We start from the raw sequence: 113,765 nt of genomic DNA, 5'->3' as shown, positions 1-113,765 counted from the left end.
AATACATTGTCTATTCTGTGCATCACCAGACAGCTGTATGAAATTCTCAACAGAAAAGTGGGATCACCAGATTATTTTATTCATATTTGAGGAATACCTCTAATGAGCTTGCTAGTCATACAAGAACATGCAAGGTTTTATGATAAAACAAATCTCTTTGACTATGATGCTAGATGAAACCTTTCAAGCTTCAAAAGGAGACAGTTTACATTTCTCAGATCAGATCAGCCATTCCAGTGATTTCATGCTGCAAGCAGTATTCTGTCTCAAATGCCCTCCATTCCCTGTTAGTGATGATGTAACTTTCAATAACATCATTCTAGTGTCAAAGATCCTCTCTGGAGTCTCGATAAAATTCAAAAGATTTCCTATGCAAGGAGAGGAAAGCATCAAGCATGGCGATGAATGCAATTTGGGAAGTGGAGTAATGTGATGCAAACAACAGTCTGCTATAATTATCCAAATAATACACAGACACGAATTTTTTGCATAAGATGAGTACATTTTTTAAAAACCAAACCACTTTTACCTAGTATTTCTGAGTCTAAAAAACGAAAAGGAAAAAAACCCCGAGGCTTTTTCTCTGCTCCAATTAAGCTGGAGGCTGCAACGTACTTGAAGATGTTCGCAAGCTTCCTGAAACTTTGCATTGCCTTGGTGGCACACCTCCATCTGGAAGGACCAGCCACAGTCTGTCAAAGTAGGCGGTGACAGACTGAAACGCTTGCACTGTTTGCAGGCAGCTCCTGCTCATGAGGGAAGTGTCGCTGCTGCTCAGACCCTGCCTTCGCCTTCCCTGCGCTGTCCCCTCTCTAGAGGACAACTCTTCACCAATTCAGAACTGCTTCTCCCTGCAGCAGCCAGAGCTGGTGCCCTACAGACCAGAAATGGCCACTGACCATCTCCCTTTCCCCCGAGGACAGACCGGCGCCCAGAGCCGCGGCTGCTGTTGTGCAGCAGCATGTCGGGATCAGCCCCGTGCGGCGGGCGCGATTCTGCCAACCCCCGGTGTGCTCGGCCGCTCCCTCGGCGGGGCTGCTGCCCCCGAGCCCCGTCGCGGGCTGGCACGGCCGCGCTCCCGGCACAGCGCCCTCGATTCCGGCCGGGGATTAGGGCTTTGCTCCGGTGACCGACCCGCCGCCGCCGCCCTGAGCGGCTCAGCGCCCCTTCCTTCCGCTCCCGGGCAGGACCGGTACCCGCTCGCCGCCGGGGCCGCCATTGCCCCGCGCCGGGCCCGGCGTGCGCATCGCCCTGGCAACGGGGGCGGGCGCGGCCGCGGGCGGCGTGACGTCCGGGGGAAGCTGAGCGCTAACAGCGGCGACGGGGCCCGGCGCGCCTGCGCGGCTGCGGGGCTGCCTCTATTTATGTGGGGGGGCGCCAAGATGGCGGGGGCGGCGAGGAGAACGTAGGGGGCAGCTCCGACCGGCGGCGGAGCGGGAGGAGGGGACAGGGAGGAGCCGCGGCCGGGGGGAGGGAGCGCAGAGAGCGGTGTCACCGAACGCGTGAGGCGGGGGCCGGCGGACGGGGGCGGGGGGCGGCGGAGGATGGCGGAGCCGCGCCGGGTGCCGTTCATCAGCCTGTCACCCGTGCGGCGGCGCGAGGGCGAGAGCCCGGCGCTGGAGCGGGAGCCGCCGGGCCGCAACCCGGAGCCGCCGCCGCCGGGCCGCGAGGCGCCGCCGCCGGAGCCGCCGCCGAGCGAGCCGCCCCGCGACAGCGCCGCCCGCCCGGAGCCGCCCCGCGACCCCGGCCGGCCCGAGCCGCCGCCGCAGCGGGAGCCCCCCCGGCCCGAGCCGCCGCCGCTGCCGCCGCCGCCGCCGCGCCAGAGCCAGAGCGGGCGGCAGGAGCCGCCGCCGCCGCGGGAGGCGCTCCCGCTCCGCCAGACGGTCCGCCTGGAGGTGGTGCTGAAGGACCCCACCGAGGAGGGCTGCGTGGAGTTCAGCTACCCCGAGCTGCTGCTGTGCGGGGACTCGAGGGTACGGGACTTCCTCTTCTCCCTCTCCCCTCCCGCTGGCGCGGTCCCGCCGCGCATCCTCCTCCGTCGCCCCGCTGCGGGCGGCCCCGGCCTCCCCGATAGCCTTATCGGCCACCCGGTGCTGCTCGGGGGTGGTCCGGGCCCGGCGGGAGGGGCGGCGTCCTGGAGGCAAGTCTGGCGGCCTCGCCGTCGCTGCGGGCTCCTCCTGGTGCCGAGGCTGCGCCTGTGTTCGTGGGCCAAGGGAGGCTTCGCACTTGTCCCTGAGCTGGCCGAGTTCTGCTGGCCTTTGCTGCGGGCTTAGGCCGGGAAACGCCACTGTCTTGTGCCCCGCTTACCCCGGCTGCCCTCGCCACTGCTCCCTTTCCCTGCCGGGGGCGCCGTGCTGTTGCATCCTCCCTTCCTGGTGGGAGCTTTTTTCCGGCAGCTGAAGGAAACTCTGACCCTGCCGATCTGTGATCAGGTTTGTCTCCAGGCTGTGTGCAGGTGAATGAAGAGTTATGATTCCGGCTCTGCTTCGAGCCTTGAGAAGCTGTGAAGTGAGCAGTAGCAGACTTGGAGAGGAGTTTCTGTGGTCTTGGAGGGAACAAGGGTAAATGAGAGTTAATGTTGTAACCTTACCTGTAACTGTAAAGAACTTAACTCAAGAAGAAAACGTACTCTCCTTTTCCCTCTTCCGCCCAAATAGAAAATATTTGGTGCTAGAACTACTTTGTTTATTAAGGAGCAAAGCTCGTGAGGCAGCTTTAAAAAGCAAGCAGCACTAACCAATCAACAGGACCATGTTCCGTGTAGGAAGGAGAGACACGTGTCCTTAAGCTGGTTACACTTGAGCCACTCGTTCTTAGTTGAGGATACCAGTGAGGCTGCACTTGATTTAAATAGTTGTGACTCCTCTTAATTCCAGTACAGACTTTTGGAGAAAGTTTACCTCATAGTGGAAAAGGCAAGGGGCAAGTAAGAAACTACTACTGAGAAGATTGTGTAAGATCTGCTGATAAAAGCAAGCCTCATGTACCAGTACTGATACTGCTGTGGCGTTTTTACATCCAGCACAAACTCGAGAATGGTCAAAACTTTTTTATGAACCAAAAATGTAGGTGATGTTGCTGCTGTAACTATACTTAGCATCCTGCTCACTTTTTCCTGTAGTAGGAGGAATCTGGCTACACCCTGGATTGTGCTCAAATGTAGAAGACAGAAAAATCGGTGACTGATCTTAATCCCTCTGTGATCTTGTGATGCAAGTTAAAAGGTTCCCTCTGTTCATCATGTCCTACAGCTGTTGTGTGCAAACAGTGCCAGTTATAACTCCTCTGAATTAGCGTAGCATAATCAGGCTGCTCTGTGAAGTGCAATCTTTTTGAGCAGTTCTTGTATGAAGGTGAAAATTGTGTTAGTTTTAGAAGTGGCTCAGTACGTGGAGGCTGAGCTTTCCCTTTGGCAGTTCCCAGTTCCATAACTGCCGCCTTTTCTGTAGGTTGCCAGTATCTTAATCACAACATCAGGGGAAAATGGCTTTTTGTCATGTAGTTCTGATGCAAATTCTGTGTCTTCTGGGAATGAGGGGAGGGCATCGATTTGGGAGATTTTGCTGCAATTGGGATCAGAGACTGCTATGAAGGTAGAGAGGGTGATAGAAATGCTTTATAAGAAACTGTGTTTCTCAGCTCTGTGGAGTCCACATTGAAATGAATAGATCATAATGGCCTGTCAGTTGCTGGACTGTGTGGAACAATCAACTGATTATGTAACACAGTCATAAATTATCATCCCTTTAAAGTGATTCTGGACTTTCACTGGTGTTTAAAAACGATGCAGACTTGGCCTGTCAGTTTCACTTCTTGCTTGCTGTGTGAAGAAGCTGGAAGAGCTACTCTGGTATGGTGGGAAAGACTTAAAATCTTGAGATTTGCTTTTTCCAAGTAGATAGTAACTAACTGGCAGTTAATGTTGTGGAGTTTTAGATTTCCAAATTTGTTGTTTTAGTAATGTTTCAGTTCAAAATGTACAGGTCATAAACTTTATTTTTGCTATGCAGACTTTTTGCAAGATGAAGAGAGATTTGGTTTTCTGAAAGCCATTGCTGACTTCTCCCTTATAAGAAGTTGCTCAACTTTCTTATAACATTACCCATTGAAGTTTAACATTGCCAAGTCAGGAGCTTGTCTTTCTACCTTGTAGCATTGCTGGGAACTGGAGCAACCAAGAAGATTCTCCAGAGGCAGGCTGTTCTGAGAAGGCAAGGACTAGTGCACAGGAATAACTTCAAACATTCCTTTAATATCTCTTAATGGAGTAATAGAGAATCCCCAAACTGAATTGACAGGGCAACTTCTATTTTTTTGTTTTTCTTCCAAATCTGAGTTTCTATCCTGAATCAAAAGCTGGTGAAGATATTTATTTTACAAACTTGTGCTGTCCTTGTCCTTCTGTTTTGCCTTGATACAAGAGAACATCCTTTGATAAGGTTGTTTGTAGAGTTCATCTGTTGGTAGGAATTATCTATGTAAAATTTTTGGATGTGAGTAGTAAGTTTGTGGTTGAAGAGTTCATTTGCCTCTTAAATGCTGGCAGAAGTCAAAGTGTGCCCTCGATTCTGTTGGTGTAACTGAGGCTTAGTGCATAAACACTAAGTCAGAGTGGGTGAGCCAAAGCCCAAGCTGCCTTCTGTCAAGCAGACTGTAAAGATGCTAATGTAGTAATGCCTCAATCTGAGAGTTACCCATCCCTCAGAAATGGTCAATACTAAAATTGGCTTGAAGGTGAGTTTGCAGTAGTGCTTATCAAATTGATGGTCAGCTACAACTTTGAGAAGTTGGTGGAGGGGGGAGGCAGGTTAATACTTAAGTACTAAATTTTACTTGGTCTTTGACCTCAGCCTTATTTCACAATTAAAGAAAAGCCACATATATCTAGCAGAAGATAAGGAATAGGTTTTTCCAACCAGAGGGATGTTTCATGAATTGAGCGGTATTTGATATTTAATTATGCCTGCAGAAAATATGTCTATGACTTTAACTTATGTTTCAGGGCTAACTATAACCTCTGCTAACTTCTTCTTTAAGTACTCAGTCTAGAAAATGTGTGATAATCATGGTGTTTGCAGTTTTGCTTGTCTTCCTCATTATATTGGTCTGATACTGTGGAACTGGCTTGGTCACCATTTAGTCAATGTACTGGCTTTTCAATCCTGTGAAGGAAGGATCTTGATTTTCTGAACTTAGTGTTATTTTTTTGTTCTTAGCCTATTGTAAATCTTCAGTTACTCATTGACGATTGGTCTATGTGCAGTAAAGTTAGTTGCTATCCATGAAGTTCCATAAAATGGAACTCCATTCCGCCATGTTTTATCATCCAAATACCTTCCCCCCCTTCCAGAAACTTACTGTATTTTATGTGAACTCTAATTTGAAGGAGGCAGCCCTGGTTTTCTGCCATAACTTATTCCAAAAAAAGTGCTATGTGCATTGACCTGTTCAACATTTTGTATTAGTGAAAACCTGTTTCAAAAAAAAAAAGGGATGGGGTACTTCCTGCTTGTTTGTATAGCTGGAATATTAAATCTCTGTTGCCCTTGTGGCTAACATAGCAGCAATCTTCTGTAACTCATGCTGTGGATACTGAAATTAACTCTTGCACTCTTGAAGTTACCTTAGTTATGATTGTAACTTACTGAGCTTTTTAGTCTTCTGGCTGCTTCCCTGCTGGTCAGTGTACCAGGTACATGCAGTCTGTTGTATCCAGAAGGACCACAACACCTGTAAGAGGCACCAGTGGAAACAGAAGTGGAAAGGAGTTATATTTAGAGACAGTTCTTTCTCTTTGAACCTCAGATGGCTGTAATTCTCTCTTATGCTTACACATTCAGTTGAGGTTGTAGTGGAATGCTTGGGAAAATACAAATCTGAGTATTTCTTCTGGCTTTTCTATTGGTGTTCTCATCAGAAGCAAAGTAACCAAATGGTAATTGAGTGGGCCAAATTAGTTTTAGTAAGTATTTGGACACAGTATAAATTCTGACTACTTAGTCATCAGAGCATTGTTTATTGACATTAAATAAATATTTTATCAGATGCACTCTGTGGTTCTTGTGGAATGAATGTGTAACTTCTGCATTTTTCAGAAGAAATCAGTTCACTTGGAGGATCCATTTAATGATGAACAACGTGAGCGACATGAAGTAGAAATGCTTGCCAAGAAGTTCGAGGCAAAATACGTGAGTTTCTGTGCTTTGTTAAAATACGCAAATATTTAATAGTGGTAACTGATGATGCTGTAGAGATGTTAACACCACAGTTGGGGTTTTTTCCTGAATAAGGTTGCTGATACAGTGTCAAGTGACTTCTTTACATTTCAGAGATGACTGTCTCACTATATTTCATTTAAGCACCTTGAAGCTGCAACAAGATTATCAGACAAGTCTGCTAAATAGATTTGTCTATAGATGTTATAGCTTGTGAAGCTATTCTTGGAAAAGCCTCCTATATAAATACAAGTAATAGATGCAGGTCGATATTCATGCTAAATACTGTGCTGGAGGAAAGAATTTTTATGTAATGCTGTTTGTTGTGCACTATTGAACAGCTCTTCTGTTTGGGCTAAATACTGATGAATCCTGATGAATTTCTGATTAGTTTGGAGTGTTTCCATAGGAAGTTACTTGTTGAATAGTAAAACATTGCTTGATGAATTTCTTTTAGCTGCTCGCTGCCTGAAGATGCACTGCTGGCTCCTGAAAGGGTACTGTGAATGATTGAATAACACTAGCCAGTAACACAAAAAGGCTTACACTAGTAAATGAAGGTAGAAATCGGAAAATGTTGACAAAAACCACACCCAAACTGGTCTTTAAGAATTCATATGGGTAGGGTTCCGTGATTAATTCTGAGCTGGCAATCAAAGCTCATCATCATGCTGAGGCATGTTGTTATTCTGGATTACTAGTAGAGTACCTCAATAAAAAAGAAGGGAAACGAGCAGTCACTTGTGTGTTTTCCTATTAATACACATATTAAGACTTATCTTTCCTGATATTTTTAAATTTTTTTTTCCTAAGTGCCCCATCTATATGTTCTGTAGAAGTAATTACTATTTCAAGGGATGTTTGCTGTGATACGTAAGAAAATAAACACTTCAAATAAAAATTTTCATCTGTTGAAGGCCTTGACGGAACCCAGTATACTGAGTAAATTGAGAAGGCAGTTCCACGATAGTGCTTGCTTTTGATTTGAATGATAAATAATATTTTGAAAGTGAGAGAAAAATATTTCAAGTGTACTTTTTTAGAAGGCTCATTTCCATAATACAAGTTAAGGATTTTATGATGTCCTGAAACAAGTAGTGTAACTACAGTAGATGAAAGTCAATGTAAAGCAATATATACAGGAGGGAGTGGTAGTGGAAGCAATCTAATTTTATATATACATTTATGCATACATCAAAGCTAAACATGTACATTTATGGACAAAACATGTTATTAGGCATACAAAAATTGGAGTTCAGTGCTCAGTAGTCAAAAAAAGGGGTGAATAGATGCTTTTAACCATTAGAAAGCACGAGGTAACAAGAAAGTACAATTTTCAACAGTTTAAATTTGTGGTGCACTTGTACCTTGATTACTACTTGCATTTCTGGTTTCTTCCCTTTCATTCTGTGCCTAACCTCATGCCCCTCAACCCCACGAAAGGGAATGTCTTCTGTATTACAAACAACTTAGTAGGTTAGAGCCACTGAGCATGAAGGGTGGTGAGGGATTAAGATTTCGTGTGTTAGGTATTCTCTGTCCTTTCTCTCTTCCAATATGAGAGTCATCACTCTCCACCTGCCATCCATGCTCAGAGGAATTGCATCTCTCTAACACTGACCCAGTACAGCTGCTTGTTCTGGCAACATCCAGCCATCCTTTGATTCTTGTGGGGAGTTGTTTGCTCCTTGGCCTAAACTGGAGCAGGGATCCCAAGGTATCCCCTTCCCTCAAGTGAGTGAGTGTCTGCATGCTGCAGTTGCCAGCTGGAGTTAAGCCATGCCATGATGCTCCTTAACAGAGCTTTAGTGTAAAAGTAATCACTGGCTGTATGAGAGAAATAAAGGTGGGGTTTGTTTTTTTTTTCAGATTTGCAGGAAGTACTATATCCTCCTTAAATTACTTGGGTCTTATTTATCTATATCCGTTTAAAATGGCATCAGACAATGTTTTTAATCATAGTGTGAGTGGCAGCACTCCTGGTAAACTTTATATATGAAGAACAGTCTACCTTGAAGACTTTTTACTTGTTTTCAGATAAATTTCTGTACTTATAATCAAATCATTACATTTGACAAATTTTCAAGATACTAAGAAAAAGCCTATGAATAAATGCATTTTTGTAAAACAAAGCGCATAACATACCATTTGTTTGCTTGATTATTCAAAACTGTTTTGAAATTGCTGCACATTTTAAATACCAGCATGAAAATGTGCTCCTAAGAGTTCCTGTTTTCACTGTTTTGACTGCTGTTATTCCCTAGACAAAATCAAATACTGCTGTGAACATGATACTGAACCTCAAACAGTATTTTACCTGATGTAAGAATTTTTCTTGGATCAAAACAAAGGTCCATCTAATAGATGGGAGCACAGTCCTCTGACACTGATGGAATCTCCTACTTGAAAGTACCACAGAGCAAGTGTGCATTGATGTTACCTCACTTTACCTGTCCAGCAGTCTGTTTTAATTTCTCCCAAAGCCAAAGGCTGTGTGTTTAACCTTTTTATAACTTTCTGCTGTGGATTTTCCAGATCATTACTGGATTTTTGTGTTCCATGGCACTGAGTACCACGATGACAGTCATATTAAAACATACTTTGTGTTAAAACATGATGAGTTCACACGGTCCTCCATAGTTTCTGTATTGTAAGAAACAGTGAAATATTTCCAGTTCTCCTGCACACTGCCTGTGATTTTGGTGGTATCATCTGAATTCAGCCCTTTTGTTCTCCAGCTGTAGTGTCTTAACATTCTGTTACTGTATGGAAGTGGTGGGTTTTACCTTTAAATATCCTTGTTGGATTACTGTTCCCTTTTTTGTTCTAATTTCTTTTTTTAAATTAAAGGATATTAATGGTATGATGCCCTGATTTATCAGTGATATGATGGTGACTTGTGTTTTTTTCCTCTGTTCTTTTTTCCCATAAGTCCCAATTCTTACTTTTTTGGCCCCTCTTGGTTGTTGAGCATGCCACGGAACTGTGCATAACAACCCCAGTGCTTCCTGAGCAACATAGCAAATTTGGAGTGTGCTCTATTTTTTTCTTGCTTGGGTTTTACTTCCTTTGTGTGGATTACCTTGCTTTATTGATACTGAATTCAACTGACTACTTCTCATACTAAATTTAGAGCAACTGGGAGATCTTTCAGGGATTCTTGAGTTGTCTTTTTCATTATTATCCTCGGTAATTTGTCATCTTACACTGCCACCCTCTGCCGAATATTAACCCTCTCTGTTGCTTCTAAAGATGAAGGAGAATACACATTCCTTAGTGATTTCACTGATCACTTTCTTTGCCAGAATAAAATACTTATTTCTGCCCTTTCCTTCCTAGTCTTAAATGAGACATCAATTTGAGTGGACCTTTTTCTCCTGATATATACTTGTTTTTAAAGATCTTTGGACCTTTTTTTAAAGCAGTTAAAGTACTACTTCTTTCTACCAAAATTCATTCCTGCTCTGTAATGTATATTATTATGCCTGCTGGTTCTGTTGTTTATAATTTTTATTAACTTACTCAGTGTAGAGACCATGTTTCCTGGTTCATAGATCCTGCTGTGGCCCTTCTAAGATTCTGCAAATATTGGCATTTTATTTGCCACCAACCTTCTAGTCCTGTTGAGCAAAGGTTCTTTAAACCCAAGGTTACACACCACAGTTAATTTGTTGAAGTCCTATTTGGCTTTTTTGAATACTTGAATGAGTAGTATTTGCAGCTTCAGCAACTAGACATCTTAATTTTCTCTGGTGTCATGACTAGACTACTTGTGTTCTGGGCTTGAAAGGCTGGAGGAAAGTTTCAGTAGCAAAACTTCCCTCAACTGTTGCATAGTGAGCACTGACAAAGATAATCCCTTTAGTTCTGCTGTAGTCTTGTGTCCTTAACATCTTGGTCATACAAACTGTCAACACAGTTCCTTAAACATACCTGGGTAGAACCAGGCCCGAAGAAAACTCTCTAATTTTACATACAGTGGTTCAGGTATTTTCAGATGTCTGAATATGGGTTACTATTTTAATCCTGCTTTTATTGATTCAGCTATTATGAGAATTTTTTTGCTATTAACTTTTTTCCATATTGATTTTATGATTATCAGGCAGTCAAAATGTATTAGAAGTTTTACTGGGGTTTTTTAATCCCCTTGTACTGAAATCATAGACTCATAGGTTATGTGTTTATTTCCTTCTCTCGTCCAAACTCCTCTTTTTAAAAAAGTACTGCATGTTTTGAGAATGTGCAGTCATTCAGATACTATACCAGATGAGTGACTGCAGGAAATGATAGGACTGATAAAACGCTTAGCTTGGAATACAACTTGTAAACCTGAATTAGAAACTGAACTCGCTTTTGATTTTTTTCTCCAAGGGCTGTTGCATTTATTTAAGTAGACATGAGAGATTGCTGTTTGCTTGCAAGAGCATATGCTTCACTTCATTACAAACCTGAATTCTTGCAAAACATTGTTAAAATGGAGGTGTTCAGATGCTTACATTTCTCATGGAAGAGCAGTGGTGAAGCCTCCTTTGAACAGTGTCTGCACACTCACAGTAACAAGTGGGCTATGATATTTGGATATGGCAGTGGGAAAGGCTCCTCTAAGCATGCTCAGAGCAGGCAGACAGTTTTCAGGAGGAAGTCTTTTTGAACTCATGGCAGAACACCTCTTACCATTTTAGTGCATCTGGTGCCTTTTGGAGAATTTTATCTTTTAAGACTTTATATTGATGATTTTGACAATACATGTGAGGTAGAAAACTAGACCTTTGATCCTAAGCAGACTTTTGTATAACTCTCAAGTTTAGATTTCTTGAATGTTTGAGGTGACTGTGAGTTTTTACTTGACATGATTCAATAATGGAAATGCCACATGAAAAAAATATAGAGATTAAAATTTATTTTGCTGCTTCCTGGAGGTGAGCCCATCCATAGTCTGTGATGCATCTTCTGGCTTTAATACTCAAGTAACATTTCATGTTTTAAAACTCAGTGTTTTATGTTCAGTCCTGTCAGCTGAGGTGACTGCTCTTGCATGTCAAAGGATTTTATCTTAATATGTTTTTTTCACAGTTATGTCAAATGAATGCTGTAACTTAAACTCAGGCACCATATCTATAAGTACTAGATCGGTATGTTTTTCTTTTGATTTAGGCTTGACTTTACTGTAGAAAATCACTCCCCCTTGTGTAGGGAAACACTTTACTGAGTGCTGGGCTGACAGTATTTTCCCTTATAATGACTCTGTAACATACTGAAACACTCAACACTTTCTAAATTATCACAGCCCTTCTATCACCAACAGTCCTATCACTGTGCTTTAAAACCATAGGGCAGTGAAACTCACTAAATGAGAAATCAGGAAGATTTCAGTCATGCAGAAACAGGGAGCTTGTGAATACTTTTCAGGGATGATTCTGGTCAGGCATATCTGCTGGAACTCATCCCTGTGGGAGTGGTTCAGTTAGTCATCCAGACCATCTTCAAGGAAGCATCTAAGAAAGCAAAACTGCTAATTCTTTGAGTGACTGTTCCTCCAATGTTTTCTGGCCTCAGCTTTTCTTAAGTTGTACAATGCCTTCTTTGTTTCAGGGTGGAAAGCCCCACAAGCATCGGAAAGATCGCCTGCAGGATCTGATCGATATAGGTTATGGTTACGATGAAACAGACCCTTTCATTGATAACTCTGAAGCGGTAAGTGAGCTTCGTCAAAGCTGCAGCAAATCATAAGGCAATGCTTCATTTTTTGATACAGAAGAAAGGTAAGGGAAAACACTTTGTGCCCCTGTATAACTGGTGTGATTACAAAAGGCATATACTACTTCGGGAGTCCAGTGCATTATTGTATTTGTAGTCTTATTCAGATATCATTGTGCACTGCAAGAATTAAGAAAGCTGTTCCTAGATCAAATATTTTTCCAGTTTTAGAAGTGAAATTATTTTTATTTGTGCTTTTCATTTACTGTTGACTGATCCTATACTGGATGTCTTTTGTTTCTTGTGTTAGCTGTCTGGATTATTAGTGGATTACTGGTGTTAGGTTTCCTGCATCAGATCAGGAAGCTATTCTGCTCTTAAAACCCAGTAAGAATAGGATGGTTATTCTAAACATTCACTGAGTATGTCTGAAAAATTGGAGATTAAACAGGTTGGTTAAACAGGTTGGTTACAGCTTATTTTGTCTGAATATTTTTCGGAAATGAAAACGCATCTCGAGGTAAAAGAAAAAGGTTATTAGTTGGGTGTAGGCAGTATCTGCAGTATCAGGTGGTTTGTAAGGGCATTCGAAGATACGTGAAATTATGAAAATGAGGAGAAACTTGGGGAAAAAGGATGATTAAAAAGCTCAGAAATCTCCTATAATTCTCCTTTATTAAATGTCAGAAAGAAGTAGGTGTATGGTTTAGTCAAGTAAAAAAAACGCAAACCAACAAATAAGAGCTGTCACTTGCTAGCCTACAGTTTCCTCCAGTTCTGAGTGACACTGGACCAAGCAGCAATGATCTGCCACTCTGAGGAGGAGGGAGCTGGAAGTCTGAGTGGGAGAGGAGAGATAATGGAAGAGTTGTGAGATAAGAGTAAGAAAAGCACGAGTGCATTGCTTAGCATACATTATGTCAAGCTTACATTTAAGTTCTAAAAATTTAAAGAACTGTGAACTCTGATCTGTGAGGTTTCTGGCATACAGATATTGCAATGAATGATCTTACAAACTGTGTGAGGTGCACAAAAAGCAGAGTGATACCTTTTTGAGCAAAAGAAGTTCAGCAGTTAACCACAAGTTTGCTGTAGGTGCTTATTGTAACTTGTATTAATTTGTCCTTTTTCTTGGTCTAGATAAAAATTTTAGTTGAACCTGCCAATATGAAACTGTCCTATCATTATCCTGCAACTTTTGCTGTAACAATATTGTGACCTCAGCTTTCGTTTGTCATTCCCAAAGATCAGGTTCTGGTCTCTGGCTTGGTAGGAGCAGATGTGCCTCATTTCCACTGAGAAACCACTTGAGCCTATAGCTTTATATGGTTTCTCACTATTGCTTAAGTTAATGTGCTGGTTTAAAGGTAAACAGGAGAAATGAACCCCACTCAAGAGAGATTAAAAGTGAGAGGTACAATTTACTAACAAGATCACAGTAAATACAGTGATACAAAGGAAAACTGGTTTTAACTCACAAAGAACAGATGTATAACCCAGCACCCTGGAGCACAAACAAAATGGTGTTCCTTAGCCCCTGTGCTGAGCACCACATGGTTGCCCTGACAGCAAAGGAAAAGGAAAGGAAAACCTGTTGGTGAGGATGGTGGTCCCAGTCTGGTTGAGAGTGGCAGTCACGGTCCTGTTGAGGTTCTGGTCCTCCTCTGGATCCAACAAGTGGTACCAGAAGTCCCAACTCTCAAGATTATATATGCTCAGTTTCAGGTGAGCATGCCCAGAACCTCCCCCTCCCTTCCCCAGAGAGTTTCACAATGGATGATTTAACTCTGTGAGACACGGGACATATTTGGAATCTGTGATGGCCCATTAGCAGACATGACCCCCTAGGCTGGGTGTGAAGGTGTTAATGCCTCTCTGGAGGGGGATGGGAGTTATCACTGAGCCATTGGTGTGAAGACACTATCTCACAAGGTTCTTTAACACCCAGCTTGTAGCTTGAAGTGTTAGGTGTGCCCTGGGCAGCTGCTGCAGTCAGTGCATTATTAACAGTTCATGAGAAATGAGGTAGAGGGTGTAGACAGTTTTGGTTACACCCACACAGTGATAAGCTGGTCCTGACTGCTGTAATAGGGCAGTTAACTGTCCTCACTTTTGAAATTTTACGATACCGGACCTAAGTTCTATCTTGAGCTTCCTGGACTTACTGTGACCTATTGCAGATCTGATAAGAGATTCAGAAGACTTACAGTACTCATAGTACAGCTCTCTGTCAAAATTGTAGTCTAGCAGGGTTAAACCCTGATCAGTGTATTAGTACTTGCCATACTGTACCTCCTTCCAGCACTAGTGCTGTTACCAGCACCAGATATGTTAGATTTGCAGGAGCATTTACTTCTGCTGTCTCTTGACAGAGTCCTTGCAAAAACGTACAAAAGGCAGTTGTTAGAGGACCAGATGGTTCCATCATGTGCTAGCTGTGGAAGCTGTTGGGGAGAATGGTATATTTGCTAAAGATTGCTCTCCTCAACTATCATTATGCCTTGTGTCTGCCTTACAAATACAGACTAGTGAGAGGCCATCTCTGTTTTGCTTGTATCCCCATTTTTATATAGAAAAGGAGAAAAAAGTGTGCCATCTGCAGTCCAGGTGACTCTTGCAGAGCTTTAGGGTGCTGTAATGTAGGAGTTTAGGTTCAACAAAACCTCTCGTTCCATCTTAGGTGCAAATGGGAAGTGTTCAGAAAGAAAATCTACACACCTGGCTTGCTCATTTTCTGTGTTGAATCGCCATGTACCCTGAGAAATGTCAGAGCCAAACCCAGCCTGGACTTCATTTTGAAATGTACACTTTCTTACACATAGAAAGCTATAGTACCATGGGCACAAACACTTGGAAAATGAATGCAAGTGCCTCTTTAATTGCTCCCGGGTTATCCCAGAAAAAAAATTGAAAGCTTCCGTAAAATTTTTGTCCTTTTCCTTGTCGTATGTGTGGAAGAAATACCCTCACATTTCAGTCTTTGACATTGAAACATATTTATTCCATAGCTTTAGAGATATTTTCCTTCTAAAACCAGATTTTGAGGTAATGCCATGAAATATTATTCAAGACATCAGACCAGTAAGACTCTGTGCCTGGTGTTAGCAGGATTTAAGGAATTCTGCTTCCTTTTGATCCATTTCCGATTAAGCAGTTTTGTACATGTAACCTAGATGCATGTATGATAAATAGCACATGTAACAAAGCATTTGGGTCCTTCAGGGGTCCAGGAAGGCCACTGTTCTCTTGGTTTTCTCAAGGTTAGGGGTCAGGCACAAGTGCATGGAATCTGCTAATGGCAGGATTCATAGGTAGTGGATTATATTGGGGCTGGGTTACAGAGAGGTTGGTTTTCAAGAGGAAGGGTCTTGAACAGTGATGGCAGAAGGGAGCTTTTCCTGAGCCAAGAGATTCCACTCAGACATCTCAAAGGGCACTGGTACCTCCCCTGGTGAAGTGGAGTAAGTTTGGGACAACTTTGGAGGCTAGATTGCTATTGTTTACTTTCTATAAAAATGAAAGCCATGCATGAAATTGTTACAGATTTGCTGTTACTGTTTACTTGGGAAAGAATCAGTACTTTCCTGCAGCGTAGTAAAGACTTGTAGTAGCATGGCTGCACTGACCCATCAAAATGCTTGTGAAAATTGACAAGTAAGGGCTCCTGAAGAGCAATTCAGTGGACTCCAACATGGAGCCAACTAAAGGGAAACACTGCAGAAATAAAGATACTTACAGAATGCTCTTTGCTTTGATTTATTTAGTATATATGCTGTTCAGTATGTACCTCGCTGTCCTCCTTGGGAAACTTTTAGCTGGTTCTCTTGGGAAGAAGTTGCTTTTTCTCTGAATTCATTTAGAGGCAAGCAGGAAATCTATGCATAAGTCTATAGAGTAGATATTTTTGGGTTGAGCATTTTGACTGTAGTCAGTGGGTTATGGTAATTTCAGGAAAAAAGAGTAAATCTAGACTGTCTTACTATTGTTTCTAACCGCTATGTAGCGGGTAGTCTGATGGCAAGTCCTAGACTTGGCTTATAAAACGTTCATAACCTGCAAAAAAAGCTGTTCCTCCTCAGTGTTTCTACTGCTTTGATGTTCAAAATAGGTTTAACTATGGCATAAGCTGCCCAGAACTACATTCCTTGTGTAATGGAATTCCTGTAGATTTTTATGTCCTCTCTTCTTCCCACATACATATACACACACACACAAACACACACACACATGTCCAGCCAAACCAGGCTGATTATTTGCTCTTATGGTGACTTCTGATTATTTGGGTGGTTGAATACCCTGACAGTATAAGCTTTACATAGATGGAGAATTCTGAGGCATCTCAGTGCTCTCTGAACTTTCTGCTGTGTAATACAGAACAGGGATCTGAAGTAACGCATGGTGTTAGTGAGAAGGTGCAATTTTCTTTTACTGAAAGGTAACAAGGCTTGTGTATCCAAACCAAAGACTTTCTCTGTTCCTAGTAGATGAATGCAGAGGAAGAACCATCCACCTGGAACTCTGTAAGCAGTGCAATCTGTCTTTTGAAGCAGTGATACCAGGTAGCCCCACTGGCAGGAACAGAAGCAAAACATGAATGCCAAGAGCACTGGGAAGTGAATATTTCAGTAATTTGTATATCCATGCCCCTCTATATTTGACACAGTCTGCTATTTCATGGTTCCATAGTAGCCTTCTAAACACAGGTATAGATAGTCCTGTGGTGCTGGGTAGAGAAAACCAGCCTACCATTGATTTCTCATACATGGAAAGTTCTCCAAAACAGGTACTTCAGCTTAAAGGAAGAACTTATTTTTCATTTACACCTTGACTCAAGAGCTCAGACCTTCTTAAATGACAACTTTTCAAAAACTGTTTGTTGATTTTAGCAATTCTGGACACATTAGTAAAAGTGTTGTTCTCTTTCTGGGTTCCCTGGAATACTTTCCAAAATTTAAAGGCTTAGGGTCTGCAAAAATTCTGTATCTGTTGTTTCAGGACAACTTAATAGTGTTCTCCCATTTTTACTACTCCAAGGAGCTTGTTTTATGCATAGCTATGGAAAGTAGTATAGTTGCTTTAGAAAGATCATTATCTCTTAAAAAAAACTGAAAAAAGCTATCAACCTGGAAATGTTGGAAGTGTATACAGAGAAATGCTTCATAGGATCCATTATTAAACATCCTTTCACATGGATAGAAGTTGAACAGTGGCCTTTTTCATCTGGAAAAGGCTGCCTCTGTGAACCTCAGTGACAAACCTCATCCACACTGGATATGTGAAGGTGCATTAAAGAGATTCACTTGCCAGCTGTTTCGTTGGCTAAGGATTTGTGTGTTTGTATTTGTATTTACACTGTCTTCCTTGTTCATTGGCACTTTGCCAGTCTTGGAAGTTGTGTGGTTGGGAACTCGTGCTCTCTTAGCTGAGTCTACTATGTCACCTTAATAAAGTATCTTGCAAGATTCCCAGGTGTCCCCGGGGTAGATCTGCTGGTTGGCACCTGACATGTAATGTGCATTCAAGTGAATACAAGAGCAAATTTCAATTTGGATAGTCTTTGCTTTTTATCCTCCTCATCCCAAAATACATTAAGGTGTAAAGTGGAGTGTCAAACAAATAAAGCAGATGCAACAACCAGTATGGCTAGAGGAACAAAGGTAATTGAATTTGCAGAGCACATCTGATGTTTGTTAAAGCAATAGTAATGTTTTCTTGCTCCTTCTGCAAAAAGTCTTACCCTATTTTAGGGAGGAATAAGTAATTTCTTAAATTATTTTTTTAATCCCATATTCTGGCCTAGATTTCAACCAGGTAGTTTAGCACTGCTCATGTATTCAATGACCTCTGGAACAACTGTGAAACTGAAAACTCAGGATCTGCACAGGCACTTGAAAAAATCTGAGACTTACATCTTGACCTTTTAGTACCACTGTTTAAATTTGTGTACATCAAGAACGTAGGAGTAAGAAACAACTAAGAAATAATAATGAGTATAGCAACTTCCTATTTTTTTGCTAAATTTAATTTTTTGAAGAGCACAAAAACACTTGTCAAAGTAATCTGTGCTACTGTAGGGGTAGATAATGGCCTAGGATCAGCTATTCTCCATGAATGTTTAAGCAGCACAAGGAGTCCAAAATACACAAACAGTATAATTATTAATATAATATAAAGGGAGGTTTATACCATGCCAAAATAACAGATTTTTGATTAGAGCATTTCTCTTAAGTGTCATGTATGGAATGTCTGCTTTTCATGTTAAATCAAGTGAAAAGGAAAGTAACTTTTTTCTACAGAATCTTCTAGTAGCTCTGTAACATGGAACCTGGAGAGATTAAGTAATACATTACATAATTATTTGACACTGAACTAGATTTTCCTTGTGGGTCAGGTCAGAGCTCAAGCTCTGAAAGAATTGAGTTGTACAGATAAAGGTTGTCACATGAGGGGTCATATGTTTTATAAGTATGGCTGAAATGTTTTCAAGGTGATAAGAATGTCATCTTGTTGCACCGAAGGTCACTGAAGATAATATAATAGCCTAACTCTGGTGACTGGTGGAAAGGTGGGAAAGGTGTGATGAGAATTAAACAGGACCATAGAGGTGTACTGGTACTTGTGTCAGGGCGCTCTGATGGGCTGACAGATTGCAATATCCTGACTACTAAACTAGGATTCTCCTACGAGACTGTTGTATTATGCTCTAGACTACTCTGAGGCAAGTATTGTATCTTTAGTATTCTGTTAGGCTTTTTTTCTGTTGAGCTCTGCCAGCTGTCCTCTGCCTGAAGGTTAAAAGAAAAACAAACAAAAATCTCCCAACTTGCTTGTGCATTTTGGAAGAGGAACCTTTTTTACCCTGGGGAAGCTCTTTGTGCTTGCTTTTTGATGTCACCTTGGATTAGCAAAGCAATGTATTGTTCCCCCTTAACCTTTTTCAGAATTTCATTGTGTTACATTATGCTGTATTTTTGGAATGATGGTTCTGTGGTTTTGATTGAAAACTTAGCCTTGAAGGAGAGCAAAGCCAAAGAGTGCATTTCAGTTCTTTGCATCTTTAAGAATCGTAGAGATCAATCCACTATGTGTCCTTAAAGTATCTTGAAATGTGTGGTGAACTGTGTGAATATTCAGTCCATTTGATTGAAGCAACTATATTTGACATAATTTCAGTAGTTTGGCTTTTATTTAGTGGTTTAATGATGATCAAAACTAAACAGCTCCCTCCACCCCAGGCTGGTTAGAGCTACCTCAAAAATAAACTGAACAAGGAACAGAAATTATCCCTGCTTGTCTTTTAGCTAAACATGACCTGTTTCACAACAAATAGTAATAAGCTGCATTTGGTAAAACATTCAGACATGTTTGCACCAAATCTCATTTCCAGGAATTAGTCCAGAAGTGTTAAAAACCTTTTTCACATGTATGCTTTTGTAGGTTGTTGACTGAAAGGGAAATGAATGAGGAGAATAACAGTCAAAATACCTGGACACAAGAGTAGACAGTATTAATTTAAAATACTGCTGTGGGTGTTGATTTCAGAACTAAATTTGTATCATCCATAAAATTTAACTGTTCTTGGTATAATAATGCACTTGAAACCCATTAACTTCTTTTTTAAAAACCTAAATTATCTCTCATACCAAAGCATTTAATTAGATAAATGGCACTAGAAGTGTAGTAAAGTAGCTCAAGGACAACAGTTTAAAATAACTTACATATGGACCTGCTTTTACGTGGTCAGACAGTGTATCAGTCTTATTTTGTTATCTGCCAAATGATTCCATAATATTGCGTAGGACCAGTCTGTGTTCACAGGTGTCAATCATGTATCAATTCCTGTCTGTTTGTAGGTCTCAGATCTTTTGATTCTTAATCTTGAAGTGTACAAGGAGGAGCAGAACACCATAAAGGGCTTTAAACTTATTTTCCTTAATAAGATAATTCTGCAATTTCATACATGGAAAAAGGTAGTGCAAAACAAAACTAATTAATGAGAAGATTTAGAATTTGCAAGAGCCATATTCCCTTTAACTCAGAGTCCTGAAGGCTCTGTAAAAGGAAGCTTAATCTATCTTTTGCTATATACAAACATACTCATTTTCTGGTCAGTTAGAGCAGTAGAAAATAGTAGGCTTAGCTCAAAGGAGACAGTCCTAGCTACATTGTGGCCTGCAGGCCCCCCTGTTTATAAAATTAAACACTGAATTATCAGTTAGACCCTGTTCAGTAGGCTGAGTGTGAAAACAGGTTTTGGCAAAGAAAAGTAGTCTCACTTAAGGATTAAGAGGAACTGAATGTCAAAAAGGTCTTTGACAGTCTGGCTGAATTCATAGTCCTCAGCAGAAGCTGTTGAGACCTCAGCTGCTTAGTTACACATACACATCTTGCTGATCTTACTGTCCTTTTGACTGTTACGGAATACATTCAATCTGTATATTGATTGAATTCTGCCTTTCTTGTGTTCTTGTTCCTATGAATCTGTGCCATACAGCATGTTGACCATTCCAATAATTTGCTGTAATTCATGGCTTCCTCATTTGTGGGGCTGTTTTCCATCCTCACTTTTGTGTTACTCAGGCCTCCTTTACTGCTCTGCATCTAAGTTTGTAGTGTGTTTCCTTTTGCTTGTTGTTCACTTCATATGATAATGGTCCTTGCTTTGACTGTGCTCTTTCTACTTCAAACTTGGCAACTACTGTATTCTTCTGTTTTGATCCTGTACTGCCACGGCCTTGCCAATTCAGTTCACACCCTGTCAGCTCAAAAGGAAAGTGCCTGCTCTCTCTGTTAAGGACTGTGGATAATAATCTAATTTATCTCTGTTCATTTTCCTTGTACCTAATGATGCTGGTTCTGAAAGCTGTGGCAAATAACATCAAATTTCTCTGAAATTCTTACCCAACCTTCACTCTCCAGTTTACTTTGCATGGTTCTTATGGTCTCCTAAGACCTATGGCAAGTCCACAACTAAGCCACTTTGCTTGCATTTTGTCCAGTTAGTAGTTTGTCCTGCTTTCTTGCACTAGTCTTTCATATCATCTTAGGGTATTTCATAAATCCTGTCACCACTTTTCCTTTCCCATTTTGCTTTTCTGTACTGCTTGCTAAGCCCTCCATTCTGGGAAGATAAAAGGTGAGTCTATTTGCTCAGATTAAATCCCTGAGTAGGTCTGCAGGCTCTTTCACCAGCTTCCTTGTTGAAGTGTGTATTTACTGTTCTGCTCTTCTGGATAACTCTCCTTCCTGTCTAAATGCTTTTGATAGCCCAAACTTTTCAGTTCTTAAGCCATTTTATCTTCAGTATATTTTGCATGTCATGGAGAGGGAAATGAGAAGGTAGCTGGCAGTTCACTTTGCACTGTGTGTGTGTGCTCATCTTGTGTGGGTGATCTCAAGTCTTCAGTTCATGTTGTGGCAGCTGAACTTGTCTACTAATTTATTCAGCCTGTTGCACTTTATCTTGATACTTGCAGTAGAGGGCCTGCTGCTTCAAACTGCAAAATAAGTCACACTGTTTCCTTTGCAAGTATCTCAATTTTTGATCATTTGGCTGTGCTGCAAAACATTTATTGCTTACAGCGCTTACTCAGAATTGACTTTTTCCTCTGCCAGAGTGCAGACCTTCCAGGTGTGTCAAAATCCTACCCTTTGTTTTACAAGGGCAGAAATTGATTGTTAGTCATCGCACTGCTCCTGTGCCTTTCTGATACTCTTGTAACACTTTCTAGGTGTACATGTATGTATGAGGAGTTCTGGTTTTGTTTCCACTGAGTGTAGCTTCTGGAATTACATTTGTTGCTTATTAATCAGGCCATGGTACAATATTGAGTATTTAAAAACTAAGACTGTGATACTTCAGGACATTGTGCAGTCCTACTGTGCAGTGCATTGTCAAGGCAATCCTTCTGCAGTTCTCTTGCAAACACTTCCATGGCCTGTCTTGTTGACACTTATGCACAGAGTTAGAAGGAATCTGTTTATCCTCCCAGCCTTTCTGAGAATTTGCTGTGAACAAGATACTTCCTAGAGATACCAGTTTTAACATGAAACTTGGAGAATGTCGTTCAGAGGAGACTGATGATCATAAAATAATAAATTAATATTGTTATCCACCATACTTACTACTGACTGCTTCTTCTATGTCTTCGGCTTTCAATATTTTTGAGATACAGCTTTGTAATTCTAATTTGGAAACTTTTCATAAATACTTTTCAAAATAAAGTATTTTTAAGAGTTTGAAATATTTTGTGGTTTTAAAACTATCTAAACAGGGTGAGAATATGTTTGACTTTAAATGAAACAAGTCCTGGTGTTTGTATAAGAGGCAATGTTGTATTAAACACCTAAAATTGGGAATAAAGTAACATACCATGGCTGAGTTTGTCTTGCCTGGGATAGCATTTTTAACAACAAAAAATTTCAGAGAACTTTCTAAGAGAAGTAGGTTTTTGAGCAGGACACTATGGTTAGAGGTGGTACTAAATGTGGCATGTGCTGGAACTTCTGAATATGAAGTGCACTGCAGACATTGGTATTAATGAAAACTGTGGCAGTCTTAGTGAAACAAAGTGTATCATCTGTGAGGGGTTTTTTTATGCTTAATTTACATCATCATCTCTGCTATTTTCAGTCCCAGTTCCTGGATAAAATACCCAGTTCTGTAGAATTCTCACATAGATCAGGCTTCTTTCACTGCAGTACAGTGATTGCACAGACTGTCATCTTTTTAGGAAATCTGGAATAATACGTTCTAGAAGTAACTGTAGCTGTCACTTACAGGTAACTTAAAGGGCCTGTGGTAAAAGTATATGTCTAATAGAAGGTAATTTGAATTGCACATTGTGTCACAAAATTTAAGAGTATTTAGTAGAAGTGTTAGGCTTAAGCTTTAAATTTTAAATTGATAGAGGCAGATTTTGTGGGTTTTGTTGGGGTCTGTTTTATTTTATTTGTTTTTATATGTTTATTAGTTTTCAACCACTGATGTTGCTGGTTTGCCTGTGTGTTAGGTTGAGGTGGCAAAATGCCAAGTGCCCAAACACAGAATGGCAGTTCCCTCCCCCTGCCAAGAAAAGGCAGAGGGAAAAACCCCTGAAAGTTAAACTTAAAAGAGAAAGACTCATAGATTTACACAGAAGAAAGAAAATTAAAAGGTACCACTACAATATAACACATATATACAAAGGTAAAGAACCACCAAAAACCTTAACTCCTGATCAACACAAATCAGAAACCACTCTGGACTCACAAAGCACGCTAAAAAGACACCTCCCAGAAGAGCTCAACTGTCCCAGAAACAAACCCAAACAGAGAAAACTAATAATACACATTTTACTTCCCTAAGATAACACAGTAGTGAGCCAGCGCTGGGCCTGGTTCTTCTGTCCCTCCCAGGATGGCCCAGTGCATCCCACCAGGAGCACAGCCAGGGAGGAACTGAGAGAACTCCTCCTACTCTGCTATATTTGTACTTGAGGTGACATCAGGATACGGTGTGGGATTCCCTTGGCCTGACCCAGCTCCAGTCAGCTCATAATCTGAGGCTACTCTGAAACTAAAGCCAAAATTTAGGCCTGGCTAAACCCATAACATCCTGTAAGGCTGTCAGAGATGGAAACAATTAGTTCATTATGTGCCTGCCTACTTTCTGGACAGAACCAACCAGTGAACAGTCAAGAGAAGTTGCTTATAGGCTGGTGGTGCATCATTGTTCATATGGTTTATGCATCTTGAGATTTAACGTTTAGCATAATGTAACATGCTGTAAGAGACAGGATATTGGGTGAAAAAAGCTTAAAAGGTTTTGGTCTTTTTGTCCTCACACAGCAGGGGGAATGTATCTGTACCCATCCTCATTTCCTTCAGAAAACAGTAGTTTTAATGCTGTAATCCTTTCTTTCCTTAAAAAAAAAAGGGGATTGTTTTGAAATCTGAAAGATTACTCTGCTATTAATGTTCTGTGCCTTGGCCAGTAAGTTTTAAATAGCATTGCTATCCTGTATCTATTCTAGCAAGCTGTGCTGTGGATTTGTATATAATTTTTCATGAGTAGGGACTGGTAAATGAACTGCGTGTTCATTTTATTAAGAAATGCTGACAAGTTCATCTTTTTTCCTGCCCAGTATGATGAATTGGTTCCTGCATCCCTGACAACCAAATATGGAGGGTTTTATATCAACACTGGTACACTGCAGTTCCGCCAGGCATCTGAATCAGAGGATGAAGACTTTGCAGAAGACAAAAAACATAGGCCACCTAAAGTGAGTGATCTTAATTAGACTTTTATACAGAACTAATACCTAGGTGGACATTGGAAATACTTGATAGAATGGTTCAGATGAAGAGACCAAAAGCAGAATGGTGCAGGGTACTGTCTTACTGCATTTTCTGTTCTGTGGCTCATGTGCTGGCATTCAGTAAATAGCTCAGGATGTCCAGCCTAGTAAGACTAACCATCTGTTCAGGCAAGCTAACAAGTTGTGCCTTCCCAATAGATGATTCTGTAATTTGATAAGAATTTCATTCTCTGAGATGAGAACTTAAATTCTTTAATACTGGTTTTATGATTTTTCACAAAGCTTGCATGATTTGAAATTGTTCCTAATATTCAGAATAACACTTAAACCAAAATATCTGTTAAAATAAACTCAGTGCCTAAGAAGAGCTATATTAAAAATTTTGTATACAATTTTTCCCCAAGAGAATACTGTTCTGTAAACTTTGACAAGTTACAATCGATGCAAACATGATTACATACAGCATTCAGAAGTTCCATGCTGTTCCAAGAACTTACTACTTTGATGTCCTTTTTTGCTCTCTAATTCTTTAAATTTAACATAATTTTGAGGTTCTTACATTGGGCCTGACTGGGATGCCACTGACTTTCTTTGTGGTAGTCCATATGGTGCTATGGTTTGGATTTGTGACTAAAATAGTGTTGATAACTACACTGAACTTTTCCTGTTGCTGGGTAATGTTTGCACAGTGTGAAGTTTCTTTTTTTCCCCTACACTGCACCATTAGGTAATCTGATGATCAGCAAGAACTTGGGAGGGGAGACAGCTGGTCTGTATTGGCCAACAAAGATGTTCCATACTGTGCAACTTCATAGTCAGCAGTGAAACTGTGGTAGAAGAAGGTGGAGGGAGTTGGTCTTCCAAGGTTGCCATTGCTTGTATTGGTTTGGCATCAGTCTGCATGTACCTTAGAGTATTTTTCTTATTGAAAACTCTAAATTCAATAACTGTTGAAAATTATTATGATTGAAACTCCTCATTAACTGCAGTTGTTGCTGGGAGTCCAGTTGTACCATTTGCCTTTACGCACGTTGAGGTGTTTTTCCTGGCTCTGAACTGGAAAGTGTAAAGAAAACTACATGTTTCTTGCTGTAAAAGTCCTTTAGAATGGAAAAATCATTGTCCTTTATTTTATCTCTTTTTCTAGATAGCAAAGTTAAAAGAAAGTGAAGATCATGGAATGAAGAAGCGCAAGCGGAAAGATGAAGGTACAGAAAAGGAGAAGAAGCCTCGGAAAATGAAAGTTCCTAAGCAGTTGGGGTAGGTTTCTTTCTTTAGGAACCCCTGAAGTATATGTGAGGTTTGGTTTCAAGATTGTGTGCCATAGTGAAATTATCACAGCTCTTCTGAATATTTTACTTTTAAACTGTAATTAATAACTAGTAGATTTTGTTTCAGAACATGTGTCGGGTTTTTGTATGAATCAGTCCTATAGGCTAAATTTTTTTGTCCCCCGAAATTCTGAACAAGGAATAATTAAAGAAAGACAAATCACAGAAAAGAAATTTTGTGTCTTATGAATTGCATTATCCTTCATTGTCCTACCCAACATCTTGGATAGCACTAAGAATTAGATCTTCTAATGAAAAATAATTTTCTTCTTATCCCCTTGCTTCTAATCTGGAAAACTATAAATGCAGCTTAATTATTCTACATGTTACTTACTGACTTTGTGTGTGCTCTCCTGAGTTCTGAGGTCAGTGTAGAAGGATTAAGGTGGTGGGTTTTTGAATTGGCTTCTGGAAAACTGTCATTGAGTGGAAGTTGTCCTATTGTGAATGTTCATGTTGGTATTGAAAGTTTATTGATGTTATTTTTCATCAAGGTGATGAATTGGTGGAAAATTCTCAGTTTAAGTAGCATATAGATGTTGAGCCTGCCTGTAAAAATTCTTAGCAGTGAAGAGAATTCTTCTAATGTACACAGTATGCCTAAACTTTAAGCAACCTGCCACCATTCAGAAGTCCAGAGAGGCAAGTTAAGTGTTTTAGTAGTGTGAGTCTGCCATGAGGTTAACTCTTGTGCCAGCTGCTCTGTGATGAAATTGAGAAGTCAAAATGAAATAACCTTTGAAATAACCTGATGTGTACAAAACTTAGCATAACAAATCAGATGGAGAGCGTGAAATCACGTGACAACCAAAAGTTTATGGTAATTGATAGAATAGTCTGAGGACAGAAGCACAAAGTACTTGCTTCTTCCTCCTGATAATTTTTTAACTGTACTGAAGTTTGAGGGTTTTTGTTAAAGGTTACTAAAGCTTCAAAAGTTACATGCACGCTAATGAAAGATTTCTTTCCTTGGCAGAGTAATGGCCTTAAATTCACACAAGTCTGAGAAGAAGAAAAAGAAATTGTATAAAGACTCGCTCTCTCTGGCTGCCATGATCCGTAAATTTCAAAAGGAGAAGGAAGCCATGAGGAAGAAGGAATCTAGTCCAAAACCTCCAGTGACTGTTGTAAACTCTACCCCTACTAAAATTCCTTCCTCCTCTCTCAGTGCAGGAAACGATATCTCTGACTTGAATCTTAAGATCAGTGATCCTGTCCTTTCCATTTTTGGTAGCACAAATGAACCTGAGCTCCTGCAAGAAACTGAAAGTGCCCTGGAGATGTTGGGAGACATTGACTTTGACAAGTTGCTTGATGGCACTTCTGATGGCAGCCCAGTATCTGAGCTGTCAGGAGAAAATGGAAATGTCTCTCAAGCAACCTACAGCTCTCAGGTCATGACACCCAAGCAGGTGCCTGCCCTCCCAGAAGGTCTGCCTGTGCTCCTTGAAAAGCGCATTGGAGACCTTCGAACAGTAAGTATGAATTCACTGGTAATGAATTGCACTCAAGAAATCTGAGAGAACAGGGAAGAACAATTAAGACCTTGGGTGTCATCCTTGAATTGCTGGCTGAAACTTTAAAAATGAAGAATTCATCTCAATGACTGTATTTATACTCAGTTGAAGCTGGGCATGGAGATGATGCAGGACAGTTGTTCAAGCAGTGTTTGTTTCACAGTGGAAACAAGGTTTTCTGAACCTTCTGTGGACAATAACTTGTAATGTTCATTTGGGTTTTTCTCCATCGTGAAAGTGTCAGTGTTGCTTTAAATTGAATTATTAGTTGGTGAAATGGGTGGGCGTTTCATATTTTGGAGGAGGAAACCTGAAATATGCCTGCAGCCTACAAATCCATGTATTGAATTTTTGGCTTTAACTTGCCAGTTGGGGAAAAAAAAGAAAAAAAAGGGGGAAAAAATCACAACAAAAGAAGAAGCCCAACAACCACAAAACTGAACTTTTTTTTCTGGAAGGTCTTTTCAAAAATGATGATGAGGAAAGGTATTAAGTCAACAAGTTACAAACATCCCAATATCTTACTGAAAGAGATCAGGGCTGTTAAGGTATCATATACTCCTTGTTTCAGTTATGAATGTTATCTGAAGTTGAGAATAAATTTGTTGTTTCATTATCCAGGTTACGATATTAAAGCTTTTCCTTCCTTAGAATATAAGTGCAGCCTTTCCTTACTCAGACTAAGTTTTGGAAAAGTAGTTCAAGTTACAACCTGTTTTGGACAAAAAGTAAATAATTTAAAGAATGGCAGAGCTTGCTTTGCTGCAGGAAAGAGTAATGATAAAACATGATGTTTATCTTACCTGTATGTAAATGTCTTTTAGTTTTCTTATTAATTTTTCAGCATACCAAGCTGAATACAGCCAAGGGATTAATATTCACTAAAGTGAAAGAGATTCTGTCTGCCTTTGAATATTCAGGTTAATTTTGCTATGAATCAACAGTAAGCTTCTGTCAAAACTGCAGTACTGGATTAGGCCAAAAGTCAGAAAATGTTAGTGACTTGCCCCAAGTTGATTCATGTTGCTTCACTGTATGACAATCCCCAAGCAACTGGAAAGAACCTTTAATTCCATGGCTCTTGGAAAACATAACTCTTCATGGAATGGTTTGGGTTGGAAGGGCCCTTAAATATCTAGTCCAACCCTCATACCATGGGCAGGGACACCTTCCACTTAGACCAGGTGGGAACTCTTCTCTCTGGCTCTTGACAGTGTCTTCTGGAAGTCTCTTGCCTGAGCAGAGTAAGTCTGCCCTTAACTGGGTTAAAACTAGAGCATGTGTTGACCTTAAGATTGCAACTTCCATACTTCCTGCAGATTGAAATCTTCCCTGAAGCACTAAAAATAAATGAGTCTTGTCAAATATTTACCAGGTTCACAGCTCTAGTGCTCCCCACCACAAAGAAAGATAAGAAGTTTATAAAGCTGTAGGTAAAAGCCAGTGTTGCATGAATGGTGCATAATACATCAAGATTAAAAAAATAATAAAATTAGAAAGCCACTAACTACATACAATAAAAACTTTCTCACTTACTTTTGTAGATTAATGTGTTCAGTTCCCTAAGTGGGCAATCCTGAACTACCATGGCAGAAGGCAATATTGTACAAAAGCAGGAAAGTAAATAAAAGGGTTTTTTTATAGTTTGAAGGTAACTGTCAAGATAATATCTGTGGGAAAAAAAACCAGCCACAGTTCAGTAACAGTGATGAAGTTTTTGAATCTGCCAGTGTTGCTTTCTTTAAAAGCCAACAGTACTGCCCAGTATTACAGCTTAATGCTGGACTTGCCTTTAAGGTATACCTGAGACTGAAATGTCAAACCATGTATTTCCTTCCACTTTTTATAAACCGGAAGATGATGCTAATCCTCGTGTTAACTGTGCTTAAAGATACTGGATTTAAGTCTTTCAAACTTGTCTTTTTGGTATCCTATCATTTGTAAACATCTATAACCTTTCTAATTTTTTTAGCAGGACAAATACACTTCAGCATCTTTTAACAGGTAGTACCATCCCCTCAGCAGCTGAATTTATGGTAGAAAACAATGAGCAGAATGCAGTCCTTGCAGGACTTAAACTCCAGTATCAGTGTTCATGACTGAAGCGGTAAAGCATTCAGACAATGGACTACCTTATGGTTTTGATAGAGCATCACGTTCTTTTCCTGGGCAGTGTAGAGTTCACAATTCTAGAAAGTGTTTTTCTCGCAAACTTAAATGGATTCAGTTACAAAGAGCAAAAACAGTAAGTATTTAATAGTAATAAATCAATTTTATTAAGTTGATTACTTGCATTTATTTGTAGTTTTTAGCTATGTTGTTCCAAGTCACTAAATAATTTTTTAAAGGACAGAATTAGACATTCTTAATTATTTGAATATTCAGCCTTGTGGCATGTTGGCTGCCTCTAATATTTGTCAGTCACTATAATGATACCACAATTGTGTACTTTTTGCATGCATACAATTTTCCAGCTTCTCTAACTCTAGCCAACATATAAGATGATAATACCCCTGTTAAAGTGGAGCTCTTTTTTCTCTTGACTTCTAAAAACCTGCAGAGTATATGAACACTAGAGAGAAGTTCTTACTGATTTTTGTAGAATGGTACAGAGAATTGGCTTTCTCCTATAAGCCATCATTGTGAAAATAAGGATCTAGGTGATAAGAATGAAGACAGACGGATTCTGCATGGGAGTTCCTGTTATATCAGTAAAAACGTCTAATGAAAGGAAACATGTATATAAATAAGGCTCTTTTTTTTCCCCCTACACCACAAACAGACCCAGGAAGAGACCAGACAAAAATATTAGAGATATAGTCTAAAGATGGCAAGAACACTGAACAGCACCAGAAAAGAGGGATGAGGTATTCCTCTAGCATACTTAATCCCATTGAAGAAATTGCAATAAAGGTTTGACATGGATGTGAGAAAGCTGTGAAGTTGTAACTGAGTGAGGCACATAACAGGTAAAAAAAGATGGAGTAGAAATGTTAGTGCTCTTGCCTGCTTGACTTGTCAAGCAATGCTCCTCTTTATAAAGCTCAACAGTGGTAGTAGAATGTTGTTGTTGGTGAGATAAGAAAACATCTCTACCTTCTCCTTTCTTCATGGTTGTTGAAAAGATGAATATATTAAGTGATCTAGGCAGGTTCTAAATAGAATAGTTGTTTTCCCTAGAGCAAGATGTTTGAGTATAAAAATAAAAATCATAATTTTTTTCTAACCAGATGAGTATAGCTTGGTTCTGTTTATTCTTTTTCCAGTAATGTTATCTTGAAAATAAGAATGTCACACAGCAGTAAAAGTAAAGACACAAAGATTATTGGGATAGAATGCTCTATGAACTTGGACACTCTTTTTTGTTGTATTTTCAGGCTGCCAAGATGTTTGATGAAGAAGGCAGAAAGAAGTTTTTCACACAAGACATGAATAATATTCTTCTGGAGTAAGTGCTTATCTGTACAACCTTCCCTTTTTGGAAAGGGGGTAAAAGGAAAAGTACAGAAGAGGAAGTATTATTGAGGTTGTTCCAACAAAGCCCTTAAAAGTCAATGAAGGTAGATCAGTCTAAGCTAGTTATTAGCTAAAAAGATTTATATATGAATACAATTCCTGTCATGACTGTCTGTCTTTATCCAGTGTAAAATGTTTTGTAGTGCCCTGGTCTTTGACTTCATGTGTAAAATTCAACAGAACTGCTGTTACTTGTTCCTGTCCCCCACTTTTGTAACTTAAAACACCTTCAGCTTTCATGTGGAAAAATGTCAGCTTTTTTTCTCTGTGGTCTTCACCTAAGTGTTTAATATAAAAAGTTCTTTGTTCATATTCTGAGTAACAAAAAGTAATCTAGAAGACTGTAGCAGTCAAAATGTATCAATTTTGATTTGTAATGGTAGGTCTAAACAAAATTTGACTTGAGTGTTCAACACTGCCGGACACATACCGATATGAATGGTTTCTTGCCATCAATTAAGACTTTCTTTTTTTCTGAAAATTTCCCAAACTACTTTATTGTGCATAGCTACAATTTGCTATGCTTGCAAAGCTTTGTTTTTGTTCGGCTGTCATCTTCATCTTGGAGTTCCTCACTGACTGGCTGTCTCCTGTTTGTTTGTCAGTATTGAGCTGCAGCTACAGGAGGTAAATCCTGCCATCCGCAATGGGGTGTACTCTCACCTGGAGGCTTTTGTGCCGTGCAATAAGGATACACTGATAAAGCGCCTGAAGAAGTTACACCTCAATGTCCAGGTAACGATGGGGAGATTCGCTCCACATGAGTCAGGTACATGACAGCGATGAGAACTGAACACAGGAGAGCAGAACAACAGTCACACAGCCTCAGATAGCACAAAACATTTTGGATCCATTGCTAGATCAGTTTAAAAGCTTTTTTCCATGTACCTGCTATTGTCACTACATTAGGAACAAATTTAGGTGTTTTAAAGTCTTTATTTGAGAATGAAGTGCTTTCATCTTGAAAGCTTAGTACATGTTGTGAAGGAGTGTTTCTTTTGTCATCTCTGATTATTGCTGTTGTCACAAGCTATATATCAAAGTAGCAGAACTAGAAAGCCACAATAATCATGGTTATGACAGGCTAAAAAATTTTACTTTTGCCTTCACTTCAGTGTCAAGAAAAAAGGAAGGTTAGATGGATGGTAGGTGACCCAGCCCCTATTGAATTTCTCGTGCAAATTTCTCGTGCAGGTTTGCAGTTCTTAATATTTGAAGATGATTCTAAATACACGGTCCTTACCTTTGAGGTACACAAATTGCATATAACAACAACATAATACTCAGATAATATAATACATATTTATATTTCATTCACTACTCAGAATGTTTTGAAACCACAGAGGTTTTGGAGACTGGATTGACTGGATATTTATTTGCAAGTGTTGAGATCCTGATCAGTCAGTCCGTCTCACTTTTTCCCCATGAGTTTTTATCCCTTCCCTATTTTTATTTAAAAGCATTATTTAATGAGACCATGCCATAATGTTTTGGGCTATTCATGATACATTTCCTTGTGACTATCTTTTGTTGTTTCTGGTCTCAAGACTTGTATGAGAAGTACATGTATTTATACAATGCTCTTGCATTATATAAATTCACAGGATTCAAGTGCCATGTAGAATATGACATTTGCAGCCAATCCATGGTACTGGAAATGTTACTTTAGGAGTGATCAGGTAATAATTTTCGTGAAATGATCTGAAACACTATTTTGCATCTAATAGGACTTGTTTGGGGTTTCTCTGTTCACAGGATGACCGCTTGAGAGAACCATTGCAGAAGCTGAAACTGGCTGTCAGTAATGTCATGCCTGAACAGTTATGCAAGTATCAAGAGGACTGTCAGGCCCGCAATCAAGCCAAGAATGCCAAGTAGGTATTTCTGGAGACTGTGCGTGCCTGTTCTGGAGTGCAGCTGGAAGTTTGTATGCATGTTGTTAATTCCTTGAGCTCAGAAAAGCACTCGGCTCCAGTTTACAAGTGTCTCTGTTTTGAATTGTACAAAGTACTTAGTTTTGTGTAAGTGATGTTATTACCTGACTCTAGAGAGAAATTCCATTAACTGAAGGAGGTCTTGAGAGAAAGAAATCTGAAGGGTTACTGAATGATTCCTAAAATGCTGCATTAATGGAGGGGGATGGTGTATTCAGGTTCTTGATACATTTTGTCCTTGCTCACTGTAATTGTTTCCATCATAGTTAATTACGTTTAGACTTGCAGAAGTTTGATAAGCATCCTGCCATTTTGCAGCAGAGACGCTACATGAAGCTTATAGTGGCACCATGATAGCATCTGTACAGTGTGTCCTGTTCATTTGTCTCTGAGGATCATAAAGCAGTGGGGAGAGGAAGATGAACTGTTTACCTTTGAGGAAGTATAACAAGAATCTGAAGACAGGTCCTTTATGGATTTTTTCCCTAACACCTAAAATGACACTATTTTTCAATGAAATACTTTATCTGTGTAGTATATCTGTAAAGAAAACAATTGTTCCAACTGTAGGTTGCAAGCAGAGGATGAAAGAGAGAAAAATGGATCAGAGGAAGATGATGATGAAAAACCTGGAAAGAGGGTTGTGGGACCCAGAAAGAAGTTTCACTGGGATGACACAGTGAGGTGAGACAAAACTATACTTTGCACCAACAATTTTCACTGAGTTGATAGAGACATCTCCAAGAGGATGTTATTACACCGTACTGTTGAATAAATAATTGTTCCTAGAATTACACTCAGGAAAGTTCTGGAGAGTATTGGTGCTAAATAGGCAAACTAGAATTTGGTAATGGTGAAAGGCCTTTACTGGAAAGGCAAGAGCGTTTTATGTCCAACCCTTTCAGATTCCACTGCTTGTTCTTCTGGTTTATCCAAATACATGAGAATTTTCTGGCTCTGGGACTTCAAGCTTCTTTAAGCAAAGAACAGATGTGTAAGCAGAGTTATAACTGCTTCCCACCTTTCTAGGAATAGGTTAGAAAACACCAGTGAGCACTAAAAATTTCTGCCACAATAGGACAGGCCATCAAGATTGATGATGGTGGTTTGGCAAGCCTCCCAATCCTTGGGCTCACCAGCATCCAGACTGCATGAACCGCTTCTATTCCCTCTGAACACAATTCTGTGTTACCTCTCAAAAGTAGCACAGATTCTGTTTCCTAGAGTAGATTTTACTGAAAACTCAGATTACTATTATTTAAATAATATAGGCTTTTAGGCAAGCAGATCTTTCTAAATTAATAATATCTCATGCAAGATCTAAGCCAATTTTAGTGCAAGTCTATATATATTACTAAAAGGGTCTGGTGGACATCTCGCAGTGAGTCTCTTTAGTATGTTAAGACAACAGATAAGAAAGCTTTGTGACATATGCACACCCAATATACCTTGGACTGACCTGGAGGGATCCATATTTGAGGAAGAGATTTAAATATGTTGCTTTTTCATTCAAGAGACTTTGAAAGGCCAATGTTACTTAACTGTGCATTTTTATATTTTCTAGGACAGTAAAAGACAATCTGTCAGAAAAAAATCTTCTGATGAAATACTTAGTGTAGAATGGATTTCACTTCCTTTCAGACAAATGAGAAAGAGGTCACTGTGAGTGAAGGGACAGGACATGTTTCAGCTACAAGAAAAGCACAAAAAATGTAAAACAAATTACAAAATGATAGTAGGGTGAAAATAAGAGCCATACAGTCTGTTGGAAATGGAGGAGAAGTGGCAGTGGTAGATCACACCAATTTGTAGTAGCAAATTTTTGCAATGCAAACTTCCAAAAAACATGATTGGGACTGAGCAACTATCCTACAACTATCAACGGACAGCAGCTTCCATGTCTCAGCCTTTTTCTGCTGAGCTTTTGAAACATGCTTGTTTCTTTCTGCAGGTCTCTGTTGTGTAATCTTGTCAAGATCAAGCTGGGATGCTATGAACTAGAGCCAAATAGAAGTCAGTCTGCTGAAGATTACCTCAAAACCTTTATGGAAACGGAAGTGAAACCACTTTGGCCTAAAGGCTGGATGCAGGCAAGGTAAGATACTTGCCCTGTAAATCCATTCCTTTTGGTGTTAACCATTTATTTATTTATTGATGTACATTTGACTCAACCATGTACTATTAACATTGATTAGAACATCAGAGTATGTTAGAATCATAGAATCATAGAATCGATTGGGTTGGAAAAGACCTCCAAGATCATCGAGTCCAACCCTTGGTCCAACTCTAGCTCATTTACTAGATCATGGCACCCAGCACCACGTCCAATCTGCATTTAAAGATCTCTAGGGATGGTGAATCCACCACCTCTCCGGGCAGCCCATTCCAATGCCTGATTACTCTCTCTGTAAAAAATTTTTTTCTGATATCCAACTTAAATTTCCCCTGGCAGAGCTTAAGCCCATGCCCCCTTGTTCTATTGCTGAGTGCCTGGGAGAAGAGACCAGCCCCCACCTGGCTATAACTTCCCTTCAGGTAGTTATAGACAGTGATAAGGTCACCTCTGAGCCTCCTCTTCTCCAGGCTAAACAACCCCAGCTCCCTCAGCCTCTCCCCATAGGACTTGTGCTCCAGTCCCTTCACCAGCCTTGTTGCTCTTCTCTGGACCCGCTCCAGCATCTCAATATCCTTTCTGAACTGAGGGGCCCAGAACTGAACACAGTACTCAAGGTGTGGCCTCACCAATGCAGAGTACAGGGGAAGGATCACTTCCCTGGTCCTGCTGGCCACGCTATTTTTGATACAGGACAGGATCCCATTGGCCTTCTTGGCCACCTGGGCACACTGTTGACTCATGTTGAGCTTCCTGTCAATTAGTACTCCAAGGTCCTTTTCTGCCTGGCTGCTCTCCAGCCACTCTGTGCCCAGCCTGTAGCTTTTCAAAATTAATTTTTCTGTCTTTTTTGCAAGCCTGAGAGTGAAAAACCCCACTCTCCTTCCTGGAGAACTGTTTGATTTTGTCATCTGCTGGAGACTGAATTTACTGATGCTCAGAACAGTGTGTGTGTGTGGTGTTTCATTTGAGGGGAGAGTATGAGGCAGGAGGGTAACTGCTTGGGAAGTTCTGTAAATGACAGTAATACAGAAAACAGCTTTGCCTGCATGTTGTCAACACTGCATTATCAGACTGCTTATGCAGACTTTAAAATTATAAGCTGGAATTTCTACACCAGTGTTCACAAAACTCTTAAGGTTTGTGCTCTCTGTTTCCTGTATGGAGTTGGGATGCTCAGTTATACTGCAGTTAAAAAAACACCAGTTCCTATAGTTGCTCCCTACTGACATAAGAAAACAACCACACAAAACCAGGGCAGAATTAAATGGGAGCAGTATTGTGAAGTACAAATTTGAGCGAGTTTTCAAATGCTTTGGAGTGAAAGAGAAGGAAATAATGGTTTGGCCTGAGTTCTTTCCTTCTGTAGCATCCACTGAAAAGGACAATGTCCCATCAAATCTTGACCTGATTGTAAAAGCTAAATGATACAATAATGTTCATGCATTTGCTCAAGAATACCATGATTATAGATTAGCCAAATCTGTATCAAGCTGCAAAAATAACTGTACTAAAATATTTCTTAGAGTAGTCAGTATAGAAAATGAGCTGCTGGTGAAGTAGCAATGAAGTTTTACACTTTCTGGCACACAGCTGACTTATTCCCATGGAGGGATTTAGTTCTGTATACTGAGTATGCTGATGAGTGAGATGTATCTGTTATGAAGATTTTATTGAAGCAGATGAGACAAGGGAACCCCAGTTCAGTTTAAGAAGAGGTTACTGTTGATAGTGGTTAAATAGTCAAGAGATAGTGTGAGATGATTAAAGAATATATAGAAGTGAAGCATGTTCAAACTTTGCATTTAAAAGCCATATAACTTATTTGGTTCTCTCTCCTTTTTATTTGATTAAGTGTGCTGAAAATTTCCATGAGCTTTTAAACTATATATACAACTGGTTGCAACCAAAAAAACCTCCAAAATCAAAAAAAAAAAACCAAAATGCCCCCAAACAAGCAACAAGTCAAACAAACCCCAAGAGCTAGATAACTTTTTCTAGACCAGCAAGACTTCAATGGGCAGTTTAAGTACCGTAATGACTTAGAAATTATCCTGTATCTACTGGGAGGCACTTCCCTGCGCTCTGTTTGGTAAGTGATGTATTGTAATTTGTAAGCAAACAGTTATGGAAAGAGGAAAAGAAAGTATTGCCTGCAGTCTGGCAGTGGTAACTCCTAATACAGCACAAAATTGATAGTTTGAATGCTCATTTGGAATGTTAGGAGCTATGTAAAGTGGAAGAAAATTAGTAGGCATTTAATGCTAAAACCAGTCTACTGACTATGTGTTTCATAAGGAATTCTTACTAATGAGAGTAGGTTTATGGTACCAGAACTTTGTGGGTTCAGCCCAGAGGAAAAGTGTCTTGCTCTTTCCAAATTAACTGTATTTAATGTTTCTCATAGGTTTGTAAAGAAGCATGAGATAAGGTATTGATCATAACTTGAAATTACAGAATCACAGAATTGTTAGGCTTGGAAGGGACCTCTGGAAGTCATCTAGTCCACCTCCACCTGCCAAGGCAGGGTCACCTAGAGCAGGTTACACGGGAATGTGTCCAGGTGGGTTTTGAATGTCTCCAGAGGGGGAGACTCCACAGCCTCCCTGGCAGCCTGTTCCACTGCTCTGCCACCCTCAACGTAAAGAAGTCCTTCCTCATGTTGAAATGAAACTCATGAATTTGTACCTCATTCATTTGTCCATATGTGTCACATGAACTTCCTTTGTGTGTAACTTTCATACTGTGCCCCAGAAGGTTGTTCTATTAATATCCATGGATTCAGAGAAGTACTTTTTTGTCTTAAGGGGATCCCAAAGCCTTTTCACATAACATAACCCACTTTTTTGTAACTGGGTTGCATATTAATTTCATGTGTCTGAAAAAAATCTGGAACCCAAATATGTGTATGTTCGAAAAAAGAAGAAACAGGAAGTCTTTCCTTAAATTCCAAGACTGTCATCATCTTTGCAGGTGGTCATGCAAGGCTTGCAGGTCAAACATCACATATAACTAGAAGTCATCATCCGAGGGAACATGATACTGATCTCTCTCACCAGCTTTGACATCTAAGTATATGTGTGCAGTGGAGGGATTATTTTTCAAGCATGGTCTTGCTTTGGAACAAATATTGTGCTGTCCTTTCCTTGTACCCTATCTATATTTCTTGTTCTTGTAGTACTACATTTTTGTTTTTAACCTTTAAGGATGATACTGGGGCCTGTGATTAATTTTGGGTTTTCATTTCCAAATGAAAAACATAAAGGAATGGACAAAGCACCAAGAAGGAGGTGGGGAAATATTTTGGAGAAGCTGTGTAGGTCAGAAAGTGGCGCATTGAACATGTAATGAGGAATGTTATTTTTGCTCTATGACATTCTTCATAGGCACTCAGTAGTCTCTTGACAGTGGGATTGAGAGGTTAGTATGGTGAAAAAAATGTGAAAATGGAGCTGGAAGTGGAATCTGAGAAGTAAGGCACTGAACAGTAGTGAGAGAATGTCAGTGTTTTCTTACCAGGTGACATAAGATTTGTGGATACTTGGATTTTTCATAATTACTGCAGATGTACAGATTGTGTTATCAGCGGTGAAAAGTTCTTGTTTAGACAGCTGTTCATGATGTGATCAGTGTTAATGTGATGGCAATGGCAGTGGTGTAGGAAAATCTTGTCTGTTCTGGTTTGCCTACCTGGAAACAAGGAAGGGGATCAGCTTTTCATTAGTTGTGTATTTACAGCTGCATTTTGATAACAAGCTGTAGGATAGGTACAGGTCAGGAATCATTTTCACTTCCCACTTGTCAACTCCAGAGCTGATAATATTGAAATAACAGTATGTGAACTGTTGAGATTTGTCATACTGGTTCTTTCTTATTCCTTGGGTCTGTAGTAAAGTTGTGTGCATAAGTCCAGTGTGTAACTCAAGTCACAGAAATGGTACACAATAGCCTTTACAAAGTACTGAAGAGAATAAGAAAAAAGCTTGGCTACTGTGGTCTGACTTTTTTCCTCTGCATTAAAAATACCCAACAGATTAATAACTACAAACTCAAACCTATGGTCAATGTATTGGACATGTAGTGTGAGGAGTTTACAACAATCCTTAATTTGATATTTGAAATATTTCTTTAACCTTTGAGGAGAGATAATTCAAAATGTATTTCTTCTGTCTGGCTGAAGGAAGTTGACTTCTGTTTCACCATTTACTAAGGTCTTCTGAATGTAAATGTAAATTACTGTAATTTCTTACAGCATTCTTCTGTTTATGGATGCCTGGACCTATATCATGGCAGCAATACAGACAAACTACTTACTAGCTACTCTGGGAACAGATAATCAGAGAGTAGTTCTGAAAATCAAAGGATACTTGTGTATTTGGTGGTCAAATTCCACTTGTCATGGCAGAATCACCTCATGTTCTTTTCCTCACCCCTCTTTCAGGATGCTTTTTAAAGAAAGCCGAAGTGTTCACAATCACCTCACTTCTGCTCCGTGAGTATAACAGTGACAACTTACTAAGGTCTTAAGGTCATGCACAGCATCTTTTCTCATCTTCACACTACCTCTTTCTGGATGGAGGGGAGGAAAGGGAGGCATTTGGGGATTTGTTTGAAGATACTTAGAATGATGGCTTGGTTTTCTTTTTAATGCTTTAATTTAGACATATAACTGTAATGTTCTTGTGTTATATTTTGACTGACTTATGAAGTGGGCAAGATAACTCAAGGGGATATTAATTCTTGAATGAATGCTTTTTACTCAAAAGTATTTCAAAGCACCACACACTACCTAAATGTTGACATGCAGCATATTAAAAGACTGCAGTGCTTCCTGCTTTTCTCTTTTCCTCATAAATGTCTCTGTAGTCACAGAAAGCTGTGTCTAAATGGGATTTTATCTTTTTGAGTTTTCAGACAGCACCATGTGCCTCTTGGGAGCTGTCCACATTCAGCCAGAATTCAGATAAATTATTGTGACTCTGAGTAACATCCAAATTGCAACCTTTCTGATAAATACAATTAACATAGGACATTTTCCTACATCATAGCAAAATTGAGTCATATTCCACTTACAGTAAGGGGGTTTTTTAACCAGGCATATTTCTAGTTGCTTAGGAAGGAGAAAAAATGACCTCTAAGAGGTAAATCTGTTGATCCTCTTGAAGAAACATAAATGAGAAAAGGTGTGAAATGCTGAGCTTCGAAGTTGAACCTGATAACTAATCATCCTTAATGCTGTCCTTGCTTGTATGACTGCAGTTGGTGCTATGGTGTTCATGGACACTGCAGAAGAAAACCTGGAAGCTCGTTAAATGACTTATTGCAACAAACTAGTGAGATACAACTGTTTTAACAGTTGATAAGCAACAAACCATTTTTTGTAGCAAGGAGAAGCAACTGCTTTTATCTGTTTGAAATAAATGAGAATAGGAAGTGTCTTTCTCAGGAACAAAAAACCTAAAGTTATATTACTATTCTAGATGATTTCAGTGTAGACAGAGCTCTACTAAATAGACAGACTCATTAAGAAGCTGAAATGAATTAATGTTTTGAAGCTTCTCTAAATCAGAGAAATAAAAAATAGCTGTCCTGATATATGTTGGCTTATATCAGCAGTTAAGTTGATTTTTCAAGTAGTGATACATGACCACAAATGGTTTGAAAGTGTGATTTCTTCTTTTCAATTTAATTTTTTTTCCTTTCCGCCTTATATTTTAAGCCATTTTTTATTTCAAGGATGTTATATTACTAAAGCTGGCATCCAGTAGTCACCCTTCTATTTTACAGGGATATGATTAATTAACACTTAAAATGAAAATTATTTACCTTTTTCGGTCTTCTGATGTACATCTATGGTCCTCTGTTTTAGGGCAAAGAAGAAGGTGATTCTGGCCCCTAAACCCAAGGGGAAGGTAAATGTCAATTTATATATCTGAGTATTCATTCAGAAGTCCAGTATGACCATTTAATAGAATCTGTTTGTGCCTTTGATGCAGAAAATTCTTGCAGAAGGTTTCCATTGGGGAATGCTAGGCGAGCTTATTGACTTGGTGGTGCATTACTATATTAGTTTTTTGAAAAATGACTATGAAGAGGTACTTAATTTCAGTAAAGTTTCACATCTTTTAATGTGTGCTCTGTGTGTGTTTTCAGTTTGTAATACATTTGGCAACACTGGAAAAATTGTGGTTGGGAGGATACCATAATAAGTTGATAGAGGTTCTCATTAGACACAACTAGGTATCATCTTACTTCAGTAGCATTTTTATTTGGTGATCAGATTAGCTACCCTGTTCTTCACAGCATTGCTTGTTCTTCACTGTGTGGGGCACTTGTAGTTCTGTAGAGCAACAGCACTAGGTTTTTAAATACAAATATTAAATTAACACACAAGACTCCAGCAACTAGACATCATAGGTATCTTAATATGAATTTCAATAGTAGATCTTCAGTTTATCTGAATTTACAGAAGAATAGTATTACACTAAAGACAGCTTTAAATCTATTCCAGACAGACTATTAAAACTGACTTTTTCTATCTCTTCATTCTCAGGACTCCAGTCCAAAAAAAGAACAGAAGACCTCTATGTCTTCAGTCAATTCAAGTTGTGCTGCTGTTCTGAGTTCCAGCACACCTGTCTGTACCCCAGCCAGCTCCAGCTGCACACCAGCTCCAGAGACGATCTGCTTGGATGACTCACTGGATGAAGACCTCTCTTTTCACCCACCTTCACTGGACTCTATTTCCGATGCTCTGGCAGTTATCAATAATGGTGCCAAGGGATCTCCTCTTGGGTCTACCATAGACACACCAACATCCAGACCTCGCCCTGGGCTGAGGGAAGAGAAACTAGCAAGCATTATGAGTAAGTTGCCTCTGGCAACTTCAAAGAAAGTAGAGCCCACTCAAACATCCCATTCATCGAGTCTTATTGCTGGTCACACAGGGCCAGTACCAAAGAAACCCCAAGACTTAGTTCACACTGGTATCTCTTCAGGCCTTATTGCTGGATCTTCAATTCAAAATCCCAAGGTTTCCTTAGAGCCTTTGCCGGCCAAACTACTTCAGCAAGGACTGCAGAGGTCAAGTCAGATCCAGTCTGCTTCCTCCTCTTCTCAGACTCATGTTTCTTCCTCTAAGACCCAAGCAGCTATTTCCACCTCTCAAAGAACCAAGGATGCTAATGTCTTGGTATCATCTTCTGAGGCTCAAGGTGGTACTTCCTCAACATCACAAGTGACAAAGGTGCACCAGCATTCAGCTGTACAGCAAAAATATGTATCTCCTTTACAAGCAACCATTAGTAAGTCACAGACCAATCCTGTGGTGAAATTGAGTAGTAATCCCAAACTGTCTTGCTCATCACCAGTCATCAAGGCTCAAGATAAGTCTGTAGTGTATCGCCTGCCTTTGTCTAATCCCTCGTCTGGAAGTGGCTCTCAAGTGTCTCACCCACTGGTTTCTCGGACAACATCCAGCACCTCTACCTCTAGTAACTATTTAGCCAAGGCTATGGTGTCACAAGTTTCTTCCCAGGGTTTCAAGCCTCCCTTCTCCATGGCTGCCTCTCCCAAACCTGCTGCCTCTCCCAAGCCCACTTCATCTAAGCCCTCTGTGACACCCAAACCCAATGCATCACCTAAATTTTCATCCAAGACCACCTCATCCCCCAGGCCTGCTACGACTCCCAGTTCTTCCAGTTCAAGTGCACTAGTTTCCCAGAGTAGTCACTCCAGCAACAACCCCCTTCATAAACAGACCAGTGGTGTAAATATCAGCAGGCAGTCTCCCACAGTGAATTTGCTGTCATCTAATCGCACCTCAGGCCTTCAGCCTGCAAAGAACCCTCAGGCTTCTTCAAAATTGCCCAACTCTTCTCCTTCTGGAACTGTTGGTAAAAATAATTTGGGTGGAGTTGGAATGAATGTACCTGCCAGCAGAGGCAGTAACCTTAACTCAAGTGGAGCTAGTAGGACTAGTCTGTCTGGGGGAGCAGGAAGTGGAACACAGGGTGCTACTAAACAATTGTCAACTCCACACAGACCATCTTCTGCCTCAGGGTCTCCAGTTGTAGCAGCCAGCGTGCAGGTATGCATCTAACCAGTTCACATTTGAACCTTACAGTAATACTTATTTTGTAAACATTCTTAAAATACCTTGGTTTGGAAATGTGTCATAAATTTAATCTGCATACTTTCAGAAGCATACATGCCAATACTGATGAAATGGTTTCACACTGGAGAACAGGTGTTTCCAGCTGATGTGAAATGCAAGGATCAGTGTGGAACAAATCCTCACAGTAAAATGTTGGTTGGTCTATACTGTGGAACAGAATTAAGTTGGTTGGGGGATTTTTTAAGAGCACTAGAAAAGGTAAGCTTTGTGTGGCCGTATTTTAAGGGAATGTGGTATTTTCTTGCATTACTGGATTTGTGTATTTCTATATATTTACATATTTGTAGTGAGGGTGGTTATGTAAAAAGGCATCTTGGTACATTTGTTGTCAGACTTCATGATTAACTTCACAGCCAGAGTTCAGTTGCTTGTGGCTGAGTGTAATTCAACACTTGCATTTAATATTTGCAAGGGCTTTTCTTTTGTATTTATGATTATGTGTTTTATTTTGTAGGATCTTGTCAAATTGAACGAGACACCTCATTTATATATATAAATGTCCTAGAAATTGAGAGAGAGCTTATACTGTCACTAGAGATAAAACAAATCAAGCAAAACAAATATATTGAAAATACTGTCCTAATCCCCGTGCAAATCTGTTATTTACCCAGAAGACAACCTGCATTCCCAAGTTGTGTGTTCTTCTCACTGGGATTGCTTTAATTACTGAGATGATTCGATGTCTTCCTCTCTTCATCGTTCTCTGTCCTGAAGTCTTCACTACTTAAAAAAAGCATTGTTGCTGTAAATGATATTTTCAGTGTACAGCAAATGAAAAGCTGTGTGTTTTTCTAGAACAGTGCACATAGCTCTTGCATGGGAGTGATGTATACTCAACTTTTAGTAGTGTTTCATAATCTTTTAGCTTGCCATCAGATTTTTATTAATGCAGCTGAGTAACAGAAGGGATATGATTTTTACAAGACAGTTCTATGGTCTTTTGTTCTACTGTACCAAAACAGTCAACAATAAATGTCTGGCAGGCTCTAAAACAGCCTTCTCTTACTTTGGGTGCTTTGAATGGAAAAAAAAAATCCACAACTCCTATGCTGTGTAAGGGCCACTGAGGTACCACACCAGGGCCTGGAGAAGAGCTGAGCTGGGTACAGTGCAGTTTGAGTACTCTAGAAGGGGCCTGGAGGAAACAAAAAGGGCTGCAATGGATGGAGTGAGAAGAGAGTTCTTTCTTCCTGATTCAGTCAACAGAATGCAGTGATTACAAACAATTGCTGTGTTGTAGAAGAAAATGTTGAATGGGTGTGGTAGTGCCTAAAGATGATGGACAAGGGAAGTAAGCAATGTTGTGTTGGATAATGAGATGAATTTTGGCAAACATTCCTGTAGTTAAAGGCAAGTAATTTCTTTTTTAGAAACTCTGATCGCCTGAGTAATGAAATACATTTTGACCATAGTGATATTGAAGAGCACTGGAGGGGTGTGTGTGGTGACATGAGTCTATGCTATAATACTGCAAAGTAAGATGTGTTGGTGTATAGAAAGGGGCAAATCAGCCAGAGGCCCTGAGTGTGTAAGGTACCGCTAAAATAATTACTGTGACCTTGCATAGGGGTTTTTTTTGATGTTTCAGAAATTACTTTAAGCTATAAATGGCTCAGAAGAATGGTGAAAGGAAGATAAACCATGGAACAAGGCTCTTGGTGCTGTGCACACAGAAGCTTAGTCAGGGAAGTACATTCAAGAACAGATTAGAATCAAATTACATCCCAGTCCAAGTACACTAAAGAGCAAAAGGTTTGTGATCATTGAGGGGTTTACTTATCCATAAAGGTCCAGTGGCTGGCTGCTGAATTTAAATCAGTTCTGGACCAGTTGTTAGTTACAACATACGAAGGAGTCAGTTACCCCTCTTAAAACTTCACATAAGACAGAAAGTGAATCTCCTTTCCTTCAAGGCCTCGGGGATTTAATTCTTATCTGACGTGCTGTTAGTCAGGAGATGAGAATGGTACCTGACTTGCCCATTAGAGTATTCTGGTCTGCTTCCGTTGAAGATCCAACTAGATGATTTCATGGGGTAATAAAGATGTTCCTAACTAGGAAGTTTCCAATAAGTGTTTGCCTCCTTTCTGCTTTTGATTGACACAATTATTTAACAGAATGTAAGTTTACACTTGCTGGAGCTTCACATAAAGTTACATTTTAAGTAAACAAAGCCAGAGAGTATGCATGTGATTTCCTTAAAAAGCTCTACCTACCATTGGTACTTGTGAGCAGAATCTGGCTTAGACTTAAAGGATATTAATGACTCAGACCTACATGATCGGATGAACCCTTTTATGAACTACTGTATGTGAGTTAAATACAAACATCTGAACTGCAGCTCTTTTAGGGCACACTGTAGCTTTTTTCACCGCTGTACTTCTCTCTCTCCTCTGTTTTGAGAGAGTAAGCAAGGTCTTTGCAGAGCTCCTTACAAAGTTGCTTTTTTGTTTGCAGACATTTTACAAGTCCTCAATTGTAAAACATAACCATGTCTGTTATTTTGTTGCACTTTACTAGATTGTATAAAGGATGAACAGTTGCCATTTGGGAGCTGTTGTAGCTAGAATGATCTGGCTGATCTTGCATTTTTATTTTTAAACTACAGTAAATTTAGCTTCATTTTGACATATCTAGAGTGAAGAGATTCTTTGCCTTTTCCTCTGACATGTGCATACACACATGTACACACATATGTATATCTGCATTTTGGTAACCTGACTTCTTGAAGTGTGATGTGAGGGTTCTTACGTATAAATCTTAATTTTCAGAAATCGTTGCTTCTCAACAACCTCTTAAGAAATAATTTTCTTAAGGAATAATTTTCTTAAGACCCAGATTTGAAGTGGGGATAGTAATACTGCACTTCTGAAGAACTTCAGATCAACATCTGATAATTTCATGTTATTAATCTAATAGAAGGCATTGCATTAGACTGTGACTGTAGACCCAGTGCATGATTAGAAAGGAGATCAAGGGAATTACCTGTAAGGTTGATGACCAAACATGAGAGAGAATCCATACTCTCGTGCCTGAATTAGATATAATTGTGCTTGCTTAGCAGATGAACACTGGAAAAACCTCCCAGGTGGATAAGTGGATATTTATTAATAGTTTAATAGACTTCTCAACAGAGCAGCACTTAATAGGGAATAGTCAATTTTTTTGTATCCTTAAAGAATCAACTCAAAGCTTTACAAACCTTGAAGTACTGCTTTTTTTGTGCAGTCAACAGCAGGAGCATCGTTACTGGCTAACGCCTCACCTCTGACTCTCATGGCATCACCCCTGTCTGTGACCAGTCAGAACGTGACGTCTGCACCATTGACTCCTTTTGGGATGCTGGGTGGCCTTGTTCCTGTGACTGTGCCCTTCCAGTTTCCCTTGGAGTTGCTTGGCTTTGGGACAGACACAGCTGGAGCGACAACCACCTCGGGATCTACCTCAGCGGCTTTCCACCACAGCCTAACTCAGAGTGAGTGGGATTAGTTATCGCAGTCCTATAAGGAGAGATACATCCTTAAAATGGAAATTGAGAAGGGAAGCAATAAAGTTCTCAGAAACTCCCATTTGCTTCTTGAGAATCCCTACAAGATGTGATTTCTTCTCTGGTAAAAGCTTACTTTACATAATTACTAAATGTTATAAATCACCTTTGATAAGCCTAACTTCACTGTATTCACAGTATATTTTTAGTTTTGAACATGCTTTTCTGAGTTCACTTTTAATACCTTACCTTTAGAAAGGAGAATAGCTTAAAAGTCTCAAAGTCTCTTAAATGTCACAATACAAATAAGAGACTTAATATGCTGATTCCTCAAAATATTCTTAGCTCAGTAATTACAGATATCAAACAGCTCTTTTATGAGGAAACCAAGATGGCATTTACTTTTTCTGATTTCTTGAAAACAAATTATTTAGGGGTTTAACCCATATAAATTGTTGGTCCTTCTGCCAAAAGGAATTATATGCAAAGTTACATCCCAGTAGTGAGGCAGGGTCCTTGCTCTGACTTTTGATTAGCCATATCTGGATAGTTCTGTTTCTGTTGACTTATTCCAGCCCTCAGAAAGCTGTCAGGTATTTCATTTTTATTGTGGGGATACATCTTCCGAAATTTGTGGAAATTAGACTGCTACTATGGCTACACTAGAAAATCCAAACCTTGTTACTTCACAAAGACCGCCTTTCTCCTCCAGTTTTATTTTTTATCTTTGCTTCCCTTTTCTCCCCCCAGACTTACTGAAGGGTTTACAGCCAGGTGCTCAGCATGCAGCGACTCTATCTCACTCACCTCTGCCTGCTCACTTGCAGCAAGCTTACACAGGTAAAGACATTGTATTTTTTTTATTACTTATTTTTAAATTAGCTTAAAAGTCGTATTTCAACCCTACACTGAAATAAGATATACAGCAGTAATTAGTTCAAAGAAGACACAACACAGGGATAAACTTTGGGAGCAGGGCAGTGCTCTATTGCAGCAGTATTTTGGGATTCTGCACAATTGGTTTTCCCCCTATTTCTCTTTAGTGTCAGGAACAAAAAAAGGTCAAAAATTTCAGTACTTTATGGTATCAATTCTAGAGACTTAAGTCTGCTAGTTTTGCTAGTGGAAAAAAAAAATATTACTTAGTGGACACTAACATGGTTGTTTAGAGGCTGCATAAAGTCAACTTTCATTTCTCCTTTGAAGGAGAAACTGACCTCCCAGATAAAAGTTTTTTCATGTTTCTTGCAAGGGTATGTATTCACATGTGTGAATGGTGTGATGATTTCCTAATGGAGGATCTGCTTCCCTAGAAATTTTATCCTTGAGTTGCATATTTTGATAGAGAAGAGAAACTTGAAGTAGACTATCTTATTGTTTTGTTTGTAAGTCTTAGAGCTGAAAAAGTGAAGCTTTGGAAGGTGTAGTTTAGAGTGTAGTTCTTTCTTTGTCACCTGTGTCTTTGGGGGCCAGGAGAAGGAACGGGAAGGGTGGCAGTGGCTTGGTGGGTGTTCTTCTTGCTGTTCTGGGGGTTCTCGGGACCAGAAAACTGGACAGTGTTTGGGTGTGAAGCTTGACATTTCAGATTTCAACAAGGTTGTTTCTAATAAATGAACTACAGAGAAATTACAAAATCTTCCACTCTGTAAAGACAATGTACTTTTGGTGATTCTAAAGCTGAACCTGCCAAATTCCTGACTCTCATGCTGTAAGTTACAAAAACAAAAGTTCACTCATGCTTCTATCTTCCCTTTATTTTCCTGTCTCTCAACTACAGATGGAGGCCAAAGTAAAGGGGACACTAAGTTACAGCGGAAAAACCAGTGACTTCTGGACAAGCAAGGGAGCTGAAGCAGTTCTGGTTGGCTGACAGAATCTGCCCAGTTGGGAAAGTGCTTATTGTCACAGGGCTGCTGTTTCTGTCGATGTTTACATATTCTGATCCTAAGCACTGTGGTGAGAGGAAGAAGAAAAATAAAATAATACTTGATCAAAGAGAGAAGGAAAAGGAGGACTGGTCCTCCTGGTCATGCAGACTGGTCATAGTTTGATATTGCCTAAAGAAACAACTTTCTTTATCTGCTCTGATTGGCTCTTAAAAGAAATTGATCGTCAAACCCACAGCAGCACCAACATTTTTTGTCTGGGTGAAGTCCAATGAAAAGTGGAAATCATGAGAGGAGCTAGAATAGGTTTCTCCATTCATTGTGTAAGGTGGAATCATTCACTTCATTAGTGCCCAAAGTGCCCAGTGTAGGGTTATGTGTAGGTCCTGAGTGTGCTATACGGTTGTGGACCAAAGGTTATGTAGAATAGAGGTGGTGCTGGGATACTTTGCATTATAATTAAACCTTTACACAAATGCAGTTTCTGATAATGGGCATTTTTCCAGCTTTACAAGGCTGTTTGGCTTTAGGGAGCCTACAGATGTATGCAGTCTCATTAGAGAATTGTCTTCAAAAACAGATCTCCTGGTACATCAAGATGTGAGACACAGACTATTTGTTTGATTCTTTTTTGGTACAAAAATTCTTATTTAAGGGAGGAAGGGGATGGAAAATTTTTCACTTACAGGAAAAGAAAACCCACATTTTATTGGTCAGACTATCATTTCTTTCCCACATGCTTTTTAAAAGTATGCTCATGTTTCAGTCCTTCCATTTGTTAAACTTTCTTTTACTGTGCTTTGTGCTTATTTGGTACTGAAATTAAGTTATGTTCTGTTCATGTCTTTCATAAACCACAACCAGTTCTCTTCTCATTCTCAATCTTCATCTTTCATCTAACCCCTCCCAAAAGCCATGCATTATACTGATTTGCTAGTTAAAGAAAGCTGATTGTGACCTATTCCAGAGTCAAGTTAGAGCTGCTTCAGGCATTAGCCAAAGAGGAGTCGTTCAAAAGCGACCAGAGGTGCCTTCTCTTCTGGGGGCTGAATGGGTTGTCTCCAGCATTTCCAGCCCCTGCTGGCCTGGGGAGTGTCTGACCTGAACTCTTTCTTACATAGTCGCACAAGACTGCAAAGCTGGCTTTTTTTTTGTTTTTCCTTTGATAGCAATACATCAACTGGTTCACATGTAAGATTAGGAAGTATCCAGCACATGTTGCACTTTCAACACTAGGACAGAACTTTCCTGTTGAGTCCCTTGCGCTGTCAGAGAAAAGGTGAGAATGGCAAAAACTGAAGTATGTCATAGGGGAAAGGAGCAAAGAAAGTAGTATGATGCCTTTCTCCTTCAGCCCTGGAACATTCCTTTGACCAGAGATGCTTAAATTCCTAGTAAATAGTTTTTCCAGTAGTTTGACTTGAGATTGAACCAGAGACCCCTCGTTATTTCACACCTTTTAGAGAGACTTTGACCCATGAATAACGAATCTGCAATGTTTTTTGCTAGATTATTTTGAGCTTGCAAGTTTCTTTTACATGTGATTTGTTTTTCTTAGATCAGACAAGTTTCTTTTCTATGTAGAGCTCATTTTAATTTTATATAAATATATATACATAAATTTAAAATAATATATATTGTGTATTTAGTATAAAAATGTTGGGTTGAGCTCAGCAATAAATGTTTTTGCACAACACTTCTGTGAAAGACAGATTGAATCAAGGTGCATTAGTTCATTAATTTCACTCCATAGCATCTGCCAATTAAATGCTTTTTTGGTAGCACTAATGTTTTGTATGTGGCATGTTGATTAGATAAGCTTCCATCTCCATCACGGTTATTAAGAGTTGAAACATACAGTTATGTAGACCCTGGCATTCTTCATGATGCACAAATTCTGTCAAAATACCATAAACTATTTAGAATGCAAGCTTTATCTGATTTTTTTCTCCCCCCTCTTTTCTCAAGAAGGGTTGAAGGAAGACAACTTTTGATTCTTGAGGCCCAGCAGTTCTGGCAGCATGTTCATTCTCCAAACTGTGTCAAACCTGACAATTTTAACAATGCATGTAGCTAAGGGAGTTGTGGCAGTGAGCTGTTGGGCAGCAATATATTTGAGAGACCCTGTCCTAAGAGTTCTACCTCTTCTATATTTTCCTCATCAAGGCATCTCATTCAAATTGCCATCTTTTGTCTTCATACTTAATGAAATTCTAGACTGGAGACTTGGAGCTCTGTATAACTACAGCACAAATTCCCTTTCAACATTCCTCTCTTCCAGGAAGTATGCCTCATCTTGAGTTGAAGAGTATCCTCTCCAAATCTCGAGGGTAGGAGCAGTCCTGCCTCTGTGTCCTACTGAGCTTCTCAGACTTGGAAAACAAGTAAACTAAGACTTCTTGTGGAAACAGAGAGCAGGATGCTGAGAATAAAGATGACCATACATTGTTTGTGACGTTAGTTCAAAAAACCTCCCAGTGGGTAACTGCAGTCATGAGGCTCCTGAGTTTCTTTGCAATGAGTAACATAGGGAATGTAGACTCTTACATTGCTGTTCCCTGTTCTCCCTGGTTAGACCTAGCAATGCCAAGTCAAAGGAAATAATGGGGTGATTCCCAGAGACCTTTGCAGGTACCATAGGATGGGGAAGGGAAAGAGAAAGATTGCTGCAGCATCCAAATGCAAAATTAGGTTAATGGTTTACTATTTTCTGCACAGCAACTCTTCTGAAGACATTTCCCCCCAGGTTTTTACTACTTTTTAAGGGCCTTGGTTAATAAATAAACTGTAGTTGTACATATTAAAAAAACCCTCAGTATTCACAAGCAATAAGAAAGCCAAGTATAGCTGTCTTTTCCAGGCAGCAGGGCTGAACTTGGTTTGGGGACTGTATGTGAGCGAACATACAAAGCTCTCTGAAAGCCCCAAACAAGTGCAAGCAATAACTTCAAACACCGGTTTTAGATGCTTAAAACCGTCTGGGTAGTGTTTTCTGCTACATGATCCAAAGTCCCTAAAGTCATTGTAGCTATTTTAAATCCTCAGAGACACTTGAAAAGAAAGAAGGCAGGCTAAATGAAAGATCAGGCTGCAGAGTTTCCTGATACTTGGGAGTAGAACTGCAGTGTTCTCCCACTCGGAGATGCAAATGGCCTAAGTCACTTTGTCCAGCCTTCTCTGTTGATTTGAGAGACATGACTAAATACTGATCAACTAAGTCACAAGTGTGGATGCTGTGGGTTTCACATCTGTTTTCTGCTAATCAGAAGTAACTTTTAATTACTTGGGTTCTGCTTTTTGTTTGAATCCGATCAAAGTTGTCTGATGCACAGATTTAGGGGTGGGACAGGTGTTAAGAGCCTGTTCCTTCCTGCAGTCCCATCACCTGACCCTTCCTCCACACTCCTTCTCCACTTGGTGCAAGACCCTTGAGGACATGAAAACAGAGAAATCTTGCAACTCTCCCAAACTGCCATCAGTTGTGCGAACCAGTAACCCTCTGGGAGTCATCTTGGACTCCAACTACTTTATTGCATTTGCTGCTACATTTGTAAAATGAACTTTTGGCTGTATTTATTAGCAAATTTTAATCTAGTTTACAGGTGGTGTTTTTTCATTTGTTTGTTTTTCTCTTGATTAGTTTTTGCCCACAGATGGATTAGAAACATTGGGGTGTTTGGGTTGATGGGTTTTGTATTTTTTTTTGGTTTTGAGTGAATCGGTGAAAGCACAGTGGTCCCTCATCTGCTTTTTGTTGGTTTTTTTTTTAAGATGGCATTGCAGGGAAAACCTACAGCCAAGCCAAACCGTGGAAGGGTTCCCCTCACATCAACTTTTCATCTTTTGGTGAACTGGGGAGAAATAATTCAAGGGACGCTTGCTTTTTGTTTGGGGTTGGTTTGGTTTTGTTGGAGGGGGGGTGGTTTATTCATAAAATGAACCCAGAAGGTAAAAGCAGTAGGTAAATGACTGATTAATTAACACTTTATGCAATTTTAATTTTATAGTAATTAAAAAAAAGGTTGTTAGATTTTGGTCCAAGCTCGGATGAAATGGCTGTTGCCCTCCATGACTTACTTGATTCAGGCCTTTGTCCTTTATTTAAGTGCCTTTTTTTTAATTTTATTTCCCTTCCCTCTTTAAACTTTTTCTCAGAGATCCTGAAGTGCTGGAAGGCATTTTGGAGGAAAATCTTAAGCTTGCCAAGATGGCTTTATGCTGTTACACTGTTTTTTTCCTTTTTGTAAAGAAAAAAAACACCAACCAAGTGTGTAATGTGTGTAACTTCATCACTGCTGTACCATGGCTTGGTTCTGTGTGCTTGTGCATTCTTTCTCTCTCACACATGCACACACACAGAGCAATATTCCTGAAACCTGTTCATCCTACATTCTCCTGGGTCTGTCAGACACTACTTAAAATGGAACGTTTGTGCGAAGATGGCAGTACAATAAAAGAGCGTGTGCATGAGTGTGCGTAAATGTGCATAAGAGAAAGGAAGGGGCTAGCAGGAATGAAACTTCTTGCATTTTTCTCTGAAAGTTTTCAATTTGTTTCTTAATTAAGTCATGAGGAAAAACATTATGGGCCCTGTCTGGCAACCTTATTAACTACTGGACCATTTCACACAATTACTGAGGCAAAGATGTGTAGCTGACAGCCCCAAGGACATGTAGGGGAAAATAAAGTTAAAATAGCAGCTTGAAACACATTTGAGTTGAGATGAACTGCAAGGAATCTTGTGTACAGCTTAGTCACCTGCTTGGCACCGGTTAGTCAAAGGATTCTCACACTTAACCAAAGTTAGCCCTTTCCACCATATAAGAAGGAATTTAGTAAAACCTGCAAGAGTGCAGCTGCTAATTGAATTTAAAGGTGGCTATGCTTCACATGCTGCTAAGTTCCTCACCATGAAGTACTTTTCTAGTTGTACTTTTTCTTAATTTATTGAAATTTCCGTAATGGTTTGTTCTGTTACAACAAACAGTAAATTCATGTGTTAGCTGCAGGTGAACCCTCATAATAGTGTCTGTGCTTGTTTCCCTGTTCTCTGACAAAATTAGCTATCTGCAGTGGATGACCTAGTGATTTTAACAGCTTTGTGCCGAGGATCTATCTAACTTAGGATTATTATAAACATGAATACCTGAAATTAGCAATTCACGTGTTGACCAAGTGCTAAACTTAAGGCAACATGTGTATTTATCACTAGATTGTTCAAGTTCTGTGATGTGCTTCCCCTGGGTAAGATCTAATTTTGAGCTGCAATATGAAAAGGAAGCATTTATTTTACAGAAGGGGAATGGAATGAAGAGTCCATGGGTGGAGAACCAGTCTGGAAAACAAAGTATGATACCAAATACAATGTGTTCCTGTGGCAGAGAATAGCCTAACTCAGTTCTTGGTTTGTATTCACATGTTAATAAACCCATTATGTAAAGTAGACCATAGCTGGATTTCTCCTACCAATCTAATGGTGCCAGTCAATGACAAGACTATTGCTGGTAGCTCAGCCAGTTGAAGTGATGGTCAAGGGTGCTGCTTAATCTGTTTTTGGTGCATCAGTGAAGTTACTTCAGTGGAGTTTGCCACATGCTCTTTATCCTAGGCTGATCTGTGGGAATCTACGACTGGAGATGATGGCTGAGTGTTGCAGTCTTTTTTAACAAATGCGGCTGTTGTGAAAATCTGTGTCTACTGCTGAAAAAAATCACTGCCAAAATAAGCAGCCAGAAGTATGCTTACTGGGCCACTGGAAAGATGACCACTGTGTAGGGGAATGTTTTGTTTGTGGAAACTTCTGCTGTGGCTCCATCATCCTTTTCTATGACCTGGTGATCCATTGCTGCTGTAATAGCTTTTTGGGTCTGTAGAAAGCCCTGTTGCTGCTGAGTTATGCGGAGAGATCAACATAGCTTGGAACTGGCCCAAAACTGGGGAAGTACAAAGATTGTTCACAGTTGGTTTTGCACACTCATAAATGAAACTGTGCTAACCTTGTAGTCAGTGATATGTCTGTATTTTGTAGCCATTTTTGACAGCTGTAATTCTACAGAACAACTCTGGGGAAGAAAAAACAACCACCACCACCATGTATTGTATCTAGAAGTATATTTCAGTCTCTTCCCTTGCTGTCATCTCCTGCTTAAATAACATCCATTAACTAATACATTTTTCTTCATGACTAAAAATTCTGAGCAAGCTGTGTTCACTGTATTTGACTCCTATCATGTGCAATGCTAAAAGGGTTTTTCATATTTGTTTTTAGTTTTTCTTCCTTGCAATGTGTGCAGAAGCGTTTTATTGAAAGACAGTCATGTTTGCTACTGTCTAGTACCAAGAGACAAAGAGCAGGAGAGAACCAACCAAAAACCACAGGAGGTGCCACCATTGTAGGCCAAACTTTGTCGCTGCTGAGGCAGCCAGAGCTACTTTGAGACTTAGCAGATTTCGCCAGAGGACTGGGGGAAGAAACTTTCTTGTGTTCTCAGCTTTTTCCAGATAAAGCCTTAGTTTCATTAGTAGTCACTAATATCAACTATGCAGATAAGTATACGTGTTTCAGTGTTACATGCAGTCCTTTCCCCAGCTATCCCCTGAACACATACTGAAATTTTACCCAAAGAAAATGGAATATTTTTGAATGTCTGTACTGCAGAACGTTTTTTCTAATGTTAAAAAAATGTATTTTAAAAAAGAAACCCTTTCCCTGATGCAACATGTAGTGTCAAGTGTCATGAAGTTGCTTTGAGAGGGAAGCTAAAATCACCTCTTGTGACAGGTTTTAGTCTGAGAGTTTTTTAGAATATTCAGCTCTCACAATTGGTTTAAGAAGCCGCTACAATGTTTGTTGATGTACAGATTGGATTTGAGGAGAAACTAATGAGGCATCCTGGGTTTCTTTCCAGCATCAGAAGTGAATTAAAGCAATTTCTCACTGAAATGAAGTTGCTTCTAAACAAGGGGAGTTACCAGCTAAGTAAAAGCTAAATCACAATCCCCAGGTATTTCTCACTGGTCTTTTAGTCTTGTTGTATGTAACTACAATTAACAATTTAGCTCAGAGATGAGACCTGTAGTGTGTGTTTTATTGCCAGTGATTCCATCATGTAGCAGTTAGTACCATGTTCTTGCATAGTTCTCAAGATCTGTATTGGAAATAGATGGAGAAATTTTATTTTTGGACTACTGTTAAAAAAAAAAAAACAACACAATTAACTACTACTTTTTACCCCCCAAAGTCTACTGAGCAGTGCTATATTTTAGCAGTTAAACTAGTACCCTTGTTATGTGATTTGTCTCTTCTTTTACTAAGGGTTAGAAGCATTTAATGAGTAATCCTTAAAATGTTGGCATTCTCTAGCTTAAGATCAGGTTTTTGTAATAAAAGGGCATCTCTGATGATAACTTCTGATGATACAAAATCTCTGTGTTCAGAATATTTAATCAAGAAAAAACCAGGTGTGGGTGCAAGTCCCTTTGGTTCTGCCTGACAAAAGAGGCTCAGTGAAGAATGCCCTGCACAGCTAATGGCAGTGGGAGTCATCCCCTCAACAGCAGTTTGGCCTCCATATCCTTTGTTTGGTGTCACTTCTAATATAGAAATATTTTAGCAAGTTTGGCTGTAGCCTGCTTAACTCTACCTGACTTGCTGTGATCCCCAGATAATGAAGGGCTGAGAAACCGTTTTGCTGCCTTTCACTGATGAGTTCAGAACAAAAGGCTGGCCGATGGGGTTTTGGTTTTTTATAAACGAGTGTTAAATCACAGCTAGAATTGTTTGCGTTCCTCGACTTTAAACAAAGGAATACACAGTTACTAAGAGATGGCAAACCTGTTTGAGTTGGTGATTCCTGTGATGCTTTACTCAGTCCTTCGTGAATTTGTACAAGATCACTCCTCCTTTTAACATTCACACATTTCAGATCACAGGGCTTAGTGATGGAGAGAGGATCCCAACAGCCTTGTGCTTACTCGATGAACTTTCCAGGGAAACTGCCCCATGAAATGCTCCCCTCTTAACAAGCCTGAACAACCAAATGCAGCTACCTTTGAGTGGTTGGCACCACTTTCATTTGGAATTTTTAGGGAGGTGTGTTCCATAACTTCAAGGGATACTGTGGTTTTAAATGTGTGCTTTCTTTCCTCTCTCCTTATAAAACTGGACCTGAACACAAGTGTTGAGTTGTTGGGGGTTTTTTGTAATAATCTCAGGACCTGAAAGATTGTAGCATTTAGTGTGTCTTAAAAATGATGTACTGTACCAGCCATGGATTTTGTAAATACACCTGTCTCCCTTTTTTGTATTTTAATTTTTTAAAAGTGTGTAAGGCTCTTTGTCAGAGGAACTGGTGCCTGCTTTATCTCCATCCTGAACTGAGGTAGGAAAAGGAAGAAGCTGCTGCCACAAAAGCCTTTTTCAGTTCCAAATGCGTTTATTGTTCTGGTCAGTTTAATGGCTGTTAGTCTTTTGTTAGTTGGGAATGCCGGTTTGTTCCCTGCACGTTCCCAGTTGGGCGTAGGAGAGCCCTATCAGGGAGCCTAATTTTAACTCTTCTGTGTGACTACTTGATGTTTTCACTCCTTCCAGGTACTCAGGTTTGCTATCCCTGAGCAGTCCAATGCTTTCAGAGGTCAGGACTATTGGCCTTCTGCAAGAAAAACTGGAGAGCATTTCATTTTATCAGTGCTTTGACCCAAACACGGTAATGGGGTTTTGCATCCTGCACCTTGCAGGTACTGCTGCCTTCATCTGTTCCGGAAGGGACTTACCCTTTTCTGCTTTCCTGAAAGGAGTGCAAAGCTTTTTTTTTGGCAGCAGACTTTGCTCTGGGATCCACCCTTGCCGGCAGACCCCTGTTCTGCAGTGGGAGCCTTACTCAATTCGGCGTAGCTGTTCCCTGTCCCTGACCGCGACAGGCTTTTTCATGAGTGTACTTTTCTTTTTTTTTATGTGTCACGTGTCTGTGCTGTATTAAATAAAGAGGAATGTACATATTAGCACTGTCTCTGTGATTTTTCACAAAATTAAAGCTGTAAAAAGGTTTCATTTGAAGGGGTGGTCCCTTGGAGCTTTTCGTCGAGCCTTTCGCTGTTTCGGGGATGAGGCGGGTGCGAGGGGCAGCGCTCTGGCCCTGCCCGAGGGTGGGTGCAGGACACCGGTCGGCGGTGCGGCCCCGCAGCCTGGGCCTGGCTCCCGGGGGGAGCTGGTTGGGTAGTTCGATGAAAGGCGAAGGGGTGGAACGAGAGAAGTAGGCGCGCGGGAACAACTCTCCCGCGGCAGCCCCAGTGGCCTAATGGATAAGGCATTGGCCTCCTAAGCCAGGGATTGTGGGTTCGAGTCCCATCTGGGGTGGTATTATTTTTTTCGCTGCGCTGCCCGTGCGCCGCCACTGCCGCGAGGCTGCGGCTCCCGGGGCTGTGCTGGGCGGCCCCCGCGGCTCTAACGGGGGGACAGACCCTTTTAGACCGCAGACCCCGGCATTCGCAGGGGCGCGGCCGCGGCCCGGCTCGGCTTCCCTCAGTGCAATGGCCGCGCGGGTGCCTCACAGCGGCCCCGCTCCGGTAGCACGAGCGGCGGCCCCGCTGCTGCCCCGGCCCGCGGCCCCGCCGGCCCGACCCCCTCGCTGTTGCCATGGCGGCGGGGAGGGGGGAGGAGGCGATCGCTCGCTCGGCGCTCGGCAGCGCGCACTGCCCGGGCGCGGGGGCGAGGCCGCAGAGCGAGGCGGCGGCGCTGGATTGGCGGCGGCGCAAGATGGCGGCGCTGGGCGCCCCCCTGCACACCCTGCGCGAGCTTCTGCGCGAGCTCCGCCTCGCCGCCGGCCGCCACTATCGCGACAGCCCCGCCTATCGCCACGTGCTCGCGGCCTTCCGCGCGCACCGGGTATGCCCGGGTCCCCTACCCACCGCCCCCTGCCCTGCCCTGCCCGAGCAGCCCCGGCGCTCGGCCGGGCCTCGGGGCCGCCCTGACCGCCGCTCTCCGCAGGTGACCAGCGAGAAGCTGTGCCGCGCCCAGCAGGAGCTGCACTTCCAGGCCGCCACCTACCTGTGCCTGCTCCGCAGCGTCCGCCAGCACGAGGCCCTGCACCGCGAGTACCACGGCAAGGGCGAGCGCTCGCCCGAGGAGGTCGCCGGGCTGGTGGGCTTCAGGCTGCCCCAGCAGCCGGGAGGGAAGGGCTGAGATGGGGCCGCTGTGGACACTGCACATCCCTCAATAAATATCCTGCAGCTACTGCAATGGGCTGGGTGCTCCAGCAGATGTTTTTGTCTCACATTTAGGTTATGGTGTGAAAGAGCCTTAACTGAGAGCCCCCCTTCTCCTTTTATGAAGCGTCCCAGTCGTCTGCCTCGTCCATCTGAACATGTGGTATAATGGGCAGCCTCCACAGGGTGACACAAAAGTTGGCTGTAGTGGGGAAACATGAAAGCCTTCACTACTGATCTGCTTGTCCAAGGGTTTCGAGAGTTTGTGGTTCCCCCCTCAAAAACAGTAGGTAAGGGAATTTGCCTAGTGTTTACTGCAGCGTTTTTCAGCCACATTCTGCATGTGTGGAATTTCCTACTCTCCCAAGAACAAAGGTGCTTTCTGTGGAACATCCTGGATTCTGGCGAGCACTGCAGTAGCACAGACCTCTTTCTTGGTTCGAGGCAGTGAGTGAGCGCTGGCGATTCGCAGAGGGCATTTCTGCTTCATGAACTGCATGTTTCTCAGTGGGCCCAAGGAGTTTCCCGTGTGGCTGTCAGTCCCCTGTGCTGCTCTCACACACTGCAGGGCCCAGGAAAGCGGAGGGGAACCCACCACTGCCAGGCGCGCCAGGGACACAAATGCTCATCTTGCAGTCTGAACAGCGAGTTTCTGTTTAAAAAATGGGGCCTGGATTGTTGCTGTTGTTTTCTCAGAAGAGTGTTGAATTGTGTGTAAGATACTTAAGAAATCTGTAATAACCATGACCTACCATGGCAAAAAATGTGAGGTTTTGTTTGCATGGGGAGGAGCTTCAAGCAAGGCTAACAAAACAGTGTGTGTTTTTTTTACTGCCAGGGAAAACAAAGTATCAGGCAGAAGAGCATTGCAAACAGGATGGTGGGATGGTTTAATCCCTGCAGTACAGTGCATAGGCACAGTAGGTCCTTAAAACTGGGGAGATTTGGGCCCCTTAGGTAAGGTAAGGAGGTGGGAACTACAGGTTTTAGGGTTCTGCAGACCAAATTCCAGTCTGCAAGTCTTACAGTGTCTTGCTGACTAAACAGTGGTGGGTTTTTTGAAAAACACTGATATCACAGATGGGAAAGTACCAACCTATTCTCAGCTTAGTAGATCTAAGTTGTGGGATGTCACCCCACCCTGAGAATGGCTGTGACATACTGGTTGTTTCCACTTATTTAATGCAGCTGCTGTATTCTGCAATTTATTTTCCCAATGGACTAAAAGGTTTAATTCATCCAAAATCTGTAGTATGTTGCTCCAGAAAGGGGAAAAAAAAGCTCACTGAAACCACTAAGAAATGTGGAAATTTGGCCAGAGATGCTCCTTAAAGAGTACCCAGAGCGACAGAATGTGTAGTGTGGGTACAAATAGTAGCTTAAATTTCTCCATTTCCCCTAAGCATAGATATTAAATAAGAACGTTTTAGCCAATAGTCTCTTCCATTTACCTCCCCTTCAATCCAAAGTAACAACCAACAAAACTAAACATGCTTTAAAGGAAAAGCAAAGCCAGGACATGCTCTAAATAGCTGAGGGGCACTGGGTAGAGAAAGTTTTCCTGCCCGTGGATACAAAAGCACCCCATCTCTGCAAGTCCTTGTGAAATACAGGCTATCATGCTAAGGGGAGGGTTGTGTGGGTTTTTTTCACTCGTACTGAGCCCACCTCGAAAGCTCAACACGCCCCCACACCGATCTTTGAGATGGGCTCTGGGCACCAGGTGGCAACACTCTGGATAACAAAGGGAGAGTCACAAAGCACAGCCGTTGGAAAGATAAAAACCCTTTGCTGCTTCTTAACTCGGGCTCGATGCTCGCAGGTTGGATCAGCTGCCGCATGTGGCGAAGCCTCCGTTTTCAGGGAGGTTCTCCACGAAGCGGAGTACCCAAGTAACGTTCATCACCGCACCAGCCCGGCAGGAATGCGCTCCCCGAGGGAATGGGGAATACGCTCCCCAAGGGAATGGGGAATGCGCTCCCCAAGGGAATGGGGAACGCGCTCCCCAAGGGCAATGCACTCCCCAAAGGAGAATGCGCTCCCCAAGGGCAATGCACTCCCCAAAGGAGAATGCGCTCCCCAAGGGAATGGGGAATGCGCTCCCCAAGGGGAACGCGCTCCCCAAGGAGAATGCGCTCCCCAAAGCAATGCGCACCCCAAGGAAGGCAATGCGCTCCCCAGAGGCAATGAGCTCCCCAAGGGAATGGGGAATGCGCTCCCCAAGGGAGGCAATGCGCTCTCCAAGGCAATGAGCTCCAAAGGGACCGCACTCCCGGCGTCCGACCCCCCCCCCCGCCCCGCCCGGCGCCGCTGGCCCGGAGACCGTGACGTCACGGCAGCCACGCGCGCCGCGCTGGCGAATCAGCGCGCCCCAGGGCGCCGTCCGGCGGCCCAATCAGGGGCCGCGCCGCGCGGTGCGTCACCGGGCGAGCGCTGCGGTCCGTGGCCAATGGGCGCGCGCCGAGGCCCGTCCGCGCTGACGTCGCGGAGCGGACGGAGGGGCGCAGGGCGCGTGCGCGTGGGTTTCCGTTCCCGCCGGCGCGCGCGCGTGGCGGGCGCGGGAGTGAGCGGGCGCGCGCGGGGCGCGAGGCGGCGGCACCGGGCCCGGCGCGAGGCGGCATTCCCGCGGCACCTCCCACCGGGAGCTGCCCTCCCTCCTTCCCTCCCTCCGCGGCGGCCGCGGGGGAGCGGCCCCGCCCGTGACGCGAGGGGCAGGGCCCAGCGCCCGCTGCGCCTCGGGCCTTGCAGGCCGCTGTCGGTGTGACTCGGCCGCGCCGCGCCGGCCCCCGCCACGCTCAGGATGTCGGCGCAGGCCCAGATGCGCGCCATGCTGGACCAGCTCATGGGCACGTCCCGGGACGGTAAGTGCCCCCCGGCCGCGGCGGGGCGGGCAGGAGGGGGCGGAGCCGCCGCAGCCCCGGAGGTCACGGCGGCAGCGGGCGGGCCGCGCGGCGCTCGCCGGGACTGGCAGGCCCCGAGCCCGGTCGCCGCTGCCCCCGCGGGGCGGGGCCGTCGGGCAGTGGCGGGGCGGGGGCAGCGGGGCACCGCCTCCCCCCACGGAGCTGCGGCCCGGCCGCTGCCGGCAGAACGCGCTGCCGCTCCTGCTGCGGGCGGGGACGCGGTGCCCGAGGCCTGCAGCGCCCTCCCCGCCAAGGGACACCGGCTGCGACATCCTGGTCTTGGGAGGGGGGACACAGCGAACCAAAAAATTCCCCCATGCCCCTTCCGTAGAGGGAGGTGGGAGTTTGCCGTATTATAGTTTTGTCTAAATTACGACCCAAGGCCTGGTGTCAGTCAGCAGGCGGGTATGGCTATTGCTTTCTGGATGGCAAAGTGGGGGTGACCTGAGCGCACAAACTTTCAAAAACAAACCCCAAACAGCTAACTAAAAGCTTAACATCTGGAGGCTGTAATCCCCGGAGAGAGATGCTAGATGTACGGTCAGAGCGCTCCGCGGTCGCACAGCGAGCTGGAGATCATTGCCGTGTAAAACTGCTCACAGTTTTTGTCAGGGTGCACGGCGATCAACTTGTAAGTTTGACCCGGCACTTGCCCCTAAATCCAGATAGTTGAGCGTCTGCTGGGAAATAGCAGTTCCTGTTACACTGTGCAGTTCTTAACATATAAACAAGAGAATACTAGACCCGCGGGTAGGCAGCAACTAGAGATGATTTAAATGTTCTGCTTATCGTGCTCGCTTTTGCAGACGTGTTACATGTTTTGTGAAGTTTCATGCGGAATTAATGGTTACCTGTTTTCCCATGCACCGATTAGGATGTAAGAAGTGGATGTGCCTTGCCCTTGTATGTGCCGGTCGTCTGTTGGTACTGGGCTAGTGTGAGCTGGCAGCTTTTTTTAGGATAATCTAGAGTTTTAAATAAATGTAACTAGTTTTCACGTACCCCATATGTCGTGAATGCTTTCTGCTGAGTTCTGAATTACTGTTCTGCAAAGATTTTCTTGCAGAGTAAGGTTGGTTAGTGAGTAGTCATCGTGCAGAGTCTTAATTTAGGGTGGTTTTGTCTTGCTCCAGAACATCTTCCAATACTTCCTCTTGTGGCTGCGCACGTCTAAGTGCTTGGCAAAGTAACATCGTGCTTACGAAACTCAAGTCTTCCCAGTGCTGGCACCCAGATCGCTGAGAGCTACCTTAGACTACACAGAAAGTTTATAAGGGGGTTAGGGGAGCTGTTTCATTTTCTGAAAGCATTTTCTGTTGGGTGGTGGAGAAGATTTTCTGTTGGGTGTGATTTTCCTGTGAGAGCTCAGAAATGCAGAGTGACTAAAATCTAAAGCAGGAGAAGCCATTTCAGACTAGTTTTTCTTTAGCTTTGTGAGAAAACAGTTTATTGATGATTGTGTTCCGCCCTGTCACCCGCCCTGTAATTCCTAAACCGCATGTGCTGAACTGTTGGGAAACTAACTGGCTGGAGAGGAAGCATTTAAACAAAATTGGGAGGATGGGGAAGGGTAAGGAGACAAGACCATCTGCAAAACTGGCTTCCATTATTGGATTGAGGATCTCAGTGTAACGCCATTTTAGTTTAAAGAAAAAATTAACAGTCCAGTGGAGCATTATTAAAACTCAAGTGTGCACAGGGATTGAAAATTGCCTACTTTTTTGCAGAGCTGGTACTTAATAAATTCAAGGCCAGACTCAAGGTCATTGAAATACTGCTAACTTTGAGAGTAGTGGGATTTGGGCTTGTTAGGGTGGTTTTTTTTTGTTTCTAATACTTTTGACAAATAATCTATTTCTAGTGATACACAAATTGAAGAGTTTCATTAGAATGTGGCAGATTTTTAATATCCTGGTAGAACATAGCTCTCCTTTCACCCCTGGTCCCCATTGCCTTTGATTTTGTTCTGCCTGGCAGCACAGTAGAGTTCAAAATGCTTCTAAAAACAAATTATTCTTAGGTGATGTTTGTGGTTCATATTGTTCAAAATTAGTGAAGTGCTTTTTAATTTTATATTTCACACAGTCGGGCGGGGTTTTTTGTTTGTTTTGGGTGGATTGTATTGTTTGCTTTTGCAGGGGCTTGGGGGAGGGTTTTTTGAGGAGCCTAAAATATGGAAGTTTTTTGGCTTACAGTGTCATTTGCAGAGAACAGGAACATGGTCTGAAAATTCCACAATCAGACACTCAAACATCGGTTTAGGAGATGAGCTGTAGGCTGCAAGTTGTGAAAGTGTGTGCATGACCATTATAAATGATGTCCCTGGGGCCAGAATGGAGAAGCTTGGAGGATGTACTTATTAAATGTTTTTATGGATTTGCTGTTAAGCTCTGAGAACATCCAGAGTGCACAGCTCTTTATTGGTCAGATTGATTCAGAAAATACCCACTGAGCTGTGCGAATATTTGGGAAAAAAAACTCTGTTAGGTAAGAGTCTTTGCTGTCAAACAGCTGCCCAGCATGTGGCCATCTAGAATCATAGAATCACAGACTCATAGAATCGATTGGGTTGGAAAAGACCTCCGAGTTCATCAAGTCCAACCCTTGGGCCAACTCCAGTCCATTTACCAGATCATGGCACTCAGTGCCACGTCCAATCTCAGTTTAAAAACCTCCAGGGATGGTGAATCCACCCCCTCTCTGGGCAGCCCATTCCAATGCCTGATTACTCTCTCTGGAAAGAATTTTTTTCTGCTCTCCAACTTCAATTTCCCCTGGCAGAGCTTGAGCCTGTGCCCCCTTGTCCTATTGCTGAGTGCCTGGGAGAAGAACCAGGCGTGCAGCTCCAGGTCTGCCCCTGCTGTGCCCTTCGCCCTGTGCTTGTGGACAGGGAGAACCGAGAGCCTCCTGACTCCTCTGGCACCCTGCTGGCTCCTTTGTCTGAGTGTTGGCAGTGAGATGGACACACGCAGTTCGGTGCCGGCCCCGCTGGCGGGCGGTACCTGCCGGGCTGTGGGGGCCAGGCAGCCCCTGGGCAGCTGCCCCGGGCTGTGCCTGGGGCTCCGTGCCTGCCCTGCCTCATGTGACAGACACTTGACAGCGAATGAAACTGCTGAGGGGACTTGGCAGGTGCTCGTCGGGAGTCTCCAGTGAGTGGCAGTTCTTAGAATACATCTGGGTTATCTAAAAAGCAGTTGTATTGTTAATATCAGCACAGTGAAATAATTCTGTAAATGGCAGGTATGGTTCTGTCATACACCTGGAGAGAGCATGTTATTTAAAAACAAGTGTTTTTAAATACATTAAATATACCCAAGTTAAATTGCTTTTGCATAATTCTCTGACAGGAAGTGGAAAACTGAACTAAATGTAGACCATGCCAAAATCTAAAAAAAATTTGAGTGCCCTATATTTTGATGTTTGTCAAAAGCTGGGCTCATTTAATGTAGTTATGACTACGGGTTGAAAAAAATCTTCTCTGAAATGTCATTTCCATTTCAAGTACTGGTAACCCAGAATAATTAAAGAGGCTTAAATACAAATTACTGGTTATATAGGATGGATTTCCCAAATACTGAGAAATAAGGAGTGTTGAAGGCCAGGTGCTAATCTTACGTATCTCCATATGAATGTTTTCCCCATGGTTTTTTTTTCTGTTAGCAGTTAAACTAAAGGAGTTTTAATTACATATGTCAGTAGTTAAAAGGTTAGTTCAGGTTGAATTTATTGTTGATGACCCGAGCTGCAGAAACTTGTCATTCAGGAGTACTAGAAATAACCTCATAGAAAGGTGTGATTTTTATTTCTTAAAATACAGTTTTTCAAATGTTAAGTCACATAAACATTTTTTGAATAGTATGCTTAGTTAAACCCTGTTTTTGCCATCCCTGTTCTCTAGAAAATAGGAGTGAACCTTACAAAGAAGATCATAACTGTAAATCAAGTAATTTACAAATTGAGTGAAATGTTAACAATTGATATTAGTACCTCAGGGTTTGGGGAGGAGGTTACTTTTTTTCTTCAGAATATACTTGAAATTGGCACAGACTGACAAGTTTTCTTCAAAGGCCTTATTGGAAAGATGCAGTTTTGTCTTAAATCAGCTGATATTGCCCAGCTGGTTCATTTTCCTCCAGGTCCCTTTTGTGCTTGAGCTTGGCTTGAGTCAACCTGAGGAGTTGGTTCAAAGCAGAGGGTGAAGTGGGACCATTGCTCTTGGCAGTAGTGCAGACACAGCAAAGCCAAATGGCCCTGGTGCCACACAACCTCTTGAAACTGCTGAGACTTGACTGTTGGAAAGAAATGTGGTGATGGTTTTGTTTTTTTAAAATAATTGCCACTACTTAGGCTGTAGTCTAAAGCTGGGAAGAGCCAGCAAAGTTAATTGGGATCTCTTAGGGACAGGTGAATTTGTGATGCTTCTGAGACTTACACGTGGCCATGGAAATGTTCTCCCAAGCATCCTAACAAATACTGTGTTACATGACTAGCAGAAAAATCCCTGAAGCCTTTAGATATATAGAGCCTGTGTGTATGAAGTGCCAGTCAACACCTCTTTGGCTTCACCTGCTGGTTTTTTGAGCTGAGCTGCTGTGTTTGAAGTCTTCAGCTCCCTTCTTTGGCTGTTACTAGCAAAGTGCTTTTCTTGTTGTAGATCATCTTCTGTCTTTGAAACTTACAATATCCTTTTTGCATCTATTCATTTTTTTCTGTTTTACACTTCCTTTGTGCTTAGCAGTGGTTACTGATGCGTGACTGCTCTGTCCCCATTGTTCAGGAGGAGTTGAAGTGACATTTTAGCCACTCTGTGTTTGGTCGCACACTTTGTATGGTAACAGAGGTACAATCTAGAACATGTAACCCATGTTTTAATTTATTTGTTTCTGTATGGAATTACTGAAGAGTCTGTGTGCTTAGTGATGCACAGTGGGTTGATGTTGGTGTTTTCAGGGTACGCAGATTTAGTTTTCCACTTTGCTGTGCACATGGAGGTGGAAGGTGGTGTGTGCTTTTGAACTTTCACTGCGTTGTTGCCCATTACGGAAGGATTGGTAGCCATTTGGGTGGCCTCGGGCTGAGAGCCAGACCAGGGAGCCAAGAGTCTGTTGTGAGAGCTCTGTTGTTCAAATTCCCATCAGCAGCAAAGGCAGAGACAAGTGTCTCAGTACAGGAATTTCTGCAAAACCTGCCCCAGGTGTTGAATTGATTATCAGGTGTGAAATCCGAAAGTAGTCCCAACACAAACTTCCTAAAAAGATGCTTTATTTGTCAATCAGGAGTGGTCAGAAGGTTTTAAGAGCAACAATAATCTTTAGTGAATTGTCTGTATTTGATGACTTTGTTACAAAGTTCTGGTAGTTTAGCCCGTAAAAATGAGGGCAACAGTGAAGGACCTGAGGAATTTGTATACTCTTACTTGAGACACTATGAAATAGCTTTTATGAAGAAGCAATTGGGCACATTCATTCATATATTTGTTCTACTTGTAACGCATGAGCTAAAGAATTAATTCATTGTATTCTGCACTCACAAGTATTGCTTCAGTCATGGTGTAAACCAGAAGCAGTTCTCCTTAGAAATACGTATTATTCTAAAGGTGTCATGATAAAGATGCATCCAGTGTTAGTGACAAGAATATCAGAATTAGCTGCCCATTCAGTGTGCAGCAGGAACAGGATCTTATGTGGCTGCTTAAGCTTCACTTAAATAATAATGTTGAATATTTGTTATACAAAGCTTACTTTGCAGATGAAATTTGATACACAGTTTTTAAACAGATACTCCACCCAGCTGATGGCTCTCCTTGAATAAAGATTTGAGAGTCCTTTGCCAATATGTTGGGACTCATGCTTCAAATATTTGAGTGGAAAGTTAACCATTTTTTGTTGATGCAGCTTAATGCAGGAAAATGAAATTTCCGATTACTTCCTTTGCATGGATTGCACCGTTAGTTTGCAATTAGAGGTTACAGTTGGATTGTAGAGGGTGATTCTCATCAGTGCTCTGGGATTGCTGCATTAGGTTGCATCAGAATAGTAAGAGGTGCTGGATCAAAGAGGTCTTTGTTACAAACACCTTATCGTGCTGAGCATTGTTGATGCAGAAGTTTTCATTCTGTTGGTTTGTGACTGAAACGTGCTGAACAGGAATGACATTGTGGAGGCTTGTTCATAGGTGAGACTGTGGAGTTCAAAGTGAATTGTGCAGCACAAATGCACGTTGTGATCTTAACCTCTGAATGTTCCTTAATCAACAGCTCGCTCCTGTCTGGAATATTGATGTTAGTTCTGTAGTCATCATGTTTCATTCCAAATAGAAAACTTCCTTTAGAAAGTTTACATTACTGCCATAATCTCTTTACTGTTTATGTCTCTAGTGTGCAGTTTCCTTATGCTTAGAAAGGATAGGATATGTGCAAGTGTAGAAGTTTCCTTGGGGTTTTTTTTGTTTTGTTTTGTTGGTTTTTTGTTGGTGTTTTTGTTTTTTGGGGGTTTTTTTGAATGGTTTCAATTCTGTTTCAAAGTTCTTCACTCACCTGAAAGTAATCTCTTACAGAAATGTGTTTGGGGCAGTTACATTAAGTAAAACTAAAGATGGTACTTCTTGAGCAAAATATAATTTATATTTTCTCCATATAGATTTTACCAACCATGTAATTTTTTTTTAATGGAGAAAATCTGATTGGATAGATGTTGACTCCTGTCATGCCCTGGTAAATGACTTTGATTTCTTTAATGACCACGAGGCCTAAAGTTCAAGCAGTTGGATACTCTGCTCTTCTCCAAAGGCAGGGTTAAATAAATTGCTATTCTGAGCTAATTCAATTATTTACCTATTAAAATAGAACTTGTAATAAGGTCTGGAATATCAGTACCCTTCTTACAAATGTTTAAGAATACTTGCTGTCTAGATGTATTACTTTCTTATCACAGAATATATAAAGCCTTTTCTTTTTTTAATACTCATAAGCATTTAGCATTCACTTGTTTGTTTGACCATACAAAGAGGGTATCAACCTATGTACAGTTTGACAAAGAGGAGTAATGTCTTGGTTATCTGATGTACTGCAGAAGTCCTTGGCTTAAGAAAACATCTGCTCGTGTTGTTTTAATTCTTAGAAGGCATCTGCATAAATCTCATTTGCTCTAGGCAGAGTGTCAGGTGCATAGTGGATCCACAGATTTTATTCTGTCCTCGCCCAGCAACCCATGAAGGCCCCAGGTCATGACCTGCTCAGGCAGATTCATCTGTAGGTCGGCAGCAGAATGCATCTGCTCTCTTTGCCAACAGGTGTGCACTCTTAGGAGCATTCAGGCTCACAGCATTCATGAATAAGTTAAAGCATTTTTTCTGAGGCTGTCAGACTTGTGAATGAGCTGCCAGAGGGACACAAAATTCAGTCATTGTTAGGGCTTGGGTGTGTGACACCCTTTCTTTTTGATAAACTGTTCCTTCGGAAACAGATTAAAAAGAAATGCAAAAGTGTGAAACTCTTTTTCATAGGAAGGAAAGGTAAACATGGAAATGATCTGCGTATGGGAGCCTTCCTTGAAAGTCTCTTACATGCTATACCAAAGGCACAGTGCAGAAAGAATAAAGGTTTAAAGTGTAAACGTGTAAAGTGTTCTTGTAGCTGTTGTTGACAAGTTTCTGCCTCCTCTTTTTGTTTCTTTGTTTGGTTTTTTCCCCCCCTGTGCTGTGTGACCTGAGTTTGGTAATTGTGATTACCGTGCTAGCCACTTTGATGAGCAACACTGTATTTCAGCTGTGGCATCAATGCCTAGTTGTGGTAAAAGGGTGAAAAAGGCTACGTCCAGATGTTGAGGTAATGTCTGTGAAAATACTGGTTGCCAGCTTTACGTAAGAAACCGCAATTCTTTCAGCAGTTTCCTGGTCTTGATAATTCCTTGACTCCTGTTAGGTTAGTGTTATTAGGCCATCAGCTGTGGGGGTGTTTTAAATACTTAATTTTGTTCGTGTGTCTTTATATAGAAGAATCTTTACAGTCAACATGTATTTCTAGATGCTGTGTTAAAATTGCTGGCAGAGTCTATTATTCTATACAAACTGAACAATCTGGCCCCTTGTTTTATTTATAAAGGTTCAATGTATCTTTGCCTGCCTACATCAATCTGCAAGGGAGTGTCAGAAAGGCCCCGCATTCGCCGAGCCGTGAGTTATCAATAACTTTTCAGATGTGTTAATGAATGTGGAACAAACGCAATTATGTGTTTAAAAAATAAAGATCCACCTCCTAAAAAGCAAAAACAATCAGAAGAGCAAAACTCTTTACTGCAGTAGCAGGCATGATTATAAAGGGATTACTCTAAATTCTTAGTAGTGTGAGTATAACTAAGCAGTAAGGTTGTCCTCTAGAAAACCTATTGTTGAACTGCTTTGAAGCTCTTTGGGGTGTGGGGTACAGGTTTGAACTGTTGTATCCCACAGGCAAATTAAACATGTGTTGTTTATGGAAACTACTGTTCACTTAAGAACCTGAAACGTGGCCCATCTGAAAATGTTATATATTAGCATCCTATGCATAGAACTGATATTTTAAAATCTGGTTATGTAATAGTAAAAGGCTTGACTAAAAAGATGCGGGTTTTTTATTCCCCTCCATTGTAGTTACCTCAGTAATGAATTTGGCTTCTTGAATTGTTTAAGAGATTCAAAAGTCTTAGAGCTGCAAATCATGAAGCCATAAAAAAACTTCAATAATTGCAAAATATAAATATATCTACACTCTTTAAAATATTTAATGAATTGGGGAAGGCTGCTATCTGAACTCATTGTATGTAATTTTTTCTCCCAGCAGCTGTCCTTGCTTCAGTAATTCACCAGTAGGTTTTCAGTGATTAGAGATCTTAACAAGTTGTTATGTATAAAAAAATAATAAATGGCTACATCGTCAGGGAGATGAAGGTATTTTATCATGCCTGTGTCTTAACAAGAAGAGAGCCATTGCAGTAATCTCACTTCCCAATTCCAAATAGTGATAATTATGTTATGACTCAAAGGGAAACATATTCTGTCCTCATCCCCCAAATACCAGCTGGTTGCTTTGGTCAGAAGACTTCAGGTCTTGCTCCAAGAAGGGGTTATTTAATCTTGCAATGGGACCTCAATGTCTGGGCAGGTTGATGCTTCTGCTGATGCAGGAACTACAACCTGCCACAATGAAGATGTAACTGAGATGTTCCAACCCAACAAACAGCATGCAGAAGAGAAAAGGGAAAAAATGAAAAAGGTGAATCATATGGAGATATGCAAACAACTGTAAAATATTTTGCATATAGGCTATGCCCGTATGTTTGACTAATTTTTTTTTCAGGTTTGTAAGCATTTAAAATCATTCTTCTGCCAACATTTTATGCTACTCCCATCAGAAGTAAGAGGGTGCATTGCATCCAAGAGTGAAATCATAAAATGAGTATCAGGTGGGATTTGGTGAAGACTCAATGTGTATCATTTTGTGTTATGAGGCTGCTTTTATATACTAATTCTTGCATACAAATACATCACTATTTCATGCAAAATCTGAATAGAATGTTATATAGCTCATTTAACAAATGCTATTGGAATAAAGTGTTTCTAAGCTAATACTGACCTGATTTCAAGCACTTTTCCTACTGCATTTTTGAAGGAGAAGTGTGAGAGTATTTTTAAATAGCATTGTAGAGCATTAAAATACACATTTGTGTTTTTGGTGTTATTTGACAAAGAAGTATAGAGTGTTTTAAGATCTAGTTTCCGTAGACCGTCACTATGTGACAGGGCAGTGTTAACGCTTTGCATGTAACCTGGAGAACATGTCTGACTCCCTCAGTCTCTAACCTGGCATGTGCTGATTCCTATATTGCAGGTGACACGACCCGGCAGCGAATCAAATTCAGTGATGACAGAGTGTGCAAGAGCCACCTTCTCAACTGCTGCCCTCATGATGTCCTCTCTGGAACTGTATGTAGCTAATTCTTGTGTTTTGTTTATGCAAGAATGGAGAAATGGAATTATATTTGTTCTTTGTAGTACCTCCTTTAATTTCACGATTTTCAATTAGTATCTGTCTAGTGCTCTCTGGTGGTTCAGAGGAACTTTTATAAATAACTGATTTATGGGTTATGAAGTTAGTTTTTAGAATTCTCCTGTTCTGTATGCTAATTATTACTTAAATTTCACTGTTCAGTGAAACAAAAAACCCAAATAACATTACCTACATGAATTGTGCTGTAGCAAAGTGGTCTTAAGCTGGTACAGTCACAAGTAGTAGGAAAAAAGGAAATATAATTTATGCATAAATTATCATATTGCTTTCTTAAAAGTATGTGTTGTAGTGGGGAAGTATCCACAGATAAATTTGTATGGGAAAGTAGGTGATTCTTCTTTCTTCAGAAATATTTTAATGAAAGTAGTTGAAAGTTCAAATAATTACATTTCTGGAAGCTGTAATACATTTAATATGACAGTGGCACTTACTATGCAATATCCACTAACTGTGCCATTTTCATAAATTCTAAAACCATTTTAAAATCTCCATTTATGGCCTATTAGTAACTTGTTTGACTTGCATTTTTGTGTACTCTGTGGTCAAAGTTCCACTGCCTGAGCAGAACAGACAAGGGGCTTTGCCAGTAGCTTTGTCCCTGTGGTTGTACTTTACCTTGGGGTGCCTGTTTCAAGGAGCTAATTTTTTTGTGAAAGGCAGGTGAGTTGTTTCATTGGTTATGTAACCTAATATTTGGTGATGTTAAAATAATTAACAGTAGAGGGATGTAGTATGAGGATACACAGAGTCTCATGTGCCTGCTGTTCTTAATGGTTCGCTTCTATAGCTTTTCTTACTCGTGTGGCACCAGGGAAAGTAAGTCCTGGAAAACCTGTCTGGAGCATTATTTAATTAGTATTGTGTATCAGTGGATACACAATCTATTTTGAACTGTTCTGTGCATTACTGTCCATACAAAATGGGGAAGAAGGGAGGAAAATGTATTCCTTTTCACCAGTCTGGTTTGTTGGCTGGTGTTTTGGTTGTGGGTGAGCAAGTAGCTCCTGCCTGGGGGAGGTTTGGGACGTACCAGTGTGCTGTAAAACCATACAAAGTCACTGGGCATAATCCACAAAAAGAGACTTTTCAAAGATTTGTTTGGCTGCTTTTGGTTGTGTCTAATTTCTGTAAACAAAGATTTCTAGAACAGCTGTCTTCAGCAAGAAATGTTTATAACTGTAATAGTCATAGGTATCGTGCAGGAGCTCCTCTCATGGTGCAGATCAGTCATAGCCTGGGGCAGCCTACCCAGTTTAAGTGGAAGTTTTCATCTCTCTCTTACTGGATTCTGCTGCTGCTCTTGCAGTACCAAACTAAACTGCTTCTTCAGAGAATAACAATCCTTTTTCCCCTTCCTCATAGTGCAGTTAGTCATCATACCACAAATGTGCTCCACAGTGTAAATCCAGGTCCAGAAAAACAATGACTGACTTAATCCTTTCAGTGGGAGTAGTGAAAGGGGACGTGTAAGAGGCAGGCTTTACCCCGTGTGATGTTCTGCTGTTTGCCTACTGAAACACCTGAAGAAATGGACCTTGTCTCTTAATAGCAGTTTTTAAAAGGGCAACAAGCATGAAATCTGACTGGGCAGTTTATCATGGATTTAGAAAATGACTGTGAAATTTTCTCCAGTTTTGAGAGGAAAATTTTGATGGATCTTCGCATTCAAGATCTGTAGGTAACAAAGGCTGAGTGCTCCTGAATGCTTCTGAAAGGATACGTTCTCTGGGGACATTTTATGAGGTTAATAATCTCTTCACTGAGTAGGTTATCAGTAAAATACTGGACATGAGTTGCCATGTTTTTTTGCATCACAAGATACTCTGCACTTCTTGGGCGCTGCATGTCACTGTTCCTGTCTGCAAAATGCAGACTTTATACAATTCTAGTCCACCCACTCTTTCAGAAGCACTCAGGGAGGACATTCACAGATAACACAAGACAAAGTGACTCATATGAGTAGGCCCTGTTAATTTAGTGTGTTCTTTCCCTTAATGGCCAAATTCCTCAGGCTCTGCCAAGGCACTGATTTCCATTGGCAATAAAAACTGTTTCTTGGGCTGCAATATGGATTGGTAAAGGTAGTGCATATATACTTTTGGTTTAGGGATTTTACGTAGGCATATGTTTTTGTGCTACAAAGTTTCTGGGTTTGTAGACTTGGAAATTCTAAGTCAGGCAGTCAGAGGTGTCTCTGCCTGCTCTAGGTGAATTTGTGTCACTGTTCAGGGGGAGACAGGGAGAGTGTTAGTTTGGATTTTTTGTGGCCTTCTTCTAAGGGCAGTGGGAATAATGGGCTACATGGAAGCCACAGGTAGAATACTGAGTCTCAGCAGCAAAAGGCAAACAAAAAAAAATTGTAGTATCCTCTTTTAGTTTATTAAATTCCAAATCTTTAGTGTTCTGTGGTTATCTTTTTATTTAAAATGTATTTTCAAGCTTGTGTGAGGCACATAGTAAACTAATTGGTAAGATCACGGAGATCCTGCTGACAAAAACTGTATTGATCAAGACCTTGGTTTAGCGATATACTTGAATACATGATTAACTTTAAGCTTATTAGTAGTGGAATTCAGCTCCGGATTAAGACATCTAAATTTAGATTTCAGCTGAGGAGGAAGGTGCTGAAGCTTGCACTGAAGTCAGAGGGTGTCCAGGCAATGTAGCCTAGGAAAGGGTTCAGGTCACCTGCCACTGGGTATCCCTCTCAAGGTGAGCTGTATCCAGTGAGGTTCACTCAATGTACTGTTTCCTTTTACTGTGGAAGAGAAGTTTGGATAGTTCACACATCTGCAGATAGTGTTAGTAAGGTGTTTTAATCTGTAGTTGATCTGCCAGTAGTCCCATTAGCTCAGTCAGACTATTTACATGCTTAAAACTTGAGTTTTGAGGTGTGACTTGTTTTTGCTGTACTGTTAGAAAAAGAATTAGAAGCCGTTAGGAGGCATTGTGCAAATCAGCTTCTCAGTTCAGCACTGATTTGATCAGGTGAACTGCCTCAGTTTAGAAAATCACGTTAAATTAGGCTTGCATAAACTACCTTAATTTGTAGTGTTCAGCCCCGTGGTGATGAATTGTGAGGTGCTCTGTTGCCCTGTCAGGGGATGATGCCAGTTGCATGAAATGGGTTCTTCATTTCTTTGACCAGTGCCAGGAAAGTGAACTGATTTTACTGTATTCCGTTTTCATGGGTGAAGGAGGGGTTTGTTACTGTCTCTATGGTCATCAACTTCAGTATTAGTATATCAGTCAAGCTGTAAGAACAAATACTATATAAACACTGACTTACCTCATTTAAAAATAAGAATGCTGCTAGCTTTTTCAGTGAAGATCTTATCTAAGTGAGTCTTCAGAAGTGAGAGTATGGTTACAGGGAGAAATGTCTTTTAAAATGTATTATACTTCTGAAGATACCTGGAATTCAGTGGGTACTAAGGACTTCAACTTAGTAATATCTGCATCTTTTTTGGTCAGCATTTCTTTCCTGCTAGTGCAGTCCTACAAAAGTTAACCCTGCTAGTGGGGTCAGAGGACTTAAATCACACATTACTATATTTTCCTAAAGGCTTCCCTTTCTGAGTATGTGTTGCCTACAAGAAAGGATGGGCTCTATCACAAGTGTAGCAATCTGTCAGAAACAAAATTGTTAGTGCAGATGAAAAGTGAGTTCCATAATTAAGGTTCTCATACAGACCTATTAGTTCCACTAACAATTTGATAAAGGAAGAGATCTGTTTCCTCCAGTATCAATGGATCAGCAATTTCAGATCTTTCTAAGCAAACCAAAAGTCCTTGTCTTGCTGAACATGAGCTGCTTTGGTTGAGGGTATCTTTATATCTAGAAAGAGTTCTCTAAATAAAAACAGTCCAGAGGATCTCCTTTCAAAGAGCTGTCAAAGACACATGCTGTTTGTAGTAGCATTTGATTGTTTGTGCTACTATGTCACACTTGGCTCAGTGTCAGACCTCTGTGTTTTAAGTAGCTTTGGCTTTTCTGTGCTCTTTTTGCACTCCCTGTAGAGTACATTCAGTAATCAAATTTCTGATATCAAAAGAAAGTGTAGTAGTTGTAAAAGTACCAAAATGGGAATTTTGCTGTTGGTAGCTCAAGATCTGGAAGGAAAAAAAAGCCATCCTAATTTCGTGTTCCAGAAACAGCATCATGTCAGGGTTTAGTTTCCAAATCAGTTATTATTGCCAGCTGCTCTTGAGCGCACATTTATGTTACAGATAAACTCTTCAGATTCTCTGTTACCCAAGTCTTTGGCCAACTCTTCCTTGACAACTCATACTTAACTCATGTGATTATTTTATTTTTGTACCTGATTTGATTGAAGCAGAGCTGTGCATCATGGTCAGATGAAATGTATGTAATCCATATTTCTGTATTAGTTCCAGGGGTATTCCATCTGTTTTGTGAACAAAACAAAAATGATTGCTAAATCATTTCAGTAACGTTGTTTGAGATGAAAGACAGTTGTCTAAACCTCAGCTCTGGGAAATGAAGCAGCTTTAATTGCCCATATAACACTTAGGAACTACAATACTATTGCAGAAAAGATCAGCAAGTTGATACTAAAAGGGGATGAGTTTCTTATGCAGAGCTCTGCAATAGCAAAAGGACTCCTGATGCCCACCTTTGCATGTGATTACCCAGACTAGTCTTCAGTAGTTTTCCTTTGTAATAAAGATTGTCCCAATATGTAAGGAGTGGGGTTTTTTGTTCTAATCTCAGTAAAAGTGCAGAAAACTGCAAAAAGCCCCAAAATAATGGCTTAACATAGTCAATAAACTTTAGTTATGTCTAGCCTGGGGACTTAAATCTTCTCACCTTTATTTGCATTGCTCATTAGAACTCCTCTGTAAGTCAATAGTGTAAGTCTGTCTGAAAGTCTGTGTGTTGGCAGTGAAAACAGTTTTAAATGCATTCTTTTTAAGCTTTCATGAGTAGCTCAGTGTATGAACATGAGTCCCTCACACCCATTTTCTGTTCCAAATGTGATGGACGTTTAAATGGCCAACTGCAATTGCCCGTTCTGTGTCCCTGGGGGAGGGAGGATGCTTTAACACCAAAGTGCACTTGCCGAAAATGGAAATAATGTGTCTTAGTGTATCTTTTTGTCCACTTTCATCTGCTGTCCATCTACTCTGCAGCCAGATTATAACATGAGCTGCTCTGTGGTTATTAAACACCTCGACAGGCCTGATCCAGCATAGCCTCTTCACAGTAATGAGTCACTCCCAGAATGAGATGTCTTTGCCTGATGTTGCATAGCTTGCACCAGCAGAAGTGCTTTTAGCCCGTGTTTACATATGATATGCAAACTGGTTTAAGAATTTTAAGTGTGGTTGGATTTTTATGTCTCTCTGCATTGGGTATTGCCAGTACAACTTTTGAGACAGTTAATAGTGATTTCTGTGAAGGTTTTCAAAGGATTGCTCAGGACTAGTACAGGCTGTGTTAAGCAGGATTTCCAATAACAGTGTAATCCCTTCAGCAGCAAAACTAATGATAAATAATCCTTCTCTCTTGTACTTGCTTTTTCTTGCTCCCTGTTAGGCCACATGAGTATTTACAAGGCAACACCATTGGAGCAAAGTGGGGAAGAAGAGCCAAAATTTCTTCTCTTGTAACAGCCCCTTTATTCCTCAAAATTTCTGCTAATATTACTGAAGTTACTCAGAAGGTTTTAAATTTGCCATCTTGATACTGTATGAAATCAGAAGCAGTCAGAAAACGTCCTGTGTCGGGGGGGTGAAATCCAACCCAAATGGAGGGAAGAGAAGCAGAAACCACATGTAGTAGTGAAGAACAGAGTGTCATGGGAGTGTTATGTGAATTCTGGGGGTTTAGCATGCGATGAAAGTTTGTCATGCATTATTTGAAGTGTACGCAGATTACATATTAAAATACTCTTTCTAGTGCAGCAGTGAATATGCTTGAGGTTTTTTCTCATTGTTTTCAGACCTATTGAATTGTGTCACTGGCTTTGTCTGTGCATTTAGAACCAAAGTGCTGTCCCTTCAAACAGGATTGGCTGTGAGTTCTGCAGTTCAGCCTTAAACACCCTGTCAGTACAAGAAATGAATCAGCATAAAGACAGTGTTTGCACAATTTTAGGAGAGTTTTTAAGTGTCTAATTTTCAGATAATTTTAAAATGCTCTTCCACATTGTTTTCCTAGTATTGAAGTACTTTCCTGAAAGAATGCTTCAGTTTAAATGTTGTCAGCATCTACTTGGAAATACACATGTATAATGCATCGCTCAGCTTCAAGGACTTTCGTGGATTTGCCTCAATTAACAATATTGCTGATGTCCTGTATAGCTGCAAAAGGAAAAGCTAATCTATCATTGCAATCAGATATTCCCTGTGACAATCAAATGTTTTCTGGAAAATAGATTTACAGTTGCTGAAGGGTATTTAAAGAACTACAGTTTATAAAAAACTTTCAAGTTCAAAATTCTTTATTTTAGCCATCTCTTTTTGTGTTTGTTTCTAACATTTGAAATAAATTAACAGCTTCCATAAAAATTGCTTTGGTTGATTCATTGGAACATCTCACTGGAGATTGGAGAATACCAAAGTAATTGATGTTTAGGTTTTTTCTTATAATTACAAGGCTTGAATTGTTTACTTAAATCTGAGTATTTTATTTATTAAAAACAAACAATCAAACAAAAACGCAACAAAACCCCCAGTCATTTGTCTCATATTCAAATGACTTGCAACACTCTCTGAGTTAACACTCATCTTCTATTTACAAAACTCCCAAGTTATTAATTATTTTAGGTTTGGTTCTAAAACTGTTATTTAACTACAACAGTAACAGCTTTTTCCATCAGACTCCAGTTTTCATTATGTGCTTTCAGTGTTAAGAAAGGATTAACTCTTCTTAATATTAAGTGAACAGTGCCAAGAGCAGACTTAGCTGAAACTGTGTTGGTTTTAAGTGGTGCACATCATCACTTACAGTGATCATAAATCAGCCTGTGCTTTTGCAGAGAGGCTGCCTTGGTTTTATTCAATTTTGTTTCTGTTACAAGTTGGCTTTGGGACAGGTTTTTTTCAGGGATTTTTTGGAGTTTGTTGTTGTTTGTGGGTGGGGTTTTTTTCATTTGTTTGGGTTTTGTCAAGTGTACATCGCTCTGTCTTGATCATCAGACTTGTGGTGAGCAAACTGAATCAGAATTTCTTATGCTGTGTATTATGCAAATTTCAATTTCAAAACAGTGTTTGTTACCCTAATGAGGTTCTGGGCACTCAGGGGCATTGTATGGAAGATTAGGTGATGAAACCTACTTACATTTTTAAGTTCATGCTTTCTTCCTGCCCTTTCCAGAATGGTTTGATTACAAGTGAAATGTTTGCTTCTCCTTCCCTGATTCTTGTACATAGTCCAACACTCAGCTCATCTTCACTCATATGCAAAATGTTTTGCTGGGATTTGATTTTTGACCATCTTACTTGAAATGCTTCAAGAATGTTTTTAAGCAGCATGTACAGTGGTGCTCTTGTTGTAGCTGTTCCAGGTCATGAATATAACTCAGTGTCATAGCGTGTGCAAACAGTTCAGGCTGAGAATTTCACCATTTAATTGCCAGTTATTTTCATGGAACTTGGGTCTGCTAAGCTGTTTAAATTCAATACAGGATGTTCCACTTTTAAACTTTCAGTAAGGCAACATTTTTGCAGGACATTAATGACACTTTGTAACGCAAACAACATAATGATCGGACAAGTTGTTCTGTCTCTGCTTTTATTATTTTCCTGCTTCATACATGTCTATTAAAGATGTGGTATCATCTTACAGCTTTGTTAAACTGTGCTTTCATCCCACAGGGGAGATGATTTGCTTCAGAATGTTTGACTGTTAAAGAAAATCATGCTAACTTTATTCCTTGTAACACTGCTGAAAAGTTAAACCACATTGCCTCTGTCTCTTTTCAGAGAATGGACCTTGGAGAATGCCTGAAGGTGCATGACCTGGCATTAAGGGCAGACTATGAAATAGCATCCAAAGATCAAGATTTCTTCTTTGAGCTTGATGTATGTATTTTGACTTAATGCTGGAGAGAGAGCATCATTTGTGTACCAGGGTGGATACACTGAGTGAAAGATGTTAAGTTTTGGTACACACAGAAGGAAAACTTTGGAAAAGCAATTTGATAAAAGAGAAACCCTTAGCAGTTACGTGAAAGATACATCATACCTCTTCATCAATATGTGCAAGTATTGTATTGGTAGTCTCCAGGTAGAACTGATAAGAGCCTCCCACAGCACAAGGTATCATCAGCCTGGGTGCTATCTCAGTGTTACCAAACAGCAAGCAAATGGTAAGGCTGTGGATGCTTTGAAGAGAGTCAGCAATTCTGCACTTAATGAAGAAACTCATTCTGTCTTGTGGATAGCAGACCATTGCCCTGTATTACTCGCTGTGGCCCCGTATCCTACTGTAGTTTGAGTTTTGAACTCCCAATGAGGAAGTGAGTTTTCACTGGGACAAAATGGTTTGGTTTTTTTGGTTGTTATTTGAAGGGATGATGTTAATATGTTAATAACTTAAAACCCTAATGAAACAAAGTTACAGTATTGTGTATAATGGCTGGATGAAGTGATCCTGAATATCCTTTGAAGAATTTTGCCTGCTAGAAATACTTCTTGACAGAGAAGACTTAGGACAGGTTCACTTCCAAATTTGTCTAAATACTTAGAACCATGACAGTGTGTAGACAATAATTTTTAAAAAGTTTTGCATTAACATATGTCATTATATTCATGTCCTTTAACAGCATTGATCCTTATTCTTATTGATGTTTTAGGCAATGGACCACCTGCAGTCATTTATTGCAGACTGTGATAGGCGAACAGAAGTGGCTAAGAAAAGACTAGCAGAAACCCAAGAAGAGATCAGTGCTGAAGTTGCAGCTAAAGTAAGCATGTAAAACTAGTTACTGAAGTGTCTTTGAAGGTCTGTGTTCTTAAAGAGCCCACTTCAAGTTTTGGCAAGATACCCAATCTAAGAATTCATACTGAGGAGGGAGGAAAAACCAGCACATTTTCTCTATCCTTTCTAAAACTGCCTTTAAGGCACAGAAGGGAAGAGAGACCTCTGGTATTTTTTGCCTTAGGAAACGACACTCTGTGATTCCATGCCATACAAATGGTAGTAAAACTTACACTTTTTGATCAAAATTTCATCCATAAAGGAAATAAAAATTTATGTGCTTTTCTCTAGATCTCCTAATGAAAAAAACCTTTTGTTATTTTTCTGCACATGTGGGCACTTGCTAGGAGGAATGATTATGCAAATAGTAAATTTTGCAAGACTGTGTGGTATAGACAACAGTGTGAATTACTTGAATTTTCTGAATAAAATCCCTCTGTGGAATTGATGCATAGACCTGGTAACTCAGGTTTCTGTTTCACTCTTACCTGGAGAAGTTCTTTTTGCATGTTTCTTTTAATTCTATCCTTCCAACTTTGTGTGTAATAACTTAGTAGTAGTTCAGATTGTTTCTGTAATTAAAAGCATTTCCTGTGTCTTTCCTTGTCTTTCAAGGCTGAAAGAGTCCATGAATTGAATGAAGAGATTGGGAAACTGCTGGCCAAAGTAGAACAGCTTGGAGCTGATGGGAATGTGGAAGAATCTCAGAAAGTAATGGATGAGGTGGAGAAGGCTCGGGTAAAGAAGAGAGAAGCAGAAGTAAGTTGTTTGTGTAAAGCTTGGGGGATGGAAAGGGCAGGGTCAAATATTGAATTGGTTTGCCTCTGTGTAATGCAAAACATCTCATCTGCACTTCCTTAGCTAATTGTTTCATATAAAACTAAAGAAATTGCTGTGCAGCATCCTGTACAGTTAAAAGTTTCTACCCCTAAATACTCTCTTACACTCCCTTCCATAAATAATGGATTTCTCTTGACTTGGCTGTGTTGGTCAGTTGTATCTGTGGACAGTGCCCCTGTGTCTGTGTGTGTTGGACTGACTTTCCTGGTTTGGCCTCATGGCTCTTGCTGTGGCAGCCCCGTTGTACCTTGTGCTGTGCTGATGTGACTCCTACTGGAAAGCTTCAGGGAAGTGAACCACTGTCTTCACTGGAAGATACTTCCTTAGTGTCTTGGGTATCAAACAAGTCAGAATGGTTGTTGTAATGTTCAGGCAGCAGAACTCATCAAAAGATTTTTCATATTGTGTTACACCAAGATACTGAAATTTATGGAAACATCTGCAATTGTTTTAGTAGTATCAGAAAGTTGCTGGCAGCCTTGATGGTCCATCTTCTGAGTGTATGTAGATAAATTTTGCTTGGATACAGTGTCTAATTAGTATCTGAAATGCAGATAGATTTCTCAGGGAGCCAATACTGTTCTAAACTGGGTTCAGAATGAAAACTAGTGTAGTATTTTCATAATAAGTCAACATAGTAAGTGTAGTGTTCATGTATATTCATTATTGTATATGAAAAAGCTGTTCATCCTTCTATGCAAGGTAATAATTACTCCACTTTTTTTTAATTTGAGAAACCAGTTCCTAATGTCCTGATTTGAAATACTCTCAATTTTCAAAATAAGGAAACATGCTTTGTATCTGAATGGAACAGTTGGTTTATGAAGTGTGAATTAACTGAAGTGTGCGCTGGTGTACATTGCATTCGGTTATTAATTTGTAGTGTATCTTTGGTAAAGTGCTATCCTTGTATTTATGTGCATTGAGAAGTAACAGCAAATTGGATTTTTTCCAGGAAGTGTACAGGAATTCTATGCCTGCCTCCAGCTTTCAGCAGCAGAAGCTGCGGGTGTGTGAGGTGTGCTCAGCCTATCTTGGTCTGCATGACAATGACCGACGCCTCGCTGATCACTTTGGAGGAAAACTACATTTGGGATTTATTGAAATAAGAGAGAAGCTTGAGGAACTCAGGGTAAATCATTCCTGTGTTTTGTGTGTGTGCTCCTACTTAATTATTTGACATGCAGCCTTAATTGCATATTTCCTTCTGGATGTGTGAATTTCTTTCATGTCACTTTAAAATTTGGTATTTCATCAGCCTAAAAAACACTAAACAATTTAACATCAATTACCTGGAGAGTTTACTAAGATGACCTCTATTGCACTGAGATACATTAAAACACACACTCAGTAATACATCTTGGGAACAAAGAATGTGATTCTACTTGTAACTGAGAGAGCTGTCTTTTGAACCAACGACAGCGATGTTGAAACATGTTTTGCAGTCATAGGAGACAGTCAGAGGAACTTTACTTTTAGCCAGATGATTGACTGGAAGTAATAACAAGATGCTTGAAAGTAGAAGAGCATGTAATAAGGAGGATGATAACACTTGGTAAAGTTTTCAAAAAATGTAAAGAAATGCTTGGAGCCCAAACAGCCTGGTCTATGGTGAATGACTATAATTCAATTTGTTTATTTTATGTGCATAAAGATTAGGAGGTCACTTTGAATTTTCTTTTTGCTAAGTAATTTTTCAAGGTTTTTAAGCTTAAGTGACAATAGATGGAATAGGTTCCAACCCAAGGCCGTAGCTCTTCAGAATGGGAATACAAAGTGATGTATGTCTTGAAGTCAGGCTGGCTATGAAAATAACTGTTACTGGGAGGTTGCATGTTCCCTGTAGCTTGAAGATTTGAAATCCAGTTGGAATATTATCCTAAACAACCCTATCATGACCAGAAATCATGTGCTGGAAGAAAGACTGGAATTGTGTTCTGGACTTCCAGTACTCAAGAAGATGGATTTGGGCACTGGTGCCACTCATGACCTTAATATAGAAATCAGAGAGTTCCTAGCTCAGTTAACCATTTTAACTGTAGAAATCACTAAAGACAATAGCTAAAGGAGTTGAAGCCCTAAAAGCAGAAAATGCTGCTATTGGGTTTGAGTAAATTGACTTGGTTTATGTTTCATAATATTCCAGCTGTCTTGCAGAGTGACTTACACTTTGGAGAGCCCAGCCCTTTCCATCGACTGTATTGGCAATTTAGGCTCCTAAATATAGCTGGTGTACCTTAAATCTTAGATGCCTAGAACAACTCATATATACATCCTCACATCCCCCCATGAAATTATGCAAAGAGTCACTTGAATGAGAAACTTTTCTTGTAGCTAAATTACTGATGTTTTACAAGGAGGTATAGCTATAATTTGACATAAAGGGTTGAAATAACTGGTTATTTACGCCATTCAGAAAAAAAATATGCATGGATAATTATTTCAGATTCCCAAAGCATCAATAAAATAATCTTTTGAAGTGCTTCACTAACAAAAAAAGAAAACAATAACTATCCCCTCCTTCCTCAGAGCTCTCCTCAGAGATCTGATCAAGATGCTGCTGGGGCAATTCCACCTCTCAGAAGAAGGTCTTTACAAAGAGTTGAATTTCTTGCATCATGTCCAGAAGGTGGCAAGACTTGGGTTTGGCCAGATCTCCAGTTGTGAGTTCCACATCTGAGGGCCCTCTACTGAGCGTGCCTTGTCCCCAGTAGTAGTGAGTTCAGCCTGGGGGCTGTCAGCTGAAGCATCTGCTCCAATTTTATGTCTCATGGTCACAATACAGAAACAAGTAGCCTCAAAACCCAGATATCGGCCCAACCAAGTCCTTTAAGAAACAGTTAACTTTCCTAGTTCTGTTTCCTTTCTACCTTTCCCCAGCGGCCAAAATACGATAACATTGGCATGGAAGCTCTCACATTTAAAGGCATGACTTACAATTTCCCTTTATTAAAAACTTAATGTTTAACTCTGCATATTTCAGGTCTTCGTGTAAAACCCATCTATTTGCTGCAGCTCTTCTGCAATAATTTGTTTCCTGAAGAAAAAAAATACATGTATACTGAGGAAGAGAGAGAGAATATACACAAGGGAAAGGGAATATACCTGAGGGAAAGAACAGAATGTTAATGTCTAGATCATTGTTATAGCACCTATATCTGAGAAATGTTGAAATATAACTTAATGAATATATTTCTTTGCTTTCAGAGGATTGTGGCTGATAAACAGGAGAAACGAAATCAGGAACGTCTGAAACGTAGAGAGGAGAGGGAAAGAGAAGAAAGGGAGAAACTAAGGAGGTAGGGATCTATTTTAATTCCATGTACATAATGACCTATTTAAGTTTAATGAGAAAACTGTGATGTAGTTCATACACACTTCTAAATCTGCCAAATTACAGTAGTTTGCATTCCTTGGAAACAAAGATTGAGATGAAATTTTTGTCTAACTCTTAAAACTTGGAATAGTTTTCATAAAAAGCCTTTTTAAAAACTACTAATAGTAGTGTGTCTGCATATTTGAACAAATGGCCTTTAAATGAGATAATTTTCAGTTGTGTACCTTGTTTTGAGATCTGATAAATGTGATTCTCTAACAACTGATAGCTATTTCTTCATAGACACTAGAAGTTTCCTTATTGGAAGTAGTTGAATGTATGACTAAGGAGAGTAGTTCCCTGTTCTACTGTGAAATAGTGGCTTCCAGGCTTTGGAGCTGGAGTGAAATGGAATCTGAACTGCAGTTCTCTTGACATGTTACCTTCAGAGGTTAACAGTGTAAACTTTTGAAAAATCTGTTGCAGTCTGATAATACTTGCCTGACAAGAAATAAGGGAACATTGACTAGAACTGTAAGCTTTTTCTCTGTGAGTTAAAAAGCAGATTTACTATTCTTTGGGGTTTTAGTATCGTAGTCTCAGATGAAAAAAAACGCAACACAAAACAGGGATGTGTTTCATGATGAACATGTTGCAGTAAAGATGTTAATATTGAATAAAAGGCCTTTAAACAATTGCTACTAAAACAAGAAATACAATAACAGGTCAGCTAGTCTGGTGTATTACTAAATTGTACTTCATTTAATAGTAAGATTCTATAAGGAAAATTGCTATTTTCCATTTATTTCAGGTCCAGATCCCACAGCAAGCATGCCAAAAGGTATATAAATCTGCAGACAAGGAATACCAGCAGTGAAGCCAGCTGGAACACTTTTAAGTTTGTGTAGCACTATTAGTTTAAGATATCCATCTTTATGAGCAAAGCTTTCTGTTACACGTGTCATCTCATTGTGTGTTCATACAGTATTTATCATCACGCTATTGAGTTTATACATGTACATCTATTTTATGGCTACTGCAATGCAGCTTTGTGTCCCAAATGACACTTAGAACACAGAGAATTCCTTTTTCTTTGCAAAAGCTTGTGGTTAATACCTTTTGGTGAAAGCCCATGTTTTTAAAATCCTAAGCATACAGGTTAACCCTCAACAGATCATCCATCAGTAGTAGTCTGAGTGTTCTTCCAAACCTGCACAGGTGATCCGTGTCACTGCATCAGGGAGTTCTACAACTTTGCCTGATAAAAACAAGATTTCAAAATTTTAAAAAGTAGATTTCTTCCATATTTTTAATTGCTTTCAGAAGCCTGAATTGGCTATGCTGTAGGCAAACAGTGATGAATTAACTCTAAAACTGTCTGCGTAAGTCACAGAGGAGTTTGTAGCTTTTCTAATGTTGCTTTCCCCTGTTTGCCTGTGTTCAGGCAGTGCAGTAGCTCAGAGTGCTGCAGACCATTCTCTGTACAGATTCGCTTATTCACAGAGTGCATAAAGTTCACAGTACACTGGTAGGAGTAGCTGGGTGAAGGCAGTGTCTGGTTTAAGTCCTTTCTGTTCTAGATCCAGGTCCCGGGACCGCCGCAGACATCGGTCTCGCTCAGCCTCGCGGGAGCGGAAGAGAAGAACTCGCTCCAAGTCCCGTGAGAAGCGCCATCGCCACAGGTCCCGCTCCACCAGCCGCAGCCGCAGCCGCAGCCATCACAGAAGCAGGCACAGCTCCAGGGACAGGAGCCGAGAGCGCAGCTCCAAAAAGAGGTGAATGTTGCCCTAGAAATAAATGGCTTTCCCCAGAGGCATGATGAGACTCTTCACACTAAATTAAGTTTATGGTTACCACTTGGCCATTCAAACACATTTCAATTCTGTCTCGAGTTTTGGTTACAACTTCAGCATATTTATGATATGACATAACACAGTGACTTTTTTCTGGGTTTTTTTTAATAAAAATAATAGGGTTATATATTATTTCTGTTTTGGATGAGGGCTACAGAGTATTGGTGTCAAGTTGACAATACAGGCTTCCTGTAGCCTAAACAGTAAAACAGCCAGTTTCCATTTAAACCCACGGACATCAGCAGCATCTTACTGTCATACATTTGGGGTTTCCCTCAGGCTGTTGTTCCTGGCACCAGAGCCCATCTGTTATACACTGCACCAGATAAACACAGGTTCAGATATGCCTGAAAATAAACTCGTTGCACTACATCTGAAGATGTTGCTTTGCAAGGAAAGTCACTGAAACCCTCATTGAGGGATAACTGCAGAGAGAAGGCTGAGGCCCTTGCTCTTCCATGATTCAAATGCAGTCTGCTCATGAGGATTTGCTGGCTTATTTTAGATGAATGAGTTAAGCATAACTTAGAATGGGATTGCACAGTGAGGCATTTGATAAGGAGGTCTGCTCATAAACAGGATTCCTTTCCTGTATAGGTCAGCTGCTGTGGCATACACTTGAATGCAGCACAGTGACAGGCTGCCCAGTCTTAAAACCCTGACAGACTGCTGACATGCAAGAAGATAAAAGGTCTGATTTTGAAGTGGCCACACATGCAGGGTTTATAGTTCAGATTGTTTTAGGAGTTAAACCACCAAGGTTGGAGAAATATGTTGGATGTGTTCAAGGATCTCATTGGCTTTTAACTTTAAAACTGATGGTTTTTTAGTTCCTAGAGTGGGTAGATGACTGTAATACCATTGTGCTCTGTAAGAGAGCATAGAAAGCAGGGTTAGTCCAAGACTTTTGTTCCTTCTTTTTGTTGCAGATTGATAAAAGTCCAGCATTCTACTTGATATCACCAGTAGTGTTGGGTATTTAAAATTCTTTAAAGTTTTCTGAAGTCAGTATTTCAGAGTCAGCAATTGCTGTCTCCAAAGAACCTGACTCTTCAAGGCATTCACAACAGCAGATTAGAAAATCCACAAACCTGTTGTTTTTCAGCCTTAAAACAGGCATTTTCCTTTGAATCAATACATTCATGAACTTGGATAAACCAATTTCTAGAGTATATGCTCAAACTGCCTTTAACTACTACTTTTCCAGCTTTGCAAGACTCAGTTGCTGTGCTTTGAAGAAAACTGCGCTGATTGATTGTTCAGGGATTCTCATCATACTTGTTTGAACTCTTCAATGTGATACGCACAGTGCAAATGATGCAGAGAAACATGTAAGAACAGGGAGACAGTATAGACCACTGGTGCTATCCATGTAACAGTAAACATGTTAAAAGTTAAAAAATGCAGTGGTCTTCAGGGCACAAGATTTCAACCTTATGATACTCAGTACTGGAAACATTTCTCATGGTGTCAGTTTCTGCCCTGAAGGAACACACCCGTGTTGGAAGAATCATTGGTGCAAGTAAAAGTTTGACATTAGTGTTAGCTTGAGGAGGAAGAACTGCTGTGCTGTCATTAGCAGTTAATACCTCTTACTTCTCTGAGGTGAAGCAAAATTTTTACTCTGAAAATACCTTTACTGTGTTTTCAAGAGATTGAAGAATCCTTAGAACTGTGATGTTTCTGCACTGGGACCAGGATGGCTGTTGAATTTGTGCCTGGGCAGGATACCTCCTTTTTGGAGATGCCCTTCTAGTCAGTAGAGCCGATTTCCACGTGGATGTTGGGGAAGTTTTTCTGTTGGATACCATACCAATGTTGATGCCAGAATGCAAAATAGATCTAATTTGCAAGCTCTATTCTGTTATAGTTTCCTGTCTCCTAAGAACTCTGTTTTTCTCGCCCAGGGAAGTACTCATTGCCAAATCCCATTTTTTAAATTTTGGTTTGAAGTAATTTCTTAAAATACTCATATGAAATGCTTTTATTCAAGCCTGTCTTAAGCTGAAAACATTCAGTTGTCCAAGGCTTTCTGGCCAAGAATAGTCTGAAAAACAGCAGATATGCACCAGGAAGTTAACTTCTTCAGAAAGGAGTCATAGCATTTTAGTTTTGAATAACCATATAAATTCAGATCTGGGGAACATGGTGTTCTTCCCAGACTCTTGCAGAAGAGCAGCACAAGCAGTAGAAAGGCATCTGAAGGCTGTGGCAGTAGCAACCCCTGGTGCCAGTAATTCTAGGGCCTTAAGACAAGTGTGCTGTGATTACAGGCAAACATGCTGAGTATTCCTGCTTGCAGCAAACCACACAGTTCCTTCCAGTTGTCCTACCCACCCTTTGTCAGAAAGTATTTTCACAAGAGCCTTTCTTGTTAAATTAAAAACTGTCATCTCTCAGATAATTCTTAATTCTGAAAGTAAAAGGATGTTTATTGTGTGCTATAGGTGAGGAAATTCTACAAACACATACATTTGTCTGACAAACATATTTTCTTTATTCTGTATCGCCACCATTCACCCTATGAAACAGTTGGTTGATACATTTAAATCTATTAATGCCTCTCATTTCAAATGTATCGATACAAGGAGCAGACCTCCACACTGTGGGCATAACTGAGCGCACAAAGTGTCTGACAGTAGTAGCAGTGTGTCTTAGGCAACGGGAGCCTATCTGGTAATAGCAACCTGGCCAACGTAATAGGAGCTCTGGGTCTGCCCACGCTGGGACTACTGGCTTACCAAGAGCAGGTCTAAATTAAGTCCTTACATTTTCTTAGTCATAAGTTTCAAACAACTAAAATTAAGTATCTTTTGTTTCATTAGAACAACTCGACTGCATGATTTGTGGTAGTGGGGGACTGGGTTAGGGCTAGGTTTAGGGCTAGGGTTAGGGTTAGTTTGTGCATTTTGTGTTGCAATGAGAAAGGGAATGTTTGCAGTTAGAGGCTGAGATACATACTCAGTGATAAGGTCAATCATGACAGCAGACATAAGCATGGGTGCATTTGAGAGAAGGTTGTGTCAATATGCCTGGGCCCACTCACAAGAATTTGTGTGTCAAGGGCTGTGTTTCATTAAAGCCAGTCTTTCTTCTTGTCCTCTGATTAGAGACTCACTTGTAGAGAGATGGGACAGCTGGATGAATGTGTCTGAGATTCCTCCATAAATGCATTGATTAGAAAGCCAAAGCTGTGAATAGCATCGTGTCCTATCTGTCTGCGCATTCTACGATTAATTGCTACAGCTGGCCTGAATAAACCAATTTGGAGGAATTGTTACTTCTGCAGGGGCCTTGCAATACAAGATACTTGCTAAACAGCTGTACTAACTCCAAGATTAACCACAATAGGAGTAATGCTACTGGATCTTAGCAGTTGCAAATACAGAGTCTTGCGAAACAGTACATTGTAAGGAAAATAATCTTTTCAACTGAGCAACTGAAATGAAAGGTCATTTCTTTGTAAGCTTGTAGAAGGAAATTAGTGCAGGAGCATTTTGCAGACCTTGGGTTTGAAGCTTTGAGGTGAAGTGACAGTAACTTTGTCTAAGTGGAGAGCCTACAGTCTCACTGTTCAGTACACCAAATTTTTTTACTAGGAAGTGGCTAGCTTTATATAAAGCATGCTGTTAAGATTTTTCTGTAGAAGTTTGTACTAAGCTATTCTCGGATTACAGTACATGATAAAATGAAAATGTAATGTTTTTTAGCAACAGACTTAAGTGCATTTATAAAGGAATACAGATGAGAATGTCTAATACTTTTTTCCCTCATACAACAGATAGCTCATTCAATTTTTAAAACAGTATGAATTGTTTAACAGAACAGTTCATTTCTGGCTCCATCAAAAAGGTTTTGAAAATGCCTATTATCAGAGTAAAGTATCTAAAAATAACGCCACTCCAACCTTGCAAAATCACACAAGGGCTAATTTTTGTGCAAAAATATAATTGATGCACAGATTCCAGATTTGGTTTGTATTTGTCACGTATGGTCTTGTTCCAGAATAATTCAAGTTAATTTCCCCCTGCTTTTAATCAAACTCCCGTTTCTAAACATTTAAGTTTGTAATTTATATACCGAGAAAGGCTGACATTATTCTTAAGCTAGAGACTGCTGATGAAGAATTTCAATTAAACTTTGGTTAATACAGACTTGAGGGTGGAAGTTGAAAATAAGAGATTTAGTTAAGCACACTGACCTTAATCTGGGCTCTGTAATAAATGTAGATTAAATCCTGCCTCAAAGTATTTGTCTTTTGAAATCAGAAGTAGGGAAAGGAAGAAGAGTAGAATGAATTCTGATGTCGTCTCATACACTTCTATTTATATGAATCTAAAGTTGGCGTGGGGGAAAAAAAAATCTAAGTGCTGTTTGATAGCTACAAATGGATGACTGACTGGAATTCTCAAATGTACTGCACTTTTCAGATCCTCTAAAGAAAGATCTTCCAGAGACAAAGAGCGTTCAAGAGACCGTGATAGGACATCGCGTGACAAAGATAGAAGCTCGAGGGAGAGGTCACCGCGAGATTTCAAAGACAAGAAACGCTCTTACGAGAGCGCCAATGGCCGCTCGGAAGACCCACGGAGCTCAGAGGAGCGTGAGGCAGGGGAGATATAACTGGCTGTGTGTTCACCTGATCTCTAGCTTCCTATGGAGTTGCATACTTTGGTTTAGTTTACAGTTGTTCAAAGGGACACCAGAGAGCAGTTCCAGACACTGATCCAACTAGGATAGATGTACAGTATATAAAAGTGGTTATAACAAAGTCAGAATTAAACCCCATCAATTAATGATGCCTAAAGCTGGGTCCTGGACTTCCACCAAGTTGTAAAACTTTTCTGAAATATTTCTCTTTATTCAGGACAACAGTTTTATGTACCAAGATGCAGATCTCAATGTTTTTAATCTCCTTTCCAGTACAAGTTAGTGAACAAATTATATTGTACTACTTGCCTTGGGTGCTTTTGAACCTTTATAAATTCTCCAATTCTGCTCCAGTCAAAACAGCAGCATTGAAAGGTTGTATTTGGGGGAATTTTTTTTGTTTGCTTTTTTGTAAGAGGGTGGGTGGATGGATATTAACTTTTACTTAAAAGTTATGTTCCCAGTGTTGGGTTTTATTTTTGTTTGGGATTCTAGGAATTGATTACAGTGGGAGCATTTAGACAGGAATGTGTGCTGGAGAAAGCAAAATGTCTTTTTACAGTGCCTATTTAGACTTGGAAATTGAACAGCTGTTGCATTACATATTTTTTATTTCTACTTAAATTTTGAAATCAAAGCCAGTCCCATATCTGTACCATTTGATTGGTATGTGTTCAATATATTTGTTTTTTCCATAAGGACTCTTTCTGCTTTTTCTTGTGGGTTGCATCCTTAATTGTATTAAAACAAACAAAAAACCAGCAACAACAAACAAAAACTAAGAACAAAAGAAATAAAAAAAAATAAAAAAAAACCATATTGTCCAATAACTTAACAAGGATATACTGGTCTCCTTAAGGTGGTTAATTAGCAGTTTAGTCTTTTAAAAGCTAACATCTGGATATTGGAGTTTCTAACATAGGGATGTGCTCTAAGAGAAGCAATTGTACTGATCAGTCTTGGTTATCATAGAATCTTCAAAAGCAGACCTGGGAATTCAATCACAGAACACTTTGGGTTGGAAGGGACCTTAAAGATCATCTTGCTCCAACCGTCCTGCCATGGGCAGGGACATCTTCAACTAGACCAGGTTGTTTAAGGCCCCGTTCTTCAACCTGGCCATGAACACTTCCAGGAATGGGGCATCCAGAACTTCTTTGGGCAACCTGTTCCAGTGCCTCACCACCCTCACAGTAAAAATCTACCCTCTTTCAGTTTAAAGCCATTCCCCCTTGTTCTGTCACTACATGCCCTTGTAAAAAGCCCCCCTCCAGCTCTCTTGTAAGCTCCCTCTAGCTACTGGAAGGTGCTAGAAGGTCTCTCTGGAGCCTTCTCCAGGTTGAATAACTGGAATTCTCAGCCTTTTCTTGTAGGAGAGGTGCTCTGTCCATCTGATCATCTTGGTGGCCTCCTCTGGACTCGCTGCAACAGGTCAATGTCCTTCCTGTGCTGGGGCCCCCAGAGCTGGATGCAACACTGCAGGTGGGCTCTCACCAGAGCAGAGTGGAGGGGCAGAATCCCCTCCCTCAGCCTGCTGCCCATGCTGGGCTTGGTGCAGCCCAGGGTACAATTGGCTTTCTGGGCTGTGAGCCCACATTGCCAGGCCTGGTCCAGCCTCTCATCCCCCAGCACCCCCAAGTCTTTCTGTGTAGGGCTGCTCTCCATCTGCTCTAGCCTGGATGTGTGCTTGGCATTACACTGACCTGGGTGCAGTACCTTGTGCTTGGCCTTGTTGAATTTCTTGGTGTTCACACAGACCCACCTCTCAAGCCTGTCAAGGTCCCTCTGTGTAGCACCCTTTCCCTCCACTCCAGCATGTCGACTGCAGCACAGCGTGGTGTCATCAGCCAACTTGCTGAGGGTGCACTCAATCCCACTCTCCATGTCGCCAACAAAATGTGAAGGGATTGCTGTCCATTCCATTGGATTGAAAATGCTTTGGGGTATTCAGACTATTCAGATATGCCCTACTCTCTCACACAGAGATGAGTAAATTTTCCTCCTTGAGTTACCCAACGGTGATGCTTAATTAAGAGCAGTGTTTGTAATGATTGATCAGCATTTCCAGCAGGTTCCGCAGCCTGTACCTCCCTGAGCACAGCCAAAGTTCTGCAGGCCTGTGGCTCATCGGTGTGTAATACCATTCACTCTGTGCATTTTTCCTCAGTGTCTTTTCTGCAGCATCTTCAGTATAGCCAGAACACATGGGTGGTAATTCTAATGCCGAAGATAATTTAGCAGTATTTTGGCTGGCAGTGAAGGCTAGAACAGGACCTTTACACCTCTGCAAGGACTTGGATCCAGCATTGCACATTCCACTTTGAATTTACATCATCTTAAACTCCTGTAATAATGATGACTAACTACTTAACACTTTATTTATTTACCCATTTGAATTCTCAGCATGAATTTCCTTCTTCCTGGGAGTTTTTTTATGATTTCCTGGGTGTGGCCCAAGTGCTTGATGAATGGAAGTTACCAGTGTTTGTCCCTCGGGTACTGTCTGTGCTGTGTAAGTGCTTGGTCACACAGTTGTTAGTGGGATTCTAGTGGTGTGACAAAAGGTGAACAGTCATTCCTAGATACATCTTGCGTAGCACAAGTGCCAGTTTTTCCTTTGGAACTCCTGTCTGGAATAACAGTATCCTAGAAATGCTGAGGACCTGACTCCCCCTCCAGCCAGCAGCTAGAAATTTGGGGTTGTAAAAGGTGGGGGTGGAATTTGCATACTGTGACAAAGCACTTTTGAGACTCTTCCTGGCAGACTCTGAATAATAGGCCATTAATTTTATGAATGGCTTTTGAATTTAATTACAAAAGGGTGATTGGGTTTGGCCCTTCACTTATTTAATGGTTTTCATAGGGTGGTGAGCTTCATAGTATCCAAGTAGCCCACCAGTGTTAAACAGCAGCTTACCTCTGATTTCCTGATAAAATAATCTGAATTACGTGTGGAAATACAGGACTGAAGTGTGGCTAGGAAGAAAACTGAATTAAGGTGACTGATGAAACACACTTAGAATGCAAGAGATGTGGAACATCTGTCAGAAAGTGAGACTGCTTTATTAGTTGTGACTAAGTATGGATCTTTCACCCTCTCATCAGAACTCAACTACCTTATTTTCCAGGAATGCAAAACAAGTATTCATCACCTGTAAACTTCGTGCTGGACAGCTGAAGAGTGCTATTGACTGACATTAGTCTTCATGGTCAAAAAGATTATGAAATGGAGCACCTGAGGGAATTTTGGGATGCTGTAGCTGCGCATCAGCTTTTTAGATCTTTGAAATTCGCTGATGCAGTTGTAGTGGTTTTTATCAGGCTACCAGTGTACAAATTCAGCAGAAAGAGTGGATCATTTCATTGATTTAAAGTGTTGGAACTGCAGTGAACCTGCAATCATTATTCCTGTGTCTCAGAATCACTCTGGATTAGTCAGGGGAGCATAAAATGGAAGAAGTTTAAGGTGATAAGCAGCTGGAGGATGGCACATTACCAGAAATTAAATCTGTTACTGAACCTGATGATACAATTGGTTACCTTAAAAAGGCCCTCAAGCTATCAAGTCCAACTGCAAACCCAACACTAAACCTCTTAAATACCTCCAGGAATGGCAATTCAACTGCTTCCCTTTGCAGTCTGGTCCAGTGCTGGACAACATACTTGAGTTGCTTTTCCCACTGGAGCATGAGGAGCCCATTTGTCTGTCCAGCCTGTCTTGCACCATCCATCCTGCCCCAGGGGCAGTGGGAGAAAAGAGATGAACCAGCTCCTTAAGCTGATGGAAATGGATGATTGTGCAAATGTTAAATGCACCCCTTGGAGCAGGAGTTACCTGTTTAGCTGAAGAGAATGATAGCGACTTGTCTTGAGACCCCTGGGGCCAGTGCAAGATTGCTAAGGGCATGGCTGAGTTCATCTTAATGGGTGGTTTTAGCTGTAGGAACAGAATCACAGCAAGGAGCTGCTGTGGTGCTGAAGACAATTCAGTGAGACGTGTGCTGTCTCCTCCAGGACTGTTACAAATTCAAGCAAATTGCAATTGCAGTCAGCATCAAACAAAGTGTAAATGCAGGATGAGCCACGCACCAGAAGTGATGGCAGTAAGGGCAATGTAAGGGTCTGCAGCACCTGGGAACCCTCCAGGTTTACTGTTCTGCAGCCCACATTTCATGTGCCACCTTCCTCAGTATAGTTGTCCTTTGATCAACAGACAGTAGAGGTTAGTCTCTCCTGATGCAGTGGCTTATAAAAAAATTTAGTGCACTCTTCATTCAGTCCTGCATGATGGTTCCTGCTCTTTGGTATTTTGGTTTGGTCACTGTTTTCCACTTGCTTCTTAATACTGTTACTGCTGATGTAACTCTTCAGTAAAACCTGAAATCCATCTTTCATTGCAGCCTGCAAAATTAGGAAGCAGCAGACTGCTGGGCAGGAGTTGTATCAGCAGCTGGAAATACAAGGAAAGAGAAAGGAATGTTTGTTTCTAGCTCTGTGTCTCTTCTTTATCCCTATTTTTCCCTCTGTGGGCATATAATGGAGTCAGCAGGCAATCAGAAAATTCTCAGGACTTCTCTCTCCAGGCTCTAGTTTTTCACCTGCTGTTGCTGGGGAAACCACAGTCCCAAATCCCCTTCTCAGGCTCAGTGGTGCTGCCAGAGCACTGCAGGCAAGTAGAGTCCTGGGAGATGCACCATCAGGGAGGCAGCAACAAAGCAGGGCTGAACACCAGCATGGTCAGAAAGGGCATGACTGACAGCAGGAGCTGCCATGGCTGTACAGCCCCTTCCTAGGCTGGAATGATCTGACAAATGCTGTCTGTAGTAAAGTACTGATGGTGATGCTCAGTTAAGAGCACAAAGGTTAGGAAATCATTTCAGGTGCTGGCTCAGAGGCTGCAAAGAAGATGATTCCACAGCACTTGCTGTCAGGCGCTGTCAGGCACTCTCAGGCAGCTCGAGCCTCTCTGTCTCCATCACTGGAAGGTGGTAAGTGGGTGGGGACCTCACATGGAATTACTGTAACTTTTTTAATTACTGCCATTTTCCTAAGCTCATATTGGTTTGCAGCAGAACAATGGGAGTAAAGAACTGCCACCATGCTGGGGCAGCCACTGTCTTGATGGAGGGTGGGACTGTAGTGCAGTCGTCAGCTGCAGTGCCCATTTTTTACCTAAAATTCTACTTCTGCTTGTAACCCCATGCAAATCTGTGTTGGTAGTCTGTGCCTATGGGGTGTTTAAGCATGGAGCTGAGATCAGCCTGCTCGGCTTGGTGGCCATAGTCAGTGGCAGCCAGGTGTCCTTGGTGGACAGCCTGTGGAGGCTGGGTGGAGATCAACAGCACTGCCAGCAGCAGCAGCAGGTCCCTGATTTGTCTTCTCCCATGAGATTGTGCAGAGGGGAGATGAAGCACGGTGTCGCTGCCTGCAAGAGACAAACCACAGCAGTACATCCTCCCAAGGAACTTAGGAACTTCAAAAGCAGAATCCTGGGCTCTCCAAGGCAAGCATACAAAATACGCTGACAGTACAGCAGGACTGACATTTCTACTGCCCACTGAGTAAGCAAATGATTCAGTCTGGGATGCTGCTGACTCACACCAGGAAAAAGTCCAGTGTGTCTTGGGCTTTTTTGAAGCTGCCCATGTGCAATCTGACCAGTATAACTGCCTTGAACTGGCTCAAACCCACCTCTGCATAAGACAAAGTGCTCTGGAGTGGCCCATAAGGTTAATTGAGACTCAGTGCTATTTTAATTAAAAATGTCCATTATCTCAATATTAGCTTTAGCAAAAGTAAAGAACAGGCATCTATTTTGACATCCCCTTTCCCTAAATCGGGATGAAACAAAACTAAAAATAACCCAACATATTTCTCAATGTTGAAAACTGAGAAGGTTAGAAAAAATCCAGGGACATTTTTGGTTTGGTTTGCAGCATAAATCACACCTCTGCTTTTATGAGACCTGTGAGTGCCACACTGGGTGTACAGGCATTTGAATTCAGTGGCTGTTCTGTGCTTCCAGGGACCGCTGGCTCCTAGTGCCAATTCAGACATAACAATTCACTTCCCATATCTCAGTATGATCCTTCCTCCTGTTGTGCCATCACAAGCCCTGTGCTAGCTTTTATTTAGCCAGGAAGGTGAATTGAAGGTCTAGTGGGACTCCCCTGCCACTCTCCAGTTCTAACAGAAGCGACCACTTTGGTACCAAGCACGGGGTAGGAACACTGCTGCTCCCAAGCATATGCCCTCACTGCCTTCTACCCATCACTTTAAATGGCCTCTCAAAGAAGCCCCTACTCTTTCAGTGTAAAGCAACACCTCTGAGGCACATACCTGCACCTACAGCAAAAGAGCTCAAACAGCCCTTCACTTCAATCACTGATAACACAAATGGCCCTCCTGTAAGAAGGGTGGGCACATGGGACGCTTTGCCTCCAGACCCAGCCAGGAGGATTTCCTAGAAGCTTCTCCAGATTCCCTGCAAGGTCTCCAGTTCCCCACGATGGGCAGTCGGGATATCTGATATGACCTCCCCCACCATGCTGAGCCTCTGTGCTGCCCAAGCTAAAGGCAGGGACAGGAAGCCTGCTTGGCTCAGACTCTACCAGGAAAATTATTAGGCTTAAATGCCTCAGCTAGGCTAGCTACTTCTGTAAAACACTCCCTGTCACTTCAAATTGCCATGGTATGTTTGTAGTCCTTGTCTCGGTGATTTGGTGATGCTGCCACTCTTGGATTTTATCCCAACACTGTATTTGCACAGGGTTATGCCTTGCAATGCACCTTCCTCTGGGTAAGTTTGTGCTTTGTCATCACAGCAACTGGAGTTTTTCGAGTTAAATTTCTTTCATCCCTTTGCCTGTGATCCTTTATTTGTTTTCTATACCTTGTTCTTTTCCAAAGCTGCTCCCATATGAAAGTCTGAGTTCAGTCGATGAGGTAGATTAAATTGAATTTAAGTACATATGGTTTTTAACAGTGTTTAGGTAATATTTTTAATCAGAAAAGTGAGTCTCCATAAGGTAAAATTTTGTTTGTGGGGATGCTTTTTCCCTCCAGCAACGTGACCCGCATGATTTAACTAGCTGAGTGGATAAACTTCCTGCATGAACTTCCTAATCTTCCCCTTTCTCACTGTTTTCCATGTGTTTGCACAGTTCTGCCTTAGGTCAGACAAAAAGATAATAACTTCAGGGCACTTAGCTGTTTAACATGTTACAGGCAATTGTCACACTGCCCATGCTCCATCGCAGATCTGTTGTCTCACAGACCTTTCTGATGTCCCACAGGTTGGAAGAAACCCATGAAGCCTGATCTGAGGGCTTTGGCCCCACTCACCAGTGGTGCTCCATGGGAAATCTCTTCCTACTACCCTTAGGTATCACATTTCCCTTCTGTTGCTCTTCATGGAATCAAAGTTTTCCATAAGAATGCACGCAGTATGTACAGCACCCTGCAGTTACTGGGTCAGTAAGTAAGGAGTGTGTCTGTTTGCTTTCCAACTACAGGAATGTTGCTGTTTTGCAGAGGCACAGTGATTGAGCAGTGGACAACCCCTGGACAGGATTGAGCAGGGAGGCTACTGGAAAACTGGAAACTCAGCCTAGTTAGTCTCAAGATGTTGTCTGATCTGTGCTCTTCTGAGAAAGCTTTCTGCCATCCTTTGAAGTCTCCAATAAAAAACGGGGGGAGGGGCCACATACTCCTAAACCATGCACATCACACAAACTTTTAAAATGTAACTTAGCTCCACTTTCTACATGGATTTTAAAAATAACCCCCTCTTTACTTCAGCCTGAATTAGGTTTGTTTCACATGCTTGGCTTTTGCAACACCCCTCTGCATCATCACAAGCACAGGGAACACAAGAGCCTTAAATCATCTGCCAGTGTTGCCAGGCCCTGTCAGCACAGGCTGCCTGTGTCAATGACCAGCACATTACAGCCAACCATCCTCATGGCTAAGAGTGCTCTTAACATGCATTAAAGCAAGTCAATAAAAAGGGGAAGTTATTTTGAGCTTTTCAGAGCTTTAACTACTTGTACTCCCTCGCAGAGATAAGAGTCTATTAATATGTTTTTACATGTCTTGTTCTTCCTTTGTGATCTTTGAAGGTGCTGTGCAATGTGCTTCCCCTCCTCCCTGAGCTGAATAGAATAGAGAAACAAATAAAGCAGCCTGGCCCATCCTTCCTCTCCAGCAAGAGTTCATCTTCTGGACTTCGGGGTTTAGCATTCTTTACCAAACAAATAGGGTGGTTGAGGAAAACTACATGTTGAATGAAGGAGAACTTTGCAATTTTAGCTATTTACAAAGTTGCTGCTTCACAATTAAGTGAAAAGCTTCCCTTTCCACCACCGGAGAAGCCTGACTGCTGCAAGCATCATGGGTGCCTGGGTGGGAGCTTGAGCTGCTTTTGGTAACACCCCCAGTACCAGCAGTAACCAGGCAGTGTCATACCCACCTACTACTGCTGGACATCTCCTTCTGTGTGCTACAAATGAGAGGACACCTCTGCTTTCTCTGTGTTTATTGTGTTACACTGAAGCAAACCAGCATGTGGTTATTTGCAGTTGTTAGCCGATTATTTCACCACGTCTAAGGAGTACCAAGAAAAGCAATTAAATAGTTCGGGACTCAGTTACCACTGAAGGGAGGCTCAGGCTGTGCAGCTGGACAGGATGAGTCCCACGTGGGCTGAGCCCACTCCCCGAGGCAGAGCCTCCCTCAGCTGGTGCGTTCTGTGTAGCACAGGAGCCAGGGAGCTCAGTGCTACTGCCCTCGCTGGGGAACACAGCCGGACTAATTTGCTGGGAGTAACACCACGAAATCCACGACCTGGAGATGTTCATGCCTGCCCAGAGGGACCCAGTGGTGACCACATTCAGTATTGTAGTTCCTTGTGCTGAAAACTGCTCTGAGAAACCAAGACCGGGAAGCTGCTAGCTCATGTCTTTCCCATACATACACCACTTCCCCTGTGTTTAAATTAAAACACAAAACAACACTCATGCCTCTTAATTAATGATCTCTACCAGGTTTCTGGAGATGCTTCAAAATGGCACCCTTGCCATTCAGGGTGGCAGATGAGTTAAGGATCTTCTGGTGCTGCTGGAAGGAGCAAGTCTTTCTTTTAGGAATAGCAAGCTTAAAGCCATCATCTCAATGTAATCTTAAAGGACAGTGGCCAGAGGAATCCACCTGGAATGCTGAAAACTGCAAATCACATCAGGATTTGTTGGTTGACGTTGATGTATCTGTGGGGTTTGTTTAGCTGTGGAAACTCAGTTTGCTAAGGAAATTATTGACATTGATGTCTACATTGTATAAGCTTTTTTTCTTGCTTTTTTATTTTTAATTTTTACATTTTCATTCTTCCAGCTGTGGCTGGGGGCCCAAAAGCAGCAAATCAGTGCTGGCAAGATGTGTGCAGAGCATGGAGGGTGCATGTCCTCACCAACCCTCCTCTTTGTAGACATTGTTTAGGTGAGTGCAGATTTCATTGGTCACCTTCTCAAAGGAAGCTTTGCAGTCTCCACCAAATTTCTCCTCCATCAGTTGTAAGATAATGTCACAGATAATCTAAACAAGGAGAAGGGAAGAAACAACCAGCATGAACTTTATTCCACATTAGAGGCATATGAACAAAACACACATCTTTAGATGGGATTCTTGGAAGGCAGAAAGGGGTACAACAGCAATTCGCAGCATATCTCATGCAGAGCTTGTAACAGAGCATAGAAAAATAAGGTGCATTATAAAATTCACACAAAATTGCAGTCACTGCTGTTTTTTTTAACTGTCCTATGTATCTAATGACTGCACCTATTACTTAAAGATGGCTGTACAGGACTGATTCACGTGGTCCATCCCTTGCAATCCTCCAGTCACTGGACTGTCCCAAATGTTTAGTGGCCATGAGAAGCCCTGTGTTGGACACCTATGGAATACATGGCTTGAAGGGCTAAGTTTCTCCCTGATCTTTCCTGCTCATTAGCTATCCAGCCTTCTGTAGTAATGAGGGTTCAGTTGTCCTTACAGTCACTAGGTAAGTGGTATACTTTGAAATGCCAACTCCTTTTCCATGCCACATTTATTATTTTGTGTGCATTTTTATCCTGAAAAGTGTTTTCAGACAGAAATCCTCACTTATTCTCCCATTTACTGGAAATTGGGCCCACTGCTTTGGAAATCACCTTCCTGCTGCCTAAGTGACCTTTGCCAGAAGGTGTCTCTTTTTGCTGTGTAAAGCAGACAAAATACTATAAATGCACTCTGCTAGTGACCTTAGGTGGACTTGGGTAAGTAATTTGATCCTGTATTCATTATCTACGTTTGTTTGATGATGACAATGCTGTTGCCATTGCTGCTCAACAGCAGCTGGTTTAGTTGTCCTAGAAAAGCTCGGTTCCTGTTACTAGAGAAAAAAACGCATCAGGGACTGAAGTCGTGTTAAACTTCTTTTCTGTGTTTTTTTATTAAATGACAAGGGTGGGAAATGTATTACACTGAGAAAAAGCCCCTACTGCCCATGGGCAGCTCTGCAGCTCACCTGGGCAGACCTGCCTGCATCACATCTGCTGCACAGCCTCCTTCCCCTCCAGATCTCTCACTCCATCAACTGCCTTCCACCATCAACCATCTCACCTTCACCATCTCCTCTCTGAAGCATACATGTATTCCTAGATACAAAGCCTGTTTTCTCAGTTCTACCCCTCAAAGGGGAAAACATCCTTCCCTCACAATTATACCCCTTGGGAAGAGGGCTGCTGGCTCACCCTAAAGTTTTTGGGGTCAATCTTCAGCTGGGTGGCATGTTTCTTGCCAAGTGGATTCACTATCCCGAGAAAAGCCTCGGAGTTGTCCAGGTGTTGCACCATGTCATTGATGGCAGTGAAAACCTTCTTGCCATGGCCCCTGACTTGATCTGACTGTTTCATCTCTTCGGCAGAGTCCATGCCTTTGAAATGTGTGAAGTAGGACTTGGTGTCTGGGTGCTCAGTAAACATCCTGTTGAGAAATGAGAGATGTCCTGACTTGTGAACCGAGGCATTGATGCAGATATGGCTAAATACTCCAGGCCTTGTCTTATGCATTCATTGCCCTTTTTCCTTTTCTTTACTGGAACAGACACCTCCTGTGTTTCAGTTTGTGCCCATTGACTCTGGTCCTGTCTCTTGGCACCACCGAGAAGAGGCTGGCTCTGCCTTCTTTGTATTCCTCCTTCAGGTTTTTATATACAAACTGATAATATTCTCCTGAGCCTTCTCTTTTCCAGGCTGAACAGTTACAACTCTCTCAGCCTTTTCTAATAGGAGAGATACTCCAGTGCTCTCATCTTCCTGGCCCTTCACTGAGCTCTCTTCAGTATGGCCTTGTCTCTCTTGTACTGGGGAGCCTTGAACTTCTCTATAGGCAGGTCTAGGGCTGTAGAACACTACAGCAAAACCTTCTATTGTAAATTACCCCAGGGAGCCAAGCTACTGGGTGTTACTAGCCTTTTATGTGGCTGCATTTTCGACCCTAACTGGCCTTCAGGTTGTGTGGACTGCAGAAGGAAAGAGCAGTGCATGGCACTTTCTGAGAGGAATCCAGGCATAAGTTATGATATACAAGAAAGCCAGAGGGAGGGGTAGAGGTCTGGTCACCAGAAATAGTGTTTGGACTGATCAGTGCTTATGGAGGTGATAAAAGTCCCAGATGAGAGAGGGAAGAGAAGAGACGAAAACAGGATGAGAACTAAGAGAGGAAAGCCCATAGGAAGGGTACAATACAGTGGAACAGATGGACTGGAACGGCTGAAGGAGGTAAAAGAGAAAGAGGGAAATAAGGCCCATGTTTTTTCCCATTCTCTTTCATACTACCTTAAATGGGTAATGAAATTGTTCTTGTCTCTTCTTTTCCCACCCTCTTCCCCTTTTTCTTTTATTTTTCCTTCAGTGGATTGCTTCTCTTCCCTGTTTCCTCCCTGAGGTGGGATAAACCACTGCAGATCAAAATATTCCAAGCAAGGGCTGCATGAAAAACATCAAGACATGCTCCTAGGTCATAATTCCATCCTTCTTGCTGTTGCTCCTTCAACCCTCTGGGGTAGCAGTCAGATGGGCTCTTTCCTTACCTGACCAGCACAGTTGTCCCATTGTCCTCAGCATCCACATACATCTTCTCCCAAGCACCACGAGCACTTTGCACCTCTGCTTCAGAAAATGACATGGCAGAGGAGATGGCAGTGAAGGGTGCAGCAGCAGGGAGGACAGGGAGGTCCTGGCAGGGTCTTTCTGCTCCAGTTCTCTCCTCAGGGCTCTCTAAATACTGCCCTGGAGATTTAAGATATCTTGAAGGGACTCTTTGTCTCCATCCCCCTCTGTCACATTTCTGCAGGCTTTAGAGCTACTTAATCACTTTTAATCAGGAAAGAAACCAACCACATGAGGAGGAAGGACAAGCCCTCTGGCCATGGGTCAGGTGCCACAGCAAAGGTCTCACTGTCTGAGGAGAGAAGGGATAAAAGGCAGTTTTCAGAGGGGAGGAAAAAGATCAGTTCTCCTTCCCTCTCACCCTTGCAAAAGCCAGTGCTTGGCTCCAATTTCCTGAGGGCAATCCTTGCCCATGCACTAATTTTCCTGGTTTTCTCCCAAGAGCACTGCTGTGCCGTGGGCACTGTGGTGCCCTGATGTCCCCTCTTCCCAGGATTCTTTGGTCCTTCAGTCCAAAGATCCTGTTTCCAGCTCCAGCAACTCTCCCCAGTCCTGCCTTCTACCGTGGTCACTTCTTTCCCCGCAGCCTTCTGGTTCGGCAGGGGCTCCATCCACACCTACCCCCGGCATTGGTCTCATGCGGGTGGGAGGCTTTGCCAGCTCACAATGACAGTGTTGCAAGGACAGTGATGGCAGCAGCATCCATGGCCACAGTGCCCTGGAAAGGCACCTCATTTTAATACAAGAGATAAATGATTCAGCACAGCCAGGCCAGGAGCACAGGCATTTCACTGCCCTAATCCTCTCGGCTTGCAGCTGGAATCTCTGTCCTATCTCTTAGCCCTGCCTGCCTGGGAGAGAGATAAGGGGTAGGAGATGAGATGGGCCAGCATGGAGCTGCAAGTGGCATCTATGGGCCTGTTATCATCATGGTCACTTGGATCTGGAGGCAAACAGATTTCTTGGATTATCCTGGGCTTAACCTCTGGCAGGAATGTTCTGGTTAAGTCCAGGGCACGCACACAAAATAAGGGCTAAGGGGCTTGGGAAACCGTTGCTGGATGCTAAGTGCAGACAAAACCTCATATTGTCTGGGATGGTTTAGAGGAGGAAAGGAACAGATGTGAGGGCAAAACATGCAGTATGGCAAGCAAAACCAGCCTGGTACCCTGAGGCAGAAGGAAAGTCCTGGCTCCAAACTCACAGAGGTTAACTGGACTTGGTGAGGTTGTATCCCACCCTTGCTGAGGGATGCCTCAAATGACTTCACCAAAACTTGACACCCCCCCTTCCCTACCTCTCCCTCTTCACCACAGCAAACAAAGAGTAGTCTGATAGAAAGCTGCACAGCCATGTCTTTTCTTATCCCCAAATCCTCAGAAATATTCTCCAGACCTCAGGAGATCCTGGGCTGGGCTGGGATATATACATGTTGTGCTGCTAGGATCTCTGCCTGTTTGAAGGCAAGCACTGGCCAGGGTAGCACTGCCTGGCCAAGCCAGCACCTGGACACAGGGGAAGGAGCAAGGACAGCTCCACAGTCATTGGCAGTTCCCAGGTCTTGGGAGCCAAAACTGCTTGGGAAAAGCTCAGTGGGGAAAGCACCAAGTTTTTGGGTGAGAGCAGAAAGTGCATCAGGTGCTTGTTTTAGGTGGCCTGGAAGAGAGTGAGCTCCTCAAGAAAGACCAACACCAACTTTAGCCAAAGGGAAAAGGGCTGAAGCCGGTCTGGAATACAGAGGCAGAGCTGTTTTTTCTTTGGAATGTGAATATGTACAGTTACTTGCTTGCAACTTTTCCTCCTCTCTGTAGGTGTCATGTTCTCCTTGCAGATCCTGGTGCACCCTGACTTGCTATGAACATCTCAGTGGAAGAAGCTGGAGCATGGCTGTGAGCCCAGCTCCTTGGCCTGCACTGTGGTAGCAATGCCCATTTCTCAAAGATGAGTCTTCCCTCTTAGCTTTCTAAGTCTTTTCACCTCCCCTAATCACCCTTCATTTCCTTCCCCACTAGTTTTGTTTGTGGCAGTTCACAAGCTGGGGGGACCTTATAGCACCTTCCAGTACCTAAAGGGGCTACAAAAGAATTGGAGAGGGACTGTTTACAAAGGTATGTAGTGGTAGGACAAAGGATAATGGCTTTAAACTGGAAAAAGATCTGTAGTTTCCACTGAATATAATCTTACTTTGTGAACTCCTGGTTCTCAGATGTGTTTTTCTGCTGCTTTCTTTTCTAATTCTCACTCCTCTGCTATTGCCTGTACTTCTCTAGATTTCTTAAATTTATGTGGTTCTGTTTACAAGCCTGGTGTCTCATGGCTTCTACAGTTATTTCTCATAAGAGCTGGATGCTCTGACTTGCTCCCTGAACAAGCTTTCTGTCACAAAAGGAGATTGGCCTCCTCACATAGACAGTTGACTACTGCCTTTTGATAGGCAAGCTCTGAGTAAAGAGGAGCAGTGGTGATAAGGCTCTCAGGAACTTGCGGTCCTCTTGATGCCTTTTCAATATTTGTTCATGATCACCAGATTGCTCCTGGTAGAAAATTCACATCACACTACAAAAACTCACTCAGGAAACTAGAGAAATTGCTAAGAAGTGCTTCATCAAATATTCTTAATGATTTGCTCTACAGTGCCTGCTAGCCAACCTCTGTGGTCAGTTCACTGGGCACTAACTACCGTTGCTGCTGCTGAGGAGCCCGAGAGCTCAGGCTGTATAGCACCACGTGGGTGTGCCACGGCTGCTGCTGTGCTGTGGTGCAGCCTGACCCGCAGGGATGGCAGGAGCTCGTCTGGCCTGAAGTGCACTGTAGTGTGAGACAATCCTGTTCTTCCCTCCTATTTTTCTGCCTGCCCGTGGGATCTCATTAAGTGAGAAATAAAAATAAAAACCCCACAACAAGCACAGCAGTGGAGCCCAAGCTCTGGGACTGCACTGCAGACCTTTGGGCACACTGTGAAACAGCCATGCTCCATGCCCAGCAAAGATGGTACTTGTTAAACAGGGAAAATTCTACTTCCACAGTCAACACAATATATTGGATCCCAGGAGAGTCTTCAAACCTCTTCTCGTCACTGCTGTCTGCCATAAACCCTTTCTGTGGCAGCTGTTTGCTCCACAGTGATGCAGCCTCTGGTTGCAAGGCAATGACCAGATTCTCAGAGAGCATGTCAGAAACATTTCCTGCCTAAAATCACAAAAGAGAGGAGTCAGTCCGAGGAAAGGTGCTGAGATCACTGCTGCATGAACCCCACCCACAAGGGAGGCTGTTCTCACAGGGAGCCTGTGCAGGGGGGTTGCTTTTCGCACCACTGACCTCTGTGGGGCTCATTTCTACATGGCAGTGGGAGGAAAGGGCAGAGTTGTTGTTACTGCCAGTTTGGGACATCCTTTCCCCTACCACCCTCAGTGTGGAAGATTTCTCTCCCTGGTGGACTGAAATTTGAAATACAGGTCGTTTACATGTTGAGGAGTTTCTTTGTCTCAGTGGTCAAAGAAACCTCCAAAGATAATTTGAGGAAGTGGGATAACCCCTGCTTTCACCTCTTTTGCTGCCAGACACATGAACTGCCTCGCAGCAGAGCTCCACATGGCCGGGACAGTAATGACCCAGGTGATCTCCTCCTGGTCATAGACAGTTTGGAAAGAGGCCTCCTGAATGGTGTTGAGGGCATATTGCTTCAGGTAGTCCTTTGGAAAAGACTGTCAGGGCAGGAAGCATCTTTTCATTGGTGGCTTCCAGCTCCATGCCAGTTGTGACATTCTACAAAAAAAGTCTCAGGGACACACGTTACAATCTCTGTGCAAGGCCTGTCCCCTTCACACTGAGCACTGCACAGCTTATGGCATGGAAAGAGGTTGTCTCCAAACCTGAGTAAACTCCCAGCATTGGCTTCAGTATTGTGGCTGCTGCAGTCTGATTGGCACAGGCCAGCTACCAAACACACCTATGATTCAGTTGGCAAATTAACAATCATAGAATCATAGAATCAGATGGGTTGGAAGAGACCTCTGAGATCATCAAGTCCAACCCTTAATCCAACCCCACTTTGATCACTAGATCATGACACTAAGTGTCACATCCAGTCTCACCTTAAAAACCTCCAGGGTTGGAGAATCCACCACCTCCCTGGGCAAGCCATTCCAATGCCTGATTACTCTCTCTGTAAAGAACTTCTTCCTGATATCCAACCTAAACCTCCCCTGGCAGAGCTTAAGCCCATGCCTTCTTGTTCTACTGCTGGTTGCCTGAGAGAAGAGACCCATCCCCACCTGGCTACAACCTCCTTTCAAGTAGTTGTAGAGAGTGATGAAGTCTCCCCTGAGCCTCCTTTTCTCCAGGCTGAACAACCCCAGCTCCCTCAGCCTCTCCCCATAGGACTTGTGCTCCAGTCCCTTCACCAACCTTGTTGCTCTTCTCTGGACCTGCTCCAGCCCCTCAATCTCTTTCCTGAACTGAGGGGCCCAGAACTGAACACAGTACTCAAGGTGTGGCCTCACCAACGCAGAGCACAGGGGAAGGATCACTGCCCTGGTCCTGCTGGCCACGCTATTTTTGATACAGGCCAGGATCCCATTGGCCTTCTTGGCCACCTGGGCACACTGTTGGCTCACGTTGAGCTTCCTGTCAATTAGTACTCCAAGGTCCCTTTCTGCCTGGCTGCTCTCCAGCCACTCTGTACCCAGCCTGTAGCGCTGCAGAGGGTTGTTGTGCCCAAAGTGCAGGACCCGAGCCTCCTAAAAACAGTTTCTTCTCCTTGAATGCATTCCAGATATGTGATCTGGCCAAGATGCACCTTCTTATCAGCATTGCTAAGGCCCAGTCTTTATTCTCAAGGCCAAGATATCCACTTGCACACATTAATCACTGATATGTGTGAATACAAGACTAAACACTGTCTGCTGCAGTTAAAGGAATTCACAGGACTAAGCATTATTTCTTACAGCTGAAATTTTTCCCAACATCTGTACAGCGCCCAGCAGAATCCAGCAGACCCAGGCTCTGAGGTACTGCTAAAACACCTTCTCCCTGTCACATGTTCAGCTGATCTCAAAGGAGCAACAATTTCCCTCTCCCTGCAAAAAGTGTCCTTTGGCCTAGAGTACAGTAGCGCCAAAACAGTGAATGAACTGCTACAGGATTTGTAACTCTCACAACAGACCAGGTACTACATCCTTGAGCAACCAAGGTTCAGTGATTGTCACAGTTTCCCTGTCGCCAGGCTCTGACATCTCCTGGTGCAAAGGATGACAATGGGGCAAGTGTACCCGTATGTTTACACATTACATGGCAAACAATGTGAGTCGAATGTTTGCTCATCCCTGCCAGAGACAACATCTCCTGCAAGACAAGATTCACATAGCCAAGGGATTTAGATCCCCCACCTGGTATCCACAAAGGATTCCTCTGTGTTACACTACCATTCTACCAGTGATGCAGGATTAACACTGGAGTTGAGGCACAATGGCTTTTTTTCAGCTCTGTAAAATGCAACTAGTTGCTGTTTCAGTGCTTCAGACTTTTGTGGGACATCTGTCTCTTTGCTCCCATCAAGACCCACCCAGACTTTCTCTTGTCTCCTGTTCTCCCCACTGTCTGGAGAGGGAGAAAGAGCCTGTTCCCAGTGGAATCTAAAATAATCACTTCTCTCCTGGTAGTGACATTGACTGAAAGATCAGCAGCACACTCGGTGCTCCACTTGTGTCATCTAACATCACAACTTGCCTAGGAACACAGTTTTTCTGGTATCCTCACTGAAGCGAGAGAGGTAAAGGTTTGACCACATCACTGAGACACAGTACTGAAGAACAGCATGAACAGTGCAGTGGCTGTGGCCTCCCCCAGCTTTTGAGGTGCTCCTGAGAGCTCTTCAGGCCACAGTATGGAATGCCAGTAAACTGGGGTGGGTCAACAGGAAGTGCCCTATTTGGCTTCTCCTGCCTCTCCTGCACAAGTCTGTCACAGATCTGACTCTGAGAATCTCTGATCCTGCTCTTTACCTCCTATGCTGTGCAGCAGCAACATCCCATAATTTAAGTGATCATCTGTGCTTCCAGTGAACTAATCCTGCACTGCATTAGCTAAGTAATTTAGGAGACACACAGACAATATCTCAGGTCTCAACCTTGTGCACAGCTGGCCTCTATTGCTCCATAACTCAAAGAGCCCCATTTCTGAAGGACTGGATATCTTCCATCAGAGAGTAAGTATGCCAGCAGTTATAAACCACAGATATCTCCTTAGCTGTTAGCTGTGCTTTGACCTTTTTCCTCTCTTATTTCAGACAAGGAGGAAGCTTTGGTGAGAGAATGGACAGGCCAGTGAAGCAGTGGATTTGTCTCTCGTTACTCAGCCTCTTTCTAACAGCTGCCAAGGATCAGGGTTCAAGGGTTCAGATGCCTGGAGAGAGAAAATGTAAACATATGCTTTGGCTCAGAGCAAGTCTCCTGCCCATTGCAAGAAAGCAATGGGACCAACATGCAGGAAGCTCAGCTCATGGAAAAAGGAGCAAGACAGCCTTTGATTATCCAGTGGACCCCTTTTAGATCATTAGAAGAACCTGGTCGGTACTGTTAGTAGTGCCTTAGGGTTTCAGATGTGTGTGTGTCTCTGTGTGTGTGTGTGTGTGTGTCTGTGTCTGTGTCTGTGTCTGTGTCTGTGTCTGTGTCTGTGTCTGTGTAAAAAATCAATTTGACAATAATGAAGTCTATAGGTCCTGTAAGACAGATGTCCTCCCTTTGTTATCCCAGAACAAATACATCATAAACACAGCAAAAGCTCTGATCCCACCGCTGTGCCTTCCTCACAGAGGGAGAAAGCCTGACCCCAGACACAGTCACCAGCACCCCTGTATTTTTCCAGATCTTGCATCAGGACTGAGGTAACACTTGGATTACAACACTAACTTCTCCTTTGAAGGGTTTTCCCTTTTTAAAGTGACTGTACTCTGGTTAAATGCATGGAGATACACTCATGCTCGTTTTTCAGCAAGGGTACTGGGGAAAGTAAATAGCAGCTATTTTACAAAAAAAAAAAATCCTTAGACATTCATTACTCCTCACAATAGACTTGTGTGAGAATTAAGGTCACTCAAATACCCACATGGGTAGTTTTGAAGGAACAACTGGGCGATTGACTTCAGGAGCAATGCTGAGCTCTTTCATAGCTGAAGCTGACATGTTTCAAGCAGTTTCATTTTCTACAAGGGCTGTCTTGGGTTACTGAAACCAAATCCTCATGGAACAGGATAACAGATTGGGAGACTGTTCACCCGTGAGCAAAAGAAGTGAACAGATTAATTTCTTTTCTTCTCCCCTTTGCCTCCCTCACCCAAATGCACAGAAATCACAAGATAAAAAAGGACAAACTGGGTGAAAACAAAAGTATATAGTTCATCAGCTCTCATTATCTTCTCTTTCAAAGGACTAACAGAGCAACATCAACATAATGTTCATGAACATATGCTATTTTATATTAGGGTTAGCTGTGCTTCAGAGCAAATATCTGGCATGAATTGTTTGACAAATTTAACTGGCATTTGACAATGCACATGTTTACCAAGCACCATTTAGCTAGCTAGAATTGAACAGTGCAGAACATACACTAAATACACATACAAAACAGTGCTGCAATTCAAGTTCCACATGCATGGAAACCACAAGCTTTTATTCCTGAGGGTTTCCCTGATTTAGGATGCCCCTGACACACACAGGCAAAGCAGAGGCAACAGTAGTTTAGGAAATGAAGAGGACTAAAACTATACTTTTCAAACTGGCATGGATTACATCTTGACCATATACCCTGAGGACAGCTATGTAGGACAGGGAACAATTTTTTTTAAATTTCTAACATCCTAAACAACTTATTTCTTAATTCCTATTGTTTGCTTTCACTTCAGTTGTGAATCAGGGTTGCCCTCTCAAGTCTGGGGTATAAGCCCATGACGGTCATGGAGTCTGATATTAATAAAATGTAGAGTCTGAGAGGAGAAAAAAAATGTTCTGGTTGGCAAGGGAACTCACATTTATGTCGAGGCAGCAGCATGTAGGGTTAGTGTACCTGAACATGCCTCCGTTCAGGGAATTCCTGGCAGACAGGTGAGATGCTTCCCTCCTGGTGAGCAGCTGCTGCTGCAGGCATTGCTTGGTAGGGCTGGCAGCTGCAGACAACTAAGAGGAGACAAGGAGTGTTTAGTGGAAGAGCCACACCATTATGGCCAGAGAAATACTGGACTGTAGAATAAATATTCACAAAAAAAAAATAAGAACTGCCATAGTTTAAATGACACACAGGCAATAAGCACATTACCAAGAACAAAAAGAACAAATAAGGTCTTTTCCCAGCTTCTGAAAAATGGAGTGGGCAGCAGGTATCTGTGTGATAGGAGGTATCTCCATGCAGAAATTACTCTTCTCGGACAAACCAGTGACAACAGAGATTCAGGATGTAGCCTTTTGCCACTGTCCTAACTAAGGAGCACTTTACCTTCTCAGACGGTTCTTCAATTTGCCAAGCTTGTTTGGGAACCAGTTTCTCAACAGTCCTGTAGCCCACCCTCAAAGGATTCAAAATCTGGGCTAAAAGGAAAATTGTATTCAGTCCAGGAAGAGAAAAGTCTGCATATTACTAAAGAAATCAAAATGGTTGTTTGTTACAAAAATGCCAACTGAAACTGAAAGTGAAAGAACAGCACCAAAAAGCAAACCAAGCTTTCCTTTGAACAGGTCTGCCAAGTAACTCACCACACCATTTTGAACAATACAAGCTTCAGTAGTAAGAAATCTCAGAATTCTGAAACACTTATTGAGAGGCTCACGCTGGCAGTGCCAATGTTTGATACCAGCACAAACACACCACCACAACCCGCTGCCAGAGGCAGGGGAGCTCAGGAGGGAGGGAGCAGGTGGATCCTCTGGCTGGGCAGAACCCAGTCTTGCAGCCTGGCTGTGAGAATCCACCCCTCCTGCTGCAGCACCCACGTCTCACCTGGACCAAAAGCATCAACAACACAACCCAACAGGTCCTGTTCTGTTCTGGGTTACACAAATAAGTGAAAAAACTCCAGCAAAGAAAGTAGAAGAAAAGAGGCCAGACCTGCATATTTGCTAATACTTTAAACTTTTACCACAACATGTCATTATTTCTGAAAATGTTTCATTCCAATCTAAATCCCAAATGTGGTCCTTTTTTTGTTTTCTGTTCCTTTTTAAAGTATTTTTTCCTATTAGGAAACATGTCTTAATTAGCAGAGTAAGAAAAATCTCACTTTATTAACATAAAGAAGAACTACAACTCAAACAGAACTCACATTAACTCACATTTGTGGTATAACCTTCAAAAATGTTCAGCTCTCTCTTCACTGTGAAAAAAGAAGTCAGGAGATTGTTATTGTAATTATTAATATTCTACTTCATTGTACAAAACCTGACAGAAAAATTACCCTTAGAGCAGCTAATTTGCCCTTGGGTTCAATAACAAAATTGTTTAATCATTTTCACATAAAATATTTATGTGTCGAGGTAATGATTATGATGATGGTGTTGCCTGTTTCCTCATATTCCTGTGGAAACAGACACTCAGAAACAATATTAATGAAGAAAGATGGATGATACAGCTTATTGAAAGCTTTCAGGGTGCACACCTGAGCACACACATGCACACATGACCTGGGATGTCTCAGTTTTTATAACCTCTCCAGCAATTAACATAGGAGATATCTATGACCAACCATGATTGTCACCTCCCCTGGTGCCCCACCCATAGAGGTCTTCAGAACTGCCCCTTGGAGAAGCTCAGGACCTCCAGGCCTTCTTATTGTGTGTTGTCTCCAAGCCATCTTGCCCATGTCTTCAAAACAGCATGTCCTTGAGAGAGCTTGTGAGCAACCCAGGAAAATCCATGTAACCCATATAATCCCCCAAATCTGCAAAAGATACTCTAAAATCCTTAGGCATCAATGGTATTAATGCATTCCAAAGGGTGTGCACTGCCTACATACTAAAGTTTTGATAGTTTTATAAAAATTAACAGAGAAGAATTAAGTTTTCAGTAATGGCTTAGATGGTTAGAATATTTCCTAACTGATGTCAGCTAGAAAAGTTATTTGGCTTCTGACACACCAGGCATGCAGGTTTCTGTCCTTTGGAGAGCAAGGACCCACATTTAAACCTGCAGTCTGTCATTGTGACAGATGGACTTTATCTGGACTGAGTAACTTTGTGATCTTGCTCCATATCCATATCTGATACTCTCTCCAGCCACATCATTCTGCTTTTAGCTGCTTCATGTGCCTCTATACAATGCAAGCAAGGTAATATTTTAAATCAGAAGCTGTACAGTATACTATCCCAAGGTTAATATGAAGTCCTTTGCATAATTTCCTAACTAATATCTAAAAAAAATATATTGGTTAGAAATGGGGAAATGGTCTCCTCTGTTCTGACTTCCATGTCGTGGGGGTAACAGCTGACAAGGGAGATGCACTCAAGGAACTCGCCTCTGAAAAATCAAGGGCAGGCCTGGAAGTTTCCCAGCACATTTGGGCATGAAGCCCTTTGTAGGGACCCCTGCACTCAGGGAGATCTCCTTGCTGCTGCTTGCACCTTTCCCCTTCTCCCAGCCTCAGGGAGCAGAGG

General features: G+C 41.6%; 4 protein-coding genes and 1 non-coding gene across 11 annotated transcripts; 4 read left to right on the top strand and 1 right to left on the bottom strand.

The window, feature by feature from the left end:
* Positions 1 to 1,350: 1,350 nt before the first annotated feature.
* On the top strand, positions 1,351 to 57,171 carry UBN2 (ubinuclein 2). Of its 2 annotated transcripts, none has more exons than XM_071551918.1 (17): positions 1,351 to 1,973; positions 6,096 to 6,188; positions 11,808 to 11,909; positions 24,038 to 24,175; positions 25,359 to 25,471; positions 26,519 to 27,017; positions 30,437 to 30,507; positions 31,181 to 31,310; positions 32,331 to 32,449; positions 33,080 to 33,193; positions 34,461 to 34,604; positions 39,064 to 39,114; positions 40,492 to 40,534; positions 41,176 to 42,711; positions 46,027 to 46,273; positions 47,036 to 47,125; positions 48,063 to 57,171. In XM_071551918.1, the coding sequence occupies exons 1-17, from the start codon at positions 1,545 to 1,547 to the stop codon at positions 48,110 to 48,112; spliced, it is 3,969 nt and encodes a 1,322-aa protein (XP_071408019.1). In that variant the 5' UTR covers positions 1,351 to 1,544; the 3' UTR covers positions 48,113 to 57,171. The 2 variants fall into 2 exon arrangements, with proteins under 2 accessions (XP_071408019.1, XP_071408020.1); XM_071551919.1 differs by lacking the exon at positions 1,351 to 1,973 and adding an exon at positions 4,688 to 4,734.
* A 282-nt stretch (positions 57,172 to 57,453) lies between these two features.
* TRNAR-CCU (transfer RNA arginine (anticodon CCU)) lies at positions 57,454 to 57,526 on the top strand. The gene has a single exon. It is a non-coding gene; the product is annotated as a tRNA-Arg (tRNA).
* Positions 57,527 to 57,850: 324 nt separating this feature from the next.
* FMC1 (formation of mitochondrial complex V assembly factor 1 homolog) lies at positions 57,851 to 58,429 on the top strand. The gene is made up of 2 exons (XM_071551917.1): positions 57,851 to 58,054; positions 58,157 to 58,429. Exons 1-2 carry the CDS (start codon positions 57,926 to 57,928, stop codon positions 58,349 to 58,351), a joined length of 324 nt encoding a protein of 107 aa, XP_071408018.1. The 5' UTR covers positions 57,851 to 57,925; the 3' UTR covers positions 58,352 to 58,429.
* Positions 58,430 to 60,866: 2,437 nt separating this feature from the next.
* LUC7L2 (LUC7 like 2, pre-mRNA splicing factor) lies at positions 60,867 to 91,623 on the top strand. 4 transcript variants are annotated; one of them, XM_071551916.1, is made up of 11 exons: positions 61,080 to 61,235; positions 69,376 to 69,446; positions 71,140 to 71,234; positions 79,270 to 79,368; positions 80,142 to 80,252; positions 80,882 to 81,025; positions 82,062 to 82,238; positions 84,314 to 84,405; positions 85,234 to 85,263; positions 86,003 to 86,197; positions 90,706 to 91,623. In XM_071551916.1, the coding sequence occupies exons 4-11, from the start codon at positions 79,273 to 79,275 to the stop codon at positions 90,896 to 90,898; spliced, it is 1,038 nt and encodes a 345-aa protein (XP_071408017.1). In that variant the 5' UTR covers positions 61,080 to 61,235; positions 69,376 to 69,446; positions 71,140 to 71,234; positions 79,270 to 79,272; the 3' UTR covers positions 90,899 to 91,623. The 4 variants fall into 4 exon arrangements, with proteins under 4 accessions (XP_071408014.1, XP_071408015.1, XP_071408017.1 ...); XM_071551913.1 differs by lacking the exon at positions 69,376 to 69,446 and having other exon boundaries at positions 60,867 to 61,235; XM_071551915.1 differs by lacking the exons at positions 61,080 to 61,235; positions 69,376 to 69,446 and adding an exon at positions 69,502 to 70,524.
* Positions 91,624 to 100,127: 8,504 nt separating this feature from the next.
* Positions 100,128 to 111,775, bottom strand: LOC139669407 (cytoglobin-1-like). Of its 3 annotated transcripts, none has more exons than XM_071549891.1 (3): positions 103,050 to 103,403; positions 101,710 to 101,941; positions 100,128 to 100,513 (listed from the first exon to the last, which is right to left on the bottom strand). In XM_071549891.1, exons 1-3 carry the CDS (start codon positions 103,142 to 103,144, stop codon positions 100,385 to 100,387), a joined length of 456 nt encoding a protein of 151 aa, XP_071405992.1. In that variant the 5' UTR covers positions 103,145 to 103,403; the 3' UTR covers positions 100,128 to 100,384. The 3 variants fall into 3 exon arrangements, 1 of the variants encoding a protein (XP_071405992.1); XR_011697255.1 differs by lacking the exons at positions 101,710 to 101,941; positions 103,050 to 103,403 and adding exons at positions 111,153 to 111,299; positions 111,616 to 111,775 and having other exon boundaries at positions 100,436 to 100,513; XR_011697256.1 differs by lacking the exons at positions 100,128 to 100,513; positions 103,050 to 103,403 and adding exons at positions 111,153 to 111,299; positions 111,616 to 111,775 and having other exon boundaries at positions 101,865 to 101,941.
* Between the last annotated feature and the right edge of the window lie 1,990 nt (positions 111,776 to 113,765).

This window comes from Pithys albifrons, chromosome 3 (assembly GCF_047495875.1).
Source record: "Pithys albifrons albifrons isolate INPA30051 chromosome 3, PitAlb_v1, whole genome shotgun sequence".
In the NCBI taxonomy this organism is placed as follows: Eukaryota; Metazoa; Chordata; class Aves; order Passeriformes; family Thamnophilidae; genus Pithys; species Pithys albifrons.
Note: the sequence above shows the minus strand (reverse complement) of the source record. Positions and strands in the feature narration are given on the sequence as shown.

Excerpts from the sequence above, each read along its gene's own strand:
- LOC139669407 (XM_071549891.1), bottom strand. The coding sequence starts at position 103,144 with ATGTCATTTTCTGAAGCAGAGGTGCAAAGTGCTCGTGGTGCTTGGGAG. Across the intron at positions 101,942-103,049 it reads GGGACAACTGTGCTGGTCAG|GATGTTTACTGAGCACCCAG; the intron begins GTAAGGAAAGAG and ends ATTTCTCAACAG. Across the intron at positions 100,514-101,709 it reads TTGACCCCAAAAACTTTAGG|ATTATCTGTGACATTATCTT; the intron begins GTGAGCCAGCAG and ends CTCCTTGTTTAG.
- UBN2 (XM_071551918.1), top strand. The coding sequence starts at position 1,545 with ATGGCGGAGCCGCGCCGGGTGCCGTTCATCAGCCTGTCACCCGTGCGG. Across the intron at positions 39,115-40,491 it reads AATCACCTCACTTCTGCTCC|GGCAAAGAAGAAGGTGATTC; the intron begins GTGAGTATAACA and ends CCTCTGTTTTAG. Across the intron at positions 47,126-48,062 it reads CTTGCAGCAAGCTTACACAG|ATGGAGGCCAAAGTAAAGGG; the intron begins GTAAAGACATTG and ends TCTCAACTACAG.
- LUC7L2 (XM_071551913.1), top strand. The coding sequence starts at position 61,175 with ATGTCGGCGCAGGCCCAGATGCGCGCCATGCTGGACCAGCTCATGGGC. Across the intron at positions 61,236-71,139 it reads CATGGGCACGTCCCGGGACG|GTGACACGACCCGGCAGCGA; the intron begins GTAAGTGCCCCC and ends CCTATATTGCAG. Across the intron at positions 79,369-80,141 it reads ATTTCTTCTTTGAGCTTGAT|GCAATGGACCACCTGCAGTC; the intron begins GTATGTATTTTG and ends TTGATGTTTTAG.
- FMC1 (XM_071551917.1), top strand. The coding sequence starts at position 57,926 with ATGGCGGCGCTGGGCGCCCCCCTGCACACCCTGCGCGAGCTTCTGCGC. Across the intron at positions 58,055-58,156 it reads CGGCCTTCCGCGCGCACCGG|GTGACCAGCGAGAAGCTGTG; the intron begins GTATGCCCGGGT and ends CGCTCTCCGCAG.